This window comes from Zalophus californianus, chromosome 15 (genome assembly GCF_009762305.2).
Source record: "Zalophus californianus isolate mZalCal1 chromosome 15, mZalCal1.pri.v2, whole genome shotgun sequence".
NCBI lineage: Eukaryota > Metazoa > Chordata > Mammalia > Carnivora > Otariidae > Zalophus > Zalophus californianus.
Window position 1 is genome coordinate 46142602 of NC_045609.1, and position 141656 is coordinate 46284257.

The window sequence follows — 141656 nt, forward strand, 5'->3', positions numbered from 1 at the left end:
TGGACACAGAAAGATCTAGAAGGTCTAGAAGGTGTGTGCAAGCATTCCAAAGTCCTTTGTGAATGAGGGACATTCTGGTTATGTACTGCTATGTAACAAACCACCCAAATGTAGTTGACATACAAGAGAACCATTTCCTACATGCACAGATTCTGTGGATCAGAAATGCAGAGAGGGTTGAGTGGAGATGTCTTGCCTGTGCTTCATGGAAAAACACAGGAATAGACAACTCTGAGTCAAAAGTGATTCCATCACTTATACTGTGATGTGAAAAGTATTTAGAAATTCATTAACAAATTTATTTTCTTCATTTTTGTATGTACAAAGGAAGAGTGATATACCCCCAAATCCTTCTAAGTCTACAATGTATCTTCCAATACTTATTACATAAAAATTACAAGTGATGAAAATCACTGTGTAGGTGTGATCTTTTTTTTTTAAAGATTTTATTTATTCATTCATAAGAGAAAAAGAGAGAGGCAGAGGGAGAAGCAGGCTCCCCGTTGAGCAGGGAGCCCGATACGGGACTTGATCCGAGGACCCTGGGATCATGACCCGTGCCGAAGGCAGATGCTTAACCATATGAGCCACCCAGGCGCCCAGGTGTGATTTTTTTGAGTGGTATTTAAAATCACAGGATATCCTATAGACCAATGGAACAGAATAGAGAGCCCAGATATGGATCCTCAACTCTATGGTCAAATAATCTTTGACAAAGCAGGAAAAAATATGCAATGGAAAAAAGACAGTCCCTTCAATAAATGGTGTTGGGAAAATTGGACAGCCACATGCAGAAGAATGAAACTCGACCATTCTCTAACACCATACACAAAGATAAACTCAAAATGGATGAAATACCTCAATGTGAGACAGGAGTCCATCAAAATCCTACAGGAGAACATAGGCAATAACGTCTTTGACATCGGCCATAGCAACTTCTTTCAAGATACATCTCCAAAGGCTAGTGAAGCAAAAGCAAAAATGAACTTTTGGGACTTCATCAAGATAAAAAGCTTCTGCACAGCAAAGGAAACAGTCAACAAAACAAAGGGGCAACCCACAGAATGGGAGAAGATATTTGCAAATGACACTACAGACAAAGTGCTGATTTCTAAGATCTATAAAGAACTTCTCAAACTCAAAACTCAAGAAACAAATAATCAAGTCAAAAATGGGCAGAAGACATGAAAAGACACTTCTCTGAAAAAGACACACAAATGGCTAACAGACACATGAAAAAATATTCATCATCATTAGCCATCAGGGAAATTCAAATCAAAACCACAGTGAGATACCACCTTATACCAGTTAGAATGGCAAAAATTGACAAGGCAAGAAACAACAAATGTTGGAAAGGTTGTGGAGAAAGGGGAACCCTCTTACACTGTTGGTGGGAATACAAGTTGGTACAGCCACTTTGGAAAACAGTGTGGAGGTGCCTCAAAAAATTAAAAAAGAGAGCTACCCTATGACCCAGCAATTGCACTATTGGGTATTTACCCCAAAGACACAGATATAGTGAAAAGAAGGGCCATATGCACCCCAATATTCATATCAGCAATGTCCAAATTAGCCAAACTATGGAAAGAGTTGAGATGCCCTTCAAGAGATTAATAGATAAAGAAGATGTGGTCCATATATGCAATGGAATATTACTCAGCCATCAGAAAGGATGAATACCCAACTTTCACATCAACATGGATGGGACTGGAGGAGATTATGCTAAGTGAAATAAGTCAAGCAGAGAAAGTCAATTATCATGTGGTTTCACTTATTTGTGGAACATAAGGAATAGCATGGAGGACATTAGAAGAAGGAAGAGAAAAATGAAGGGGGGGAAATCGGAGGGAGAGATGAACCACGAGAGACTATGGACTCTGAGAAACAAACTGAGGGTTTTAGAGAGGAGGGGGGGGATGTGTTAGCCCAGTAATGGGTATTAAGGAGGGCACGTACTGCATGGAGCACTGGGTGTTATATGAAAACAATGGATCGTGAATCATCACATCAAAAACTAATGATGTACTGTATGGTGACTAACATAATAAAATTAAATTAAAAAAAATAAAATCACAGGATATCTTAAATAAATGATATTTTGGAATTGGTATACGGCTCTCATTAGTATATTAGCTTTTCCTTGCTTCACATCCTTCATGAGACTTGGTGTTGTCACATTTTTATATATCTATTGATTTTGACATTTCATTGTGGTCCGAATTGGCATTTTCATAATTTCTGGTAAGATTGGTTTTCTGTTCAAGAGATTTTGAATCATTCATTTTTCTTTGTTTGTGGAGCGCTGCTCCTGCCTGTACCCATTCTCTGATTTGGATGTTTATCTTTTTCCTATCAATTTCTTGGCATTCCTTATATGACCTGTGTACAATTCTTTTATCAATTGTTGCAGCTACCTTTTTCCAGAGTGTGGCTTGTTTCTCCCTCTAGTGCCTTTTAATAAACCAGTAGTTCTTGATTTTAATGGGTTGATATGTCATTTCTGACAACTTTTAAGATAGTATAAGACAAGTTTTGTATCCTGTTTTGTATCCTATTTAAGAAATTCTTCCTTGTTACTCTTGAATCACAGATCTGTACTTCTGAAACAAATAATGCAACATATGTTAAGAAAAAAGAAAAAGAAGAAAATAGCAGGAGGGGAAGAATGAAGGGGAGTAAGTCAGAGGGGGAGACGAACCATGAGAGACTATGGACTCTGAAAAACAAACTGAGTGTTCTAGAGGGGAGGAGGGTGGGGGGATGGGTTAGCCTGGTGATGGGTATTAAAGAGGGCACGTTCTGCATGAAGCACTGGGTGTTATGCACAAACAATGAATCATGGAACACTACATCAAAAACTAATGATGTAATGTATGGTGATTAACATAACAATAAAAAATTAAAAAAAGAAATTCTTCCTTGTTAAAGTAAGCCATATTTTATATTAAAGTTTTAAAGATTTGATTTCACCTTGATCTGTAATTAAATAAGTGTGATTTGTGCCAGGAATCTAACTTCATGTTTTATCCCATAGAGAGCAACATGTCCCAGCACTGTCCTTTTCCATTTGTTAACTATTCCATCTTCTGAATGATTTGCATGTCACCTCTGATGTACTGTAAGTCCCATGTAGGTGTGGATGTGGTTCTGTGCTCTCTTATCCATTCTGTTTATCCAACTCTTGGTTTATATTGATAGTGTCAATACCACACTATCTTAATTATTATACTGTGGATGACAATTATTTTTCCTTGCTGTCCCTTCCTCTCATAGAGAAGGATCATGCTTCCCTAACACATTCGCGGCAGGCTTGGACTTGATTCCACCACTGAAATGTTAGCAGAAGTACAGGTGCCACTTTTGGACAGAAACTTTAAGAATCTAGGTATGGTTCAGGTTGACTGTGTTGGGCAGTGCCCTCCTGGGAACCTGAGGTGGATGTGTATATGTGGGAGAGTGAGAAATATGGGTGGAAAATAAAGCTTGTGCTTTTAAGCCAATCAGATTGGGGGGGGTTGTTATCAGAAGACAGCCCAGCCAAATCTAATACACAGGGCATCGGTTACTAATCTAGCATACAGAGTTCTACCGCAAGCCCTAGCAGGGGCAGGATAAATCATCCATCTTATTTTTCTTATAGCCACTTGTTCTTTCATGTAAATTTTAGAATCAGCTCATCAATTCTCCACTCCCCCAAACCCTCTTAATATTTGATTACAACATTAAATATATACATTTGGGTAAATACCCAGGAGTGCAATTGCTGGCTCATAGGGTAGCTCTATTTTTAATTTTTTGAGGCACCTCTACACTGTTTTCCAAAGTGGCTGTACCAACTTGCATTCCCACCAACAGTGTAAGAGGGTTCTCCTTTCTCCACAACCTCTCCAACATTTGTTGTTTCTTTCCCTGTCGATTTTTGCCATTCTAACTGGTGTAAGGTGGTATCTCAATATGTTTTTTTTCATTTTTTATTTGTTATGTTAATCACCATACATTATATCATTAGTTTTTGATGTAGTGCTCCATGATTCATTCTTTGCATATAACACCCAGTGCTCCATGCAGAACGTGCCCTTTTTAATATCCATCACCAGGCTAACCCATCTGCACACCCTCTCCCCTCTAGAACCCTCAGTTTGTTTTTCAGAGTCCATAGTCACTCATGGTTCGTTTCCCCCTCTGATTACCCCCCTTCATTCTTCCCCTCCTGCTATCTTCTTCTCCTTTTTTTTTTTAAACATATAATGTATTATTTGCTTCAGAGGTAGAGATCTCTGATTCAACAGTCTTGCAAACTTCACAGAACTCACCATAGCACATACCCTCCCCAATGTCTATCACCCAGATACCCCAACCCTCCCACCCCCCACCACTCCAGCAACCCTCAGTTTGTTTCCTGAGATTAAGAATTCCTTATATCAGTGAGGTTATATGATACATGTCTTTCTCTGATTGACTTACTTTGCTCAGCATAACACCCTCCAGTTCCATCCACGTCATTGCAAATGGCAAGATATCATTCTTTTTGATGGCTACATAATATTCCATTGTATATATATACCACCTCTTTTTTATCCATTCATCTGTCAATGGACATCTTGGCTCTTTCCACAGTTTGGCTATTGTGGACATTGCTGCTATAAACATCGGGGTGCACGTACCCCTTCGGATCCCTACATTTGTATCTTTAGGGTAAATACCCAGTAGTGCAATTGCTGGATACTATGGTAGCTCTATTTTCAATTTTTTGAAGAATCTCCATACTGTTTTCCAGAGTGGCTGCACCAGCTTGCATTCCCACCAACAGTGTAGGAGGGTGCCCCTTTCTCCGCATCCCCGCCAATATCTGTCATTTCCTGACTTGTTAATTTTAGCCATTCTGACTGGTGTGAGGTGATACCTCATTGAGGTTTTGATTTGGATTTCCCTGATGCCGAGCAATGTTGAGCACTTTTCATGTGTCTGTTGGCCATTTGGATGTCTTTGGAAAAATGTCTGTTCATGTCTTCTGCCCATTTCTTGATTGGATTATTTGTTCTTTGGGTGTTGAGTTTGATAAGTTCTTTATAGATTTTGGATACTAGCCCTTTATCTGATATGTCATTTGCAAATATTTTCTCGGTTCTCTTTTGGTTTTGTTAACTGTTTCCCTTGCTGTGCAAAAGCTTTTTTTTTTTTATCATCTTTTTTTTTAAATTTTTTTTATTGTTATGTTAATCACCATATATTACATCATTAGTTTTTGGTGCAGTGTTCCATGATTCATTGTTTGTTCATAACACCCAGTGCTCCATGCAGAACGTGCCCTCCTCAATACCCATCACCAGGCTAAGCCATCCCCCTACCCCCCTCCCCTCTGGAAAACTCCGTTTGTTTTTCAGAGTCCATCATCTCTCATGGTTCGTCTCCCCCTCTGACATACTCCCCTTTTCTTCCTCTCCTGTTATCTTCTTCTTTTTCTTTTTTCTTAAAATATGTTGCGTTATTTGTTTCAGAAGTACAGATCTGTGATTCAACAGTCTTCTGTGCAAAAGCTTTTTATCTTGATGAGGTTCCAATAGTTCATTTTTGCCCTTGCTTCCCTTGCCTTTGGCGATGTTTCTAGGAAGAAGTTGCTGCAGCTGAGGTTGAAAAGGTTGCTGCCTGTGTTCTCCTTTAGGATGTTGATGGACTCCTGTCTCACATTGAGGTCTTTCAACCATTTGGAGTCTATTTTTGTGTGTGGTGTAAGGAAATGGTCCAGTTTGATTCTTCTGCATGTGGCTGTCCAATTTTCCCAACACCATTTGTTGAAGAGACTGTCTTTTCTCCATTAGACATTCTTTCCTGCTTTGTCGAAGACTAGTTGACCATAGAGTTGAGGATCCATTTCTGAGCTCTCTATTCTGTTCCATTGATCTATGTGTCTGTTTTTGTGCCAGTACCATACTGTCTTGATGAGGACAGCTTTGTAATAGAGCTGGACGTCCGGAATTGTGATGCCGCCAGCTTTGCTTTTCTTTTTTAACATTCCTCTGGCTATTCGAGGTCTTTCCTGGTTCCATACAAACTTTAGGATTATTTGTTCCATTTCTTTGAAAAAAGTGGATGGTATTTTTATAGGGATTGCATTGAATGTGTAGATAGCTCTAGGTAGCATTGACATCTTCACAATATTTGTTCTTCCAATCCATGAGCATGGAACGTTTTTCCATTTCTTTGTGTCTTCCTCAATTTCTTTCATGAGTATTTTATAGTTTTCTGAGTACAGATCCTTTGCTTCTTTGGTTAGATTTATTCCTAGGTATCTTATGGTTTTGGGTGCAATTGTAAATGGGATCGACCCCTTAATTTCTCTCTCTTCTGTCTTGTTGTTGGTGTATAGGAATGCCACTGATTTCTGTGCATTGATTTTATATCCTGCCACTTTACTGAATTCCTGTATGAGTTCTAGCAGTTTTGGGGTGGAGTCTTTTGGGTTTTCCACATAAAGTGTCATATCATCTGTAAAGAGTGAGATTTTCACTTCCTCTTTGCCAATTTGGATGCCTTTGATTTCTTTTTGTTGTCTGATTGCTGTGGCTAGGACTTCTAATACTATGTTGAATAGCAGTGGTGATAGTGGACATCTCTGCCACGTTCCTGACCTTAGGTGGAAAGCTCTCAGCTTTTCCCCATTGAGAATGATAGTTGCTGTGGGTTTTTCATAGATGGCTTTTATGATATTGAGGTATGTACCCTCTATCCCTATACTCTGAAGAGTTTTGATCAAGAAAGGATACTGTACTTTTTCAAATGCTTTTTCTGCATCTATTGAGAGGATCATATGATTCTTGTCTTTCTTTTGTTAATGTATTGTATCACGTTGATTGATTTGCAGATGTTGAACCAACCTTGCAGCCCAGGGTTAAATCCCACTTGGTCATGTTGAATAATCCTTTTAATGTACTATTGGATCCTATCCTGGAAGCTTTTTATCTCTCCTTCTATTTTCAATGACAGCCTATCCGGATATAGTATTCTTGGCTGCGTATTTTTCTCATTTAGTGCTCTGAATATATCATGCCAGTCTGTTCAGGCGGGCTAGGTCTCTGTGAATAGGTCTGTTGCCAATCTACTATTTCTACCATTGTAGGTTACAGATTTCTTCTCCTGAGCTGCTTTCAGGATTTTCTCTTTGTCTCTGAGACTCGTAAGTTTTAGTATTAGACGTCAGGGAATTGACCTACTTTATTGATTTTGAGAGGGGTTCTCTGTGCCTCCTGGATTTTGATGCCTGTATCCTTCTCCATATTAGGGAAGTTCTCTTCTATTATTTGCTCCAATATACCTTCTGCCCCTCTCTTTCTTCTTCCTCTGGGATCCCAATCATTCTAATGTTGTTTCATCTTATGGTATTGCTTATCTCTCGAATTCTGCCCTTGTGATCCAGTAGTTGTTTTTTTTTTTTTTTTTTTTTTTTTGGCAGAGTCAGCTGAGGCTTTATTTGGGAAAAGATACTTGAGTTGGCTTTTAGTTGGCGGCACGGACGAGAGGGGGTACCCAGGGCAAAAGACTCCCCCCAAAGGCAGGCTGAGGACTAGGGCTGGGTCTTAGGTGGCTCTCCTGTTCCCGACGCTCCCCGGCACAGCTCCTTTTCCCCCCAAAGGCTCTCTGGCAGCCACAAGAGTGGGGAGGCTGAGAGGGACCACCGTGGTTGTTCACTTGGACAGGACATCAGACGACTCGGGCACCAGCTTCCCGTCACGGGTCTCGATCTTCTTCACGACCACAGCCTTCGAAGAGCCGCTGCGGCTGAAGGAACCAGCAGGGCCAAAGCTGGACTGGAAGGAGCTCAGACCATAGCTGAGGCCAGGGCTTGTGAGGCCCCCGTAGGCTGAGCTCAGGCCACCTGAGTAGCCACTGGTGGTCTTAGTATGGATACTCATGTTCTGCATCCCAGACTCCAGCCGGCTCTCCTCGCCCTCCAGCAGCTTGCGGTAGGTGGCGATCTCGATGTCCAGGGCCAGCTTGACGTTCATGAGCTCCTGGTACTCGCGCAGCTGCCGGGCCATGTCCTGCTTGGCTCGCTGCAGGGCGGCCTCCAGCTCGGCCACCTTGGCATTGGCGTCCTTGAAGGCCAGCTCCCCGCGCTGCTTGGCATCGGCGATCGCCGCCTCCAGGGCAGCCCTCTGGTTTTTGAGGGCCTCGATCTCAGCCTGGAGTCGGCTGATGCTCCGGTTCATCTCAGAAATCTCCGTCTTCATGCGACGGAGGTCATCCCCGTGGTTCCCAGCCAGTGTCTGCAGCTCCTCGTACTTGATCTGGTACATGGTCTCGGCCTCAGCCCGGCTGCGGTTGACGATGTCCTCGTACTGGGCCTTGACCTCGGCGATGATGCCGTCCAGGTCCAGGGAGCGGCTGTTGTCCATGGAGAGCACCACGGACGTGTCCGAGATCTGAGACTGCAGCTCACGGATCTCCTCTTCATACAGCTGCCTTAAGAAGCTGATCTCGTCGGTCAGCCCTTCCAGGCGGGACTCCAGCTCTACCTTGTTCATGTAAGCTTCGTCCACATCCTTCTTGATGAGGACAAATTCATTCTCCATGTCTGCATGCTCTTTGATCTCCTCCTCATATTTATTCTTGAAGTCCTCCACCAGCCCCTGCATGTTGCCAAGCTCCACCTCCAGCTTCAGCTTCTCCTGGCCCAGGGTGTCCAGCTGCCGCCGGAGGTTGCTGATGTAGCTCTCGAACATGTTGTCTATGTTGCTCCAAGCGGTTTTCTGCTGTTGTAGGAGGCTCCACTTGGTCCCCAGAATTTTGTTCTGCTGCTCCAGGTGCCTCACCTTGTCGATGAAGGAGGCAAATTTGTTGTTGAGGGTCTTGATCTGCTCCTTCTCTTGGGTGCGCACAGCTTGGATGTTGGGGTCCACCTCCAGCTTAAGGGGGCTCAGCAGGCTCTGGTTCACTGAGACAGCCGTGATGCCTCCCATGCCCCCGGCCCCGGCGCCGTAGCCCCCGACCACACTCATGCTGCTGCTCAGGCCACCCCGGAAGCTGCTGCTGCTGCCGACGCCCACCCAGGAAAAGGCCCGCTCGTGTAGGAGCAGCTGCTGAAGGCCTGGGGGCCAGAGGTGGACATCTTGTAGGACTTCTGGGTTACCCTGATGGACATAGTGGAGGCCGGAGTGGAGGCAGGAGTGGAGGTGAGTAGGCTGAACCTGACAGAGCGATCCAGTAGTTGTTTATCTCTTTTTCTCAGCTTCTTTATTTTACATCATTTGGTCTTCTATATCACTAATTCTCTCTTCTGCCTCATTTATCCTAGCAGTTAGAGCCTCCAGTTTTGATTGCACCTCATTAATAGCCTTTTTGATTTTGACTTGGTTAGACTTTAGTTCTTTTATTTCTCCAGAAAGGGTTTCTCTAATAACTTACATGCTTTTTCAAGCCCAGCTAGTATCTTTAAAATCATCATTCTGAACTCTAGTTCTGACATCTTACTAATGTCCGTATTGATTAGGTCCCTGGCAGTCGGTACTGCCTCTTGTTCTTTTTGTTGAGGTGATTTTTTCCATCTTGTCATTTTGTCCTGAGGAGAATAGATGAATGAGGGAACAAAATGCTAATAGGGTAACAACATCCCCAGAAAATATACACTAAACAAATCAGAAAAGACCTTCCAGAAAGTGGTCGCTTTTCTGTTCAGAGAGTTGTTGCTATTCTTTTTTTCGATCTCCTGTTGAGTTAGTAGGTGTTCAGAATGGTTTGATCCCTATCCAGCTGATTTCCTGGGAGCAGACGAATCAAGGTCTCCTACTCCTCCACCATCTTGCTCCTCCCCCTAACATTTCATTTTTAAAAACTCAGCTTGGCTATGAAAATATTGTTAAAACACTGCTGGATTAAATTTACCATTTTATAATTACCTGTGATTATGAGAAAGCTGGCCCATAATTTTCTATTTTTGTGCTGTCTTTATCTCATTTTGATGTTACATAATACTAGCCTCATAAGATGCACTTGGGAGAGTTTTTACTTTCTTTTCTCTTGGAAAGACTTTGAATATGATCACAATAATCTCTTCTTGAATATTTGGTATGATATCATCTGTGCCTGTTTTCTTTGTGGGAAGTCTTGAAGTTACCCATACAATTTATTTATTATTTTTTGAATGTTATAGACTTGTAGCCCCCATTCCTAAATTCATATTTTGAACCCTAACCCACAATGTGATTGCTTTTGGAGATAACAGAGCCTTTAAGAAGGTGATTAAGGTTAAGTGAAGTCTTTTTAAAAAAATTTTATTATGCTATGTTAGTCACTGTACAATACATCATTAGTTTTTGATGTAGTGATCCATGATCCACTGTTTTTGTATAACACCCAGTGCTCCATGCAGTATGTGCCCTCCTTAATATCTATCACTGGGCTAACCCAACCCCCCTCCCCTCTAAAACCCTGTTTGTTTCTCAGAGTCCATAGTCTCTCATGGTTCATCTCTCCCTCCGATTACCCTCCCCTTCATTTTTCTCTTCCTTCTCCTAATGTCCTCCATGCTATTCCTTATGTTCCACAAATAAGTGAAACCACATGATAATTGACTTTCTCTGCTTGACTTATTTCACTTAGCATAATCTCCTCCAGTCCCATATGTTGATGTAAAAGTTGGGTATTCATCCTTTCTGATGGCTGAGTAATATTCCATTGCATATATGGACCACATCTTCTTTATCCATTCATCTGTTGAAGGGCATATTGGCTCTTTCCACAGTTTGGCTATTGTGGACATTGCTGCTATGAACATTGGGGTGCATATGGACCTTCTTTTCACTACATCTGTGTCTTTGGGGTAAATACCCAATAGTGCAATTGCTGGGTCATAGGGTAGCTCTCTTTTTTAATTTTTTGAGGCACCTCCACACTGTTTCCCAAAGTGGCTGTACCAACTTGCATTCCCACCAACAGTGTAAGAGGGTTCCCCTTTCTCCACAACATTTCCAACATTTGTTGTTTCTTGCCTTGTCAATTTTTGCCATTCTAACTTGTGTAAGGTGGTATCTCACTGTGGTTTTGATTTGAATTTCCCTGATGGCTAATGATAATAAACATTTTTTCATGTGTCTGTTAGCCATTTGTATGTCTTCTTTGGAGAAGTTCTGTTCATGTCTTCTGCCCATTTTTTGACTTGATTATTTGTTTTTTGGGTGTTGAGTTTGAGAAATTCTTTATAGATCTTGAATACCAGCCCTTTATCTGTAGTGTCATTTGCAAATATCTTCTCCCATTCTGTGAGTTTCCATCTCCAAAGGCTAGTGAAACAAAAGCAAAAATGAACTTTTGGGACTTCATCAAGATAAAAAGCTTCTGCACAGCAAAGGAAACAGTCAACAAAACAAAGAGTTTAAGTGAAGTCTTAAGGCTGGGGTCTAATCCTCCAGGAGACACCAGAGCTCTCCTTCCATGCAGACCCAGAGAAAAGGCCAAGTGAGGATATGGGAAGAAGGCAGATGTCTGCTATTCAGAGAGGTCTTTTCAGAAACCAACCATACCGGCACCTTGATCTTGGACTTCCAGCCTCCAGCACTATGAGAAAGTAAATTTCTGTTAAGTCATCCAGCCTGTGGTACTTTGTTATGCCAGCCAGAGCCAACAAACACACTGGATTATTTAGTGCTTCTATTTCTTTTAGAAGTCATTTAGATGTTAAAATTTTCTAGGAATTTGAACATGTATTTTCATATATTGGTATAAAGTTGTTCAGAATATGTTTGACTTATATATTTCTGCTCTACCTGTAGTTATACTTTATAATTCTTATAACTTAATTATATCTTTTCTTACTCTAGGAGAATTTCATCCCCTGGGGGTGAAAATTAGTCTGTTTTTAATTATAAGGCACAGTACATTAAGAAATGTAGACTAAATCTACAGTATTAACATTTCATGGGAGGCTATAAGGAAAAATGTGTTGAAAAAAGCTCCTGGGGAAGTTTCTAAAGAAAACATAGGCTGGGAAGCACTGTCTTGATTTATGATCAAGTTCATTAGAGTATTATTTATATTAGTAAGTTTTCAAATAACTTTTGGCTTTTTTATTACTTTCTATTGAATTTTGTTGTTCTATTTAAGCTATTCTTTCTTCAGACCCTTTCCCTTTTGCTTTCTAGGGTTTATGTTACTATTCTTTTTCTAATGTTTTTAGTTCCATGTTTAGCTCATTTATTTTCACACTTTCCTGTAACATGAAGCTCTTGCACCTCATATTTTCCTCTAAGTTTCTCTTTCAGAGAATCTCCTGTTTCCATATGTAATATTTAATGTCATTTGATCTTAATATTTAAATTTAAATTTTGATTTGTCCTTGGATCCATTATTATTTACACATAATTTAAAATTTGAATTTTATGTGCTGTTTCAAAAATTGTTTTTGTTATTGGTTTCCAACGTAATGGCATTGTGAGAACACGGTCTGTATGATGTTGCTTCTTTGAGTTTTATTTAGACTCCTTTTAATACATGACTGGGTAGAAGATGCTTTATAAGTCCATTAAACCAAGTTTATTGTGTTATTCAAATCTTCAACAGTTTAATATTTTATAATCTTAACAGGTGAGTGTTGCAATTTCCCGGTGTAATGGTGGATTTGGCAATTTCTTCTTACTGTTTACCATTTTCATTTTATAGGTGCATGCCAGTTTAAAATTTTGTAGCTTCTGGAAAATGGAACTCTATCATTAGGAACTCACCCTCTCTAACCCTAGTACTGTTTTTCTGTATTGGAGACTCTAGTCTTCTTTTGGTTTGCCCAGCATCCCTGGTATATATTTTTTTCCATTCTATTACAATCAACTTTTTCATTTCTTTATGTATTAGACAAGTCTCCTTTAAAAATTTATAGCTAGCTTAAACAACAACAACAACAACAACAACAACAACAACAACAACCTGAGGAATTCTGCCTTTAACTGGTAAGTCAAGTCTATCTGCCTGTGGGAGCCCTGGAAATACACCAGTCAGATCTCTGACATCAAAGGAGAGGCATGCTCTGGACTCACTACTCACCATCGTCATCCACCCCACATTCACCAAGAAGCAATACCCCTGATGCCGGCCAAGGAATGAGCCCAGCAAGGACAGTGTTGCCGACTCCTCCAATGGCCCTAGCACTCCCCATAAGCATGGCTGAAACTTTCTTGGAACTGTTCCACCCTTTGAGGCCCTCCTACCCATCCCACCTTGATTCTCTCTATCTTTTCAAGAGACAAACTCTCCCAGTTGGTGACTATCCCTGTGATTTTCAGTATAGAGGTATTTCCAGTGGTCAGAATGTTTTCTTGGCTCCACTGCTCACCAATGTTTCTTGAAACCCTCTCTTTTCATCTGAGTTCAGTTTCTTTGGTTCTGAAGTACATTCTTTAGTAGTTCTCTCACCAAACTTGTGTGGGTGATATACTTAAGCTATGTACATCTGAGAATACCTGTTTTCTGCTTACTCCTGAATAATGGTTCAGTTAGATGCAGAATTCTAAGTGGACAGATTAGTTTTGAGGCTGTCCTAGATATTTTGCATTTTCACTTAGGCTATATAAATAAAATAAGTTTATTGTGTTGTGCAAATCTTCTACAGTTTAAGGAATATTTTATAATCCTGCCAGACAATTGTTGAAATTTCAGGATTTGATATCTTATTTCCATATTCACAAATGGGCTCTTTTCACAAAATAAAAATTTTGCTTTGGGGACCATCCCCCAAGTTTTAATGTATCTTCTGAATCAGCTTTCCCCACCTTAGACTTCTCATTTTTGTCTGGTACAATCTTATCTTTGTAATAGATGCTCCAAAACCTTGGGGAAAAGCACAGAGCCTTGACACCTTATATTGCTGCACCACCTCTCCCCAGGGATCCTGAACTCTTACTGAGTGATTGAATGAAGGAAGGAAGGAGCAGGAACTCAGGACTAGTTTCTCTTTCAGTCCCTCAAGGATTCTCTTTCCTCTCTAATCTGCTTTATACTCCTTGGGTCCCTGAACCCCACACCTGCTACCATTGCACCAATAATTCAGTTACCTAAGTCACTTCTCCCATCTCCTCTTACCTGTCACTACAGGGCAAAGCCCTAGGTTGTTCAAGTCTTGGCACAAAGGATGCCTACTCAGAAGCCATTCCCTTCAGTCCCTTCTCAGCCACTGCCTATTCCACCCTTGTCCAGTAGGTAAGTTCCCAGACACATTTGCACTCTGTCAGGTCACAGAACTCACTATTACCTGGTACAATCTTCCCATTTCCTAACTGAGGAGGGTCACTGAAGGCAGAGAGGCAGAGGGACAGATCCCAGTAAAATCTGGGACATTCTCAGGGTGTAGCAAAGATGCAACTTGGGTGGCTACTCAGCTAGGAGGAGGAAGGACTGTCTTGAACTCTAATGGGAACTCATGGTTACACATGGTGTATTCACAAGTTTGGGGTGTGGACCAGCTGGGCTGATATTCTAGCAATCACCTGAGCCAACAAACCTAGAAAGGAAAGATCTCCGCACCCAGGGTGAGTGAGCAGTAGCTAGTGCAGCCTCAGCTCTGGCCTGGGTGGCACCTCCAAAGGCAGCATGGGGCTGAATGCACCATGGTGTGGCCCATGCCAGGATGTCTTCTTATGTACCACAGCCTGGAGGCACCCAGAACCGGCTAAAGCTAAGTGGGAAGGTGGATCTAGGTTTCAGGAGGGGAGTCTGCCATCAGTGTCTTGTGAATGGGTAATAAACAAACATGCTTTTAACACTTTTTTATGGGTGAGGCTTTATCTCTCAGAATGGAGTATATCCTGTGTTGGTTAATAGAATCATGGTTGGTGGCCCAGGAGGGTTGAGAGACTGAGGGGAAGTATCCTTTATGACAGGGAAGGCTGGATATTGTCAGAGACCCTATTGACTTGGGCAGCCCAGTATCCAAAGCTTTATAAGACCATCAGTTCATATCCTATGATCCAAGGGCTCAGAGAAGTTTGGAGAGTCTGGGATTGAAATCAGTTTCAATAGGACAGCCATGGGGTGTTATTGAAAGATATGTGTATGACTCAGAAGGTTATTTTGCTGAGCTTGGACTGAAAAGAACAAAAGAGGACAAGAAATCTCCTTCTCAGGACAGAAATGATAAGAGTGACGAGAACCAGTAAATAGTGTCAGTGGCGAGATCCCAGAATGGACTGAGGTTATTAAGGATGGTGGAGGATAGCAAAGGGTTCACTACTATTGGATGGGAGCAAGGAGAATGGAGCTATATAGACCCACTCACTGCCAGGGCAGATGGTGTCTTATTACTGGAGGTTTGTAATTTCTAACCACCTTTGCCCATTTCTCCCACGTGTGCCCTTTCCTCTGGCAACCACCAATCTGTTCTCTGTATCTATGAGTTCAGTTTTTGTTTTTAAGTTCACAATAAGTAACATCATACAGTATTTGTCTTTCTCTGTCTGACTTATTTCACTTAACATAATGCCTTCAAGGTCTATCCATACTTTAACAAGTGGCAGGATTTCCTTCCCTTTTATACCTTTATATATATCTCTCTCTATATTATAAATATATCTCTATATCATCTATCTATCTATCTATCTATCTATCTATCTATCTATCTATCTATCTATCTATCATCTATCATCTATCATCTATCTATCACCTATCTATCTCCATTCATCTGTCAGTGGACAGGTTGTTTTTACATTTTGGTTGTTGTAAATAATGCTTTATTGAACATAGGGGTGTAGATATTTCTTCAGGTTAGTGATTTTGTTTCCTTCTGATATATACTCAGAAGTGGAATTACTGGATCATATGATAGTTCTATTTATAATTTTTTTATTTTTTAAATTTATTTTTAAATTTCTGTATAATTAACATGCAGTGTTTTATTAGTTTCAAGTGTACAATATAGTGATTCAACAGTTGTATACATTACTCAGTGCTCATCATGATGAGTGTACTCTTAATTTCCTTCACTTATTTCACCCATCTCCCCACCCACCTTCCCTCTGGTAATCAGCAGTTTGTTCTCTATAGTTAAGAGTCCATTTTTTGGTTTGCCTCTTTTTTTCTTTGTTCATTTGCTTTGTTTCTTAAATATCAAATATGAGTAAAATCTCATATGGTATTGTCTTTCTATGACTGACTTATTTCACTTAGCATTATACCCTCTATAATTTTTTGAGGAAACTTCTTAAGAGTCCACAGTGGATGTACCAGTTTACATTTCTATCAACAGTGCACCAAGATTCCTTTTTCTCCACACCTTCATCAGCATTTGATATCTCTTATGTTTTTGATGACATCCATTCTAATAGGCCTAAAGTGATATCTCATTGTGGTTTTGATTTCCATTTCCCTGTGATTAGTGATGCTGAGCACCTTTTCTTGTACCTACTGTCATTTGAATATCTTTACTGGAAAAATATCTATTCAGGTCCTTTGTCCACTTGAAATTGGATTATTTGTTTTTATTGTGATTGAATTGTAAGAGTTCCTTATCTATCTTGTATATCAACCCCTTTTTAGACATGTGATTTGCACATATGTTTTCTCATTCTGTAGGTTTCCCTTTTTATTTTAACATTTCTTCAGCTGCACAAAAGCTTTTTACTTTAATATAGTCCCCCTTATTTATTTTTGCTTTTGTTACTTGTGCTTTTGGAGCCATGTTTAAAAATTCTTTGCCAAGACCAATGTGAAGGAGCTTTTTCTTTACATTTTCTTCTAGGAGTTAGTGGTTTCAGGTCTAATATTTAAGTCTTCAATCCATTTTGAGTTAATACTGTGCATGGTGTAAGTTAGGGTTGTAGTTTTATCTTTTGCATGTAGATATCCAATTTTCTCAGAACCATTTAGTGAAGAGAATGTCTTTTCTCCATTGAGTGTTCTTGGCTCCCTTGTCAAATATTAGTTAATAGTATATGTAAAGATTTATTACTGGGTGTCAATTCTGCTCCTTTGTTCTATGTGTCTATTTTTAAGCTAGTACCTACTGTATGGATTACTCTATCTTTGTAATACACTTTGAAATTAGAAAGTGTGATGCCTCCAGGTTAGTTCTTCTTTCTCAGGTACTTTGGTTATTTAGAATCATTTGTAGTTCCACATGAATTTTAGAGTTTTTTTTCCTATTTCTATAAAATTTTCCATTGGGATCTTGATTGACATTGCATTGAACCTATAGATGGCTTTAAGAGTATGGACATTTTAACAATATTCTTCTAATCCATGAATACAGGATATCTTCTCATTTATATTCCTTCATTAATGACTCAACAATTTCAGTGTGCTAATCTTTTACTCCTTGGTTAAATTTATTCCTAAATATTTTATTTGCTTTCCTGCTATAGTGAATGTGATTGGTTCCTTTCCTTCTTTTTCAGACAATTCATTGTTAGTGTATAGAAATTCTAGTAATTTTTATATGTTGATTTTGTATTCTGCAACTTTACTGAATTTGTTAATCAATTTTAATAATATTTGAGTTTTTTTTCCTATATATAAAATCATGTCATCTGTGAACAGAATATTTTACTTTTTCCTTTCTGATTCAGATGACCTTTCCTCCTGCATTACTGCTCTGGCTAGGACTTTCAGTACTATGTTGAATAGAAGTAATGATGTTGGGTTACATTGTCTTGTTCCTGATTTAAAAGCTTTCAATCTTTGATCATAGATTATGATGTTGGTTGGGAGACTGTATTATATGTCCTTTATTATGTTAAGGTACAGTCCTTCCATATTCAATTTGCTGAGGGTTTTTATCATGAATAGATGTTGATTTTGTCAAATGATTTTTCTGCATTAAGATGATCATAAGATTTTCTTCTTTCATTCTATTAATAGGATGTATCACATTTATGAATTTGTATATGTTGAATCATCCTTGCATTCCAGGCATGAATCCCACTTGATCATGGTATGGGGCAATTTTTGCATTATAATCATCAATGATATTAGCTGGTAGTATCCTTTCCTAAGATGTCCTTATCTAGCTTTGGCATAAGGGTAATACTGGTCTTGTAAAATGAGTTTGGGAGTCCTCTTCAATGTTTTGGAAGAGTTTGAGGACAGTTGTAAATTCTTTAAATGATTGGTAGAATTTGCCAGTAAAACCTTCTGGTTCTGGGCTTTTCTTTTTCAGGAGGTTTTTGATTACTGATTGCATGTCCTTACTCATTGTCAGTCTTTTCTGATTTCCTATCTCTTCATGATTCAATATTGGTAGACTGTATTTTCTAGGAATTTTCCATTTCTTCCAAATAATCCAATTTGTTGGTGTATAATTGTTCATGGTAAATTTTTATGGACCTTTGTATTTTTGTGGCATCAGTCATAATGTCTTCATTTATAATTTTATTGATTTGAGTCCTTTTTCTTTTTTCTTGCTTAGTCTAAGTAAATGTCAATTTTGTTTATCTTTTTGAAGAACCAACTATTAACTTTTGTTATCTTTGTATATTTTTTTGTTCTTAATTTATTTGTGCTCCAATCTTTATTATTTCTGTCCTTCTGCTAATTTTGTGCTTAGATTATTTTTTCTAGTTTGTCAAGGTGTAAAGTAAGATTACTTATTTGAGATCTTTTTTTCCTTCATTTATGTGTTTATTGGTATAAACTTCCCTCGTAAAGTGTTTGTTCCACGTCCTATACATTTGGTATGCTGGGATTCCATTTTCATTTTTAAAAGATACGTATTTTTTATGTTCCTTTTATTTTCTCTTGATCCACTGTTCTAGAGTGTGCTCTTTAATTTGTAACTATTTGATATTTTCTAGGTTTCCTCATGTTATTCATTTCTAGCTCCATACCTTTGTGGTTAGAAAAGATACTTTGTATTTCAATCTCTCAAATTTGCTATGACTTGTTTTATGGCCTATCACATGATCTACTTTAGAAAATGTTTCATTGCAGACATTGCTGCTATGAACATTGGGGTACATATGGCCCTTCTTTTCACTACATCTGTGTCTTTGGGGTAAATACCCAGGAGTACAATTGCTGGGTCAGAGGGTAGCTCTCTTTTTTAATTTTTTGAGGCACCTCCACACTGTTTTCCAAAGTGGCTGTACCAACTTGCATTCCCACCAACAGTGTAAGAGGGTTCCCCTTTCTCCACAACCTTTCCAACATTTGTTTCTTGCTTTGTCAATTTTTGCCATTCTAACTGGTGTAAGGTGGTATCTCACTGTGGTTTTGATTTGAATTTCCCTGATGGCTAATGATGATGAACATTTTTTCATGTGTCTGTTAGCCATTTGTATGTCTTCTTTGGAGAAGTGTCTGTTCATGTCTTCTGCCCATTTTTTGACTTGATTATTTGTTTTTTGGGTGCTGAGTTTGAGACGTTCTTTATAGATCTTGGATACCAGCCCTTTATTTGTAGTGTCATTTGCATATATCTTCTCCCATTCTGTGGGTTGCCTCTTTGTTTTGTTGACTGTTTCCTTTACTGTGCAGAAGCTTTTTATCTTCATGAAGTCCCAAAAAGTTCATTTTTGCTTTTGTTTCACTAGACTTTGGAGATATATCTTGAAAGAAGTTACTGTGGCCGATGTTGAAGAGGTCACTGCCTATGTTCTCCTCTAGGATTTTGATGGATCACTACATCAAAAACTAATGATATATTGTATGGTGACTAACATAACATAATAAAATAAAATTAAAAAAAGAAAGAAAATGTTTCATTGATTCTAAAAAAATTTGTGTATCCTGCTGTTGTTGGATGAAATGTAATGTATATGTCTGTTAGGTCTTGTTAGGTCTGTAGTGTTGTTCAAATCTACTGTTTTCTTATCAATTCTGTTTGGATGGTCTTTCTATTGTTGAGAATGGGGTATTAAAGTTCCCAACTCTTATTGTATTGCTCTTTATTCCTTTTTTTGTTCTGTAAGTAATTGCTTTATATATTTAGGTGCTCTGATGTTGGGTGCATAAATGTTTACAATTGTTATATCTTCCTGATGGTTTGACCTCTTTATCATTATAATAAAGACCTTCTTTTTCTCTTGACCATTTCTTGCATAAAGTTTATTTATGTTTGATTTAAATATAGCTATCACTGCTATCTTTTGGTACCATTTGCTTTAAGTATCTTTTTCCATGGAGTGCCTGGATGGCTTAGTCAGTTAAGTGTCTGACTCCATGTTTTGGCTCAGATTGTGATCTCAAGGTTGTGGGATCAAGCCTCCTGTGGGGTTCTGCACTCAGCAGGGAGTCTGCTTGAAGATTCCTTCCCACTGCCCCTTCCCCCACTCATGCGTGTGCATGTACACACACTCTCTCTAAAATAAATACATCAAAAACTAATGATGTATTGTATGGTGACTAACATAATAAAATAAAATAAAATAAATAAATCTTTCTAATAAATAAATAAATATCTTTTTCCTTCCCTTAATAGTCAAGGTATGTTTCCCAAAGTGAATCTCTTGTAGGCACCATATCATTGGATCTTTTCTGGTTTTTATCCATTCAGCCATTGTATGTCTTTTGATTGAAGAATTTAATTTTTATGATTAAAGTAATTATTGACAGGTAAGGACTTACTATTGTGATTTTTAAAATTGTTTTTGACTATTTTGTAGATCATTGTTCCTTGCTTCTTACCTTGCTGTTCTTTTGTATTTGGTGACTTTTTGCAGGGTTATGCTTTGGTTCCTTTTTCACAATCTTTTGTATCTACTATAAGCTCTTCTTTTGTGCTTATCATGAGGCTTACATAAAATATCTTTTTTTGAAGTATAACTAACATATAGTGTTCTATTAGTTTCAGGTGTACAACATGATTCAATTCTATACATTACTCAGTGCTCACCATGATGTGTAGTCACCATCTGTCACCAAACAATGTTAGTACAATATTATTGACTATATTCCTTATGCTGTACTTTTTATCTCCATGACTTATTTATTTTATAACTGGAAGTTTGTACCTCTTAACCCTCTTTACCTATTTCACCCATCCCCCCAGTCATCTCCCCTCTGGCATCCACCAGTCTGTTCTTTGTATCAAACCAGAGTCTGGTTTTTTTTGTTTGTCTCTTTGTTTATTTGTTTCATAGAGTCCACATATAAGTGAAGTCATGGTATTTATCTTTCTCTATTTCATATTTATAAAATCCTATCTTAAACCAACAACTTAATATTGATGCCATATATAAACTTTATTCCTTTACTTCTCTGACCCTCACATCTTAAGTTATCAAAGTTATAATTAATACACTTTTATATTGTGTATTCAATAACAAATTGCTGTATTTATGGTTGTTTAATACTGCCTTTTAAACTGGTGTTCTACATGAATTATGCACCACCATTACAATATTAGAGAATCTGACTTTGACAAAATATTTGTCATTACTAGTGAATTTTACAAATACATTCTTATGTTTTCATGATGTTAATTATCCGTTATTTCTGCTTGATGAGCATCCTCTAACATTTCTTGTAAGGCAGATCTCCTGGTGATGGACTCCCTCAGCTTTTGTTCATTGGGAATGTTTTTATCTCTCCTTCATTTCTGGAGTACAGCTTTGTTGGATAAAGTATTCTTAATTGACAGGGTTCCCACCCACCCAATTTTGAATATGTCACCCCTCTTTCTCCTGGCCTACAAAATTTCTGTTGAGAAACCCAACCTAAGTTTTATGGGTCTTTCCTGTTTGTGACAACTTGTTTTTGCTTGCTGCTTTCAAATTTCTTTAACTTTTGACAATTTACTTTTAATGTGTCTCAGTATAGTTTTTTTGGGTTCGACCTATTTGGGGTCTTTTGGGCCTCATGAAGTTGAATGTCTATTTCTCATTCCTCATTTTCTCATTGGTTACCTTTCAAACCCTATTGTTTACAAATATTTTCCCTTTCTCCTCTTCTCATTCTGGTATTCCCATAATTTATATATTGTTTTTGTTGATAATTAAGTCTTTCTTTACTCTTTAATTTTTCTTTTTGCTCCTTTGATAGGATAATTTTGGATGACCTATCTTTTAGTTCATTGATTCTTTCTTTTGCTTGCTCATATTTGCTGTTGAAGCTTTCTATTGTATTCTATAGTACAGTCATTGTATTCTCCAGCTCTAGTTTTCTATTTGCACTTTTGATTGTATTAACCTTAAAAGTAAAACTTCCAGTTATTTTATCAGCAAAAATGGTTTTATTCAGGAATAGAAGAGAATTACAATTTGGGATAAGAAAGCTACAGCAAAACCATAAGCAAGTCCTGAGAACAAAGGAGAGAAATGTTTTTTTTAATAGAGGAAAAGGGGAAGTTTGGAGGGTTGTTTTAAACAAAACATCCACTGAAGTAAAGTGGAGGTTCAAAGTGTGATGAATTGTCTGTCATTGGCTGAGTTGAGAGAGACTTTCATTGGCTGGGCTGTTGCCAGGAGCAGAGAAAAGTCTTTCTTCCTCCTGCTGAAGTAGTAAAGTAGTAGCTAAAATACTATGGGCTTTCAAGGTTCATCTTCTCTTCAGTTTGCAATTGATAATGAGAGGTAGGGCATGAGACTTCCCCCCGTTGGACTCTTAAACCCATTTTAGTGAGGTTTCCTTTTATTAATGTTCACATTTCACCCTTTTGATCAAGATCTTTCCTTGTAAGTATCACTGATCAAGAGTCAGGTCTTTCATATTAAGTGGTTTTGTCTCTCAGGGCCAGGAAGGACCTTACCTGGTTTTCATGTCCTACATCAGAGGAACCACTTACACTTGTTAAGTAACAAGAAAGGTTAGGAGAGAGAGCTCTCAGGCACTTCCCATCTAAAATCTATATCTTCTCAAGGTTGTAAGTGTTGGAGATCATTGCAAAGTGTTGAGCCAATATCATCTTATGGGATACATCATTTATATAAAGTCTGACAGGTAACAAAGAATCAAAAGTAATGTGACAATTGCAAATTGCATGATGGTTCTAAGCCAGGACTCTAGGTCTGCAAGCCACCAACTGAAAGATTTATTGGCACTTAATCTAACTTCAGGGAGAAAGGTTTTCCCTATGAAGGCAAACTGAGACTCATGTGTGCCTCCTGGAAGTCTCTGCTTAAAGCAGCCATGAAAGCAGAATAGTGAACACTGCAGAACATACTGAAAGAACCAAGTGCATTTGGGAAGATATAGTGCAGGTATAAACATAAAGCAATAGCTAATGAACTTTTTCAAGAATAGTGAAGCATCAAAGAGGTTTAAAAACAGTATTATTTCTCTCAAAAGAATGGTTTAGAACCAAATGTGTAATCAGTAATATGGTCTGTGAAATTGTAAATTCAGAAACCATGAATTTGGATAAGAATCCAGAGTCAGTTCATAGCTAAGATGAAGAAAAGACTTTTGTGAATTCTGAAACTTCCAACCCTTCAGAAAAAGCAGGTGAGAGAGTAATTTGTCATAAGATCATGATGAGGTTGTTTCCAAAAGGCTCTAATCATAGAAGAGGTTTCTTCTTTTTGAAAGAGTTTGGGAAAGGAAAACAAGGGCTTTTTATTTTTTTTCTAGGAAAGAGAAGAAGAAACAGCAGTGAGAATACAGGCCTGGTCCAGACATCTTGGGAAAGCTGTCTTGAGAGATGTCATCTGCTTCAACTCTAGGAAATCTTTACTTTCTGGTCACCAGAATGAGTGTAGGTCTAGTCAGTTTTGGTGCTTTCTTTAGATGCATCATATGAATCCGAGAATCTATTCCTAGAGTTTGGTAGCACAAGGGTTGTTTAGCAGTTCCTGATAAGAGCCTTTCCAGGATAAAGGATAAAGAGTCTTTCTGGAGGTGTCTTTTTCAATAGATCTCCAGGTTGCAAGGTATGATGCTTAGGGCATCATCTCCTGGGAGTGCACTGTGAAAAGATCTCTCTATCAAAGCATGGTTATTTTTAAATAGAAGCTATTAGATCTTCACAATATTGAAGTATATTTCCTTTTATCAACTTTGAGTCAAAGGAGACAGGGGCCAAGTGCATTTGACATCCTGTGACTATCTCAGAACTATACTCATAGACTATCAAAAGGGATAGATCTGAGATTTAGAAGGACTGATGGCAGGGCTTTGGGCAGGTATTTGAAGTTCTCTACACATTTTGCTAATTGAGTCTTAATAGTGATGTTAGTGTATCTGACTAATCCTGAGAATTAAGGATGACATGCACAATAAAAGTGTTGTGGAACTGTCCAGACAACACACACTTGTCAAAGCACCCAATCAATAAAATGGGTTCCCTGATCATTATGAAGTCTGAGAGGGGTTCCCTAGGTAGGGACATTCTTTTCTAGCAGAATTTTAGGCACAAAAGAAGCACTGACCTGCCTATAAGGGAAAGCTTCAATCCAGTGAAAAAAACATACAAACCATGACTACAACATCTTTCTATCCGTGAGATGGGGAAAGCTGTATGAAATCTATTTGTGCAAAGAAGTTTACCTGGATTATACTTTGAACAGGTGGGACAAGAGAAGTAGGTGCTTTTTGTGGCCTTATTATCTCCCCACAAATAGTGGCTATCATTTTGTCAGTAGACTAATGCATATACAATGGTAAATAGTGAGTATTTTAGAATTATTAGATTTCCAATATTGCTTTTCCCTTTCTGGGGCCAATTGTTGGGTATCTCTTGTCAGTTTTTCCAAGTGATTATTTGGGGGAATATCCCTTTGGACTATGACAGTGGTTTGGCTACTGGTTTCCTTGAGAGCAGAGTTTTTGGTGCAAATATCAGTGAGGTGGTTTACTTTTGCCCTTAGGGATTGAGCCTGGAATGCCCAGGAACCTTAATAATAGCCAGAGCAGCAGGCAAATGTATGGTATCTAATAAATTTTGGATGGAGGAGTCATTTTAAATTTTATCCCTCATTGTTTCAATAATATTCTAAAATCAAGGACACCTCATTGTTTCAATAATATTCTAAAGTCAAGAGGTACCCCAAAGGCATACTAACTATTCGTATAAATGTTTGTGCTTTTACCCTTGGCTAAGGTACCAGCTCAAGTAAGGGCATGTAACTCAGCCCGTTGGGCCAAAATAGCCAAAGGTAAAGGTACTGTCTGAAAGACTTCAAAAAGAAGTTGGAGAATTCTACCAAACATTCAAAGAAGAAATAATATCTATTCTCCTGAAGCTGTTTCAAAAAAACAGAAACAGAAGGAAAGCTTCCAGACTCATTCTATGAGGCCAGCATTATCTTGATTCCCAAACCAGGCAAAGACCCCATCAAAAAGGAGAATTTCAGACCTATATCCCTGATGAATATGGATGCCAAAATTCTCAACAAAATCCTCGCTAATAGGATCCAACAGTACATTAAAAGGATCATCCACCATGACCAAGTGCGATTTATCCCTGGGATACAACGGTGGTTCAACATTCGCAAATCAATCAATTTGATAGAACACATTAATAAGAGGAGAGAGAAGAACCATATGGTCCTCTCAATTGATGCAGAAAAAACATTTGACAAAATACATCATCCTTTCCTGATTAAAACTCTTCAGAGTGTATGGATAGAGGGAACATTCCTCAATTTCATAAAATCCATCTATGAAAAACCCACAGTGAATATCATTCTCAATGGGAAAAAGCTGAGAGCCTTTCCCTTAAGATCAGGAACATGACAAGAAAGTCTACTCTTGCCACTATTGTTCAACATCATACTAGAAGTCCTAGCAACAGCAATCAGACAACAAAAAGAAATAAAATGTATTCAAACTGGCAAAGAAGAAGTCATACTCTCTCTCTTCACAGATGACATGATACTTTATGTGGAAAACCCAAAAGGCTCCACCCCCAAATTACTAGAACTCATACAGCAATTCAGTAATGTGGCAGGATACAAAATTAAAGCACAGAAATCAGTTGCTTTCTTATACACTAACAATGTAACTGTAGAAAGAGAAATTAGAGAATCAATTCCATTTACAATAGCACCAAAAATCATAAGATACCTTGGAATAAACCTAACCAAAGAGGTAAAGGGTCTATATTCTAGGAACTACAGAACACTCATGAAAGAAATTGAAGAAGACACAAAAAGATGGAAAAACATTCCATGCTCATGGATCAGAAGAATAAATATTGTTAAAATGTCTATGCTGCCCAGAGCAATCTATACCTTCAATGCCATCCCAATTAAAATTTCAATGGCATTTTTCAAAGTGCTGGAACAAACAATACTAAAATTTGTATGGAATCAGAAAAGATCCCAAATTTCCAAGGACATGTTGAAAAAGAAAAACAAAGCTGGGGGCATCACGTTGTCTGATTTCAAGATATATTACAAAGCCGTGATCACCAAGATAGCATGGTACTGGCACAAAAACAGACACATAGACCAATGGAACAGAATAGAGAACCCAGATATGGACCCTCAACTCTATGGTCAAATAATCTTCGACAAAGCAGGAAAAAATATGCAATGGAAAAAAATGTGCTGGGAAAATTGGACAGCTATATACAGAAGAGTGAAACTCGACCATTCTCTTACACCATACACAAAGATAAACTCAAAATGGATGAAATACCTCAATGTGAGACAGGAATCCATCAAAATCCTAGAGGAGAACACAGGCAGTAATCTCTTTGACATCAGCCACAGCAACTTCTTTCAAGATACATCTCTAAAGGCAAGTGAAACAAGAGCAAAAATGAACTTTTGGGACTTCATCCAGATAAAAAGCTTCTGCACAGCAAAGGAAAGAGTCAACAAAACAAAGAGGCAAAAAAAACAAACAAAAAAACAGAGGCAATCCACGGAATGGGAGATTTTCGCAAATGACACTACAGACAAAGGGCTGATTTCCAAGATCTATAAAGAACTCCTCAAACTCAACACCCAAAAAACAAATAAGTCAAAAAACGGGCAGAAGACATGAACAGAACTTCTCCAAAGAAGACACACAAATGGCTAACAGACACATGAAAAAATGTTCATCATCATTAGCCATCAGGGAAATTCAAATCAAAACCACAGTGAGATACCACCTTACACAAGTTAGAATGGCAAAAATTGACAAGGCAAGAAACAACAAATGTTGGAAAGGTTGTGGAGAAAGGGGAACCCTCTTACACTGTTGGTGGGAATGCAAGTTGGTACAGCCACTTTGGGAAACAGTGTGGAGGTGCCTCAAAAAATTAAAAAAGAGAGCTACCCTATGATCCAGCAATTGTACTCCTGGGTATTTACCCCAAAGACACAGATGTAGTGAAAAGAAGGGCCATATGCACCCCAGTGTTCATAGCAGCAATGTCCACAATAGCCAAACTGTAGAAAGAGCCAACATGTCCTTCAACAGACGAATGGATAAAGAAGATGTGGTCCATATATACAATGGAATATTACTCAGCCATCAGAAAGGATGAATACCCAACTTTTACATCAACATATGGGACTGGAGGAGATTATGCTAAGTGAAATAAGTCAAGCAGAGAAAGTCAATTATCATGTGGTTTCACTTATTTGTGGAACATAAGGAACAGCATGGAGGATATTAGGAGAAGGAAGGGAAAACTGAAGGGGGGGAATCGGAGGGAGAGATGAACCATGAGAGACTATGGACTCTGAGAAACAGACTGAGGGTTCTAGAAGGGAGGGGCGTAGGGGGATGGGTTAGCCTGGTGATGGGTATTAAGGAGGACACGTATTGCATGGAGCACTGGGCGTTACACGAAAACAATGAATCATGGAACACTACATCAAAAACTAATGATGTACTGTATGGTGACTAACATAACATAAGAAAATAAAAAAAAAAAAAAGAAATTGTAATAGCACACTAATCATGATTTTTACCATTTTCCCTTTAAATAAAAACCATCAGTAAACCATGAAAAATCTGCAATTGGTAGGGGAGATTACTGTAAATTGTCATGGGGAGTCAAAAGGTAATCTGTCAACATTAAGCAGTCATTAAGGATTTTGTCTGGATCCAAATGTAGTCCTTGCTCCAAGGTCAAATGCCCTAGGTATCAAATGTGAGCTTGAGCAAACTGCATTTTTTCTTTGGAGACTGTATGTTCTTTTAAGGCCAAAGGTTTTCATAGGTGGATGCTCTCTTCCTGTGAAGAGGTGTGAGAAGGGGAGCAGAGCAAACTAAGTATTTTAACAAAACAGAAAATTTTCTCTCATCCAAATCAATTTTGAAGGTTTGTAAAAAGTAAGAAGGACTCTGTGAAACCCTGGGCCATTACTGTTCAGGTGTATTTCTGTCCCAAGTGAAAGCAAAAAGATATTGGCTAACCTTCTCAACTGGAATACTAAAAATGCACTACATAGATTAATCACAGTGAAAAATTTGCTGGAATGGATGTTAGTAGCACACAGGGGTTAGGATCAACAGGGTGCCAAGGGATAACAATGTTATTTGTTGCTTGAAGATCCTGGATAAACTTCCATCCCCAGTCATTGGCTTTTCTCACAGGGAAGATAGGGGCATTATAGAGACTAGTGCAGGGGATAGTGAGGCCTTAATTCTTGTAATCTTCTGTTATGGGCTTAATGCCTTGAAAGGCTTCTTTATTTATAGGGGATTGATTAATTCTGGAAAGAGGTTTTGCGGGATCTATTAGAATCTTGATGGGAGGTGCACTGTGAATTCTACCAGTATCAGTTGAAGGTTTTTTCCCATAAAGCGGATGGTAGCTGATCCAATAGGAACAAATGATCATTGTTCCCAGACTCAGCTGTAGCACCATCAGAGATAGAGCAAACAAAAGATGTTGAAGTGTCACTTAATTCTCTGGCTGGCTATATTGATTACTACTGTCGAATCCAGAACTAATTCCCCCTTTTGAAAGAAAAATATTCTGGCATGATATTTTCTAAAAAATCTCAGCCCAATAAGTGAATAGGGCAGAGGAAATCTCTCAAAGGGCCTAAACAAAAGGGAATAGGTTCAGAGACAGGAACCTGTTGAGGTTTATTACCAACCCTCTGTTTTAGTACTGTTTAGAACTGTTTTAGTACTCTGAGACCGGGGCTGCTTTATAGCAATGGGGTTGAGTCCTGAGAGTAGCTTCAGTGTCAGTAAGGACAGACAAATTCATCTCCTATCTGGAGAGTGGTTTCTTTGAGCTGATTAAGAGGGAGGATTGGGAAGCACCCCTGTAGCTCCTTGGAGCTCCAACAACAGGAACTAAGAGGAGACTGGAAAAAATGATTAGAGGTGTGAAGGTGCCTGGAGTGTTTAAGTTTGTAATAGCCTTTTTTTCCCCAATGTCCTGGCGCTTTGCAATAATAGCAGAAACTAGGAGGTTGTAAGTTCTGTTGAGGGGCCTTCATTTGCTGGAGCTGAAAATTGAGAATTGTAGTAGTCTTTCTTTAGGTGAGTAATCTAGGATGCAAGTAAGCTGGTTTGCCAAATTAACTAAATCTGGAGTGAACACAGTTTCCCATTCCTTCTTGGTCTTTTTATCTAAAGAAGAAAGATTCTAGCTTAGTCCATTAACAAACACAGAGTTAAATGCTATCTCGTGGGCTTCAGTATCTAAAGAAAAACCAGAATTTCTTTAAAATCAATTTGGAGTCAATTGTAATAGTCATGGACAGGTTTACTAGGCTTTTGAGTGTAAGACTGAGTTTTGTTTCAATCAACAGGCTTAGGAAAAGCTACTGTAATTGCTCAGTGGAGATTTCTAGCGAGTGTTCTAGCATCTTGCCAAAAGTTAGGGGACTGATTCTCTAAATCATTTTCAGGATGTTCCCATTGGGATGGTTTCATCCAGTGTTTACCTTGCCTTTACCAATAAGCATGTGGAGTAATTGATAATCTGAGAAACTGTGTTGGTTAAGTTTGAAGTACTTCAGCTAACCTATAGGGGCCCTCAGTTACTTTAGGAAATGCTTTAACTATGTCTTGCAATTCAGCCTTAGTCTAAAGAACATAAAAAATCTGGGGTTTATTTAGATTCTTAGAACACATAACTTTATTATTATTATTTTTTTAATTTTATTGTTATGTTAGTCACCATACAATACATCATTAGTTTTTGATGTGGTGATCCATGTTCCATTGTTTTCATGTAACACCCAGTGCTCCTTGCAGTATGTGCCCTCCTTAATACCCATCACCAGGCTAACCAATCCCCCCTCCCCCCTCCCCTCTAAAACCCTGTTTGTTTCTCAGAACACATAATTGTAAAGAGGCAGGTTTTAAATAGGTTTAGGAAAGAAGGGAGTAAGGACAGGTTTGGAGGAAAAGGTAAGTTTGGCAGAGAGCCTAGGGTTAGGCACAAGGTGGCCGCTAAGTGTCTGTAGACAAAGAAGACAGGGGAGGGGGAAAAAAGTTCTCAGAAGCCATTTTGACTTATTTCAATTGTTTGCCTCAGTTAATTTAAGAAATAGTGTTTTGCAAAGAGGCAACCTTAGAATCCTGAGAATGTTTGGAAGGTTCAAGATACCAGTTAAAATAGGCATCCCATTCAGTTCGTTTGTTTGTTTTTGTTTTCTGGAGCCATGGCTTTCTAATTTAATTTTGAGAAAACCAAGTATGGGGAGACTGAAAGTTCCCCATAATGGCCATTGAAGTTCTAAATTACTTTTGGTTAAGTTGGCCCATTTAATTATAAGTGTGCATGAGGAGGGACCACAGTTTTTAAATATAAAATCAGCTAGAGTCCCAGTGGTGGGGGGAGACTCAAATCATTTTGATGACTGGGATCCCATTTCTTGGAGGCTTTTTCCTGAGAGCATGAAGAAAAATTTCGAAGTGGCACAGTTTTAATAGGAATAGCCTGGTTCCTGAATAAAGCCAGAAGAACTAAAACACAGAGTAGAGCTCAAAATCCAGGAGAAAACTTACGCTTAAACTCCAGGGTTGGCAAGAAAGCAGTGAGTACAATTAGCTCTGGGGGTACCGGCGTCTGTTTGCTCACCAGCCTTGAAATTGTTGGGGGTCTTCTCTGGATCCCCCTTCTGATCGCCAAACACTGTTAACTTTAGAAATAAAACTGTCAGTTCTTTTACCAGCAAAAATAGGTTTATTCAGGAATAGCAGAGAATTGCAATTTGGAACAGGCAAGCTATTGCAAAACCATACGCAAGTCCCAAGAACAAAGGAGAGGAATGTTCTTTTACAGAGGAAGATGGAAGTTGGGAGGGCTATTATGAACAAAAAATCACTGGAAAAAACTGAGAGTCTGAAGTATAGTGAGTTTTCCTTGGCTGAGTTGAGACACTCTCTCATTGGCAGGGCTGTTGCTGGAGCAGGAGGAAACGTTTTGTCCTCCTGTCGTGTACTAGCTAAAGTATTGTGGTCTTGCAAGGTAGGTCTCTTCCTGTGGAGTCTGCAACTGATGGTGAGAGGTAGGGCCTGAGAACTTCCCCTGCTGGCCTCCTGACCACCTCAGTGAGGCCTCTGTTTCTACTTCTTTGTTGACCTCATTTGGTTCATGCATTGTTTCACTAATTTTGTTTAGTTTTGTGTCTGTGTGTTCATGTAGTTCACTAAAATTCTTTAAGAGGATCATTCTGAACTGTCAGAAAGTTCAATCTCCATTTCTTTAGGTTCAGTTATTGGAACTTTATTAGTTTCTTTTCATTGTGTCATATGTATCTGATTGTGATTCTTGATGTGTTGTGTTGGTATGTGCACATTTGACTCAGCAATCTCCTTGTCCTGACTTTACAAGTTTGCTCTGGCAGAGATAGTTCTTCACTAGTCAACTCAGCTTGGGGTTCTGCAAGGGTCATTTGACAGTGTATTGAATAAGTGGGGCTTGCTATTGAGCTTTCTATTTGGGTGAGACCACTATCCAAGCTAAGATGTCAGTGGGGTGACACTGGCTGGGAACAGCTGGATGGCACTGCTTTCTTGATTCCATGCCTGAGCATGCTTGTAGAATGGGCTCTATAGTTGCCCCAGTTCTCTGGTCAGGCTTCCTCATGCTCTACTCAATAGTATGTGGAGCCATAAACCCATTTCCTTACCTACGCAGGACAGCAGAACAGATTCCAAGGCCAGCATGGTTCATTGGTTAGGGGCAAAAATCAGGCAGAACTGCCCACCAAGTTCTCTGGCCAGATAGAGCCATCACCTTGGTTCTGCAGTTGGGAAGAGCTGCTGGTTGTGTTCTTTGCTTGGATGCCACTGTAAGCCGTGCAATAGGTTGGGCTATGTGCCTTTCAGGTATTCTAGTTAGGCTTTCTGATCAAGAATTGGGGGCTATATTCGTCAGTAGATGGGGATAGAAATTTGCTTCCCTGACTGGGTAAAGGGCTACAACAGACTCCACGGGCTGCATGACTTGTTGGCTGGAGACCTGAATTAGGAGGAACTGCCCAAAAGTTCCTTGGCTAGATGGGACCATTGGCTTGGCTCTGTGGTGGGCAGAACCACTGGCTGAGGTCTCTATTCAGGGACCACCAAGAAGAGGAACAGTCTGCCAATACCTGAACACTGGTTGCTGTAAGACCTGCCTGTCTTTTCCATCTCAATCCAATTCCACACTCAATCCCTGCAGCTTTCACCTTTGATTCTGGTAAGGAGAGACCAGAGTGGGCCTCCTGGGAATGTCCCCTAAAGCTGGAAAAGGCTAGATGTCCACTTTAGGACAACTTAGCCCTCTCATTGCAGTGCAGTGACATCCTGGGATGGGCGCGGTGAGGTCAGAGTGTAGTCATTTCTCCTACCCTTCTCAGACACTGTGGTCCAGGGAGATGCTTTAACCTCACTCCCATGTTCTGGGATTTTCCAAATGGAGTCTTGTCTATGGATAGTCTTCAAACATGTTAGTGTGGAAGAAAAATGTTGATGAGGTCAACAAAGTCTTACTGAGGAACGATTTGAACAATTGGGAGGTCTGCCTCTGTCAAGAGGGAAGCAGATTTTAAAGCTCAGGAAAGTGGGTACCATAGTTTTCCTTTGTATCATGAGAAATACTAAGGGTATGGAAAGGGAACTAACATTTCTGAAGAAGGTAGTAGATGCCATGGCCTTTCCCAATGGTGTCTGGGTGGTCATGTGAGTGGTGGATCTGGGGTGTTCCATCCCCATGCCCTTGTGTCCAAAGTGGAAAGGCTCACACATCGTCTCCATTCTGACTGCCCTGACCTCACCAGATACATCTTGATGTCTCTTAGCTCATCTTCCTGTCCACTCCTGGAACACAAAAGGAAGACATTAGCTACTGGACACCTGAGTATTTACCAGGCACCTGGCCCTCTGCTGGGCACCTTGCAGCCCATACCACTACCGTCAAGGCCATCGTGTAGAGGAGACACCATTATCCCCATCTTTTAAAAGAGGTCACTGAAGCACAGGGAGATTAAGTAACTTGCCCCAAATATTAAATAATAGCCAATGACTGGTGGACACAGGGTATATTCACATTTCAAAGACATTATGGACTCTCTTCAAAGAACAGAATTTGGCTAAAACCCCATGTGACAGATGAAGAGCAGGCTGTGGGGAGTGGGACTCATCCATGTCAGCATCCACAGGACACCAGAGTGCTTTGTCCTGGCAGGAGCAGTATAGACTGTATGTCTCACAGAGTGAAGCAGTGCTCACCAGGTAACAAATTCTTGTTGATCAGCAACAATTTCAACTCCTTTTGACCATAAACCAAGCCTCAATATACATGTCCAGTTCAGTACACAAAGGGCTCTTAACAGTCTTGGGTTCTGGGGACTTTAGAGGCTGGACTATGGGGGTGGGAGTGACAAAGTAGTTCTGCAGAGTGCCTGGGCAGGGGGAGGGATCAGTGGCAGCATCCTGGAGGGTGGCTGGGAGAACATGGGTGGGGGGTGTTTGTACCATGAGCAGCAGCTGTTGAGGGGAAAGCACTCCTTGTTGGGTGGAAGGTTGATCTTTGAGCTGCAGGGCAACTGCTTGCAGAGCGGCTTCGCTGGGGTGAAGCTGATGTTACCTCCCCTATAGGGAAGAGAAGAGAGGGAAGGTCACTGAGAAGCCATTGGAATTAGGACCAGAAGGCTATAGTGTCCTTGGCCTAAGGGAGTTAAGCTCAAGAACTGTCAGGGCACACATTGTAGGGCTTTGTTGATACCCTTCTTCACCCTGGTGCTGGCTTTCAGTCTGGGCTGCTATTTCAAGACTCTGCTCAGGTGATGGAAGTCTGCCCTGCCTCCCCCAGGCACCCCAGGTTTTTGGATTCTGAACACCCTTTGCTTTGCATTGGACTTGATGCTCCCTGCTGGACTGGGAGCCTCGGAAGGAAGGAGGAGGCCTTGCAGCCCCATTGTTTCCCAGGCTTTCTCAGGGAGTGTGTGATGAAGGGATGAGCCTTCAGTTCAGCCCTCAGCCCAAGATGCAGGTCCCTAAAAGCCAGGAAAAGTAGGGGCATGCTCCCATGGGTAACAGACTAAGGAGACAGCAGAACCCATGGGTCTCTTGGTATAAGATGAGAATGATACTGTTCAAAGATTCTGAATATCCGCAAGCCCAGTCACTGACAGTGAGTGTCTGAATGTGGTAGTCTGAGCCCTGGCCCAGTCTCAGCAAAGGGTCTGAGATGGGGAAACCCAGGCATATGACTCCCAGACAAACCAGGAACGTGCTTTTCATGGGGTCTAGGTCTGAACCCTGTTGTGGTTTGTGGGGTAAACAACATTAGATGATGAGTGCTGACCTGACAGTGGGTTCAAGTGCTAACCAGACCCTGCAGTTCAAGTCCATGACCAGGGTTTGTGACCTGGGGCAAGTCACCAGACCTCTCTGTGCCTTAGTTCACCCCTTGGTAAAATGGGCATATTAGTAGGACCTGCATGTAGAGATACAAGCAAGATTAAATAGTGGAAATATGGAAACTTCTTAGACTGGCAGCTGGCCCACAGGCAGATCTTATAACATGGAGCCGTCACTGGTATTCAGTTCCATGGAGGATGCCTGTAACAAGTTGGCTTCTCCCTATGGTCACAGGCAATGACACAAGGAGGGACTCTACTACCTGGTAAAAGCAGTCAGTGTTGGCCAACAACATGCTCTCCACCATGCTCTCCACCAGTCCTGGCATATGAGTGAGCCACACAGGAGAGTCTCAGTGGATAGGGGCAGCCAGCAGACCCCCCCAGGGGGGCGCTCAATAGGGAGGGATGATGGATAGGGGCCAGGAGAACTCTCTGGCTGGCCTCCCTCTATAGCTTCTTTGACTTAAGTTTGGAGGCCCTGGGTCATAAGAAAGTTTCCTGTTATTCTGGAGAGGACATGCATGAAAATGCAGGCATCATGCCCAGAGTCAGCCTGGGAGGCTCATGAGCACCATGTCTCCATGTCTTGGCATCCTCCCTGGCAGATTCCTAGACACAATCTCTGACCCACAGTCCCTGAGTGCAACTGTCAAGTGCAAAGAGCAAAGACCTCCTTGCCCATGGGGAGCATCCCTATGCCCCTGCTTGCCTGGTCCCTAGGCTGATACCACATCAATGGCACCTGATTGCAGCTTTGAACAAAGTCACTAGATACAAGGTATCAAAAGATATACAAAGGTATCCAGTTTGTCCTGAAAAGCAGAAGTGGCTGTGAGGAAGCTCTAGGCATGGAGGTCACCTCGGGAGGGGTAGAGTCCTCTCTGGCTTGAGATGGTCCCAGAGGGCTGTGTCCCCAGGAACACATTGAGGTAGCACTGCAGCCTCTACCTAGGGCAGGGGCCTGGTGGCCTTGTGGTTTGAGGGCAGGAGTGTCACTGCAGATTGCTTTGGAATCTGGAACATGTCTTCCTCTCAATGTGCTGCCTGGGGCCTCCTCATCCCTGTTCTCACACCCACCCCTGCAGGGTTGGGAGCTCCCTCCCTGGGTGGGGCCTAGCGCATCCTGGGGTAAGGACATTTCCTTCAGGCCTCCTCCTCCATGAGGCCCTGGTCCCTCCATGTCACTGGGCCCCAAGGACAATGGAGTTAGCTCAGTCCCTCACTCTGCTGAGCGGACTCATGCAAGGCTCGCAGGAGCCACCAGTATTTCTGGATACTTTTAATAGTGAACAAACCTTGCTCAGAATTTTCCTGTAGATACAAATGTAGGGATCTGAAGGGGTACGTGCACCCCAATGTTTATAGCAGCAATGTCCACAATAGCCAAACTGTGGAAAGAGCCAAGATGTCCATCGACAAATGAATGGATAAAGAAGATGTGGTATATATACACAATGGAATATTATGCAGCCATCAGAAGGAATGAGATCTTGCCATTTGCAATGACGTGGATGGAACTGGAGGGTGTTATGCTGAGTGAAATAAGTCAATCAGAGAAAGACATGTATCATATGACCTCACTGATATGAGGAATTCTTAATCTCAGGAAACAAACTGAGGGTTGCTGGAGTGGTGGGGGTGGGAGGGAGGGGGTGGCTGGGTGATAGACATTGGGGAGGGTATGTGCTATGGTGAGCACTGTGTAGTGTGCAAGACTGTTGAATCACAGATCTGTACCTCTGAAACAAATAATGCAATATATGTTAAGAAAAAAAAGAAGAAGAAGGTAGGAGGGGAAGAATGAAGGGGGGGAAATCGGAGGGGGAGACGAACCATGAGAGATGATGGTCTCTGAAAAACAAACTGAGGGTTCTAGAGGGGAGGAGGGTGGGGGGATGGGTTAGCCTGGTGATGGGTATTGAGGAGGGCACGTTCTGCGTGGAGCACTGGGTATTATGCACAAACAATGGATCATGGAACACTACATTAAAAACTAATGATATAATGTATGGTGATTAACATAACAATAAAAAATTTAAAAAAAAAGAATTTTCCTGTAGAAAATGTTGCACCGGGTATAGGAGAGATTTGTCAGGGATAGGCTTTTCTGGGACAACCATGTGCAACTGAGGTCTCAGTCATCTCCTGTGTGACAATCGTGGACAGTGTGGTCGTCCATGTGGTCGTCGTGGGCACTGTGGTGGTCTGTGTGGTCGTCGTGGGCATGGTGGTCATCTGTTTCGTCGTCGTGGGCGTTGTGGTCGTCTGTGTGGTCGTTGTGGGCATGGTGGTCCTCTGTGTGGTTGTCGTTGGCATTGTGGTCCACCATGTGGTCATTTGTGTGGTTGTCGTGGACACTGTGGTCTTCTCTAGCGGTTCCTTGGGCTTTAATGGGTCTTCCTGCAAAATCCAGACATGTCAGCGACTGGGTGGGCATGAGTGATCTCTTACTGGGGGTACACCCTGGTACCCCACACCAGACCTCCCCATACTCCTGCTCCTCTGGGCCTCAATATTCCCCACCTCCAGGGAGCACTGAGGGGCTGGAGGACAGGGACAGTAACCAGAGAGCCACTGTGGAGCCCGGGGCCACAGAGCACACACTAGCCCTGCTCACAGGCTCTGTCCCAGAGCCCCGACAAGGGAGTGGAATCTCCGTGGTGGCACAAGCCAGTCCTCACTGCATGCCTCAGCTGACATGCTGCACAGCCCTGCCATAAGCCAAGTGGTCTGTTTTCCCAGAGGCAGGGGAGGGAGTGGGGTGAGGATCTGTGTCCAGGAGACAAAGCAGCTGAAGGGGGAGGCAGGCTCAGGGCCCACGGTGGTGTGGCTCCTTCTGAGGTCTTTCTGACGTGTGTCTGCTGAGGCTGGGCTGTCAGTTGGTGGGACTCCTGGTGGGCAAATGGGTGAGGTCAGTCTGCTGATCCAGGGGTGCATGTCCGGGCATAGGTGAAGACACAGTTGGAGGACTGTCTGTCAGCACTGCTGGAACCCTCCCAGGCTGGGACTAGACAATAGGGTGGTGGCAGTTAGGCACAGTTTTCCCTCCTCCCAGGCAGCTGTCTTCCACATCCTGACGCTCACTGTCACCCATCTCATGCTGCCCTGTGCCAGGTGTCCAGGTGACACAGAGCTCTGAGGAAGGGGCACCTGGGAGCAGAACCTTCTTTCTCACCTGTCGTTGAGCTGCCTATCTCTGAGCTGAGCCCCAGGTTCTCCCCATAGCCCTGGCCACTTCCTGACTCACTGCAGGAGAGCAAGGTCCTTCAGAGGTCAGAAAGAGTTAGCAGAGAGGGCAGCTGAGGAGTGTGAGAAAGCAGCAGAGGCAGAGGGGAGGCTGATGCTCTCTGCAAAATGACAGCGGGTGTTCTTCATGTGGGCTGGGTCTCGGGGCCAGTGATGGGCATGTGTGGGTTCAGCTATACCAGCAACTGCATCCATACAGTGGAAACACACCTGGTCCCACCCACCAGAGGCCCTGTGTCCGAGACCTGGATTTGGAGTGTCCCAGTGTCCCAGAGGTCCTGGATTATGGCTCCTAGCACACAGCTCCCCAGCTTTTCCTAGTTGCCTAGCTGGAATACAGGATGGAGCTCTGAGTTCCCTACCACTAGATGTAGGCCAGGGGAGGTGGTGAGTGGGTAGGCAGGTGTCAGAGGCTCAGCACTATTTCTGGAGTCTCCTCAGAGCTAATTGTCCCCTTTCATGTGCCTCCAATGACACTTGGTTCACACAGAGAGCAGAACTTCTGCAGGGCCTGGACAGGTGGCTGCACCATAGGGGATCTTGTGGAAGCACTCCCAGGGCACCTCAGAAGCCTGAGTGTGGGGACAGCTTGCTGATGAAGGGCTGAGGGCCCCAAGCTGGCTGTGAGAAGCTGCCCCAGCTGCCTGTCTGCACGAGCCACTTGCTGGGACTGCCTGGGACATTCTTCCCCTCTTCTGCCTCCCCTGGTGTCTGCTTCTTCCATGAAGTGGTTCTGGTCAGCCCAGGAGGGAGGCTGCAGCCCTACTTTGGCACTCACACAGTCGTTGCCTTGGAAAACCATTTTGCCGAGGAAGCTGTTGCCACCGTTCATGCTGTATCTCACGATGACCTTCTTAAAGCATAGAAAAGGTAGATGGTGATCACCAGTATGCATAGGTACACTTCTTGCACTTGAGTCAGCTATAGTCAATAGTTCTGTTTATTGCAATGGCTTTGGCCATCAGGCATTGGGTCCACAAGTGAGCATACAGTATGGGTAAGGGGGGCTCACCCCAAGCACTACAAGGTCAACTTCTGCAGTGAAGACTGACCAGGCATGAGGAGACTTACATCGGGTCAGATGCCCTCTTGGCCATGGGCTAAGTTTCCAGGGAGCGCAGCTTGGTGTCACCACCCTGACTCTTTGTTTACAGAGTATGTTGACTTAGCTCTGAACAGCTGTCTGGAACAAAGTTACCATCACAGGGTACATCATCTCCCAAATCCTACATTCTTCAGCAGAGCCAGGGATGAGGGAATCCTTGAGTACCTCTGAGGACCACCACCAAGGGCATGTGCTGAGGATGCCTGGAGCCCTCCCTGAATTAGACACGTACTACCCGTAGCTTGGCATCCCATGTTCTGTATACCTCATGGTGGCAAAAATGCCCATCTGGCCCCTGACTTGGGGCACTTACTGTTCGTCTGTCTCAATTATATGTCCAGGGCACATTATATTTCTTCCCGTTACTTCAAGCGCTTTTCTATCTGAGAGATAATCACAATAGAATAATGTCAATGTCATGTCCATTCATCCATCTCTTCCTTTCTGCCAGCCTCTGGCAAGCACAGTTAACACTTTCAAAGATACCAGCTTCTCCTCTCTGCATTCCTCTGAGCCCCTACTGTGCACCAGCTCCTCTAGAATGCTCTGGTTGGAAAGGAAGAGACAGGCTGAGTCCCAGTTCCCAAGGGCCTTACATTTGAGGGACTGGAGGGAAGACAGACATTGAAATAACTAACAAAGAACAAAATAAATGCAGACAGTGAAAAGTGCTGAGACAATAAGAAGCAAGGGGAGGACAGAGAGTGGAAGGGAAAAGACACAGCTTAGGAATGGGGGACCTGTCCTGTCCTTAAGAGATACCATTTCCTTTCACAGAAACAAAAATCTGTATACTTCAGTGACTTCACTGATGTGATGGCTGGGATTTGCTTCAAAGTAATCCACAGTGAAGGCATCAATAAAACCAGATTGTCCAGTGTTGATAATTATTGAAAGTAGGTGAAGCTATGTCAAGTTCATTATATAATTTTTGCTACTTGTCTCTATTGTTGAAAATTTCCATTACAAATAAAGTCTCTTTGAGGAGAGGATCCTAGAGCTGAAACCAGATGGGGGGAAAGCCAGGGAAAGATCCAAGGAAAGAGTGTCTGGCTTCTGCGAGCAGGTGCCAAGGGCCTGGGGCATAACTAGCTGAGCTTGTTGAGGAGAGACGTGAGTGAGGAGAGGTGGGCAGGGCATCGTGGGCCCTGGGAAGGGATATGGGTTTTATCTAAGATGATGAATCTGACAGGGGCCTGGCCAGATCCGGGCAGGTTTTGGACACTGAGGCAACAGTGAACTGGATGTGGAGCAAAAGCAAAGAGGAAGCACAGTTGACAGGCAGGGTTTGGTCACAATAACTGAGTGGATGGTGGTGCCAGTTAGTGAGGTAGCAAAGCCTGAGGAAGGAAGAGGGGCTCTCTTTGTCTTTGTGTTTTTGTGTGTGTGTGGGGGGGGAGGGATCCTGGGAGTTGGCACTCAAGAGGCTCAGAACAGTTCTGTCTCTTGCAGCTGGGGGACCAAACTCTTCCATACCCCTAACTTTGGTCACAAGCCAGGACTATTCCCTACAGAATGGCTCATTTCCATGTGAACCAGCCCTGGCCCTAACTCAACAGGTCACATTAACTCTGAGCTCCTGAGCTGTCTGACCCCTCCACTGGGCTGATAATGAAAGCTAGCCACCACATATGGTTTCGGGAAAGGCAGCTGTGTCTGAGAGGTAGGATGATTGGGGATAGTGACGAAAAAAATCCCCAAGAAATACAATTTACTTTCCCGTAGGTTGTTTATACTCCAGAGCAGAGAGGAGCTGATGGCAGGTAGCTGCACACTGAGGGCCCAGAAGCTTGCTGAAGTGGAAAGGAGTTTTCAAGCCACTATTAACTGATTAAACTGAATACTTAATTTATTTATTTAAACTAGTAAAAATTTCTTAAAACATAAAAACATTACACACTAAAGACAGAAAACATAAAACACATAGCAACGCCGATTTTAAAATTTTCTATATGCTTCTCTGTATTTTCTAAAATGTTTTCCCAGACGTTTAAATCTAAAGATTAGAAGAAAATCAAATCACTTCCCATCCATCAGTGCATCAGAGGTCTTGGCAATAAAAAGAAAAAATCCTGCTAGGCCACTTGAGACCAGCCACTGAATGCATGCAGAGTGGCCATCAGCCGAAATGCACAGGAGTATGTGTTGGATTCTGCCATGTGAGGCCCTGGCACCAGTCCACACTGAAGAGAAACACTGGTGATCCCCAGGGTGCGAACCGACAGAGTCATAGGGCACAGAGGAAGTATCTGAGCACATTGCCTAGGAGACAGGTTGTGTCTAGCGCTCCTTGTGAATGTCATCTCAGCAAGGCAAGGCCCAGACTAGGCAATCGGATCACGTCTGTCTGCTTTCCAGCTCTTCCTACAGCAGCTCCTGGCCTTGGGCAAACTTATTATTACCCCTGTGCCTCATTCGAGAGCTATACTAAGAAATAACAATAGATCTGTTTTGAGAACTTGGGGACATGGCATATGCAAGGCCCTTAGCACATGACCTGATATAGTAAGTGCTCCATGAACACTGTTCTCCATATAAAGGCTTCCTCAGTCCCTAAGCCACTCCTGAGGAAGTACTGAGCAAGGAAAATCTAATCCCCCAAGGCCATCTACACACTGCAGCTGTGGGAATGTAGCCACAACAGTGCCCTGTACTGTTCTGTGTGCCCACGGGAAAGAAGCAGAGAGACTAGAGATGCCCTGGGGGAGAGGATTTGCTATGGATTGACCAGATGGCCCTGGAGGAAGACGTTACTGAACATACTATAATCAGGTCAAATGACAGCATCAGGGGGCTAACTGGGAGTGCCGAGGAGGACACAGAAAGTCCTCCTGTCCCCCAGAGCTCTGGGGAGGATCACACCCACCTCAGCACTGAGGGCACATCTGCCTGCCCACCCGTGCACTTCCTCAGGCCACTCGGCCATATGGAGGTACACCTGAGCCCGAGTGTTTCCCAAATATTGGCTTGCATAGGCAATATGGCTTAGTTAGCTCAACTATCATATTAGTCCCATTTTACAGTAGAGGCCGAGAACAGAATCCTCATTTGGTGAAGGTCACACATGTGACATGTGCCTGTGCCAGGATCCCAGGGCCTGGGTCTGGCAGGTGGCACCCTCTCTCCATCCTAGGTGCACATACCCTTCCGGGAAGCTACCAGTGCACCTGGCCCAGACTCAGAGCCTGAGGGCTGCCTCATTTCCACCAGCAGTCTCCAGGGATTTGGGTCCTTGTGGCTCAAGGCAAGTGAGTGCTTAGCCAAGGGAGGGAGAATGCGACTCTGGGGCAGACCCAGCACCCAGAGCCGTTAGGGGTAAAGCCCTGCTCCGACAGGCTCTGGTGCTTTGGGGGTTGATCCCAGCTTCCAGCCAGGTCTCTCCTTCCCCTTGTCCACACAGATCTATCCTCACAGTGTCCACAGTGCATGGTCAGCAAGGGCTTTGAAGGCCTGGCTGGCTGAGGGGAAGGCAGCCTGAGGTGGGGAATCTGTCCTTGGAGGCACCGAGGGGACTACTTACTGGGGAACCTCTTGCTGCCCACAAAATATTGGCAGACAAATTTCTCCTTGTTACTTGGATCTGGGACAGGTCTCAAAAATTCCACATCGTAGTATTCTGCAAAGGCAATATCCGAAGGTCTGTGTGAGGCAGAGCTGAGAGCTACTTTCCCTCCTATCTGCTAGTTATAACAGTTCACACCAAAACCCCATTCTCAGGAACTCCTTCTGAGGAAAGCAACTTTGCTGCTCCCTCTGCTCCAGCACCTCTCACCCAATTCCTCCAACAGTAACAAGCACACGAAGAAAATGAAGCCAAGGACAGACTAACGTCAGCTTATGGGAGCTGCATTTCCTACAGAGGGGGCCACTGCATTGCAGCGGTCGGTGGCATGAGGACCCGTAGCCCCCGGCAGAGAGACCGGTCCTTCTGGATGGAGGACTTTCCTTCTGGAGGAGATGTTGTACAGCAGGCCTCCTGGGGCTCTAGAGAGAGGAGCTGGAAAGGCAGGCAGCTGCCTGACCAACGTTTCACCTGTGTCCTCTTCATGCTGCAATTCTACTTCTGGGATTGACCCAGGGAATCCTGACCCATGCTCACAGAGAGTGAGCCTCACGGTGCTCACAGCCTGCTGTAGCCACATGTTAGGAACAACCAGAATATTGACCAGGGAGACGAGTGAAAGAAATTTCCTCCATGTGTAGAATGGAATATATGCTCATGGTTGGAAAACGTTACGTACTGCATGCTCCCATTAATGTAAAACATCCTTGAAAAGCATATTTAGATAGCTGTGTACAGATACATGATCAGCCATCTACGGGAGTTATCTGTGGGAGAGAGATGAATGGGACAAATGGTAACTTTATCATAGTGGAGTAGAGGGACAGTAGCTAACAGACTGGCTGCAGGCATGTCTCTGCACTGCACAGCGTTCCTTCTGCAGGCTCCTCCTGCCCAGCACAGCCTGCACGCACTCCACTCAGAGGGTCTACCTGACACCCTGCCCACTGGATCTTAGAGGAAAGCCCTCCTTTGCCCTGAGTCCTACTATGTGCCACCATGGATGTGCCCTGTCTGTTCTTTGCAGACACTCACTCTGGGTCCATCACATACAGGAACAAGAATGACAAGGTGCCAGCAACATCCTGCCTCAGTGGGCGAGAAAGCCCCAAGCATACCCACAAACACACAGAAAGGATGAATCTGCAAACCACTGAGCCTAGTACATCAACCAAACAGCGCTCATATCACACGAGTCCGTTACGGGGATGTTTTTACACAGCAAACTAGCCTATGGAAGGAAAATCAGAATATTAACTGCCTTCAGGTGGCAGGAGAAAGATTTTCTGAACAAGGGTCTAGCACGGATTTTTCTGGAAACCAGTGTAGTGGTCTGTGTTTTCACAGGGGTTGGAGTCACACATGTGTTGTGTACTTTTGTCAGAACTCATGAAATGATACACTTTTGTCATATTTCAGAAAAACAACTTAATAAATATTGGTCCCTAGTTTAAGATATGCAGATGAAGGGGTTTTAGTGAAATAGACTAATACCTATAATTTGCTTTACAATGCAACAAAATTAAGGATGGATTCATGGACAGAGAGGGAGAGAGAGAGTAGAGCAAGTGCACTAGATAGATCAATGTTAGAAACCATGGTCAGATACTAAATATTAACTGCAAAATCCAGGTAGTGGAGACAAGGCTGTTCATTGTACAGTTATTTCCACTTTGCTATAGGTTTGGAAATTTCCTTCACAAAAGGCTGGGAAAATATCAAAGAACAGGATGATAAAAATAAACTGTGACACAGCTAAGCCGAAGTCATGGCGCATACAAAGTGACAGGTGACTAACGAGAGGGACAGACCAAGGGCTGTGGGAATCCAAAGGGGCCAGTGAACCAGGGAAGGGGCAAGAGGGAGACTCCTGGGAGTGAGGCCTCAAAGGAGAGGTGGGCTGGACCCTGGAAAGGGAGGGGCTTGCAGGAAGTCCAGTGCCTTCTCCCCCTCCCCCCAGCCTTAGAGCTGAGGGAAGACCTGGCCAGCCCTGTGGGGGGCTAGGGGCCTCACGCTCGCAGGCCAGGCTGGGGTTCGGGCAGGGGCCTGCTCTGTGCCCTCGGGCCCTCGGGCAGAGGCTGTGCAGAAGAGGCCAGCCTGAGCCACAGAGGTGAAGGGGCTGTGAGTCTCATGCTCACCCCTTGTCTGCTTTTCTAGGTGCCCTGGCCCTGGGATTTTCTCACCATGCAAGGACCAGACACTCACACAAGTCACACTAACACCGAACACACACTCAGTCGCACTAAGACAGGGCTGGAGGGCACTGAGCAGAGAATGGGCTGGAGCTTAGGCAGAGAGGCAGGAAGGCCCGCAGAGGCCTCTGCCTCACCCTGGAGAGCACCCCGAGAGGCTGAAAAGGCCCAGTCTCATGCTCATCCCCTATCTGCTTCCCAAGGCTCCCTGACCCACTGATTTATTTCGAATGACAGCCTGATGAAATGCGTCTTTCTATTTCATTTGGGGTCCAGGTTCCTGCCTTGAGCTTGGCCTCCAAGTGACTGTCACATTGTGGCAGCTTCCTCAAGAGGGCAACAACTGAAAAGGTCAGAGCAGGAAATGCTGAGTGAAGCTGTCAGCGGGTGGGTGGCAGGCACCTGTAAGCCCTGCCTGGCCGCCATGGGGGAGGCACGATGACTGACATCTGCACCTGCAGTTTGACATGCTGTTGCGACACCATGGCCTGTGCGTGTCCAGGGGGCATAATCAGAGAAATGAAGCTGTCAGGTTGGCCACACGGCTCGGTGCTTTAAACCAGAAGCAGGACAAGAGCCTATTTGTGTGGGGGTCTGTTGCCCACCTCTAGTCTTGCACTGCAGGTCGGTGCAGAAGACAGGAGGAATCAGAGAGCTGTGGCCCACAGCTGGTTCAGCTGGAGATGCTTTTCATCCTTGATGATTTCGCCACGCCCTCCACACATGGTCTCAGCAGTGGGGCGGGGGACACCATGGTGATGGGAATATTAGTACCACTACTCCTGCTTAGGGTTGACCAGCTTCTAGATCCTGTGCCAGTCCTTGTAAAATCCCCCAGCCTTACCTCTCACATCTGCTAGTGGGTGTTGTTATTTCTACTTCTTGGAGACAAGAGGGGAGCTCACACATGTTTGGTAGTTTGCTCCAGGTTGCATGTCTGTGGGCAGCACAGCCAGATGTGAACACAGTTCTGTCTTACCCCATGGTCTGTTGCACTATGGCCCTACAGTTAAGAGCACAGAGGCCAGACCCAGCCTCTGGGTCTGCATCTGGCTGATCCAGCTGAGTGCTGTTAGCAGTGGAAGAAATGTGCTTTATCCATTCACCTCCGCTGTACCAATCCCCATGATAAGATATATAAGCCAGCACACACAGAGCCCATTATAAAGAGGGGTTTCTGTCACAAAAGTCACTGCATAGGAGTCCTCACCAGACTGACACAGGGACCCCTGGAGGGTGAGAGGTCACCCTTGTGAAGTTCCAGATGTCAGGGAGAGGAGTTCCCCATATAACCAGTGGATGAGATGTTAGTTGTATTTGTATTAGCGCCTTTTGTCTGGCTATGTTCCTAGTATGATGCTGGCCATTGAACTGTGTCCAGTGTTTTAGTCATCCATGGAGATAATCATGTTTCTCTTCTACACGTTGCTGATGTGGTAAGTTACACTGATATTTTAAATACTGAATCACACTTGTATTGTAGGAGTGGTCCCTAATTAGTCTTGATGTCCTGTCTCTTTATATATTCTCAAATTTCATTTTACAGTGTTCTGTTGAAGGTTATTAAATATATTTTTTCCTTGTTATGTATTAAACTTTTGGCTTTGAGATTTAAAAAGTAATGACACAGATCTTATTGTGGTCATCATTTCACGATATATCCATGTCAAGTCATTATATGGAATACATTAAACTTATACACAGGTGTATGTCAATTATATCTCCATAATAATGGGGAAACGGTCATTAAGCACATCATGACACCACAACCCTTGACATGCACACTGCAGTCAATCATAGCTGTACTTATATGCCCCATGCACACTCATATGTCCAAAATGTTTCTGTACAACCATGTTACATGCACATACCATACTCTGAAACACACACACACTACCCACATGCCAAATATTCACACACCTCACATCACACACACACACTCACACACACATACACACAGAGCACGTTCTGTCTAGAACAGTGACTATAGCTCTTACCTCTTACACAGACAAAATAACTCTCCCCAGCCATGACTTCATGACAGGAATTTACCACCAGCTAGAATAGAGAGCGGGGGGCAGGTCAGGAATAGTGAATGGGAGGGACATGGTGAGAAGCCACCCCATTCCCCTTCTCACATTTATCCCACACTCACCAAGTTAACAATGTCTTCCAGGGACTTGAATCCATTGTCTATACCATACATTTGATCCTTTCTTTCTACGATGTCATTCAGCTACAAGAGAGAAGAGGTGCCTTGGGCCCATGGCCAGGAGTTGAGGACACAGAAGTCCCCATCCCAGGAGACAGTCTCTTCCCTCATGCCATGTTGGACTCCAAGGCCCAGACCTTAGCATTGGCCAGCAGCCCACCCTTAGGGAAGGGAAAGCCCTTCCAGCTGCACCTCTGGTGGCAGGTTTTACACACTTGTCATTCATTTCTGGAGTGGCTATATGCTGTCCAGACACTACAGGTGAGTTAGAGGAGCAAACTTAGGAAAGCTGCCTGTGAATGCTTTCCCCATCTAGGCTCACAAGGGGCACCTGGTTACCTGTTCTGAATTACCTGATCTTTCCTATAGTCTTGTACACCCACGCAATAAACTTTGGCACCCATATCTTGAGCCTTCTCAGCCTAAGAGAAAGAACCCTTTGAGTATAAACTACCAAATACATGGTACAAAATGTTGGTAACAATGGGTTGGACTCGCTTTGGACTTAGTCTCCTGAAATGCCTTTGGTGTCAGTGGTCCTGTGGTCAGAGCAATAATCAGACTGGCATTGTTGCCTGTAGGGGAAATAGGGAGTGACCCCATTGATAAAGGCACACAAAATGACTCTCTTTGCAGGCTGCTGGGGCCACAACACTGCTCCCCGTACCTCCTTCTCCAGGGGAAAAGTGCCCAGACCTCAGCGCCTGCCATCATGAGCACCTGGAGGACTAGCAGGTCAGTTCTGGAGGGAGAAGGAGCCTTAGCCAGGATGTTAGATGAAGATGGTTTTGGGTAGAGCATAGCCTTTTCCAGTGCTGGAGACACAGGCACAGGATGACATCAGCCAAAGGGAAGGAACAGAAGGGAAAGGAGCCAGGGCCAGAAATGTGATGGAGACAAAGTGGGCAGCAAGGGGTAAATCCAGCACTTTTTTCTGAAAACGGAATCTTGTCTTCTCTAGGTCCCTTGGCTTTTCTGTTTTCTTGCTCAGGCAGCCCAAGCGTAGGTCAAGCACCTCTCAGTTACCAAGAACCTAGAAGGTCCATGCATGGCCCCATGTTGTTCTGAGACACATCACTGGGGGTGGTTTCATCCTCACTGCACAGAGGAGGGACCCGTGGCCCAGAGAGGTCAGCACCTTGCTCCAAGAGTCCATGCTAGGAAGGGGCCAATGAGGGTCTGCACTAGACCTCCCTGAGGCTCAGGCCTGGCTCTGTCCCCACACCTGCCCACAGTGAAGTCACCAGGCAGCTTACCCCGAGTTTGCTTGTTGAATCTGCTCATTTGCCTGCAAGGAAATGAAGGAATGTTGGGGGAGGGCAGTGAGGGGACCCAGGAATACTCTAAGAACCCCATAACGCAGAAGTCCTCAGAGCTCTAGATTCAGTACATTTTTAAATCCTTCATGCATATTTGTGGCTCCAGTAGGCTTTATATTCTTAAGTCTGCTAAGACTATTATGTATTTTGTTTCTAAAAAAAAATCAGAAAAGAGGTTGAGGTATAATTTGGGGTTGATATTAAAACTAGCTCTAGTATTATGCTGAATGAAATAAGTCAATCAGAGAAAGACATGTATCATATGATCTCACTGATATGAGGAATTCTTAATCTAAGGAAACAAACTGAGGGTTGCTGCAGTGGTGGGGGGGTGGGAGGGATGGGGTGGCTGGGTGACAGACACTGGGGAGGGTATGTGCTATGGTGAACGCTGTGAATTGTATAAGACTGATGAATCACAGACCTGTACCTCTGAAACAAATAATACATTATATGTTAAAAAAAAAAAGAAGATAGCAGGAAGGGAAAAATGAAGGGGGGCAAATTAGAGGGGGAGATGAACCATGAGAGACTGTGGACACTGAGAAACAAACTGAGGGTTCTAGAGGGGAGGGGGGTGGGGGAATGGGTTAGCCTGGTGATGGGTATTAAAGAGGGCACGTTCTGCATGGAGCACTGGATGTTACATGCAAATAATGAATCATGGAACACTACATCAAAACTAATGATGTAATATATGGTGATTAACATAATAAAATAAAAAAATGGCATCATACTAGAGAAAAAAAGAAAAAGTAGCTCCAGTCCTGGAGCCACTGTGCAGTGTGTAGACCTGTCTGGCTGGGACAGGACACTTGTGACCTTCTGCCCTCTGTGCTTGATAGTGACAGGCCTCACTCAGGCCTCCTCTGTCCCCCATCGGGTGAGCATAGGGTGGGAGATGCTGCTTTGCTGGTCCCATGGGTATGGCCTGGCTTTCTCATCACTGTCTCAGGGCCCCAAGACCCTGCCTTGACCATCCACGGTGAACATGGGGCACACCCGTGGATGTACCACTGTGAATCCCCACTCACAATGTGACTGGCAGGGCTGCTAGAAGCTAATGCATCCCCTGGGAAGGCACACTATCCTCCAACAGGTGAGGCTGAGTTTGGAAAAGGTCATCCTGCTGATTGATACTCCTGCCCTGTCCCATCCTCCCCTGCCACAGACCCCTGAGGTTGACTCGGTCCCCCCAAACTTCTTCCCCTTCTGAACTGGTGCTAAAGGAACTAGCAAGCTGCTTCATGAGAGCGCTAGGGCTCCTGAGTTCATGTGCTCCTGAAGAAAAAGGCCAAAGGCTGGGATGTGGCCCTGCGGGCCGTTCATGCAGGTGGACGAGCAGTGATCCTCTGGCTACCACGGGTATGTGGCCAGACAGCTGCTGTGAAGGCAGATTTCAGGGGTGGGACTGGGACACAAGAGGGGCTGGGGGCTTAGGTTCAGGCCAATCCCATGTGACGAGCTGAGCTGGCACAGTCAAGCTAGGAAAGCGTGGACTCTGAGAAGGCTTTTCACTGTGGGTAGTGGAGATGTTGCTGTGGGGGAGACCTGAGAGCCCTGGGTCCAGTGCAGCTCAACCCAGCCCAGGAGGAGAGGCCTGGGACCTGTGGCCAGGGGAGGCCAAACCAGGCACTGCCCAGCCCAGCAGAAGCACTCTCCTTCTTCTTGTCACATTTTGGAAAATTTTTGTTTTTCTGACTGAACCCTCAAATATGGGGGAACTCTCATTCCTTTTTAGTCTCTGGCCTAGGAGGCCCCTGGCCAGGCAAATGCTTGTTTGCCCCAATGCCCCCAAGGAAGTGCTGCCTCTCCAGCCCTACTCCTAGCTCTGAACTTGGAAGGAATACAGGCTCCTATCACCCTCAGCTAGACTCCTCTTTAAGTATTACTCCCTCACAAAGACATCATTCTACATCTTTCCACTTCCCTGGGTACCACTCCCACTCCTGAACCCTCGCTTGTGGAAGATGTCACTATGTTCCCTGTCCAGAGATACCCGGGAGGCCCTCCCTGAGCCCCCACACAGCTTCTCACATCTGGGCCCTGAGACTCCCACCTTGAAGAAGGCAGAGGTCTTCCCCTCCCCAAGGGGAGCTCCTCCACCAGAGCCCCCTGCCCAGCAGCCTTGCATCTCTCTGCCACCTGCCAGCATCACTCCCAATGGACTTGATTCCTTCCACCTCCTATGCACTCAGGTCTCTCTGTCCTAAACACATAACCACACATATGCACAAATCCGTGCCTCCACTAGTGCTTGGAGCAGTCTGTCCACTTCCTGCTTGTCCTGGAGTCAGGCATGAGAGTGCTGTCTCCATGCACTGACATCACCACTCTGTGGCTCCTGGCTTCTCTCCACGGATCTGAATGGCAGCTCTGGGCTACATATCCTGGGGCCCATCTCGTCCTAAGGGTGCTTAATCTCTCTTTGATGCTTCACCCTCTCTAAATTAGGTTTCAGTCATTTGTGTCCATGAGAATCTTAACCTCCATAATTTCCCACTTTCAGACCTTTGGGCAAACTGCTGGGCCCACCATGGCCTACCTAGGATGCAGGCATGTCATGCCTTCCTCAAACGCCTTATCCCAGCCTGTGTTCAGAACCCCACTCATGGGCTCCCTTGTCTCAGACCCAAAAGGAATCAAAATCCCCTCCACTGAAAACATCAATACTTCAATGCTGCCCATCCCTTCCTCCCTGGGACTGATCTGTCTCCCATCCACCCCTCCTCCCACACTGGACCAGGGCAGAGAGTGACACAAAACACAGGTCACTGTTCATAAAGGACCTGCACATCTGCTCCATACAATCCTGGGAGTCCTCACATATAGCCCATTCTAAGAAAATCAAAGAGTATGGAGGGAAGAACTCAGGACAGCTGTAGGTCAGGGCTTAGAGGGGCGGAGATGGTCTAGCAGCATATAGTCTGCCAATGTCAGTGCAGCCAGGGCTCAGAGAGGGCTAGGGAGCCAGATCTGGGGGTCAGGGTGCACAATGAGTGGAGGTCAAGCCAGCTCAGCCTGCACTCCATTGGCCTTCCCAATGTGGTTTCAGGGAACTCTTCAGCTTCCTGGCTCTCCCTGAGACTTGGCTCTTCTGTGTCTGCCATGGGGGATCAAATCAGTGCTTACCTGTCTGAGGTGAGCTTCATAAGGGTGTGGCCCTGTGTGGAGTAGGTGATGAAGGACATCCGCATTTTTCAAGCTGGGGAGGGAGCACGTGCTTGTGAGAAGCCATCAACACAGGCTTAAAATGATGCCAATAAAGCTCAAAAAAACAGGGTTCACTGCTGCCAGTGAGGGGGGGTCTATGTCATTTTCCACACTTTCCACTACAACTCTTCTACTTTCAGTCTCATTTCCCAAACACTGGAAGTTCCCATAAATGTAGTGAAAAATTTTGAGGCCTGTAAGATGTGTGACCTCCTTAGAATAGAAAGCCAAGATGGCATCCTGCTCCATTCTTTAATTCTTAAAGAATGCATTCCAAAAGATACACACACACACACACACACACACACACACACGCACACACACACACACAGAAACACACACAGAGGTATCACAGTACATCACAAAGAAATAAACACCTTCACATTCCTGTATGAGGGGCTCACCCCTGGCCTCTCTTCTACTGTAACATTCTTTGGACCTTCATTCCCTTTCCTCCTAAATCCTTCCTCACCTCATTCTCTTGTCAAAAAAATTATTCTCTTTCTTGGCAGCCATTTATATGTATCCCTTCCTTTCCATCCTCTGGCTACTGTCATCTGGTCTGCTGACCCTCAGTATCATTGAGATAAATTGTTACAATAGGTCCCTAGCTGAGCTCTTTGCTCTTGGCTCTTCCTCCAACTCATTTTATCCACTTATTAACAGACTTATTTTCCTGAAGCACATCCTTAATCATGTGAGACCCCTACTCAAGAATCCTATACCTCTTTATAGCTCCCAGTAGGAAATTCAAGTCCTGTGGCCTGGCATTAAGAGCCCATATATTATTGGCTCCACGTTGACTTGTCCAGCCTCATCTCCCAGTCTTCTCCTGACTATACCCACTCTACCACCAAACAGACCATTCACTCCACAAGAAGTCTCTTTGATGGTTCCTGTTACCCTGTCTTTCCCCATTCTTCAAGGCCTAGTTCAAATTTCCACATCTTCTAGGTAATTATCCTTGACTTTTTCTCTAGGAATTCTTGTTTTTTCCTTTATATTGTCATGCAAGACTTTTGTCCCTTTCTCTTGGCCATTGGCATCATTTAATCAGGTGTTCAGTTACTGAGTTACTGGTCAGCATGCTTTAACTTCCTTTCCAAGCTGGTATGGTTCTCAGAAGCAGACTGTATCCCCTTTAATGTGGCCTGACTCTCAGGCAAGAGCCAGCAAATGCTGCTGAGAACCAATGGGACAATTTGACTTTCCTTCTTTCCTGCTTCAGAACACCATTGTGGGCACTGTGCTTCTGGCCTGAGGGACTCCCAGGCCCACTGAATCTAAGCAGCTGTGTATCTTCCTGTCAGAAGAAAACATCCTGTAGCATGGAGAGCCTTACTTTGGAAACTCCTTCACCACATCATCCACAAATGTGTAAATGTCCTTCCAATTGTTCACACTGTCTGACCTAAAACAAAGACTTGAGTCAGAGGGATGAGGCATATACATTGGGTGGGAAGTTTCTGCCCCCTACTTCCCATAGTCCCTTTAGCAAGCTCCTCCTTATCCCACATAACTGAAGTCTGCCACACACCCTCGGGTCACTCTGGTGGTGACTTTCATCAGTGTGAATGGTGGGAAGGTTGAATAACCAGACCCATATGCTTGGGACCAAGTGACTTCCAGGGAGGAAGGACTTTAAGTGGCAAACCAGGATGGTTGGTTTGGTTATGGTGGGTGGTTATGGTAGGTGGACAAGAAATGAAGGAGGATGCATTTGTTGGAAAACACATTTTGATTCTGATATGTTGGCTCTCTTAGTCCTCCACTTTCCTTTGGAATAGCCATTAACAGCTGTCTGCTCCTCTTCTACTCTTTAAAGATGTATAGTGGAGTGCAAGACAGGGCTTTTGGCGCCACATTCCATTACATACCTCTTGGAAGCAACAGATCCAGCCTCAGAGAGTGACCCAAGCCAGTCCTGTAATCTTCTGCTGAACTCTGGATTCTTAGGCATCAGACTATCCTGACATACCTCCTTAGGTTGGGATCCATTTGTAAGCCTAAGTCAGATCTGCCAACCATCCCTCATGACACACAAAAATTCTGCTCACACCTTCATGTTTTCCAGCACTCACAGAGCAGGAAGAGACATTCCCAATAGGAGCCTGCACCTCAGGCCCGGAAGGATGTGCTACTCAGACTATTTTATTTCCCTTCATCCTTCAAAGCTGAGCCACTCTAGACATGAAAGGCCTATTCCAGCACCACTGCAAGGGGAGAGATAGGAACAGACCTGGGACACTGATGTTCTGTTGCCATCATGGCCTGACCAGCAAGGAAAGCCACAGATCCTTCCTCTCCCTATTTTTAGTTTCTTACTCATTGGCTCACTTTAGTTCCTGGATGGTAAAGATGCTGAAGGGGGCTGGAGGCTTATGATGTCCCCTTCTGTCTAGATGGGAAGCCCTTAAATGTGCCCTACCAATCCAGGGTTCAAAGATCTTTGCAATCCAACATCTCTATAGTTCTGTACTAATTCAAGTTTGTGATTGGCAAATGTGAGGTTCACTAAGTGTCTTGGTCAAGATCCTGCTGATATTAGGGGTGAAACAGTCTGATGCCCTAGCCTGGACTCTTTTTCTGGATCTATGACAGTTCATGTCTTTCCTGTCTCATATGAATTTGAGGAACCCACAAAGAGGCCCTTCCTCTTTCCTCCAGTGATGATTATGTCAATAAACATCCTAAACATCATGTTTATATGTATGATTCTCACATACCCAAGAGCATCCTTCTCCTCTCTACCATTCTTACTGCCTCTTTTAAGTTTCATCTAAAATTATCAACAGATGGTGAGGAAATTAAGGATAGATGATTCCAACTATGTCAGGATTATCATTCATGGAGCACATATATATGAAGCACTTTATATGCATGATTTCCAATTCTGAATCAACCCAATGATATTAGCATTATTCCCATTTTACAGATGAAAAAGTAGGCTCTCACAGGTCAAGGAATTTGGCACAATTTTCATGGGTAGCATGGATCTGAACCCAAATCTAGCTGTAAATCCCATGCTCTCCCCATTGGACTTGGGGGACTGGGGTGATACTGCTGTGCCAACAATTGCTAGGAGTATAGCAATAGACTCTGACAACTTACCCACAATACCAACTTTCTCACAGAAGCGCCATGCTAAATTGCAAGGAAGACAATCCCTTTCTTAACTAATGGTAACACTTCCCACTTTCCTTCTCATTACTACTCTCCCCTGCTTTCCCCCAGAGTGAAGAGGATCTTCCAAAGAAGATTCACAGGAAACAAGAGTCTTCAACCCACCTTACCTGCCCTGGGAAAGTTTCTAGCTTATGATTATTTGAAGGAATGTCTAGCCTCTAGAACACAGAAGAATGTGAGTGCTTGTGGGCAGTGGGAAAAACCACAGGGACCTACAGGTCCTTAGGAGAGAGGCAGTATGGAACACGAGTATGGAACAACCACATGGAGTTCCAGCTCCAATCATGTTTTAGCATCCCACACTTAAATGAGAACGGAGAGATGGAAATCACCAGACATTTGAGGGCATCTCTACTGCTGAAGCTTGAGTCCAAAATATCTTAGTGATATCACTATGCTGGGGGAATGGAAAAGGTGGGCAAGATTCAAGTAGGACAGCTGAACTATAAGAAAGCTAAATTCTCTTCTTTCATAGTCAGAAGTCAATAGAAAATGAGGAAACCTCAAACAGCAAGAAGCAGCAACTGTATTAGCATGTTATTATAAATTAATTTATAACTAATTTAATTAACTAAATTAATTTAATTTAGAATTGATTTCTAATTAAAATGAGAAAAATCTGGAAGATTTGTAATGGCTGTTTCTGAGAAATGGGATCAAATGTGGGGAGGAGGGATGCAGGATCCTCAAGTTTTTGTTGTGAAGTTTGCAATATGTTTGGTTTTAAACTTATGTTCAAGAATTTCTTGACAAATGAAAAAAATGAAAGTACAAATAAAAACTAGTAGCATGGAGGATGTCAACAAAAGGGCAGATTCTGAAACTCCAAGCCTTCTTCGCCAGTAGTAACATCAAAACAAAACAAAATAACAGAAGCTTTCTGTACCAACTTTCTGCTCTGTAGGAGCTCTACAAAATAATCAAAGGTTTATAGCAATAAAGTAAATGCCCAATCAAGAAACAGCCATCTTCAAAATGATAGGTAAGGTTTGTGGCATTTTTAATCACACTTCCCTCACTCTCCTTCTAGCCTGGTGGCAGTTTTGGTCTTGATTAATAGCCCAGTTCCAAGCTGTCCTTGAACCAGAGAAAGCAGTGCAGACCTTACAATTATTGTGCACATCTCTTCTAACCTGTCTGGGTCAATCTGACCCCTGGCTGGGGTCAATTAGAGGGTTCAAAAACAGTTGTGGACACAGGTACATTTAAAAAGCCACAGGGGCACCTGAGTGGTGCAGTCAGTTTAGTGTCTGACTCTTGGTTTTGGCTCAGGTCATGATCTCAGGGTCGTGAGATCAAGCCCTGCATTGGGTTCTGCACTCAGCATGGAGTTTGCTTGAGTTTCTCTCCCCTCTCCCTCTGCTCCTCCCCCACTGTGGTCTCTCCATCTCTCTCTCAAATAAATAATCTTAAAAAAAAAAAAAAAGCCTGTCTGAAGCATGCTTAGAAAAATCCCCAAGAAACCTTAAGCTTTCACTTTGGACTGATCTCTAGGCTCTGAGCAAACCTAACTAAGTGGTAAAGGAATGCCCAGCAAAGAACCATTTGCAAACGCTGGTTGATGTGTTTGTTTTCTGTGTTTTGTTTTAAATTTTTGTGCTGTTTTATGTTTGTTCTAGCTCCTGGCATTCAAGGAAATCTGTCAAAACCTTAGCTGAATATAAGCTAAAGGAACAAAAATTCCAGTAATCACATACAACAAGGATATTCTTATATTCTTTGCAAAAAACTGTTTGTAAAGCCCTCAAAAGAAATGGAAATCTACACACTTCTACAATAGATAAAAAAAAAGCAAAAGCAGCCCAGTACCCATGGGGAATTCTGATTTCTAGACTATCACATTAAAATAACAAAACACCCAATTTTCAACAAAAGTAAATCACAAAACATACAAAAAACTAGGAGAACATGGGTCTTTCAAAGGAACTAAATACAAATTTACAGAAACCATTCCTGAGGAAGCCAGGGCATCAGACTGAGTAGACAAAGGCTTAAAGCAACTACCTTAAATATGCTCAGAGGTAAGAGAAAAATAAGGACTAAGAAATAAAGGAAATCAGGAAAATGATATATGAAAAAAATGAGGACACCAACAAAAAACTAATTATTAAAAAACCCCAGAAATCTGAAGGTGAAATGTGCAATAATTTTATTGAAAAATTTATTAGAGTGATTCAATAGCAGATTTGAGCATACATAGCAAAATGTCAGGGAAGCTGAGGATAGGATAATTAAAATTTTTAAGTGTCAGAAGTAGAAAGAAAAAAGAATGAAAAGTGATCAGCATCTTTGGGACCTATATGAAACCATGAAGCAGAACAACATATACATTGTGGGAATCCGAGAAAGAGCTAAGAGAAAAGAGCAGAAACATTTTTTGAAGAAATAGCAGCAACACATGTCCCAAATTGAATATTATTCAGCCATAAAAAACACTGAAATCTTGCCACTTGCAACAATATAGATAGATCTAGAGAGTATGATGCTAAGTGAAATAAGTCAGTCAGAGAAAGAAAAATAGCATATGATTTCATTCATATGTGGAATTTAAGAAACAAACAAACAAAGGAAAAGGAGAGTCAAACCAAAAAACAGTATCTTAACTATAGAGAATAAACAGATGATTACCAGAGGGGAGGTGGGTGGGGGTATGGGTGAAATAGGTGAAGGGGATTAAGAGTACACTTATTTTGATGAACACTGAATAAAGTATAGAATTGTTGAATCACTATATTGTACACCTGCATCTAATATAACACTGTATGTTAACTATACTGGAACTAAATTTTTTTTAAAATCCAAGATTAGATAAAATATATAAACCAACAAATCCAAGAACTTTGACTAACTTCAATTGTGATAAACTAAAGACCCATTCTAAGACACATTATAATAAAACTGTTGAAAGACAAAGACAACAAGAGAATCCTGAGCAGGAAGAAAGACTTGTAACATACAAGTAGTCTTCAGTAAGGTTGTTTCTCATCAGATACCTGTGAGGTCAGAAGGTAGTAGAGGAAATATTTAGAGTGCTGAAAGAAAAAAAAAGTCAAGTGAGAATGCCAAATTCTATAAAACTCCATAGGTGAGGGAGAAATTTAGACATTCACAGATAGACAAAAGCTAAGGGAGTTCATTTCCATTGAACCTGCCCCACACCTACAGTCAAAGGAGTCATACAAATTAAAATAGAAGGACACTAAATAATAACTTGAAGTCATATGAACATAAAAAGATCAAGATTTATCTTTCTGGTAAAGATAAATACAAGAGCAAATATAAAAGCTAGCATTATGAGTGAAATAAGTCAATCAGAGAAAGACATGTATCATATGACCTCGCTGATATGAGGAATTCTTAACCTCAGGAAACAAACTGAGGGTTGCTGGAGTGGTGGGGGGTGGGAGGGATGGGGTGGCTGGGTGATAGACATTGGGGAGGGTATGTGCTATGGTGAGCGCTGTGAATTGTGCAAGACTGTTGAATCACAGATCGGTACTTCTGAAACAAATAATGCAATATGTTAAGAAAAAAAAAAGAAGAAGATAGCAAGAGGCGAAGAATGAAGGGGAGTAAGTCGGAGGGGGAGACGAACCATGAGAGACGATGGACTCTGAAAAACAAACTGAGGTTTCTAGAGGGGAGGGGGTTGGGGGGATGGGTTAGCCCGGTGATGGGTATTAAAGAGGGCATGTTCAGTGTGGAGCACTGGGTGTTATGCACAAACAATGAATCACGGAACACTACATCAAAAACTAATGATGTATGGTGATTAACATAACAATAAAAAATTAAAAAAAAGAGAAAATAAAATTTTAAGAATGCTGAAAAAAATAAAAGCTAGCATTATTATAATCTTGGTTTGTAACTGAACATTTATTCTCTTCAGAATTCAAAAGAAATGCATTAAAGTCATGATAAATCTATGTTATTGGGCACACAATGTACAAAGATGCAATTTGTGACATTGACACAAGGGGGGGTTGCAGCAGTAAAGAAGCAGAGTTCTTGTGTGTGATTAAAGTTAAGATGGCATTAATTATAATTAGATTGTTATAGCTTTAGCACGTTACAGTTAATGCTCATGTAATCATAGAGAAAATATCTATAATAGAATATTCACAAAGGAAATAAGAAGGGAATCAAAAATTGATTATTTTATTTTGTAGTAATAAGTTTTGGTTCCCTTCTCAGAAGTGGGCAGAAAAGGAGAAAATAAGAAGCAAAAATCTAGAAAACATACATAAAGTAAATAGCAAAATGGCAGAAGTCCTTCCATATAATAATTATTTTAAATGTAAATGGATTAAACTATCCAGACCAAAGGGATAGATTGGCAGAATAGACGAAAGAAAGATCTAAGTGTATGCTGTCTACAAGAGACTCACTTTAGATGTAAGGACACAAACAGGTTGAAAGTGAAAGTACAGAAAGATATTCAAGGCAAACAGAAACCCAAAGAGAGCTAGAATAACTATATTAGACAAAAGAGACATTAAGTAAGAAACTGTTATAAATGGCAAAGAAGGACATTGTATATTCATAAAAGGGCAAAATATTCAAGAAAATAAAACATTTATAAACAGATATGCACAAAACATCAGAGCTCCAAAAGTTATGAGGCTAACACTGACAGAATTTAAGAGGGAATTAGAAATCTCTACAATAGAAGTTGAAGACTTCAATATTCTACTTTCAAAAATGGATAGAAAAACTGGACAAAATATAAGGAAATAGATAAATAAGGGAACCAAAGATGTGAACAACAGTGTAAACTAGTTGTACCTAACAGATATGTAGAGAACACTCTATGTGACAAGAGCAAAATGCATTTTCCTCAAGTGTTTGTGTAATATTCTCCAAGGCAGATTACATGTTAAGCCACAAAACAAGTCTTAACAAATTTAAAACGATGGAAATAATTCAACAAAGAAATAGAAACCATAAAAATATACAGAAATCCTAGAGCTAAAGAATACAATGACTGCACTGAAGTATTCAACAGAGGAGTTCAGTAACAGACTCAAAGAAGCAGAAAAAACAGTCAGTGAACTAGAAGATAGGGCATTTGAAATTATCCAGTCAGAGGAGCAAAAAGAAAGAAAGAATGGAAATGCTCATAGAGGGGCAAGATGGCGGAGGAGTAGGAGACCTGGATTTTGTCTGGCCCCAGGAATTCAGCTGGATAGGGTTCAAACCATTTTGAACACCTACTAACTCAACAGATCGAAGAAAGGAATAGCAACAACTATCTGAACAGAAAACTGACCACTTTCTAAAAGGTCTTTTCTGATTTGTTTAATGTATTTTTTCTGGGGACATTGTTACCCCGTTAGCATTTTGTTCTCTCATTCATCTATTCTCCTCAGGACAAAATGACAAGATGGAAAAATTCACCTCAACAAAAAGAACAAGAGGCAGTACCGACTGCCAGGGACCTAATCAATATGGACATTAGTAAGATGTCAGAACTAGAGTTCAGAATGATGATTTTAAAGATACTAGCTGGACTTGAAAAAAGCATGGAAGATATTAGAGAAACACTTTCTGGAGAAAGAAAAGAACTAAAATGTAACCAAGTCGAAATCAAAAAGGCTACTAATGAGGTGCAATCAAAAATGGAGGCTCTAACTGCTACGATAAATGAGGCAGAAGAGGGAATTAGTGATATAGAAGACCAAATGATGGAAAATAAAGAAGCTGAGAAAAAGAGAGATAAACAACTACTGGATTACGAGGGCAGAATTTGAGAGATAGGCGATTCCATAAGATGAAACAACATTAGAATAATTGGGATCCCAGAGGAAGAAGAAAGAGAGAAAGGGGCAGAAGGTATATTGGAGCAAATTATAGCAGAGAACTTCACTAAAGTGGGGAAGGAAATAGGCATCAAAATCCAGGAGGCACAGAGAACCCCTCTCAAAATCAATAAAAATAGGTGAACTCCCTGACATCTAAGAGTAAAACTTATGAGACTCAGAGACAAAGAGAAAATCCTGAAAGCAGCTCAGGAGAAGAGATCTGTAACCTACAATGGTAGAAACATTAGAATGGCAACAAACCTATCCACAGAGACCTGGCAGGCCAGAAAGGACTGGCATGATCTATTCAGAGCAATAAACGAGAAAAATATGCAGCCAAGAATACTATATCCAGCTAGGCTGTCATTGAAAATAGAAGGAGAGATAAAAAGCTTCCAGGACAAAGAAAAACTAAAGGAATTTGCAAACACGAAACCAGCCCTCCAAGAAATATTGAAAGGGGTCCTCTAAGCAAAGAGAGAGCCTAAAAGTAACATAGACCAGAAAGGAACAAAGACAATATACAGTAACAGTCACCTGACAGGCAATACAATGGCACTAAATTCATATCTTTCAATAGTTACCCAGAATGTAAATGGGTTAAATGCCCCAATCAAAAGACACAGGCTATCAGACTGGAGAAAAAAACAAGACCCATCGATATGCTGTCTGCAAGAGACTTATTTTAGACCCAAAGACACCTCCACATTGAAAGTGAAGGGATGGAAAACCATTTACCATGCTAACGGACACCAAAAGAAAGCTGGGGTGGCAATCCTTATATCAGACAAATTAGATTTTAAAACAAAGACTGTAATAAGAGATAAGGAAGGACACTATATCCTACTTAAAGGGTTTATTCAACAAGATCTAACAATTGTAAATATCTATGCCCCTAACATGGGAGCAGCCAATTAGATAAGGCAATTAATAAGAAAAGGAAAGAAACACATTGACAACAATACAATAATAGTGGGGGACTTTAACACCCCCCTGACTGAAATGGACAGATAATCGAAGCAAAAGATCAACAAGGAAATAAAGACTTTAAATGATACACTGGACCAAATGGACTTCATAGACATATTCAGAACATTCCATCCCAAAGCAACGGAATACACATTCTTCTCTAGTGCCCATGGAACATTCTCCAGAATAGATCACATCCTAGGTCACAAATCAGGTCTCAACCGGTACCAAAAGATTGGGATTATTCACTGCATATTTTCAGACCACAGTGCTTTGAAACTAGAACCAATCACAAGTGGAAAGTCAGAAAGAACTCAAATACATGGAGGCTAAAGAGCATCGTACTAAAGAATGAATGGGTCAACCAGAAAATTAAAGGAGAATTAAAAATATTCATGGAAATCAATGAAAATGAAAACACAACTGTTCAAAATCTTAGGGATGCAGCAAAGGCAGTCCTGAGAGGAAAATATATATCAATACAAGCCTTTCTCAAGAAACAAGAGAGGTCTCAAATACACAACCTAACCCTACACCTAAAGGAGCTGGAGAAAGAACAGCAAATAAAGCCTAAACCCAATAGGAGAAGAGAAATAATAAAGATCAGAGCAGAAATCAATGAAATAGAAACCAAAAGAACAGTAGAACAGTTCAACAAAACAAGGAGTTGGTTCTTTGAAAGAATTAATAAGATTGATAAACCCCTGGCCAGACTTATCAAAAAGAAAAGAGAAATGACCCAAATCAACAAAATCATGAATGAAAGAGGAGAGATCACAACCAACACTAAGGAAATACAAACAATTATAAGAACATATTATGAGCAACTCTATGCCAGCAAATTAGATAACCTGGAAGAAATGGGTGCATTCCTAGAGATGTATCAACTACCAAAATTGAACCAGGAAGAAAAAGAAAACCTGAACAGACCTATAACCACTAAGGAAACTGAAGCAGTCATCAAAAATCTCCCAACAAACAAAAGCCCAGGGCCAGATGGCTTCCCAGGGGAATTCTACCAAACATTTAAACAAGAATTAATACTTATTCTCCTGAAACTGTTCCAAAAAATAGAAATGGAAGGAAAACTTCCAAACTCATTTTATGAAGCCACCATTACCTTGATCCCCAAAACAGACAAAGACCCCATCAAAAAGGAGAATTAGAGACCAATATCCTTGATGAACAGGGATGCAAAAATTCTCACCAAAATACTAGCCAGTAGGATCCAACAGTACATTAAAAGCATTATTCATCATGACCAAGTGGGATTTATCCCTGGGCTGCAAGGTTGGTTCAACATCCGCAAATCAATCAACGTGATACAATATATTAACAAAAGAAAGAACAAGAATCATATGATCCTCTCAACAGATGCAGAAAAAGGATTTGACAAAGCACAGCATCCTTTCTTGATCAAAACTCTTCAGAGTATAGGGATAGAGGGTACCTACCTCAATATCATAAAAGCCATCTATGAAAAACCTACAGCGAATATCCTTCTCAATGGGGAAAAACTGAGACCTTTCCCCCTAAGGTCAGGAACGCGGCAGGGATGTCCACTATCACCACTGCCATTCAACACAGTATTAGAAGTCCTAGCCACAGCAACCAGACAACAAAAAGAAATCAAAGGCATCCAAATCGGCAAGGAGGAAGTCAAACTCTCACTCTTTGCAGATGATATGATACTTTATGTGGAAAACCCAAAAGACTCCACCCCAAAACTGCTAGAACTCATACAGGAATTCAGTAAACTGGCAGGATATAAAATCAATGCACAGAAATCAGTGGCATTCATATACACCAACAACAAGACAGAAGAGAGGGAAATTAAGGAGTCGATGCCATTTACAATGCACCCAAAACCATAAGATGCCTAAGAATAAATCTAATCAAAGAGGCAAAGGATCTGTACTCAAAACTATAAAATACTTGTGAAAGAAATTGAGGAAGACACAAAGAAATGGAAAAACGTTCCATGCTCTTGGATTGGAAGAACAAACATTGTGAAGATGTCAACGCTACCTAGAGCAATCTACACATTCAATGCAATCCCCATCAAAATACCATCCACTTTTTTCAAAGAAATGGAACAAATAATCCTAAAATTTGTATGGAACCAGAAAAGACCCTGAATAGCCGGAGAAATGTTGAAAAAGAAAAGCAAAGCTGGCGGCATCACAATTCTGGACTTCCAGCTCTATTACAAAGCTGTCCTCATCAAGACAGTATGGTACTGGCACAAAAACAGACACATAGATCAATGGAACAGAGTAGAGAGCCCAGAAATGTCCCCTCAACTCTCTGGTCAACTAGTCTTCGACAAAGCACATGGAGAAGAATCAAACTGGACCATTTCCTTACACCACACACAAAAATAGACTCCAATGGTTGAAAGACCTCAACGTGAGACAGGAGCCCATCAACATCCTAAAGGAGAACACAGGCAGCAACCTGTTCAATCTCAGCCGCAGCAACTTCTTCCTAGAAACATCGCCAAAGGCAAGGGAAGCCAGGGCAAAAATGAACTATTTGGACTTCATCAAGATAAAAAGCTTCTGCACAGCGAAAGAAACAGTCAACAAAACCAAAAGACAACCGACAGAATGGGAGAAGATATTTGCAAATGACATATCAGATAAAGGGCTAGTATCCAAAATCTATAAAGAACTTATCAAACTCAACACCCAAAGAACAAATGATCCAATCAAGAAATGGGCAGAAGACAAGAACAGAGATTTTTCCAAAGAAGACATCAAATGGCCAACAGACACATGAAAAAGTGCTCAACATTGCTCGGCATCAGGGAAATCCAAATCAAAACCTCAATGAGATATCACCTCACACCAGTCAGAATGGGTACAATTAACAAGTCAGGAAACGAGAGATGTTGGCGGGGATGCGGAGAAAGGGGCACCCTCCTACACTGTTGGTGGGAATTCAAGCTGGTGCAACCACTGTGGAAAACAGTATGGAGGTTCCTTAAAAAGTTGAAAATAGAGCTACCATAGGACCTAACATGTGCACTACTGGGTATTTACCCCAAAGATACAAATGTAGGGATCTGAAGGGGTACATGCACCCCGATGTTTATAGCGGCAATGTCCACAATAGGTAAACTGTGAAAAGAGCCAAGATGTCCACTGACAGATGAATGGATAAAGAAGATATGGTATACATACACAATGGAATATTATGCACCCATCAAAAGGAATGAGAGCTTGCCATTTGCAATGATGTGGATGGAGCTGGAGGGTATTATGCTGAGCGAAATAAGTCAGAGAAAGACATGTATCATATGACCTCACTAATATGAGGAATTCTTAATCTTAGGAATCAAACTGAGGGTTGCTGCAGTGGTGGGTTGTGGGAGGGATGGGGTGTCTAGGTGATAGACATTGGGCAGGGTAGGTGCTATGGTGAGCGTTGTGAATTGTGTAAGACTGATGAATCAGAGATCTGTACCTCTGATACAAATAATACATTATATGTTAAAAAAGAAAGAAGATAGCAGGAGGGGAAGAATGAAGGGGGGGACATCGGAGGGGAGATGAACCATGAGAGACTATGGACTCTGAGAAACAAACGGAGGGTTCTAGAGGGGAGGGGTGTGGGGGGATGGGTTAGCCTGGTGATGGGTATTAAGGAGGACATGTTCTGCATGGAGCACCTGGTGTTATACGCAAACAATGAATCATGGAACACTACATCACAAACTAATGATGTTTAAGATAACTAAAAAAAAGAGCTCCAGGGGGAGGTAATAATAATAATAATAAAAAGATTGGGAAGACTGCCTTGTTTTACAATCAATTTCATTAGAATATTATCTATATTAATAATCTTAGAGCTTTTGGTTTTGTTTTACTACTTTACTATTTTTTTGTATTTATTATTTCTCTAAAATATTCTCCCTTTCATTTTCTTTGGGTTTCATTTTAGTATTCTTTTAAAAATATTTTTAGGTTAATTATTAACTCATTTATTTTTACTATTTTTCCCCCATAAGATAACCATTTGTGGCCACAAATTTTCCTCTAATCTTCTCTTTCACTAAAGTTGTATAAATGCTCACATTAGGGATTTGATGTCTCATTTCCATATTCACCAAAAGAAAAGTTTTGCTTTGTGGATCTTCTAATGTATGTTCTGAATCAGCTTTTCCCCCCTCAGATTTGCCATAATTCTTTTTCTTTACAATCTTACTTGTGTAATAGATGCTCCAAAACCTGGGGAAAAGCACGGTGACTGTCACCTTCTGTCCCTGCATCCCCTGCCCCCCAAGGGCTGGTTTCCCTTTCAGTCCCTCAGGGATCTCCCTTCTTCAGTCTAATGGGCTCTGCACTCCCTCTGTGCTCCAACAATGTGACCCTCTCATCTGGCTGCCTTCGCAACAATTCTGGTGACCGGACCCACTTCTCCTATCTCTTCTGACCTGTCACTACGAGCTCATTCGAGTCCTGTCATGAATGTCGCCCACTCAGAAGCCATTCCCTCCCGCCGCTCAGCCCTTCTTCGGACCCTAGTCCGTCCCACTTTCCGTGGGTAGTTAGGTTCCCTGACACCTTTGCTTTCTGTGAGGTCACAGAACTCACCATGGTCTGGCGCAGTGCTGCCATCTCCCGGCTGAGGAGCCAGCGAGGCAGAGGGACAGTTCCACGGAAGTTTGGGAGATTGTCGCGGCGCCGCAAAGATGCAGTTTGCGCGGCGGCTCAGCGAGCAGGGATAAGAACTGCCCGGACGCCGCGGGGATCCCGCACTAACACCCGGGCCTCGGGGAGAAGTCTCGGCGTCTAGGGCGGGTGAGCAGCGGCAGGGGCGCCTCCGCTGTGGCCCAGGCGCCACCTCCCAAGGCACGGGAGATTTTCGCCCGCTGGGGCGGCCAGCGCCGGGACGCTCCCCCTCAGCCCAGCTGCTGCGAGGCGCGGAGCAGAGGCCGAATCACCTGGCGGCGGGCCGGGGTTTGCCGAGCCGAGCGCGCCGGGCTTGCACCCAGCTCACCTCTCTCTGAGCGGGTCGCGTCGACGCGCAGGCCCCTCCCGGAAGGGGCCGTGGGGGTGGGCTGCCCGAGGCCCCGCCCCGGAGGTGGGAGCAGTCCGGGGGGGCGGGGCCCGGCCGGCCCCCGGGGTTCGCGCACCAGGTTCCGACTCCTGTGCGGTGCGGTCGGACTTGGAAGCGGTCTGGGCTGCCAGCGCCTCTCCAGCGCCCAGCGCCGCGGGAGAGCCGAGGTGAGACGCACCGTCCTGCACCTGGGACAGGCGGCGAGTGGACGTGGGGGGCGCGATTCATCCCACTTCTGCTGGCCTTTCCCCAGGGCAGAGTGCGCAGTCCTGCCCTTGACTGCCCTGTTCTTTCCTCCCCTCGGGCGCCAGCTTCCTTCATCTCGCCCCCCTACCCCTTTTTTCTCCTCGTTCCCCCCAGTCCCTGCCTTCTGCCTCTGTCTTTTGTCTCCTTGTCTCTTCCTGTTTCTCTCCGTCGTCTATCTCACTTTTTCTTGTCTGCCTCTTCTTCATTACCTATTTTCCCTGCCCTACCCCTTCTCTTTTTCCTTCTCTCTCTTGGTCTTTCCCTTCGCCCCACCCCCCCACCCCCCGCCCCAGGAATTCTGCCTTTTGATTTTTTTTTTCTTTCTCCTAGGATGACTCTCATTCTTCCATCTATCCATCCACCCATCCTCTCTCATCCTGTGTTGCTCTGTTATACTCAGCCAGAGCTTGTGCTCGGCACTAGGGTAATAATGGTGCATCTGTCCCAGATCCTTTCTCCAAAAGATTACATCCAAAGGGGGCATTCAAGTGCCTGTTTTGGGAAAAATACATAAATGATCTAGTTATAAATATCTGAGATTTAGGGTGAGCCGGAAGAAAATACTTGGTTTTAGAGACAAGGCATTGATTGAGTCGTTTTCTTGACATTTGCCTGTAGTAACAGGCACAGACAGCACACCAGGAAGCTAAATCCTGCAGAAACATTGAGGGGACACTGGGGCCCACACCATCCTTCCTTGGAAATAGTGTAAGGCCAGGTTGATAGGGAGGGAAGGGGTGGAATTCATAGCTTACTTGTGGGAAGACAATAGAGAGGTCAGGGCTTTTCATGTGAAACCATTAAGTGAGAGTTAAAATATGAAATTAACTGTGTATTTCTAAAATAGATACTTGCCAGTGCTGCTGATGTGCAGAATTTAAGTTCCATAATTATGCTGAATCAGACAGGCATTTTATAGCAATTATTGTGGCATTTAAGATTAATGTTTTTGTGTACATTAGGTAGGACCACAGTTGAAAATACCCTCATCTTAGTATCAAGGATTGTCTTAGACACATACTAAGTGAAGAAATCTAGAAAAACAAATCCGATTAATTTGGGGGAAATAAAGTAGAAGTATTGTATATTAAAGCAATGTTTGCTTCTTGTTAAAAATGTGATTTTCCCAGTGAGACGTGATTTCATTGCTTTATGATATTTTTATGACATATAGCTGTATGTTCAAACACATACACACACACCATATATATATATAAACTTGTTTGTTTTTAAAGCTATTAATTACCACCTAACACAGAAGTTTTTTTCTAATCAAGAATTTAACCTTTTGGTTTATTATGATTTTTAATGATATTTCAGTTCATTTGACTTTTCAGTTGTTATGGGAAAGGAAATGTGATATTACATAAATCACACAAACAAAAATGAAATATGACCGAAGAGGATTGCAATGTGTTTATTGAAAGAATTTTTTCATTTTAAATCAAAGAATGTTGGACAAATTCTTAAGTATATGCATGGAACTTTGATTCGGGAGGTTGTTTTCTGCATTTAAGAGTCAAATTGACTTTTAAATCATTGTACCGCTGACTTCCACTGTATCAGAACTCTGGAGGGGTGGGATGAAAGGGATGCTTTGCAAATGATTTAAAACCATCATGTCTGCTTTGCTTAGCAGATTTCTTTTTCAGAAACCCAAGAAGTGACAACTTTTTAAAACAGATAATCACAATAAAAAGATTTTTTCAAGGTTTTGTGTTGAGCTGCAATGCTTTTTAAATTTCCTTTCCTTCTTTGAGTAGGCTGTATCTCTCCTTTCTAGTAGATAATGATGCTATTATTGGCATCAGGTAGAGTCTGGCTGAGCAGTTTGATATACAAGCCATGGACTTTCCCCGGAAGGCTGCCACTGGGCTTGGTCTACATGGCCAAGTTGTGTTAGGACTCCAGCAGACTGCATTATGGGCCTGGTGTCTGTCTGCATTCTGGGAATCCTGCATTTGGTTTTGCTTGAACACAGGAGGCATTGCTGCTGAAGGGGTATAGGCGGACATAGAGCCTGTGGGGATTAGCTAGGAAGACCTCTTCTCTCCCAGCTCCATGGCATCACCAACCAGCCTCCAGGAAAGCCTGGATAGCTCTCCAGTTTTAATTTTCTCAGGGTTCCAGAGCTAGGAGGATGCATGTGTATTTCCCGTTCAGGAAAACCCAGGATGTCACAATCCATATGTAGAAGAGGTGGATAGATAATTATCCCCTGGAACCTTCCAGAATGGTCTGAGAAGCATCTCCAAAGTCTAGGGAAACCAAAGGATTAGAGCACAGGAGATATTATCTGCTCTTGTTTGTTTTAGCTAAAGAGGAAGGCAGACACAGGAGACACTAGTTGGTGGTATACATGGTATCACTGAATAAGATCCAGTTTCTGAGTGAGATGCAGCTTGGATAGGCTGGAGGCTGGCCAGCTGACAGAGGTTGGAGAGTACCTTCAGATACCTCAGGAAAAAGAGGTCACCTGGTTGTTGACTAAAAGTTCTTTCTTCTGTGAATGAAGGGGGAAGGAGGAAAACAGGCAGGCCATTTGGTCACTCATTACACACTACTGTGCATGGGTTCCTGGGAGCACATGAGTAGAGGAAAGTGAGCCAGGTGGTTGACTCTTGCCCTTTGCACTAGTGTGATAATAATGAATAAATTAATGCTACCTAACATTTATTGAGCCCGGCTCTTTAACACTTCAGATACCTTAATCCGTCTAATCTTTACCAACCACCGGATGAAGTAGGCATCAAGGTGATCCTTTTTTTTAGAAAGAAAGGGTCCTTTTTTGGATGAGGAAATAGACAGAGAGAGGATCAACACCTTGCCCGTGGTCACAGGATTGGTAAGAGCAGAGTTGGGTTTGGTCGAGGCATCTGATGTGAGAGCCCATGCACTTATCCTCTATGTGATACACGGCTTGATGATAACATGAGATGGCCTGGTCATAGCATGAACAGAATGTGGCCAGGTGAAAGAATGATCAGAGTCTGCACTCGGTGCCCTGAAAATGGGTAATAAACAAAGATACATGTGCTTGTAACACTGTGAAGTGAGTAAGGCTTCATTTCCAAGAATGTAGCCCTTCTTGTGTTTGTTGGAGGAATCCTCACTGGTGGCCCAGGAAGGTTGAGAGCCTGAGGGAGAAGTATCCTAAATGATAGGGAAGGATGGATGTGGTCAGACACCACGTAAACTTGGGGAGCACAGACTCAGAAGGTCTCAAAGATCACTTATAATCCCATGATCTAAGGGCTCAGAAATGTTGGAGAGTCTGGGATTGAAATCAGGTCCTTTAAATAGGAAGACCATGGGGTGTTACTGAAAGATGTCTGTGTGGCTCAGGGAGTTCCTTGCTAAGCTCAGACTGAAAAGATCCAAGAAGGATAAGAGAACCCTTATCAGGACACACACAACAGAGTGAGGAGGATGAGCAGATCGTGTCAGGGGGTGAGAGCTCAGAATGAATTGAGGCTATTGAGGAGAGTGGAGGGACAGCAAAGAGTCCCTTAACATTGCATGGGAGCAAGGAGAACAAGGGCTGCATAGATTCACCGGAATGTCTGACAGAGAACCATCCTCCAATTGCAAAGGGCATTAGTCGGTCCACATAGGAAGAAGGAGCAAGGCAGCACCGAGCAGCTGTGCATGCAGTCTCCTGACCCAGAACTCACTGGCCAGGGCATGATGTGACCCCAGAGATGACATCATGCATCTGCACACGTCATCTGAGAGGTGGATCACAGGAGAGGTGCATGAAGCCTGGAGCTCAATGAGACCCAGAGTCTGATGTTGACCCTGGGAAAGGGCCTGTGAGTCGTTTGACAGGAAGAGATGGGCATCAGGAGCTGGCACAGGCTCACTTGGGACAGGCCACGTCAGACACACATCATTTTCCTCTTTGAGAGGCTTCCATCTGGCAATGTCACAGACAGAGTGGACCGGTTAGATGGAGCCCCAGACAGAGTGTTGTAGGACATTATTTGCACTTGCCTGAGTGACCTTAGCCCAGCAGTGCTGATGCGTGGGAGAGAGGTGAGCCTCAGGGAGATGGTCATACCAAAGGTCCCCAGTCAGTTCAGTACCCTCATCACCTTCTTTTCTTCTCTTTCTCATTATTATTATTATTATTATTATTATTATTTTATCTCCCTTTCTTTCTCCTCCTCCTGTTGGTCCCATTATTATTATTAAGATTTGAATAATAAAATTGATGGAACATGGAGTTGGATGGATATCTAATATAGTGATTGGCAGAATTCAGACCCACAATGGTCTCAAGAAGCTGGAAGGCAGCGCTGCATTTAGCAATGTGGCATTTCGCAGGTTGGAGATGAACGCCCTTGGGTTGAATCGTGCAGCTTCCCTCATGTGGTTACTGTGAAAATTCCACGCAATAAGGCATATGACGCCTCTGGCATCTCTGGCATGTGTTCACCTACATACTCTATAAACGGTCACTTCTATGTTTACGTGATGAAGCATCCCTGGTAGTAAAGATTTCATCCTGCAGTAAGATCCCATGTTCCAGATTTGAATGCTGAAAACAGAGTTGTCACATCTGTGGCTCAGGGCACTCTGGACATTTCTGATGACTGGGTCTACATGGCTGTGGTTGGCAGAGGTTGCCCGAGCTGAGAAGACAGCCCAGTGGGCCTGTCTGCAGAGGGGTGCAGGGTGCAGCAGGGCCCGGAGGGCAGTAGCATGGGTGCCTGCCCAGGCTTGGGAAAGACATCCTGTGGTTCTAAATTGTCATCTGGAGGGCTGCCTGAGGAAGAGCTGGGGGGAGAAAGCGATGGATTGGGGGGAAATGTGTGTGTGTGTGTGTTTAAGTGTGAGTGTATGTGTGTGTATGAGTGTGTATATGTGAGTATATGTATGTGTGTCTATGTGTTTGTTTCTGTAAGTGTATGTGTATTTGAGTGGGTGAGCAAAGATGTGTGTGTGTGTGTGCATGTGAGTCTGGTTCAGCCAGTGCTGCTCACCAGCTGGGGGAGAGTGGGTGGGGGGAGGCCTGAAGATGGGTGTCCTGGCTTCAAGAACTGGCTGGTGGAGTTGATTAGGGAAGGGCAGGGAGGAAAGCCTCCCCAGAAGGGCTGATGGCACTCTCTCCTCCTCAGTGCCACCTCACATATGGCCGTGAGTGTCTTTCCTCCAAGACTTGAGCACCTCCAGGGCAAAGTGGAGGCTGGTCTACCTGAGTAGGTCCAGCAGGTTGGCACAAGAGGACAGTTGACAGGTGAGCAGAGGAGAAGGAAATGGATTAATGTCTGAGGAGAACCAAGTGTGAGCACTCTGGTGAGTGGATGCGGGGCAGACCCACGCTTGCTCCAGGGGCAGGGCCAGGTGGAGAAGAGGGGGCTGCCCCCCAGGAGTGGGAGCGGGGCCCAGACCCACCCTGCCATGCCTGGGCATTTTATTGTCCAGCCTTTACCCTCTGGCCACCTGTGCTGCAGGAGCTCCACTCCCAGGTGCTCGGTGTCCTGTCATGTCTGATTCTGTGGAAGAAAAATGGACACACTGAGCTGCAAGACTACTCTAAACAATGAAAACTTTCATAAATCAGGGTGCAAACACGTTAGATTTGTCAACTGGGTCGGAACAGCCTGGTGGACACGTCGTGTGCTATGGGAACACAGCAGTTGCTGCCTGGATGCTGGCAGGTGCAGGGGCAGTGCTGAGCCTCGCCCTTGGGTGGCAGGGTCACGTAGCATGGTCCTTCCTCCCTGATGGAGTCCTGGAGGTGAAAGCAGGTGGCACAGTTCTCCAAGTCAGGGTGAGCTGCTGCATCCGTAGTAGTCAGGCTTCTTTGGATGCACACAGCAAAGATGAGGAGCGCATGTCTCACTGCTGTTGCTTCCTCTCTGTGCAGTGTCCTGTGGTCCAAGTGTGCTGGCGCAGCCAACAGGGGAGCGCTCCAGTCTCACGGCTCCTCCCTGGGTCAAGCCCTCCGGAACACCAAAGCCCCTGAAGACTGACAGCTGTTGGAGCATCCACCTTGGCAGCTGGCTCACACCCTGCTGGTTAGCATGGCTGCTGGGAAGGGTGCTGTGCGGAGCTCTTCAGCTGAAAACAGTTGGCGGCTTAGTGAAGCCGACCATGGCAGGGGTTGCAAGCCAGTGCTGCTGGAGAAAACCAACCACCTGGGCTCTGAGGCTGCCACAGGTGGTGGGGGCCAGCATGAGGCCTGTGCTGAGCTGGTGCTGTCAGCAACCCCAGGCAAACTCAGACTGGGAAAGCCAATGGCCCAGAAGGTGTGCTGGGAACAGGGGCAGAGTGCCTTCACGGAGGTGCCTCGGCTCAAGAAGAGGCTGGAGGGTACACAGGCCAAGGAGAGGGAGCACGGTAACCCCACAGGACAGCCTGTCCCCCAGCAGCTGACACAGGAGATCCCCAGGGATCCAGCTGGCAGCAAGGTCTTCTCTTGGCCCAGCGGAGCCCAAGGGGAACCGAGAAGCGCCTTCAGCAAACCAGCCAGGTGTCCAACAGGGAGACCTGGGCCAACCTCTGTCTTCCAGGCAGAGGGACACGCAGATGCCCTTGGGGAGCTGTTGGGACTCATCAACACGGTAGATGTCCCTTGTTGGGGTCAACTTTCAAATTCTAAGTTTTTGGTGGGTGATTTCTGGAACCTGCAAATGTTGCCACAAAATGTTCCCATCTGCAGTGCTTTCATGGGTGCCCCCACACTGTGGCTAAAGCATGCCACTGGCCAGATACCCACACCCTCATCATCCTCCTCTCCTGCCTCTTGGGCTCTGCTGCGACCCACGTTCACCTCCCTGGGCCTGTCCACCCAGAACTGGTGTGCAAAGTGCAACCTGTCCTTTCGCCTGACCTCCGACCTGGTCTTCCACATGCGGTCCCACCACAAAAAGGAGCATGCAGGGCCTGACCTACATTCTAAGAAGCTGAGGGAAGAGGCCCTCACATGTCCCATTTGCCATGAATACTTCCGGGAGCGCCACCATCTGTCTCGGCACATGACTTCTCACAGTTAGCCGGTGACCGTGGAGCAAACCTGTAGGGGCAGCTTCTAAGATTTGGCAATGAGCCGGAGATGGCTTGCCGGTATTTCCTTTGAAAAAGCTGGTCAGAGTTGTCTGCAGGGCTGTCTGCATTGGAGTTCATACACGAACACCTTGGTCATCATTTGAAAAAGAGAGCCCTCAGCTGTGATGTGTTTTGATGGAAATAAAGTCATGCAATAAAATGATATGCTTTGTTAACCTAGGGCATTGGGACTATGAAGCATGAAGTGGAGGCCCTGCTCCTGTCACCATTCTGTTTGTTCCTTGTGGAGACAAGTTTGGCACACAGCATGAGCTTTGGAGGCAAACAAACCTGGATTCAAATCTTTCACATATTAGCCCTGACCTTGGACACATTGCTTTAATCGTCTGAGCACCAGTGTTCTTATCTGTAAATGGGGAAGGTGACACTTGTGTCTTAGGGTTGTTGTCAGGGTTACGTGGGAAGGTGTGTGGAAAATAGCCAGCATAACACTTGGCACAGTGTGATCACTGAGGAAATGATATCATTGTCCAGATCAGTCAGGTGTTGTTAAATAACAAAATCTCAGTGGCAGACAACTCAAAGCATCTATTTCTCACTCGAGGGTCTATGGGTTGGCTGGGTTGAGTTGGTCTTGGCTGGGCTTGGCTCCGATCACAAACTATCTTTAAGTTCATCTTTTACTCTAGGACTGATGGGCTTCCCAGATAATACTTCTCTCATGTTTATGCCAAGAGCCCAAGAAGGAAAATCCAAATACACAAGCAAACCTCAGGTTTCTGCTTGAGTCACTTTTTCTTTCTTTCTTTCTTTCTTTTTTTTTTTTTTTTTGAGAGAGAGAGAGAGTGTGAGAGTGTGGGGGGAGGGGCAGAGAGAAAGAATCTTGAGCAGGTTCCATGCTCGGCGTGGAGCCCGACATGGGGCTTGATCTCAAGATCCTGAGATCATGGCCTGAGCTGATACCAAGAGCCAGATGCTTAACCGAATGAGCCATCCAGGCGTCCCTTGGGTCAATTCTACTAACATCCTCTCAGCCAAATCAAGTCAATGGCCAAGCCCAAAGTAAATGGGTGATATGTGCATGCTGCCCACAGTGAAGCCATGATGAGGGAGCGAATGTGAAATCCTCCTGCAGGGGCATGAAGAATTGGGACCAATAATTCAACCAACACTTCTTCACATTCTGAATTCATGAAAGGGGGGAAAAGGAACAACACACCCACCCACCCACACACCCCTTAGCTCTCAGGAAGTGATCATGTACAACGGCTTAGGCTTAAAACACTGTGAGAATTAGGAGAGTTCTGGCTACCAATATCTACTGCATGTTGTGTTTCTCTCAGTAACTGTTCTGTTTATCTGCATTTGTCCTTGCAAACCTCAGGTCATAAACTCTGATATAACTCAGGCCAGTTTGTGTGAAGGCCATCAGCTGGGAGTTCTTTCGAGTCAGTGAGTTCTTTTGACTGGTTTCCACTTCCCTTTCGGGACATGCTCATTTGATCTGCAATTTGGAACCCTCTGGTGGGGCCTCTGGCACAGAGCTCAGGCTGTGGTTGGGAAGGAGCTGGTGGGGCGTTCAGACAGCGGCCAGTGAGCCATCCAAACAGCCCCCAAACTCGACCTCTTCTCTCCCTCTCCATGTGCCAACCTGGTGCAGGCAGCAGCAGGTCCCACCTGGCCCACCCTACCCCCATCCCCCTGATTCACCCTCCCCTCACCTTCCACCCACACACCCATCCATTCTCCACCCATAACCAGCCATTTATTCACTCATTTATTAACCTCCCCAGGCACCCTGCTGTGTCAGGCTTGGTGCCAGGCCCTGGGGGGAGGCCCCTGAATTCTGCCCATGGTCCTTGTTCAGGGTATGCAGCCTAGCGTACAGTGTGACAGATGCCAAACAGAGGCCTGTGTGGGGCACCAGGCACATGGGAACAGGCCCACATCAGACCTGTGGGAGGGGAGGATAGTGCTCCCAGAGTCCTCCTGAGGAGTGGGGAGAAGAGCAGATCATCAAAGTCCAGCAGGTGCTGGAGGTTCAGATGGAGGGCGGTGGCTGGGGAGGAGGGGCCCAGAGCTACAGTGCTGTAGGATGCTACAAGGCCTGTGTGAGAACCGAGTGAGATGGTGGCCCTCTGAGATGGAGATGGAGGAAGGCTTCCAAGGACAGGAGTCTGGCCCAGGACACAGGAAGCCTGGGTCTGAGAGGCACTTTGAGGAATCCTCTGGCTGCAGAAGGCAGGGTGGGCTGGAGGAGAGGAGAGGACCCCCTGAAGGAGCCTCTGCATCTGGAAGGAGCCAGCAGTGCTCGCTGCAGGCACCAACAGAGCACCTCCATTCTTGCAGGGAGGTTTGGAAGCCCCCTCCCTGAGAGAGACATGGGACGCTTTGTAGGATGGTCCCTTTCCCCACAGAAGGGGGCTGAAGCTTTGAGGAGCCTCCTTCCCCTGCCATCCCACGTGGGTAAGGAAAGGGTGCTCCCTGGAGTGTGAACCTGAAGCTCGACGTGATGCACTGACGTACATCGTTGAATCTGCGTGACGTGCACAGGAGGTAGATTTTTAATTCCCATGTTACTGCAGAAGAAACTAAGCTCCAAGAGGTTAAGCGTCTTTTCTAAGATCATAGGTTTAGGAGAAATGGTGCAAGAATAAGGTCCCAGGACCACCCAACTGTGAGCTCACATCCTTCCCAGCCTGCCATGCATTTGCTCAGCATGTGGTTACATGGCATCATGGATGGTTTAAAAATAGGATCTAGGGTCAGGCACTGACCCCTTCTAAAATTGCGCCTTGCATCCTGCATACACTCCCACTTTTCCTATCACCCTTTCCTTGAACATTTTTCTATCATCTTGTATGCTACACCAGTTTACTGATTTGTCTTATTTACTGTGTCTCTCCCATTACTGGAGCATAAGCTCCACGATGGATTTTTGGTTTTGTTCACTGCTGTATCCCCAGCAGGAAGAACAATGCAGGAATGTAGTAGATGTTCAACAGACATTTGTTGAATGAATGAATGAATGAATGAATGAGATGCCTGGTTCCAGTCTCACCCCTGACAAACCCTGAATCAGCTGCTCATAAGTGTTTTGACATTGATCAGATGGTGTGCACAGCTGTCCTCTTCTGGCTTATTGGATTGGTCCATATTTCTGTGAAATCACTTTGAAAGGCACAAGTGCACTATACTAAGAATTGAAATTTGGAATGGAAGGGGACTCTAGAGTTCTCCTGCATCCTCTCACTTTATAGCGATGAGCACTGAGGTCCACTGGTGATCAGACCTGCAAAGTGATGCAGGGCAAGTGGCGGTGAGGTCAAGGCCAGGACCCCTGAAATGTCAGCCTGGGCATCTTCCCTGACCTGCCCACATGCCTCTAAGACCATTGTCTGTAGCCACACGCAGAATTACTACTAGCAGTGACCCCATCATTTTCAAGCAAGAGAGACATTTTGAAAAATAATAAAGCTAACCAAATAAAAGTTATGAAGAAGTGTAATGGAACGTCTTACCCCAACTTTTTTATTTTAATAAAACTAATGGACATGCAAGTTGCTTGGCAGCCATTGAAATTGACAAACTCCAAGATGACTTACGGAAACGATGACTTACAGTTTATGAATGTGGCAGCTCCTACTTGTCACCAGGCTGGGTTCCCAAAGTCCCCTTGGGGGTCAAATCCTGCCTCATCCTTTCTTCTCTCCTGCCCTTCCAGAGTAGTCACTCTGAATCATGACTTTGCCCAATCTCTGTCTGCCACCTTCCATACTAGTTAAGAGTTGGCTGGTGATGTCACCACAAAACATCAATCACATCAGCAGGTGAGAATTTTCCTCTTTAAGTCTGGGGTAAGAATGATCACATTCCTTAAATTCTCTATATCTAATTAAATCTACTCTGCACCCCGATCCTGTGGTTCTGGTAAGATATGCAGTCTGTCATTTTCAAATTCCTCCCCTGTCTTTCAAATTCACAGAAAGTTCCCCCAATGTGCCCCGCCTATGAAGGTGGCCTCCCTGAGAGTCACTCAGTCTCCCCATGGGGCACTGGTGTCTTTGTCTCTGTCCTCCAATGTGTTCAGGCTCCTCCCCTCTTCCAGATCTTGGGCCTTGGTGCTTTGCTGGCCACGTTGTCATTAGAGATGTCACACAGAAACCACCGAGTCAATGAACAGAAAGGCTTGGCTAATTTCTTGGACTAGGCGAGGGAAAATCCCTTCTGGTGGCTGGGACAATGGCAATGTCTATCTTAATCTCCCAAGCAGCAGCCATTCAATTAAGATTTATAAGAGTCCCCAAAATGTGCTAATGAGGCTGAAATAAGACATTTTGAATTCAGGTCCATTTTAGTTCTCAATTATAACCAAAATCTGCTCCCCCCCTCCCCCGCCACCCACTTTTATCTGGAGAAGTAAAACCCTAACAAGGCCAGGATCCTGGATTTCAGCTTCTGGCCAGTTCCTAAATCTTACACTGTAAAGACAGGGCATCCTACTCAAATGACTCTATAATTAGATTAATGAACGTGAGTGAAGTCCACTGGGCTTAGGGACAGGGAGAAGAGGAGGGAGGGTGGGTCTGACACCTAGAATTCCTGTGTCCTGGGTGAGGGAAGTCTCTTTAGTGCCAGGCTGAATGCAGGCCTCAAGAGAGGCTAGAAATTCTCAATGGGGAAAAGCTGAGAGCTTTTCCCCTAAGGTCAGGAACGCGGCAGGGATGTCCACTATCACCACTGCTATTCAACATAGTATAAAAAAAAAAAAAAGAAACTGTAAAAAAGAAAAAGGGAGAGAGAGAGGCTAGAAATCAGTACTGTATGTGAAATTAGTGATTCAGTTGGTTTTTAAAAGCTGATGGCCAGAATAGCATGGACTTAAAGAAGCACATTAGTGGTGATGGTGATGGGGAGGGGGAGGAGCGACCCGTTGGAGACCCCTGAATCTATTATGTATCCAGACTTGGAGAGGCTGGGTGCTGGGCCCAGCCCTGCTAACCTCACACAAACTGCCCTATTCTTCTGGGCACAAGAAGAGAACCTCCCACAGAGGGCTGAACCTCACCAGTTGTTCCAAGGTGAAGGGTGCATCCTCCTTTTCCTTGAAAGGTGCTGGCGCCCCCTGGAGGCAGCGGGCCTCCCCTGCAGGCCACTTCTCTTGAGAGAAGGTTTTATATACCCTGGTTAATTGCATAATTTTGTTTTTGTTTTTGTTTTTGTAGTAGAAGTCATGAGACAGGACTAAAAATCATATAGTAAGAGATGAATCCCATAGGAAAAAATGTTTTATTTTTTAAAATAAATTATGCTCCCCAGGGTAGCATTTTGATTTGCGCCACTTCCTAGGAGAGAATTTCCAGAAACCTATTTTGAATGGGGGCTGGGGAGGCAGTACATTCTGGGAGGAGGGTTGGGGTTCCTTAAATTTAACATTTTCTTCCCTGGCTGTCTTGTGTTTTCCTGGGGCAGGAGACAGGAAGTCAGTGGCCTCTGATACCCTTGCTATTCTAAGCCGCTTGCATTAGCAAGCTATTTTCACTGACAGCTACCCTCACCAGCAAGGAGGCAAGGAGGTCCTCAGGTCAGATGGCCGCTAATCCTATAGGACCCAGGAGGTGTGAGACGGGTGCCCTCCAGTGGGAATCACCTTAGGCAGGCTTCTTTGCCCACAAGTGTGATTGGGGTTGCATCCTTTTATTCTGAGCCTTGTTCTCTCATTGCATTCAAGCTGTGTGGATAACCAAGGCCCTCACTGACAGGCAAACATGCAAACACGGCTGCGTGTTGGGCTGTGTGGGCAAGCAGGAGGGTGAGATGGAAGGAGAGCTGGGGTCTTCCCCTCTGATGCTCCATTGTGGTCCCTGGCTCCTGCTGGACCTTGGACTTTGGACAAGTCTCCAGCAAGGATCCTGATGGTGAAGGTCCAGGCTGTCTGTGGGCTGGGATTACCTTGGGAGATGGGGAGGACAGGCTGGCCCCAGCACCTCTCACTGCAGGTCAGTGGGTGCCTTGGGGGCAGTGGGCCTAAAGCAGGGGGAGACCTGAGAAGGTTGCATGGCAGAGCAGTGGCCCTGACTCCAGGCTGGGCCACAGAAATGGGGGTAGGACTCTGTGGTGGGGATTTAAGAACCAAGCCAGGACCCCAAAATAAGGGAGGGGGAATGGCAGGTGGGCCCAGAGCAGAGTGCAATTAACTCAGACAACTCATTATCCTGGTGATTGTGTGGACACAGTGGGGTGGGGGTAGAGAGGAGGGATTTGGGGTTAGCTCTCAGATCTCTGCCCTAATTTCAGGAGGGAGGTGTGGCTTTGCACAAGATGGGGCCTTGGGGACAGAAGCAGGCCTTGGCCAGGCAAGGTGAGAGAAGGTAGAGGTGATGAGCTCATACTGGGACATCAAGAGCTCAAGGGGTCTGTAGTCTATTGGAGCAGAGGCTCCTAGGCAGCTGTGGGTCACCTGGCTCTGCCACCGGAAGAGAGACCTGGTGGGATTTTGTTTTCCTTTTCCTCTTTCTCCAGTCTTCTGTCTCCAAGCAGGTAACAATGCAAGGAAACCACCTCAGAAACACTGACCCTTTCTCTTTGGTCTGAACAGGACCCTTTTGGTCTACTTCTCCCACTTCAGGCCCTCTTCCCAGGGCCTCTTCATGATGTGGTAGAAACAGCAGGGTCTTTGGAGCCAGACAGATATGGGTTCAAAGCTCACCTGTCCCCTAGCCCAGCTGCACCAGACAGTGCAGTTTATTGTAAAAAAAAAAAAAAAAAAAAAAGTCTGTGGTTGATGGAAGCAGAAGAGGATGACTTGAGAGGAGCCTGGCCTGCACCCAGCGTTGGATAGGCAGGCTGAGGGCTCAGGGTGGACAGTGGGCAGGAAAAACGAGCTACTCAGCAGGACCTCAGCCATGGTCAGGCAGGGGGACCGGCTCCGGAGGACGTTGCTGCCACCCCTGCTGAGTGGGGTCATGACTCCACGGCCCTGCACACTAGGCATCTGACCACTGCTGCTGCCCAGCTCCCACTTGCTTAAACATTTAACTTGCTTAAACAGATGAAATATTCTGCACAGGAACCTCTGATTGGCCCAGGAAGGACATCGTGCCCATACCCTGGTGACCAGGGTGCTGGGAAAGTGAACTTCCGGTGTGTCCAGCTTGACGGCGGGGGAAACGGTGTCAGATGACATTGGCTGGACACTGGATTAGCTCATTTCATCTTCATAGCCCTGAAAGTGCTATTATGTCTCTCATTGTCCAGATGAGAAAACCAAGGCCCAGAGAGGTGAAGCAACTTGCCCAGGGTTGCGCAGCTGGGAAGTGGCTGGCCTGGCCTGGCCTTTCCCCCGGGACAGGTTCAAGATGGAACCTGGGCTCCCAAACACCTCACTGCTCTTAGTGGGTCTGTTTCCCACAGGTTCATATGGGGAGCGCTTCTCCGAACACTCAAAGGGGGTGCATATGTTGGGTGGCCTAAAGGAGGACACGTGTCCATTGTGCTACCTGTATGACCTCCTGTGAATTTGTGAGCTTAACTGAGTGTCAGCTGACTCCTGCGGAAATGGTAAGAATGGTTGTCCAGTGTTCGTCTCGGCAGTACATCCACACAAATCACAGTGATACAGAGATTATCATGGCCCCTGCACAAGGATGACACACAAATTCGTGATGTGTTCCATTAAAAAAAAAAATTGTTGTCCATGCACTGTGAGGCTCAGAAGAGAACTATGTATGTCATCCACCCTAAGAGCTGCCCCACCCCTTCCCCTATTTAAGACCCATGGAGATCTGTGCCGTCGGCTGACCCCCAGCACCTAGCCTGACACCTTAAACAAAATCAACTGTCAATAAATGTCAGTTGTGTAAATCAAGGAAATCCAAATGATATCAAAGGAAAACCCTTGGAAAAAAATAAGCAGTCACTAGTGATCCCTAAGGTATGGTTAGTGACTCAAGATATAATTTGTTTTATTTATTTCATTTTTGGAATAATGACTGCTGCATTTGAAAATTATGATCTATGCTTATTATAAGGATTTAAGAAAAAAAGAAAAGTATAAAGAGAAAAAAAGTTAAAATATGACCCCTGATTCTACCACCTAGAGGAACCATTGTTTGATTTAGGTGATCATCAGATAGCTGTGTGTGGGGAAGGGTGGGAAGGAAGAGGGAGGAGAGAGAATCTCTAGAATGTAAGCATGTAGGGGCGTCACACATCTGCCCCGATGTTAATAGGTCTAATGAAGAAAAGGGTGAGATCCCAGTATCTGTGCTACTGCTAACATTCGATCGTCCACTTAATCTTAGTTGAATTTAGCAGAAGGAAGAGGAACTGGAATGCTTTCTATCAGAGCTTTCCTATTTAGACAGGGTTGGTTCAAGGTTTTCCAGGTGGCGAAATCCCTAGATATTGCTGGTGACCCAGGGGTATGCTTAGTCTCCACAACTCTCTGGGACCTGGGGAGGGGGCTGGTGAAGTCAGGGTTGTGTAGTGAAGTCGGCCTGGTGCCCTGCGGGACGTCGCCTGTGGCAGCTCCAGGCCGGACTCCCCAGACATCAAGGCCAGATGGCACCAGGACTTCATCCTCACTCAGACATCTTGGGGCCCCGGGCCCAGAGAGCACTAACTGGGGGCTGTGGATGTCTCCACTATTCCAGCTTCATCCCCACCATGACTTTGGGCAGGGGCCTGGAAGTCTCTCACTTTAGGGTCCCTGGTGATTTCCAGCAGAGTAAGTTTGCGTGGCTCCCAGGGCCAGCCAGGGGCCTCATTCCTCCAAGTCACCCCCGAGCTCCTCATCTCCTCCTAGGGCTTGCTCAGTTCTGGAGGAGGTCTTGGCGTCTGCCAGCTTCTCACCCTATTAGGGTTGGGCTTGGTCGCCGGAGCCAGCACAGTGATAGGCTGCACTAAGCCAAGAGGAGCAGGCACCCAGACCACCGTCCAGGGCCACTCTCCCCTCAAGTTGCAACCCTGTGTGTCCAAAGGCTGCACGGCACTAGAGCCCCCTTTTGGGTCCCTGACCGAAGCTGGAGAACAAGGCCAAGGGAGGAACATATGAAGGGAAGGCAGACTTGCCGTATAGAATTGGACTGGGAGGATTCCGAGTGAAACTGGACCTGTCTTCAAGGTCCAGAAGACCTAGAAGAAAACAGACTTGCTGCCAGTTACTCATGTGTGTTTCTTGGGCACCAGGTGCTGTGCTAAGTGGCGGGCAGTAGGAGACCAGGGTGAGTAGGATGGCTGTTGCTCCCGAGAAGCATGATGGGAACAGGAACCATCCCAGGGCAGGAGGGAGAGGTGCTTTAATGGGGAAGATGCAGATGCAGGGAGGGCAGAGCGGGGACAGTGTGCTGGGGAATTGCAGTGCCTGGCCTCTGGGCCTGCGCTGTCCCACATGGGATCCACCAGCTGTGGGCAGCCACGAGCATGGGATGTGTGTGTGAGAAAGGGGATGCACTGTAAGTGCAGACTACATACCAGATTTCAAAGGCTCCCTGCAAAAACATCTCATTCATAATAATTTTTATACTGCTGAAATGATACTACTGTGGATATAGTTGGTTAACTAAATTACACTGTGAAAATAAATATTACCTGTTTCTTTTTACTACTAGAAGATGTCGAGTGGCGCATATGCTGGTATCTGCGGCTCACATCATAACTCTATTGGATAGAGCTGCTCTTGGACCAGGGGTCGGCAATTAAGAAGCATGGGTGGGGGTGCCTCTGGACTTCACCTCCCCAAAAACCTACTATGGATGGGCTTGCCTCTGAGGGGTGAGCTTCCTGTCCCTAGATGTTCAAACAGAGATGTTGGCTGTGGTGAAGAGACCATTGGATGAACTCCAAGGGTACCACCAACTCTAACTCTACCGGAGCTCAGCAAGCCCCTTTGCTGCCCCTTGGGGCCTCAGGCAGGACCACGTGCTGGAGTGCCCTTTGTATGTGGCCTGGAGGTCCCGCCCATCCTGGGGCTCCTTCTCGCCCTCAGCAAAGTGTGCTGGAGCATCTCTTTGGCTCTGGAGAGGGCTGCCTCAGCAGGGACAGCCACATGGGGCATCACACCCACCCCTTCCCAGGAGCTGCCATCAGCAGCCCCCACTGAACGGGCCGTGGGGATGGTGATGTAGAGATGGGTGCCATCTACGTGATAGGTTTGCGGTGGCTGGCAGCCCCCACTGGTCACCTCCCCGATGACCAGTGCCCGGCCCAGCCTCTTCATGATGTAGGTAAATTCCTCCGCGGCACCGGCTGTCAGGGCGCTGGTCAGAATGGCCACATTTTTCTTGGAGCCATAGCGTTCACCTGGAAAATAGAAGGTCCTTCAAGATGGCAAGTCCAGCCCCCACCCGGGGACACCTGCCTTTTCCATACTGTCTGGCCCCACAAAGAGGAAGGCCTGGACTTTAGTTCTGTGGCCTTGTGTCCACATGCAAGTCACTCCTTCCTGAACCCCAGTTCTGCATCTGTAAAATGGAGATAAGAATGTGCGCCCGGAAAAAGGATGCTCTTCCTCTTCGTGAATAATGAGAATGCCTAAACTGACCAGTCTCACTTTTCACTTTGGACCCCGGAAAGAGTCAAACGTGTGGCTTCACAGCAACAACCCTCTAGGACAGCAATGTCTGATAGAAATGCAACAGAATGTGAGCCTCAGGTGTCACTGTAAGCTTTCTAGGAGTCACGTTAAACAAGTAAAAAGAAACAGATGAAATGAATCCTAATAATGTTTTATTTAACTCAATATAGCTGAAAAATGTAATCAATAAAAATTATTGAGCAATTTTACATCCTTATCTTTCCATAAAAAAGCCTTCCAAATCTGGTGTGCACTTTATACACTTTTTACATCTCAGTTCATATGAGCCCCATTTCAATGCTTGGTGGCCACGTGTGGTGTGCAGCTCCCGGGTTAGACACCACAATTCTAGGACCCCATGATCTGCAGATTTGAGTCTACTTGTTCCTCTTGGTTTTGAATGTCTATTTGAATTTACAATTCACCTGGTTCTAATTTTTATTTACATTTTACAATATTTTTGCATGTATGTCTTGAAGCTCCCCTCAAATCCTCGTGTGATAAGGAAGTGTAAAAAGTGTGAATTGTGGGGTGATTTTCTGGTCATATGCACCCCCCCCACCGTTGGTCCCCCAGCCCCTCGTCAGATGGGAGTGTAGTTTCATTGGTTTGTTGTGCTGAGCAAGGGAGTCGGCGTGAGCCTGTCACCCACAATGGGGCCGTGAGAGCCCTGGGCCTGCATTTGCTCCTCAGGCCACTGCTCTGGGTCCAGAGCCACAAACTTTCTTCAAGCAAGTATGCTGAGCTGCTGCTGGGAGCTCAGGCAGGATGGGCGCCAGACATCCTGTGTGGTTTGGCGATGGGCAGGGGGATCCTTCTAGTTTTGCATTTGTCTTGTAGGCTGATGGTTGTAGTGGTGAGAATGGAGGGCATTTTGGTTTTAGACAAACCAGTGTTCAAATTCTGACTCTTTCACTTGCTAGTTGGGTGATGTTAGATAAGATACTCAACCTAGTTAAGACTCATTTTTCTCCTCTAGAAATTAAGTATAATGGGGCGCCTGGGTAGCTCAGTTGGTTAAGCAACTGCCTTCGGCTCAGGTCATGATCCTGGAGTCCCGGGATCAAGTCCTGCATCGGGCTCCCTGATCAGCAGGGAGTCTGCTTCTCCCTCTGACCCTCCCCTCTCTCATGCTCTCTCTCTCTCTCTCATTCTCTCTCTCAAATAAATAAAGTCTTAAAAAAAGAAATTAAGTATAATGGTAGCATTTTGCAGGGATTAAGGATCATCTGTAAAAGCGTACAGCATAGGGCAGGGTCTTTACATTCCCATTTACTATTATTTTTCCCAGAACCCAAGCTATCTTTCCTTTCCCTGATTTTCCAGAAGCTTCTAGAATGAGAACAGGAAAGGGAAGGCTTCTGCACATACCTGCAAGCCGGGAGTGGGTCCAGAGCTCACTGACAGAGTCATTGGGCCGGCTGTAGATTTTGTCCAGCAGAATTGGAGGGCCTTCATCGAAGAAGTAGGAGCACAAGGCAGAGATGGAGGAGGTGGGGCCGCCGATGTTGAACCTGAGGGAAGGGAAGTGGGAGCCACTGGGGAGGAGTTCACAGGGAGGCCCTCTGTTCCCCTCTGGGAGCCTGGGACATTTGTCCTGAGGAGGACACTAATTCCAGGCAGCCTCAGTGCCTCATCCTAGTGCCCCATCTTCCTCCTGCAGAATTCCTTATTTGGCATTTCCCAGCATACAAGTCTCTTGAGAACAAGAGACTTTATGGTCAAATTTGTGTAGAAAATATTGAATGCCATACCTGCCCCTTCTGATCACATATTAATACATTATGTGATACGTATTGTATAAATTACATTAAAGGCTCTGACAAGTCCTGCAGTCATGAAATTGTTGATAAATTTTCCCAACTTACTGACCATGGACTGCTCTCCCGCACCCCTACTGCTTGATAGTTCACTGCCTTCCCCAGCTGCATTCTCCATGATCCCATAAAACCCACTGGACATTTTTGTTGGTGTGTCCTCATGGGGAACTTAGTGTAGCAGAGTGCTCAGAATTGTGGAACTACATTGGGTGGGGGGGTGGGGGAGACACGGGAGGAGTGGAGAGCCTGTGCCTGTCCTAGGACAGGCACAGGGTAAACTACTTGGGCCCCTGTCTCCTTATCTGTGAACAAGAAGTGTGGGCTGGTGATATGTGAGGTGTCTCTTCTGGTTGATGGTCTAGGATGGCCCAACGGGGTTTAGGGCTTGTGACCTCGGCGTCTGAACCTCCCCCAGCCTCTGGTTGGAAGGGTCTTTAAGCAAAGCACACCTATAGGCTGGGCCAATTCCTCTTACAAAGGTGGCTACATGGTTAAGTAGAAAGGGGCTTAGCATGAGCATCATCTGCACTGTTCAATAAGTGTTTGAAGGATAAAATCTTCAGGGGTATGACAGGAGCCCTCAAGCACAAGTTCTGGCAACACACACACACACACACACACACACACACACACACACACACACACCCCTGGGAGATGTTTCCTCTTCCAGGGAGAACAAGCCTCTGAGATCCAGACCGCCCCCCCTAGTGAGGACCAAGAACTATGGCTGAGCTGCAGGTCATGACTTGGCCAATTCTGGCAGCCTCTCTCCTGCAGCTGGGGGGTTGGGGTTCCGCCTCCGGGGGGGGCAGCCTGCCCCTCTCTGTGCCCACGCAGGGTGCCCAGAGCAGTCAGGGGTTCCTGGGCCTGGTCGCTGCAGGCGGGGAAGTTGCTCTTCCACCCTTCTCCAGAGGGAGGTCTCTAGCTGAAAGCATCCCACCAACAGTCCTTTTGTGAGGCAAAGAATTCTTTTTGCAACAATAGTGGCTAATTTGCAAATTCTCTCTGGAACTCTGGCTTTCTTTTTTTTTCTTTTCTTTTCTTTTCTTTTCTTTTCTTTTCTTTTTTTCTTTCCTTTTCTTTTCTTTTCTTTTCTTTTCTTTTCTTTTCTTTTCTTTCTTTCTTTCTTTCTTTCTTTCTTTCTTTCTTTCTTTCTTTCTTTCTTTCTTTCTTTCTTTCTTTCTTTCTTTCTTTCTTTCTTTCTTTCTTTCTTTTCTTTCTCTTTCTTTCTTTTTTGAAAATTTTATTTAAATTCAATTAGCCAGCCAACATATGGGCCTCTGGCTTTCTAATTCTTATGGCCCGAGTGGTCATGGGCTGATTTTGTATAACATGAGATTGATTGATGGTCAGAATCACCTGGGATGATGCCCTTCAAGTACACAGATGACAAGGCCTCACCCCTGGAGCTCTGGATTCAGTAGGGTGCCCTGGAATCTGTTCTTAATGTCTCCCTTTCCCCTTCTCTCTCCACTGAATCCTATGACCAGGCAAGTTTGGGAGCCAAGGAGTAGCCCAGTGATTCTCAGCCTGGAATAAACACTGGGGTCATCTTATGAGCTTAAAAAGACCACCAGTGCTGGGGCTCCCTGCAGCCGATCAAGCCAGAACCCCCAGGGCCAGAGACCTCTGCCCGCCCCTCCCCTCCTCCCCTGACCACTGACCTCATGTCGATAATCATGGCGTCCGTGTGCACGATCTTCTTCCAGACATGCTCCACCAGCAGCTCTGACACCTGGGTGAGCAGCTCACAGTCCCCAAACATGTCAAACCTCAGGTAGCCAAGGTTGTCCTCAAACACATTAGTATGAAAGGAGAACTTGATCAGGTCCTCAAAGACTTCAGGGGAAGGGATCTGAAAGATGGGGGAGGGGTCCAGCTCATTGTCAGCAAAGGAGCAGATTAGCAGATTTTACAGCTCAGGAAAGTGGTCACCGTAGTTCTCCTTTACACATGAACAATACTGAGGGATGGAAGGGGACTAACTTTTCTGAAGGAGGTAGTAGGTGCCAGGACCTTTTCCAGTGGAGCATCTAGGAGGTTATGTGGGTGGTGGGCCTGGCATGTGGACCCAAGGTTGGCAAGATGTGGTTGGCAGACTCCTTACAGAGAACACTCATGTGTGCCAAACCCACACCATGGGCCATGGGGTCCAGAGCTGCAAGGCCCTGGTGTGGTCTCCACTCTGATTCCTCCCCTCCCCTCCCCCACATCACCAGACACTTCCTGATGTCTCTGCATTCGTCTTCCTTTCCTTCCCTGGGGCACAGAGGGAAGACATTAGCTAGCTACTGGGCCTCTTAAGTCTTCAGTAGGGGTTTGGCCCTGTGCTGAGCACATTGCAGCCCTTACCGTCACCCTCAGGGCACCCTGTAGCATCCCCCTCCTTTCAGTGAGGAAACTGAAGCACAGAGTGATTCAGTAACTTGCTCACGGTCACACAGTCAGTAAGTGCTGGAGCCAGAAGCTGAATCCACATGTGACTCCAAATTCATGAACCCTGGCTACCCTAGAAAGGAGTGAGTCTTCAGTTTGGAATCTGGTGGCCCTGTGAGCCTAGCGCAGTGCTGGCACATATGAGGCTCCCCCAACATGCCTTGTGCCTCCTCTTCTCTCTTCAAGACTGCTAGAAGGACACGGGCTCTGTGGGCTGGAATGAGAACAAGCTGCGCGCAGGGAGTTAACTGGGACGCCCGGCCTCCAGGGCCTGCCCTGCCCTCAGTCACAAGCTCTTTGGCCATTGGCCACTCTCCTCTACACCCCTCTGGGCTTCCATTTATTTTTTTGTAAAACGGGGATGGCAATTCTGCAGTAGATGCTTCTCGTGCCCTTAGCCCTCCTCTGACTCTGGCTGCCATGGACCTTGGCTGCCAGGGCCTGCCTCCAGCACACCCCATGTCTTTCCACCCGCTCCTTTAGGACCTTCTCCAAGCTGCCTGAGAGTCTGAGAGAGTTCATGTCCACAGGGGGACCTTCAGCCAATGAAGGACAGGAGCTGCCGGGTCCCATCTGCAGATGGACAGCTCTGGGAGGCATTCCCCTCACTTGTTAGGGTCCCATTGGAATCTTCAGAAGCAACAGCCTCAATAATGCACCCACCTGTCCCCACCTGTCCACTTCCCTCCTTCCCTCGTTCCCACTCTCTCTGCTCCTGCACTCCTGCTTCAGAGATTGCCTCCCCCATGAACTGCCTGCATCCAAGACCTGCTTTCCAGGGAACCGGAGACAAATGCTGCCCTGCCTACTCAAGACTACGCAGTGAAATAATGGATGATAAACCACGTGGAGAGATGTTGTAAATGCTGCATTTTGATGAGGCTCCTAGCTGATGGGAGTGCTTGGTGAACCCTTGGCTTTATCAGGGCCACGGGTCTGGAGAACTTTCTCCTCAACCACCCAGCAGCAGAACTCTTAAACCTTGATTTACCTTTTCAGTGTTTCCCCAAACATCACTGCTGGCTTCAAATAAACTGACCACAGTCGCCTTGCTCAGAATTTCCCATCCAACTGGCCCTCGGTTCAGAGCACACCCACTGAGTGAGCGCCTTCCGGACGCAGTAGAAGTACAATGACATGCATGGTGGGAGGGGAGGAGAAGGCAGGGGGGCCTCACCCCTGCCGTGGTCCTCTGGGCTGTGCGCGGCACCCCTGACCACACCCCAGCCCGTGTCCAGGCTCCATGCTTTAGCTCTGAGGCAACTGTGAGGTTGAGACCTCTGCCTGCTTCTCTCTTCCCACCCCCTCAACTCATTCACACAAACTGCAGCGCCCCCCCTCCAGGCGGGCAGGTGGTGAGAATGAACACAAACCCCATGTTGCCAGAGGAGGAAACCATCGTGACTTCTCGTGACCTGACCTTTTCTTCACCACTGACTACAAGAAGCGCTGCAAACATTTGCCTTCCGCCCCACCAAGAGTGAAACTCCTTCTCTACCAGGGCTTTTCAAACTGAGTTCCTGTGGGTACCACTATTCTACAGAGGTGCTCAGGGGCCCCAAGGACATGAGAAGGGGAAGGGATGACAGGAGGAGAGGAAGGAAAAGATGTGACTGGTGAGAACTTGAACACAGAAACAAGTCTGGAGGCCATTGTCTTACACCATGCACTGAGCCCTGGGTGTGCAGGCAAGTGGTCGGCTCATTCCTGGGGCTGCCTTAGGCTAAGATCCCTTATATCTCACCTGCATGGGCACAATCCCGGGAATGCGGTCCTTGGCATCCTCAGGGATATGGGCTGTCTTCAGGTGTGGGTCTCCGGACAGCATCTGCAGATCAGCCCCCAGCATCTCAGCCAGGGCCCCTTCGGAGGTCACCCTGGAATAGCGGCTCTGCAGACCGCTCAGCTTGACAGCCATCTTGGCCCCCAGTTCTGGAGAGGCATAGTTATCTGCTACCAGTTTCCCGGTTGTCTGTAGCACGGTGGACACCTTGGCACGCAGGGCCACTATGTCCCGGGCTGTGGAGAGGGCCTCACTCATGGGCACGGCGATGTCCGGCTCCACCCCAGCCAGGTCCCAGGCCTCGCCTGTGCTGGCACTCAGGGCCATCTGCGTGGGCATGGAGGCATATAAGGGGCTGCTGCCCACCTGGTAGATGCCCACAGAGAGGGCCCCTCCAGCTGTGGGCTCCCCAATGACTGTGGCCCGCTGCAGGTCCTGCATGGTGTGGGCAAAAGCCTCGGCTGCCGACCCACTGATGTGGCTCATCAGGATGTAGAGGTCCTTGTGGGGGCCATAGCGCTGACCGGCCACCTGTGGCAGGGTCCACACCTCCGTGACCCTCGAGGTGGCCCTGTCAAAGACAGAGTAGAGGTGCTGGCGGGGCTCTGCCTCAAAGAAGTAGGAGCAGAGCAGCGGCACAGCAGTGGAGTAGCTCCCAGGGTTGTACCTCAGGTCGACAACCAGTGCGGCTGTGTCCACCAGCCCCTGCCAGACCAGCTGCACCAACTGTGGCCCGATGGCCTTCACTGTCTCCAGCTCAGCCATGGCGTCAAAGCGCAGGTAACCCAGTCGGCCAGGCAGCACCTCTGTTTTAAAAAGGGCTTCAATGAGGTAGGAGACCTCCTCTGGGGAGGGGACAGCGGGGGGTGGTGGGGGCACCTCCTCAGCCACCATCTCACCAGGGCTGTGGAACACCAGCAGACGGTGGTCCCCAGACATCTCCTGCAGGTCGGCCGTGAGCTGGGAGGCCAGTGACTCCAGGTCCACAGCCGTGCGGTAGGCCCCCTGGGCCAGCTTGGCTCTCAGCAGGGCACTGGTCTGCCCGACGACCTCTGGCTGTGCATAGTGTGCCTCCACCAGGTGCCCTGTACCCTCCACCAAGGCCTCCAGGCTGCGGTGGAACTCCAGCACCTCTTGGGCCCTGTCTAGGGCCTCCTCGGCCAGCACGATGGCATCGGGCACCACGCCACCCCCCAGCCAGCACTCGCCATGGTTGTCAATGAAGGTGAGCACAGGCACCGTGAGCACCAGGTCCCCCTCGGGCATCTCCAGCAGAGGCACCGTGCGGGTGTGCAGCAGGCTGCCCGCGGTGATCTCGCCCACCAGCGTGGCCCAGCCCAGTGACTGCATGAGGAAGGCCAGCTCCTCGGCGGCGGTGGCGGTGCGGTGGCTGGTGAGCAGGTATACCCCGCGCTGGGTGGGGTAGCGTTGGCCCAGCAGCTCCATGCGGCTGAAGTGTTCCTGTGTGACATTGGTACGGCGGTCATAGGTGGTGAAGAGGCGCACGGAGCCAGCGTCCGGGCCCTGGAAGTAAGAGAGTAGCAGGGGCACAGCAGAGGATGGCCCCCCAGGGTTCTGGCGCAGGTCCATGATGAGGTGCTCCGTGTCCCGCAGGGGCTCCCACACCTGGCGCACGATGTATGGGCTCAGCACCTCCAGCACGGAGGCGTCGGCAAAGCTGTCAAAGCGGAGGTAGCCCACGTTGCCCGGCAGCACGGACACCTGGAACATAGAGTCCACCAGGGCCCGCCGGACAGCCTCATCCTCGGCCACTGTGGGGACCACCTCCGGAGGGTCATCGTCTCCAACCTCAGGCCCAGAAAGGGTTTCCTTGGGCCTGACGGCCCGCACCAGGAGCCTGGGGTCCTCAGACGCAGTCTGTAGACCAGCGTTGAGCTTCGTGACCAGGTCCTCCTCAGAGACCACCGTAGAGAAGTCCATGTTGGCCAGGTGGTGCAGCAGGGTGGGCACGCGGTCCACCAGCGTGTAGTAGGCCTGCAGTGCCTCCTGCAGGCGCTGCACAACTCCTGGCAGGGCCCGGCGCAGAGTGAGGATGGCCAGGGCTTTCTCGAGCGCCTGCTCTGCTGGTGTCCCCACACAGGGCAGCACTCCACTGCCCTCCCATGTCTGGCTGCCCCCTCCCAGGGGCCCTAGGGACCTGGACACGGGCACAGTGAGGAAGAAGTCGGACTGGCCTATCCGCAGCTTCTGGAGGTCCAGGGCACCCCCCACAGTCCGCTCACCCACCACGATGGCCCTGCGCATCTGTTTGAGGATGTAAGTGATGTCCTCAGCCACGCCCCCCGTGTGGCCGCTGGTGAGGACCACCACATCCTTGTCGGCACTGTACCTTTCTCCTAGGACCTGGGGCAGGGTCCAGATCTCAGTGGTTGTATTGGAGGGGCGGTTGTAGATGGTATCTACGTGCAGGACCGTGTTCCCTGGGTGTAGGTAGGAGATGACGTAGGGGATGCCGGAAATGTGGCCCCCAGTGCAGTGCCGGAGGTCTAGCACCAAGGCAGAGGTGCCCATGAGCTTCCTCCAGACGCTGGCCACCAGGAAGCCCCCCAGCTTGCTCACCACCTCCTGGCCTGGGATGTCGTCCATACGCAGGTAGCCCACATTGCCCTCCAGAACCTCATGGCGGATGCCCTTCTGCAACCGGGCAAGCTGTTCCTCTTGTGTGAGGTTGGTGAGTGCTGGGGCTTGCCGGGGAGCCTCAAGAGTGCTGGGCTCATATGAGATGACCAGGCGAGGGTCGTTCAAGGAGCTCTGCACCCCGGTGGTCAGCACATGGGCCAGAGTCTGAGGGTCTGAGATGGCGAGGATCTCACGACTCTTGATGGCCTGCTCGATGGCTTCCTGCATCCCCATCAGGTTCTCTGGGAAGCAGTAGTTATCCAGAAGGACCTTGGCCATGTCTAGCACCAGGCTTGGCTGGAACAAGTGCGTGGGGCCAACCAGGCCACAGAGCAACGTGGACAAGATCAGGGCCCATTCTCTCGTCATGAGGATCCAGCAGGAGAGCTGGCTCTTGCACAAAAGCTCCCTTGACTGTGTGTCAGGCACTGCCCTGTGTGGTGGCTGCCTTCCTCCCTCGTCCTTCTCAGCGGGCGGACAGAAGGTCTGGGGCTAAACTGGGGAGTTGGGGTGTGGCTTCTAGCTCCAGTAAGCCTTTAATCCTGTCTAATTCAAGCGCATCAGCCCTGGGGACTGGGGAGCAGGGGCCGAAGTGGTTTGACCCAGAAGGTATGTTGGATCTCGTCTTGCTGTGCCACCTCTGTGTGTAGTAATCTGAATAACTACCGTTTATTTTGAGTTCCTGCCACATGCCAGGTACTGCGCCGCATGCTTCACAAGGTGACAGTTTTCACCAGAACCTAGCAAAATAAGAGCTATTAACCTGCGGTCAGTGGCGTTTCCCCACCACACCAAGTGACCCACAGTCTCTGGAATTAGGCAGAACTCATTGGAGGCCTGGCTCTGTGACTCTCTACTCTGTGGCCTTAGGGAAGTATCTTACTTATTGTGTCGGTTAAGTAAGAAACTATGCGTAAAGCATCTCATGGTTTCAGGCAAGGAGGGAGCATTCCATTACTGATAAGTTCTCCATGGTAGAAATGATCTCTGCCGTATAGCTGAAGAAATAGAGCTCAGTATCTCACTGCAGCCCATCATTGAGAGGCAAGGGGTCATTGAAAAGAAGTCTTGGGGGTTGGGGCTGCAGTCAGCTCTGACAGTGCAGAGGCTGAGGCTGAGGCTGCTATCCACTTCAGGGCTGGAAGTTGATTTTTATGTCTTGCTAATGCATCCAGGGAATTGGAGAGGGCCCCCCTCCAACATCTTCCAAACAGTAAGAATACAATGTCTGGACCTCAGTGCGGTATGTGGTGAGTGGGCGCCGTGTCCGCCTTCCAGACACCACGGGATCCGTGATTCCAGGTCAGATGAGGTTGTCTCTGCGACTTAACAAGTGTCCATGCTCCTGGCTAAAGAAGGCCCCTGCTGGTTGAGGGCTTGGGCCGTGGCCCGATGTTTGCAGGGAGAACCCAGTTGTAGAACTTGAGTCTCTGGGGTCCCAGACCTCACAGGCATCCAGATCATTCCCCCGCCTGCACAGAGCACACCAACCTGTCTCAGGTGAACGCTCCTTCATGCTTGCAGCTGACCTGCCACAGATCTCCAAGGAGCCTAGAGTCCAGAACCCCTGCTTTGTCTCTGTATCTCTCTGGGGGTGGGCACTTCCCATATTTAACAGACAACCATGGCTCAGAGTGCGCACAGCCAGGGAGAGCACTGGGAGAGCGGCCTGCCTCCCCTCTCCTCACTTGGCCCTGTTCGCATCACACACACCCCTTGGGTCATGCAAGCAGTAGGCAGGTGCACACGTGTGCCTCAGCAGGCAGCTGCAGGAGCTGTTCCCGGGGACAGGGGGTCTTTCTCGGCACCCTCGAGAACCACAATCCGCTCTCTGGAAATCATTATCTGAGGATGTTTACCAAGGGGTTTATGAAGGCCGAAGAGGTCAATTAGCTAAAACAAACATATTTTTAGCTCATTAGGATTTGTTTAATGCCCAAGTGACATATGGTCACATCACTCCACTGTTTGCAGCCAATGAGGTGAGCCCGATTTATTATAACAATAAGGCCTCCTTAGTCCCCACTGGTAAGACTGGGCCTTCCACCCTACCTCTACTTGGGGAATCACATGTCAGAGTTATGTCCTCCTGGGCCTCCGAGGGCACTTCTCCATCCTTGCTTGAGCTCAGGCAAAGCCTCCAGACCCGGAAGGGCAGAGGATAATGACGACCAGGGAAAAGTCCTTCTCTGGGGAAAGAGCTTCTCCTGGACTCTTTTTTTTTTTTTTTTTAAGATTTATTTATTTATTTATTTGAGAGAGAGAGAGAGAGAGAGAGAGAGAGAGAGAGAGAGAGAGAGAGACAGTGAGAGAGGGAACACAAGCAGGGGGAGTGGGAGAGGGAGGAGCAGGCTTCCTGCCAAGCAGGGAGCCCGATGCGGGGCTCGATCCCAGGACCCTGGGATCATGACCTGAGCCGAAGGCAGACGCTTAACGACTGAGCCACCCAGGCGCCCCATCTCCTGGACTCTTCTTAAAATGCAGTTACAGGATGGGATGCCTGGAGCCATTGTTGGGCCCCGATTTGTGGGGATGGATGGCCCAGAGCCTCACAGAAGATGTGGAAAACAGAATGTGGGTCCATTGCGAGTCACCAGGCAGGCAGTTAGTGTCTACAAGGAGACATAATGTGTCCTCCTGTGGGTGTGGCCAGAGGCCAGTGGGAGAAAATTCTGTCCCCAGAGATCATCTTTCCCTCAATGTTCTTTACGGACATTTTCAAGCAGTACAGTAAATATTCATGTCCTTAGATTTTAACATTGACATTTTCTTACCCTTTCTTTATCTCACCTCTGTCTCTCTGACTCTTTCTTTAAACCTTACACCAGCATGTTTTTTGGATGCATTTCAAAGCAAGTTGAATCCTGTCTTTATTTTATTTTAATCCTTTTTCTTTTTACTTTTTACTTTTTTAAAAATAGGAGTAAAACATACTTATTTTTTCAAGTTAAATAATTCGTAAATGTGTGAACAATCTTTTTCCAAAGCCATTCCAATCCAGCCAATAATAATGTGTATTATACATACATAAATAATGTTTAATGTGTGGCTGTCCTCACTTTTCTCTGGGTTCATACACGAACGCACATATGTAGGACATGTATTGTCTATTCATCTATGGATGCCCATTCATCCTTCCATCCATCTATTATCATCATTTATGTACACATAGGGTCCATACTGTGTATACATGGTAATTTGCCTTTTATTTTACTTACTTAAACATATAGCAGAAACAATCCTCACTGTTGAAGCATATACATAAAGTTCATCCTTGTAATGGCTGCATTGTAGTCCTTGATAATTTAATGATCTGTTCTCCTAGTGAGATATATTTTAAGTTGTTTTTGTTTTTGTTTCTATAAACAATATCATTAATAAATGTTCTTGAACACATGATCTAAAGGACTAGTGCTTCTTGTTTCTGTAAATTCCTAAAACTGGACTCAGTTTTATCATATTTTCAGTAACTTTTAAATTATCTAATAAGTGTGTATTTTTTCTGTTTTTTTTTAAACAACTAAATTGATGTATAACTGACATACATTGAATTGACCATATTTGAAGTGTACAATCTGGTTGGTTTTGACACGTGTATTCGCCTATGGAAATATCATCCAGATCAAGATAATGTATATCACCCTCACCCTCAAATTTTTCTCATGCCTCATTGTTATCCAACCCCCGCTTCCATCTCCATCTCCAAGCAAACTCTGATCTGCCTTCTGTCACCACTGTGGATTTGTTCTCATTTTCCAGAATTTTAAATGGAATTATACCATGTGTACTGGTTTTTTTCTTCCTGTCTTCCTTTATTCAGCACAATGATTTTGAGACACACCTATGTTGTTGAGTGCACTGTTTATTTATTTCATAGCTGAGTAGTACTCCACGGCGTAGATCTACCACAGTCTACCATCCACTCACGGGTTGATGGACCTGCAGCTTGCTTTCATATATAACGGTTACAAATGCAGCCGCAGTGAATGTTTAAGTATAGGTCTCTGCATGGATATATGGTTTTATTTTCACTAGGACAGGAACGCATGTTTAGCATTTTAAGAAATAACCTGTTTTCCAAAATTTAAATTTATACCAGCAACATATGAGACTTCAATTCCTCCACACCAATGCCAACAATTGGTGTGTATGGTCAGACTTTAATCTTAGCCATTCTAATGGATATAGAGTGGCTTCTCATGATTTTAGTTGACATTTCTTTGATGACTAATGGTGTTGAGCATCTTTTAATATATTTGTTGGCTATTTGTATGTATTCCAAGATGAACTATCTGTTTAGACCTTTTGGGCATTCGTTGGGGCTGAGGGGGATGTCTAGGAGTGGAATTGCTGGGTCATGCGGTAATTCTCTGTTTAACTTTTTGAGGAATCGCCAAACTCTTTTCCCCTTGCAGTTGCACCATTTTGCATTCCTGCCAGCACGTATGATGGTTTTGATTTCTCCACATCCTCATCAACACTCGTTATCGTCTGGTTTTTTGATACTAGCCATCCTCATGTGTGTGAAGTAGCTTTGATTTGCATTTCCCTAGTGACTAGCAATGCCAACTATTTTTTTATGTGCTTATTGGCCATTTGCAGTCCTCCCTAGTGAACTATCCATTCAGGTTCTTTGCACCATTTTTAAATTAGGTCATTGGCCTCTTTATTATTGAGTTATAAGCATTTTTTGTATGTTCTAGGAAAAAGTCCCTTATCAGATACATGATTTGCAAATATTCCCTCCTATTCTGTGGGTTATCTTTTTTAACTCTTGGTTTCAGCTCAGGGCATGATCTCAGGGTCTTGAGATTGAGCCCCAGGTCAGGCTCTGCACTGGGCATGGAACCTGCTTAAGAGGCTATCTCTCCTTCTCCCTAGGCCCCTTCCTGCCTCCCTGCTCACATGTGCTCTCTCTCTCTCTCTCTCTCTTTTTAAATTTTGTTGATGACCAGTTTACCTAATTTTTCTTTTCTTGCTCTTGATTTTGATGTCATACCTAAGAATCCTTTGCCAAACCCAAGGTCATGAAGACTTATCTTTATGTTTTCTTTAAGAGTTTTATAGTTTAACTCCTTTATTTAGGTCTTTGATCCATTCTGAGTTAATCTTTATACGTGATGTGAGGTAAGGGTACATTTATTCTTTTGCTTATGAAAATCCAGGAGTCCCAGCATTTTCTCATTTGATCTTCAGTAGCGGACCCAAGGAACAAGACACAGAGTTGATAGATGATAGAGAGATAGAGAGATATAGCTAATAAAGATGATTTATATTTAGGAAATTGGCTGGCTCATGCAATTGTGTGCAATCACAAGTCTGGAATTTGTAGTGCCAGCCCCAGCAGGCTGGAAACTCAGGCATGATTTCTATGTTGCAGTCTTGAGGCAGAATTTCTTTTTCCTCAGGAAACCTCAGTCTTTCCTCTTAAGGCCTTCAACTCATTGGATGAGGCCTATTCACATTATAGAGGATAATCTGCTTTACCTTAAGTCAACTGATAGTAAATGTTAATCACGTTCACTAATACCTCCACAGCAACATCTAAACTAGTGTTTGACCAAACAACTTTGCACCAAGCTTTCTTGACATAAAAATTAACCATCACAGGTAATATTGTTCCCATTTTATAGGTGAAGAAACTGAGTCCTGGAGAGGTCAGAATTCTCCTCCAAGAGCATAGTAAGTAGCCAAGTGGAAACTTGAACTGAAAACTAGCTCCAAAAAAGCATTCAGTCCTCACATCCACACGAAGCCTTTCTGTTTGTTCTGAGAACATTCTAGGCTCAGAGAACACTTGAGTATTCTGCAAACAGGTTTCAGAAAAAAATAGTTTCATTGACCACAAATTCATGCTGTAAATGACTTGAATTTCTCTAAAACATAAATTCCTCATCCCATTGTCCTTAAATTTTTAGCCCCAACATTTTTGCCCTATGTCTCACCAAACATGAAGTTAGACCCAGACTTTCTCAGCCTACTTTCTCCACATGTCCAGAATGGCTTGGACTCACTGCTCCATCTGCTCTGCCATGGCCTCCAAGAACTGTGCTTGGGTTAGCACAGCTTCCCCTCTTTGGTGATCCTGTGAGAGTTTGCTTCATCATCTTCTATCCTCAGCTTTTAGTAATGCACTGTGCTGTCCTCTTTCTGCAGCCTTCGGCAATTCTGGGGTTCGGTCCAGAGCATGAGCTAGGCTAACTAGTGAGGACGGCCCATCTCTGCTGGGCATTGTGGGTGTACGTCTGTGTACATGGATACGCATGTGTGTGTACACGGATATGTGCGTACATTTGTGGGCTCACATTTGTGTGCATTTCAGATCACGCTCTGCTTTTGAGCCTACACTCCCTGCCTAGGAGCATACTCAGCCCTGTAGTCTGACTGCATGGCCTGGGAACAAGCAGGAGGCAAGTCCACACAAGTCTAGTCCACAAGGCCACCAGGGCAGGGCCACTCACTGTACTGGTTTTCTGTGGCTCCTGTCACAAATGACCACAAACCGCGGGGCTTAAAACAAACAAAATTTACTCCCTCTCAGTTTTGGAGGCCAGAAGTCTGAGATAAAAGTGTTGAGAGGGCCGCATTCCCTCTGGGGCCTCTAGGGGACAATGTGTCCTTCACCTTTTCCAGCGTCTGGGGCTGTGCCCTTCCAATCTCCGTCTCTGTAGTCACATGGCCTCCTCTTCTTTTGTCAACCCTCTTCCTTATCTCATCAGGATACACATGATTGCATTTAGGGCCCACCTGGGTAATGCAGAGTATGGTCCTCCTCTCAAAATCCTTCATCGCATCTTTTGCCACTAAAGCGACAGTCACTCTTTGTGCCATATGAGGCTACACTCAGGTTCTGGGGACTAGGTCATGGCCATGTTTTGGGGTCCATACCCACCACAGGCCTGAGCCAGGCTTGAGATCCTGTTAAATGATGCCAACAGCCCTTATGCCCTGTGTCCTCTGGGTTCCGGACAAGGTGTCTCACTAAAGTCCCAGGTCTGTCTAAAGGACCCCTCTGCCTTCCATCTTCTATCGGCCCCGGCTGCTGCAGTCTCCTGGGGGATGCCACTTGCCTCCTCCAAATCCCCTGTCTTTTTACATTTAATTAAATCTCCCCAAACAAATGATGCTTATTGTAAAACAAAGAGAAAGGGAGAGACAAAAATGGTCAGAGGCAGAGCACGGGAAGTGAAGAATTCAAAAGCAGCTCACATTCTGCCTTAATGGCAGCACAGTTAACAAGAATGAGGGTCGTTGTTGCCTGCAGCTGGAGGGTAATTTTGCAGAGCTGATGAGCAAATTCATAGTCTGAAGAAAGAATGCTTGATGGATCTTCACGGAGACTGACTACCAGTGTTATGGCCGTGCATTCCCTGGGTGGTCTGGCAGAACAAGAAACTTCTAACTTCTAACGTGGGAACCCCCTCGGGGGGCTGGGAGCTGGCTCTTCTGCCTGTGTCTGCAATTTCAGACCAACAGATTTTTTTCCAGTATAGCCAACATGCTGTGCATAATCCATCCTGCATCTTAGGAGGGCCCCAGGACTGCCCCTGGACAGACTGCGTGGCGTAGTAACTCTCACAGGCCCTTCCCTTCTGGGATCCTGGGTTGGTGGGTGGCCCCGGGGCCCCACCCTCAGGGCCAGCAGCGCTGTGGCTGCTGGACATGTGTTTGGCATTTAGCTGGTAAGTTGGGACATATGCTTGTCTCAGTTTATTCTCCTCTTCCACTGCTTCTCGCTATTTGTGTGGTGCGTAGTTCCCCATGTAGAACACTGTTCATTGATGCTAGTACACAATTTCCAAGAGAAGAGGTCTTGGTCAAATATGTTGTTAGAGTCTTGCCATGTCTTTTCAATACCTCTTCAAGGTTATCCTGCCGTTGTGTGTGTGTGTGTGTTTGTGTGTGTGTGTGTGTGTGTGTGTACGTGACAGCTTCTCCCAGTGGCATTGAGGCACCGCCCTGCTCAGTCCTGGGTTCCTGTCAGAGCCCCCCCCCCAACCCACATGCCAGCCCCCTGAGCTACTGCCTGGCCGGAGCCTTGTCCAACAAAGGAAGGAGAGTCCAGCATTGACATGGAAGACCCTGAGGGCTCTGGGAGGTGGGGCTCAGCACGGCCTCCAGAATGTGAGCATGACACTGGAGTCCTGCAATGGCCACAGAGCTCACACACTCACCGTCCCGCTCTGCAGACCCAGGAATGCTCTCTGGCTCCCACGGGGAGGTTGCACCTCGGACGTCGTATTTTAACCACCCTAAACCAACACTCTCAACACTGGTTTATTTACTGCCTTTCTTGTTCCTCTTTATGTATCTTTAAAAAAAAAATCACAGAAGGAGAAAAAGACCTTTATGGATAAAGCAAGATGTCTTTTTGATACTCTTCACCTTCCTGCTATTTGCTGTATGTCCTCCTCGCCCTTTTATAAACTACTTCTGTGTGTGTCTGCATGTCCCTCGGCGGGTTTTTGTTGATGTAACTACTATCACCCTGCACATCTCACTCTGCAGCTTGCCCTTTTCCACTCCATGGTATTTTTGATATCTAGCCATCCTGGCACACATCAGCTAGTTGGCTTTTTAATTGCCCTATCTCATTTCACCACATGTGTGTGCCATCCCTTTGTCGATGATTCCCCACTGATGGATATTTGTTCTGTTGCAGGTCAGGTTCCCAGAGAAACAGAATGAGCAGGAGGCACATGGGTAGGAGCTGTGCCTGTCAGGCAGGGGAGGATGTTGGACTGGACAGAGAGAGAAGTTGAATGTGATACAGCTGTCATCGGGACCTCAGCCAACTTCGAGGGGCTCTGGAGTGGGGATGGCCCTTTAAGAATTACCACAAAGTGGGGGCCCCTGGGTGGCTCAGCGGTTGAGTGTCCGACTCTTGATCTCAGCTCAAGTCTTGATCTCAGGGTTGTGAGTTCGAGCTCCACGTTGGGCTCCATACTGGGCGTGGAAGCTACTTAAAAAAATAAGTTACCCCAAATCAAAGCCAGGGGTCAGGCCTTCATACCCCACACAATCAGTCATTGGATGAAGGTTGTCCCTGAGGAGGGAACATAATCTGGGCGAGTTATTCCTTGTAGGCAGCCAAGAACAACTCCTGGGAAGAGGTGAGCTGTCAGCTGACAGTCCTGAAGGGCTCTGTGGTGCACAGGTGCTAAGAGCTAGTGTACAAAGCCTAGAGTTTGCAAACTCCAGTTTCCACATTAAGGCGAGTCTGGAAAAAGCCAGACCCCTTTGTGTCAGGCTGCTCCAAACCTTCTCAGCAACCTTGGTCCCCCAAGGAGCTGCCATAAGGATATAATAAGCTCGCCTTTGAGAGCCTTTGGTCACAAGCTGGAGAAGCCTTTGGGCCTCCTCAGTGTGCACCAGGGAGAAGGGGGCATGGCCGGTCCTTTCACTCAGACCCCGGGGCAAGCTCTCAGCTACAAAGCTTAGACTCCTTGGCACATTGGGATCCTGTCAATATTGAGGCCTGAAGTAGCCTCCAGGGGGGCCCTGGGACTTGGGAAACCAAGATGCTGACTGCACACATGCATTCAGTGTCAGCTACACTGATGTGTGAGGCCAAATGCAGAATGAAAATGCAGGACCCTTGTTCAAAAATCATTGTGAATTTCAAGATGGTGACAGCAGAACATGAAACCATGTGGGCCCCATGCTGCTGCCCAGGCCACGCCGCACACCTGTGTGCCTTCTAGAGAGCAGGCGGTGCAGGTTCCCTGTAGGGAAGAGGCCAGAAGGGGCCTCTCCTCATGTTGCTCAGTGCCAGCTAAAGGCTGGAGTCTGCTGAGGGCCGCACCCACGGAGGTAGGCTCATCCCGGGCTCCTCACCATGCCCTGGGGAGGAACTGATGTCCAGGACAGAGGGTGCTGATCAGACAAGCTAGATATGTAATCACAGCCTTCGAACATGGGAAAGAAGATGTGACCTCCCATACCCACCTATGTTGGCCCCGCTCACATGGGAATTCAGCTGGGTTTGGAAAGAGAAAGCTGCAAGGAAGGATTGACCCAGAGATTCCTGCTTTCTTCCAATTTTGATAGAATTCTGGAAGAGGTAAAAGCCACAGTGTTTCTGTTACCAGTAGGAGAGTCTGTGTTGTGTGAATGGAGGTGTCAGTTCTTGGATTTGCCATGAAAGATTTACATGAGATCCATACTCCAGTAAGGACAGCCAGAAGGGAAGGAGCAAGCACAAAGCAGTTTATTAAGGATAATACACCCTTAAGGTGGGAGAGTGGGCAGGCCCAGAGGCGGCATCTACCCTGAGGCTACAGGGGTCCTTTCTTTTTTGTGTGAGCTGGGTCTTGGGTCATGGACAGACGGGGTGGTCTCTAATGGAAGATGCTTCTAATCATTTGGGAAACTCCTCCAGCAGGTTGGGAGGGGGAGTTTTTGACCCTACAAGGTTTGTACCAGAACTATCATGACAGCCTTCCACATGGGGGAGGGGGCTAAAACCGTAATGCAGATGCATAATAATGAGTCTAGGGGTTACCCTGGGGCAGAGGTGGAAGAGGAGAGTGCCTATTTCGCACCAGTGGCTCTTTGTCTGTCAGCCCCCAGGGTCCTGGGAGCCACAAGGCCAGGATGTTGAGGGGTCTTGGAGGCCAGTGTCAGGATGTTGGGCGTGGAGGCATCTACTGTGTAAACTATTTATCACTGTCCTTGCCTCCAGCTCAGGTCTAACTAACTGCCTACTCTATCACTTCATGACCATGCCAACAGAACGTTAATCAAAGGGGAAAAGGGTGTCCTTCTCCACCTTCTCCTGTGAATTGGTGTCTGGCTGACCAGAGATGTGACCTCCCACACCTGCCTAAGTGGGGCAAGAGAGGCAGTGACCAAGGAAGGCAGAGTCCACAGGAAGGTGGCACTTGCCCAAGAGAGCACAGGCTTTGTCTTTGATTCTTCCTGCTCATGTGTCTTTACCTTGAAGAAGGTCATCAGGACAGAGGCCAGTGCAGCAGAGAGAACTTGGGGTTAGCATCACAACCGGGGTTCAAATCCTGGCTCCAGCAGTTCCTGGCTAGTGGCTCTGAGCAAAGTGTGAAGCCTCCAAAAGCCTCCATCTCCTCTTCATTTGCAAAAGTCAGGATAAAAATGTCTTTTATTCTATGGTTGTTTTTTGAGCTACCGAGTGCAAGTTCCCAGCCTGGCCTGCTGCTCGGGGAGCCACCCAGCTTTCCTCCCTCGCTCTTCTCATGATCTCTCCACAGCAACCCCATCTCACTGTCTCTCTGTTTCTGCCTGTGGCTTTCTGCTTGCCATCCCTGAGCCTTTCACTCTCTTCTTGCTCCTCGCCCAGAAGGGAGGTCACACGAAGAACAGGGGACAGCCGATCCGCCCTACCAAACTGTTCACTTTGCTGGGCTTCAGCTTCTAAATACGTGTGATAGTGATAATATCACCGTCCTGATATGACAAAAATGAAACGCTCTAGGAAATATTACACAAGCCATAGTAAAATCGGTCATTAGGCAGAGGGCTAACTAGCCATGAAACAGAGTGTCCAGAGGATGGCGCTGTTGCATTTCGTTCTGGGGGTGAAAAGCTTTGGGGAACCTGGTGGGAAGAATAACCAGTGAAATGGAAGCCAGACAGCATTTTTGGGGGCGCTCCTTGCAAGTTCATTTCCCAGCACATCTGTCCAAGTCAGTCTGCACTGAACCACAGCCCATGGCAGTCTTCTGAGAGTGACCCAGGCCAGAGGCTTTCAGGCCTTGTCCCCAGAGGACGTGGCACCACAGATGGCTTAGGACAAGAGGTGAGCAGGTCCCTACGCCGAGCCCATAGCAGCCACAAGACAGAAGCACTGTAGTGCTCCTCAGAGTGGGAAGATCAGAGCAGGCACATCAGGAGAGGGGCCAGGGGGGTGGCGCTAGAGTTGGGCCTTCATAGAAGGTGACTTGGCCTGGGCAGCTGGGAGTGGGGTGGCCAGGACAGTTGCCTGAGACTGAGGGGTGGCCCTGAGGCTGGAGCTGGGCCTTGAGTGGGAGCGTAGTGGAAGCTGGGGCTGGAATAGTGGAGCAGGCCCCAGGCCATTGGGCAGGGGTGACTCATGACCCAGACCTCCCTCCCCTGGCATGAGGGAGGTCAGGGAAGGCATGGGGCTGACTGTGGCCTGAGGGGAGGGGTAGGCAGGCTGCCGCATTGAGGGGCCATCAGGCCCAGAGCTGACGTTCAGGAAAAGTCCACAGTTTAGACATTTGACTTTATTTACAAATGAAACTTTGATGCAGGCACAGAAGTACACCACCGGGACTAAAAGAGGTTCCCCGTCCATCTTTATGATTGAGCGACATTGTTGTACCAGGAATTAGTATTTTCTACAACTCCAGTAATTAAAAATTATATTTAAATTAATTAATTTGTATTAATTGTGTTAAAGCTGGTTCATTGTTTCCATGTAAACATTTAACACAAACCACTGTTTAAAAAATATATATACTGGGAGCTTCAACCAGTGGGAAAGGCCCGGGTCTCTCTAGGCCTCTCAGAGGCTCTGCTCTGGCCAGTGGTCAGAAAGGCCATGGAGTGGAATTTTCACCACTTCCAGACTCTTCCTCATTCCCCCCCTCCCCATTCCATGTGTGGCTTCTAGAGTCAGAGGAGGAATGGAACGCAGAGGAAATGGAAACTCTGCCCTCTCTTGGGGTCAGTGGGGGCTGAATCCAGTCCTGAGGCCCAAACCCAGGACAAAGCTGAACACACACAGCTCAAGGAAGCCAGCAGGTGCGGGCAGAGTTGGTTGTGGCCAGTAAGGACCTGAGCTCCTCAGGGACGGGGAACCCTTACCCAGGAAGGCTGGACATCATCACTTGAGTCACCAAGGAGTAAAAATAGGGCCATTGCAAGTACCAAAGCAAGAGCACATTTATTCCAACAAATTCAACTCCAGGTCCTGTCTCCCATGGAGTCCTGGTGGGAGGGAAGCCCACGGATGTGTCATGTGGGTGAGCTGGTTATGCTGAGTCAATTAGCACAGCTATGCGAGCCGTAGGCTGCCCCATCCCTCAGGGGAGATTGTGCCTGCTTCTCCCAAACCGTCTCAGAGTTTGAGGCCACGGGCAGCTGGTGGCCCCGTGTGAGCCGCTGGTGGGACAAGCACAGTACCATCGGGTCCAAGTACCTCCAGCCCCAGCGCATACCGCAAGCCGGGGGCTCCCGTCACACACTCTCTCCATCCTGTAATCCTGCAGTTGGTTTGGGGGATAGTTTTTCAAGAGTCGAGCAACATCTTAAAAAGCACTAGGCCACTGAAGCAGCACAGGCACTGAGCAATCAGATTGTGTCCTGATTGCTCCAAGCAGCCCAATCATACTGGTGGGTACTGGCTAGGGCTGAGTCCAGCTTGCCCCACGCTCCCCGCCTCCCAGAATCTAACTGTTCTTTCGCGCAAGGTGACCTGATAAATTTGGATCGGGTATTTGAGAAGCTCCTGGGCTTTGGTGGTCGACGGACCTATGCAGACCTACGGGTTGGAATCATGGTGTTATTTGAACTGCCTGCGTTTTGGTTTCTGCATGTATAAATTGGGACTCATAACACCCATCTCACTGGGTTGTGGGAATCCGTGAAATGATGGGTGTAGAGCACATGGCTGTCCCTGTCCCCTTCACTCCCTGAGGTTATTGGAATGCGCCCTGTCCTTCTTGCCTCCTTTAATTCCCATAAATCTCTGCACCTCTTTTGTCCTTACTCCCCTGCCTCGTTTCTGCTATTTTCTCCTGACTCTGGATTATTTTTCTCTTGTCCTCTTTTCATTGTCACCCCTTGCACCCCAACAATCCTTCTAGGCTTTCTTCTTCTCCCCAATCCCCACCCCCCACCCCCAGCCGTTGCCTTCCCCTATGGTTGGACCCAATGGTGTACGCTCAGGGTGGGCAGGCCTTTACCTCCAGGATGTGGCAACTCCCTTTCCTCCTCCAGGCTGGCATGCAGGCAGACTTAGTCCCCATCATGCCCAGAGGGACACGGGAGCCCTCCACCCTGTTTCCCCCTGCCCGCAGGCCGGCACTACCTGCACCCACACTCTGCCACGCTCATCCCTTCATAGTGGTACTTGAGGGTGGGGACTCCCATGTCATCCTTGTAGAGGATGGAGATGGGGCTCAGTTTGGTGGGCACACAGCAGGCCTTGCCCACCTTCATGGGGAACTTGAGATGCACCAGGGTCTGCACAATGGCGTGCTTCGTTGGCGTCACGTCATCAGCCAAGGGGAAGAAGCAGCCACCTTTACATTCGAAAGCATCGTACTCCTTGGGTGCAATGATCCAGCTGTCCCAGCCGATGTCCTCGAAGTTCACCCGCAGGGAGGTCTTCTGACAGTGGTTGTTGGCCCCAGCACTCCTCTTCCGTCTGGCTAAAGATGACCCTGTGGCCGTGTGACCTTCCCCGTGCTCATCCTTATTATCACCTGCCTCTGCTGGACCATTCTTGGACAACTTCTTGAGCATACTGTCCTGTTCATGGCTGATCATCTCCCGGAGCTCCCTCCTGGTCTCCTTGGTCCCATTGCTGCGGTCGTTGGAGAAGACAACGAAGAAGGGCAGGTTTTTGGAGCCTGGGGGGACACTGATATCCAGCTTGTCACAGCCCTTCCTGTGACTCTCCACAGTCACTTCCAGTTTATTTTTGCTCTTGGTAGAGTCTGCTCTGACCCACCGCTTCACAGCACTGGAGACCTCAAAGGTCTCCCAGCCCTCATCCAAAATATCCTGGGACACGAGGAATGTCTTGGTTCCTGCAGAAGCATCCCAGGCATCTGCTCCATCCAGGACGTCATAAATGGCCATGTTGCCTCTCAGCTCATGGGAAGCGACTACATGACTTTGGCAGGAGACATAGAGTCGGAGCTCGGCCCTGGTGATCTGCTCATGCCTAGGAATCGAGATGTTGAAGAGCAAGATGTGCTTCTGGAAGGGGAAGTCTTCTGTGGCTGTGATAGAGACAGCATCTGAAATGCAAGCACATAGTGATGGTCATTCTTTCATGACACCAAAACTGGGACTCATGACTTGGGTCCGAGGGCATCCAGGATGACATTGACCTACTCTATCAGGTCTTTACTTGGTTTCACTTAAGCCCTTAATGTAGAAGAGAATTTCAAAAGGTATATTTGGGATCCTCCAAAAAAAAAAAAAAAAAAAAAAACAGAAGCAGGAGATGCCTTGCTTTGGAGTTGTCAGGTCCAGCTCTTTAGTGAGCATCTACTCTGCTCAGCATTGCACTAGAAGCTTTGCATTCTGTATTTCTCTTTGTTCTTCACAGTGGCCCTGGGAGGATCTAATTATTATTCCACTTTTACAGGTGTGGAGATGGGATTTAGGCTGTTTAACTGCCAAGTGCACACATCCTATAAAGCTCTTCACATTAAAAAAAAAAAAAGAGTCAAATAAACAACATAGCAAAGCATATTGTCAACCTCAGAGTGTAGATCTCGAGTGTGTGATGTTAAAGCAGATACCCTGGGAGGGGATGGTGAATGTCCAACATTAAGACAATGTTAAAAATCTCAGCAACTTAGGGGTGCCTGGGTGGCTCAGTCATCAAGCGTCTGCCTTCGGCTCAGGTCACGATCCCAGGGTCCTGGGATCGAGCCCTGCATCGGGTTCCCTGCTCCGCGGGAAGCCTGCTTCTCCCTCTCTCACTCCCCTTGCTTGTGTTCCCTCTCTTGCTGTGTTTCTTTCTGTCAAATAAATAAATAAAATCATTAAAAAAAATCTCAGCAACTTAAAGGGCACAGAAATCATTCAGAATCCTTATTTCTGAGTGAAGTGAAAGTGGATTTTTTTTTAATCTTTGAGGAAAAAAATAAAACAGATTAGCCTCGATTGCTTTGTCATGGTAGGCAAAAATGCGGCTTAGCTTTTAGCTACACAATTTTCTCAGTTTCCAACTTCTCCTGACTGGTACACAGCCGTCAGGATATCTCTGTTATGCGATGGCTCGGTCACAGATATGAAGTCACAACATGAGGGGAGTCTGCGCGTTGCTGTGAAGTCCAGCAGTGTCTGACAGACTGCAGGGCTAATATGGACTCGGCCCCTTCCTAGGCTTGTGACCTTGGAGAAGTCCTGAGTCTCTCCTTGCCTTGGTTTCCTCATCTATACAATGGGGCTCATCCTACCTGCCTTCCAAGGTTAGTGTGAGACTTCTACAAGGTGGCACATAGAACTTACTAACACTGTCCCTGGCTCATAGTTGATGCACAATCAATATTTCTGTGTTCTCTCCAGGTCCTCCTCCCCAACATGCACGCCCCCCTCAAAGCACATAGCCCTCACCCAGTGTGGATGTGCCTGCCGTTCTAGCTCCGGCAGAACATGTGTGCATAGCGAATGGGGTCTATGAGCATTAATGGCCTACTGTGCTCTTACTGTTCCATGCTTTGAAAATCGCTGTGGGACCACATCCCACATCTAGAAAACAAACAGCCTCCCTACCTGAGCTGCACTTGCACGATCTATGGAGGGAAGCATAAGCTGGCCTTCACAGGAGTGCGGGCCACAGGCAGAGCTAGGATTGAGTCAGAAAACTTGTTCTGGGGACATGGACAATGCTGGGTAAGGGAGGGGATGATCATCGAGACGGCACCAAATGCTGGACTCCCAGACTATGGGATTTGGTGAGTAGGTCCAGACAATGAAGCTCAGCCTTTTCCTAAAGCACAGGCTACAGTCATGCCCTGTGGGCATGGTGAGATGTTGGCAGCATCTGGGTAATCTTCAGATTGCATTTTTTTAAATTAAGCTAATATTTTACAAATCAGGCAAGTTCACATAAAATCCAGAGAAATCCGGGTTTTTCTTCCTCTTCTGGGCAATCAGAAAATTCAGCACTGCTGGGCATCCATCATGACTATGGCATCCTTCAGACGGGGCATGTGCTCTGCAGGCTGGGCAGCTCTGGCCTGCGGTGGCACTGTGCCAGGCCTGTTAGGGGTTTGCAGGTGTCAAGCCCAGGAGGAGAGAGGCCCCATGTGCCTGGGTGTTCAGAGAGACAGCAGCAGCAGGAAAAGCCCGAGCTTTGTAGGCATGTGGGGCCTCTGTCGGAATCCAACTGCCAAACCACTGTGTGACCTGGGCAAGTTCCCTCAGCACCTGCGAGGCTTGACTTCCACGCCCACAAAATCATTTCACCTACGTCGTGTGAATTAGAGGACATAAGCCCTAAATTGATATTTGTTGTCTTCCAGCCCTTTCAAATCAGGTAAATCATTTTATATTTAGAAAATCACTAAATTGTCCTCCACTGTTTCTCTCTCAGAAAAATTTATCAGACTTGTAGATACTTTCTGATGGGAGAGAAACAGACATTCTTTCAAAGTTAAAAAATACACCAATTGATTGAAAGCTAAATGAGTTGTCTGTTTCAAAGTAGGGAAGGGGATGAAGAGAAGGGATGGATGAAAGGGAGCTGGCATTCTTGTGGCACCTAATGTGTAAAATTGGCACTGGGCCCAGGGCAGGAGAACCTTCCACAGCAGAGCTGTCCAGTAGAACTTCCTGCTATGATGGAAATGTGCTATACTCTGCACTATCCTATAAGGCAGCCATTAGCCACACATGACCGTGGAGCACCGGAACCGAAGCCAGTGAACTGAGTTATTAATTTTATTTCATTTCAATTCATTTAAATTAAAACTTAAAAAGCCGCATATGTGCAGTGGCTGCCGGACAGGGCAGTGCAGCCCTGACCCCTGCGCCCCCCCCCCAACCCGGGGGTGCCCTGGTGGAGCCGACTCTACCTTCCACGCTGAAGCTGCGCACGATGTTGGACGCGGGGGTCTTGGACTTGTCGGTGGTGTATCTGTTGTACAGGTCGATCATGTACTGGGGTGGCTCCGCTCGGGTTTTGTCCTGGGAAGGGACACCGCTGAGATTGAGGCTGCGCAGGAAATCCACCTTCATGTTCTCCAGGAACATCCTCAGGTCGAAGGTGCCCCCCTCCCGCTCACCTCCGGGCCCCCCGAGAAAGCGGTGGGCATCTCCCCCCGCCGCCGCCCGCCCCCGGCTCTCCAGGGGCTTCCCTGGCGCACAGCCCGCCAGCAGGGAGAGCACAGGCAGGACCACCCAGAGCGCCCTGCAGCACATCTTGGGACGGCGCCGTCGCCCTGGACAGGAGACTGCGGGTGGCGGCCGCGGGTGTGTTAGCGGGCGCAGGGAGGAGCCCGGAAGGAGCGGGCCCGCATTTTCCTGCCCATGGCTCTGCACGAGCCCCCGGGCCAGTTCACAGGCTCTCACCCGCAGGCCCCGGAGTGGCCTCCCCTTGCTCTTATCTGGCCCTCGATGCCGTGCTCCCACCTCTTATCTAAGGGAGCTCTCTTGTTAATGAAGGCTCTATAAACATCTGACAAACACACAGGGCTTGTGGGAAGGACACGGCCTGCTGCAGAGAATCCAGATTTCTCTGTGGGGTTATCACCCCCTAATTAGGATCCTCTCTCATTTCCTTGCCAGCTCCGTTCTGAAGAATCTTGAGACAGGGTGACACATGCTCTATCTCCTGGGCCATACAAACAGAGAATCCAGGGAACAGACAAGACCAAAAAGTCCTCCAAATATAGAAACAACACAAAACTCTCCGGAGACCGTGGCAAACGGTGGGTGGGGTGGGTGACGGGCAGGGTCCCCTGGGGTGAGTGGGAGGCCCGAGAGGAGGGTTCAAATCCTGGCTCCCTCATCTACTGCCCACAAGTGTCGCTTCACCTCTCTGAGCTTCGGGTTTAGCAAAGACGTGTGAGAAATCAAAGATGATTGTGTGCTAAACATCACGGCAGTCTCCACAAGCCTGGGTCAGCTGGGTGGGCGCATTCTGGCTGTGCCCTGCACCTCCCCAGCCCGCTTTCCAGAGGACACCACACCCACCCTGATGCCTGCTGCCCAGTCCCTAGAAGAGCTCTGTCCCTCGTGTCAGCTGGGTGGCCGCTTGGGCCACACTTGTCATCCAGGAGAAGCAAGCAGTCTGGGGAAAGGAAGGAAGGGGAACGGGGAAGGCCTGAGACCAGCACATGCCCGGGAGCTGTCCCCCTAACCCCAGGAGGCTGACAAGCTGCAGCCCAGTAGGGGTATGTGAGGTCCCGGCGTCTGTATTATGGTAAGGGCATCGTGCCCACATGTAGACTCTGTCCATTCCCATTCTGTGTGGGTTTGACCGAGCTAAAGAAAATGGGGATAGTTACAAATCTCAGGGGGTCTACTCGGAGAGGGTTTTGAACATGAAGTTTTTCCGTGCTGGCAGGCCTCCCGGGGAGAGGGAGCACTGAACCGAGCAGCTTCAGGAAGATGGAGGAGGGGCCACGGCAGGCCAAGGGGCAGAGGTTAGGGATCCTAGTGTGTGCCCAGAGTTCTTCCCACCCCTCGTGGGGGCAGGGTGAAACCAGGAGCCTCAGAGTTGCCAGGCCTGGACAGAACTTGCTGTCCCCATTCTTTGGGGACACTGTCAAGGGAGGGTGGATGGGAAGGGATGCAGCTTCAGAAGTGCTGCTTGGATGGGGGCAGGAAGCATGCTGGGCGTTGAGCCAGCTCAGTGCAAGAACTTGCTAGGGCAGGGAAAGGATGAAGGGGTGCAGAGCCTGGAAATGGAGCTGCAGTATGCAGCAAGGAGGGCCTGGGAGGAGCTAGAGAGCCAAGCCGGCATCCCCCATGGTGCTCCAGTTCCTGGGGGCAGCCCAGAAACAGGCCACATTCAAGAGGTGGAGCCAAGGGATACATGGGGGTGGCTGAATGTGGTCAGGGGAACGTAAGGGACTAGTACCTGATGTTTTCTTAAAAATATGGTAGATCTTATTTTCTGATTGTAACAGTAGTATATAGTACAGATGATTTGGGAAATGTAAAACATTATAAAGAAGGAAATAAAAATAACCTAGTCTCACCAGTGATGCCCACAGTTAATATTTTGAAATCCAGCATATGCAGCTCCGCAATCCCCTATTTACAACCCTTTTGTCCAGGAGTATTTTGAGATTCAGAAATTTGCAGATCTTGGAAATTTGGTATGGTGTATATGTTGTAATATTCCCAGTGGGGTTGGGGACAATACCTTATAACCAAATACATTGACGTTTCTGCAGTGAAACAAATAAAAACACAAATACCCATTCGGATCAAGTTTTGCCATGAAAGGAGTCAAAAGGAACTTCAGGTTTTCTGATAGTTTTGGATATGGGATCTCAAATAAAGTTCCGTGGACCCGTTTAGATGTGAGCTCACCACATCTGGCCGTGGAGGCTGCACATGAGCCCTGCCAGGAGGTACTGGTCACGTAGACTATAATGTGGGTGATGCCCCCAGGGATGTGTACTTCTGGAGTTATCTCCCCAATAAGCTCAGAGTATCAATACATCCACCTGTCCTTCCTTTACTGTTTTTAACTAATTGCATCAGGCCTCCTGATCCATATTATCAGGAAGTCTGATTTGTTTCCTACACCGTCCAAGTGCCCTACAGGTTTATTTAGTCCAAAAGTGGCGGAGGTGGGATGGTATCAGTCCAGCTTCTTAATGCTAGAAGTGGCGAGGGAGAAAGGGGTCTTAGTAGGTACCACCTGCTGTTGCTTCTCAATGACACTTGGTTCTGCTGTTGGACATGGGTCCCACACATCTAACAGCTGCTTGAGAACAGCTGCTGGGATGCCCTGGCTTGTTCAAGTTTCTTCCCAGGTCTCCATAATGTCCCGCACTTTGGACACCGAGATAACAGATTTCTTAGGCACACTCCCAAGCTTACCATTCTTCAAAAGGCGGGTAGCTGGGGCGAGAGAAGAAGCCATCTGCAGCCACATTCTGATCCCATTCTGCCCTTTCTCACAAACATCTAGGTTCTTGTAGGGAGACTGTGCCGCCAGCTCAGACTCCCACTCTCCTCAAAGTGGTGTGATTTCAGATACCTTGTTCGGAGGGGGAGTGGGTACAGAATTCTAGGTTTGCAAGATGAAAGGATGCTGCAGAGGGATGGCGGTGGTGGTTACATAACAATGTGAATGTGCCAAATGCCACTGAGCTGCAGATGGTAAATTTTATGATGTGTGTATTTTACCACAATTAAAAAAAATAATTTAAAAAAAGTATATCATTTAGAGTTCTTTTTGTGGTAGACTGCAGAAGAGCAGAATCCAGACGGTTTTAAGCAAAGTGGATTATGGCTAACTAATGAAAGCTGCAAAGTCCAGGGAAGGTTTGACTTTAGCACAGCCCGGTCCAGAGTCCAGGCAAAGTTGTAGTGATGTTTTCTCCACGCCCAGAGCTGCCTTCACTGTGTCGTCTTCGCCCTCCACCTCCCTGTTTTGGCAAGATGGCGGCAGCAGGGCCGCACTGCATCCAGTTCACACTGGGGCTGCGGCCTGGGGTGGGGCCCGGGAGCAAAAGCCTCTTCTCCAGGAAGATCCCATTAGTCTCAGGGTGGCTCCTTGGTCCTGATTGGGTCATCTGCCCATGCCCTAGGCAATCATTGTGAATGAGGGAGATGCAATGTGCTGATTGGTTTAGATGGGGGAGATGGCGCCAGCCGCAAGGAATGAGAATCAGATGGGGCTAATCCCCGAGAAGGGTCTAGATCTGGTCCCCGGCAGAAGCCACTGCGAAAGGATGGTGTATCTTCCCATGCCATTAAAAATTTTCATATGCTTCATTTTTAATGACTGAATAATATCCAACAGTATGGACCTATCCTAATGTATCCAACATTCTCCAACTGCAGGACAATTAGGCTATTTCATAAGATAATGTTGCAAGGCACATTGTTATAGGCTACATTTTATATTATTTCCATAAAATGGTTCATCAGAAGAGGGATGTCTAAGCCAAAGTGTATGCAAACGACTTCAAAGCTCCTGGTAAACATCGCAAGTTGCTTTCGAGAAATGCTCTCTTACTATTCACTTCCACTAGCAGAGCCTAAGCACCTGTCTTCCCACCCTCAGCGGTAGTTCTTTCTAGTCTTTAGTAATTTGATGAACAAAAAACATTAATTTGCCTTGCTAGCTGAGCTCGACTCTATTTTCTCCATGTTTTGATGAGTCATACCACAGAGCCTGGACTTCAGCTTTCTGGAAGGTACAGTGGTAGCTGCCTCGTACCCACACCTGTCCAGGGCCGTGCTCAGGAATCATGTTTGGTTCTGTGCTGTGTGTCCAGGAGAGGGTCAAAGTGATCCACAGAGGCCACTCCTCAGGAACACTGAGTGCCATTATTACGGAGCCTGACACACAGTAAGCATTCAGCAAGTACTCATTCTTGCTCTTGTCTATACAGTGTCTGATCTCCCACCCCTGTCTTTGTTACCCCTGGAGTGGCTCTGCGCTTCCCTTCTGCAGAGCTCCTGCTTTAGGTGTGCTTTCAGTTTGGAATGCCTCATACTCTTCCCCACTGCCCTCCACCTGGGCCAGTCCCCCCTGCCTTTTAGTGCCTGCTCAGGACTGCCCTCCACCACACAGCCTCTGTGTTCTGAGTGACAGCACTCAGACATCTGGATTCATCTGACAACCACTATGACGGGCCCTAGGACCCCTGTCGGCTGTTGGCTTGAGCTGGCACATCCTTCCTGCAATTTGACACGTCCAGAGAGCGGGCCCTGTGTTCATGGTGGATTGGACGTCTCCTCTGGGCAGGCCTCTATGCTCGTCTCTGCGCATGTCCTTGAACACCTTAGGGTACTCCAGGCATTGTGTTGGTCACGCTGGCTCTGCCCTGGTGGTTGCTGACCTAGTCTTGTCTTCCGGTCCGTAATTGATGCCCAGATAGTTTGGCATTACAATGCTATGGTGATGTTTAACCAAAGCCCCTGTAGTACCATCTCTCCCACAACTTGTGAATCACAGAAATAGAGTCATCACATGCAATTGCTATGGGAGAAGTATAATTCAATGAATAAGAGAGGCACACCTGACTCATCCATTGATTTCAAGGACCGCTGAAGATCATCTCTCCGGCAGACAGACTTCAGCCTTCATTTATGGAAGAGGGACAGAATCAGCCTGAATTTTTGTGATACAGCTGCCTCCAGGGCATCAGGAATCCCTCTGTCCCAGAAGGTATGCCATGAAGACACCTGTTTCTGTGAGCTGCTCAAACTCCACACTTACCCACACATTGCCCAGAGAATGAAAACTGGACCCACCTTGAGGCTGTAAGGAGAGAGAATGAGTCAGGCAGAGTAGGAGCTAGGTCCCTTCCTGGCTCTGAACCTAGCCTCTGTGGGACCTTGCTCACGTCTGGCACAGAAGGCATCAGTCTCAGGACTGTGCCCAGCTGGTCAGCACATTTCCTGGACAGTGGTTCTTAAAGTGTGGTTCCTGGCCCTCCAGCAGCAGCACCTGAAAACTGGTTAGAAATGCAAAATCTTGGCCTGGGTCAGCAACTCTAGAAGCAGGGCCCAGCAACCTGGTCAAGCCCTCCATCTGATTCTGATGCACATTCAAATCTGCACACTGGATGTGATAAAAGAGGAAATTTGTACGAGTCTTCCAAGAGATGAAGTATGTCTACACTGCCTAGTACGGGATGGGGCACACAGTAGCCGCTAAATAATTGAACAAACAGGTGCATTCCCCTGCTCACCCCTACTCATACAGACAGGACTGCTGGCACACACCGAGGGATTTAGGGTGGGGTTAGAATGGAGAGGGAAGGAAAAATACTGGAAAGCTGGAATGAGCACCATTCTCTCCGAGAGTAGAAGAGAGAAAGGGAATAAAAATCTCAGGGGCACCAGTTTATCAGTGAAGGATTTTATGTTTCCAGGTTTTGGTAAAAGGAAATAGCCTTGAACAGCCAGGGCCGGCAAGCTGGTACCTACATTGTCTTTATGCCTCCAGCCAGTCCAGCTCTTCCATCCTGCTGGAATCAACTCCATTCCTCTCCCACTGGAGCCCCCTCCTCATACCCGCCCACCCCCACCCCAGACTGCTGCAGACTCTTCCAGCCTGGCCCTGCATGCATCCTGGCCACAGAAGAAGCATTAGTTATAGGCTACAGCTCGTGTGGCATTTTATGAATGACTTAGACCTACAGAGGCACCTGTTGGAATGCCTCAGGCTAGACACTTGGTAGCACCTGGACTCAGTTTCCCTACTTGTTAGGAAAAAAAGGTTACGTCAGAGGTTTTCCAAAGTTTCCCCCCTGCCTTAAGGTTTCTGGCTTTCAGTTGTACTGTCTCTATTTGTCACATGAATTAATCTATGAGACCCTACCCTTTCAGAGAATATAAACATTCAGGAATAGGGCTCACTGGCAAGCCACCACACAGCTTCTTCCAAGCTGACACAGATGAAGTTGGGTGACCTCAGGGACCCATGCACGTCTAGGCTGTGTGCTGGAACCTTTTGCTTTTATGACAATGTGATGCTGCTATTTGGCTTTTAAGAGGAAGAAAAAATTGTTTCATACAAACATTTCTTTCTAAACCTTGCTTTACTATAAGGTCACTCAGTGCCATTGGGAAAACCCTGATTGGCTGGTGGCAGGGGGGGGGTGGTCACTGTCCAGGAAGCTGGGGAGCAGCTCCAGCCATATAGGCCTTGAATCAGGCAGCCTTGGGCGTCAAAGCTGACATGGCCCGCGGTCTTGGTAAGACATTGGTGGTGGCCATATTATTTACCTGTCCTGAGCTGTTTTTCTGTGGCACCAATTGGGTAGTTAAGTTGCAAGGTTGCTGCGTGCCTAAACAAGATGCCGTTATCTAAACTTCATGGTGCTTCATAAAAGCGGTCACCGAAAACACCAGTTCCTTCCAGCACACTCCAAAGTCATCACCGCTGGGTAACATCCATCCTGGCACAACCGTGGAGCCCCGACATGGCTGGACAAAGGGGTGATCCTCCCAGCCCACCCCCCATCCTCGTTAACCAGAAATGAAGACTCTCAGAAGCCATAGGATTTCGTGGTGACCCAGATCTCCCAGGAACTGCGAAGGCCAGAAGGAATAAGACAGAACTCTTATAGGACACCCCAGCTTCATCAAGAAATGGAAGGGGAGCACTGTATGAGAAAAAATTGAGGGGGGCAAGGAAAAAGGAAGAATCTATATTGAGAAGAAAGGCATTGGGACCCTTATCACGTCACAATATTTTTATTCATTTTGCTATTAATTTATATCTTGTTATGTTCCAAAAAGGATTAGATGTGGCGAGCCAGACGCTCCATATGCAGATCAGTTTGAGACACCCCAGTCCAGAGAACGGATCCTGTAGGCCCAGCCCAGTCCCTGCAGGACCACTCCCTTGCCTCACCTGATGTCTGCCTGGGGAGGGCCGCTGTCCCCACACATGTCCCAGGACCAGTTGGAGCACCTCGGAGGAGATGCTGAGCAGACTCTGCTGGGCTCCACTTGGTGCCCTGAGGACCCCCTCCCCACACCTACCTGTTCTGGGTACTCCTTCCAGTGTCTGTGGCTCTGCCTCCGGCTACAGCCACCGCAGCCTTCTTCAGAGGCCACCTGGGCTTCTAGAGCTCCCAGGAAGAGAGCCAGAGAACTGGGAGTTTCCATCTCCCCACCCGGGAGCAACCTGAAGAAGCGGTCTGAATGTCCAGCTCCCTTGCTTCAAGGCTGGGCGAACCCTGAGGTATAATTAAGCTCCAGAGCTCCCCACAAGATCCAGGATCTGGGATGCCTGGCTTCTTGGCCTCCCGACCAGTTTTTCCCCTTCCTTGCCTGTCTTTCCTGGGAGCACTTTCTCATCTATCCCTTGCCCAGGCACACTCGGCTCAGGAGCCTGACTTAAGATAGACATCATGGGCTTCTTTTCTCCTCCTAAGTTCCCTCTCAGAGGACTTGCTCATGGCTTCTCAATCTCCTCCAAGTAAGACTTGGGGCTGGATCATCCTCTCAGGTCCCACCTGAAGGGCTGTTATACACCTGCCCCAAATCGGAGCCAGATTCTTCTTCAGAAATGCCGGTCGATCAGCTTCAGGCACTAGAGTTGATGCCTTCTTGGGGTGCTGTCAGTTCGGGGGTAAGGGAACCATTCGTGGGAAGGCCTTTGGGGATGGGGCTGCTGACAAGGAAGCAGAAGCTCCTGGACCTCAGGAGACGCCCCTGCCTGCTTCCCGTTGAATCTCTTGCTTGAACTGTCCCACGTAAGAGGTCTCTACCCAGGGCACCACAGATTGTTCCTTTAAATGGCTCAGACACCTTTCAATCGCTCAATGTCTCCTCTGAAGCTAAGGATGTGAAGAAGCTCTGTGAAACCACTGTGCCTGCCTGGGGGCCCTCTCCTGCCTGGATGAGCCCAGGATGGCACCTACGCAGCAAAGTGGGCGCGGGCAGGATGCTGGCAGGCTTAGGAGTAGCTGGTTTCCGGAGCTTAGGATAGAGACAGGTGTGGAGAGGCCTAGGGGGGCTCTGCTCCTAACGGAGGGCCCAGTGGCCACCAACATGTCATATTTGTAGGTGGGGCTCTATCCATATTTTGGAATGGGTGACATTTAGTTTTTCAAGATACCACTGTACCTTTAATTTATTAGCTTTCCATAAAAACACATAACATACACAATCTACAGGATAGAAAGTATAATTTACAAAAATATAAAAATCTTGGTTATTTTTTAGTATTCCAACATATTACTGCATGTGTTATTTCAATAAACATGTTTAAACAATGCACACTTAACCAGCCTGATTACCTCTATGGGGAATGGTGTCTACTCCCTCCTCTTTCTTTTAAAATAAAATATATATTAAGAAAAAGAAACCACGATTGGTTATATGTGCATACTCTATGTGTGAAAGCTTTTGCAGCGGAGTTTCAAAGTTCATACCGTTATTTAGGCGTTGCGTTTCAGTATCAATATGTGGCCCAACATGTTTTCAACTGACTGTTTAGACAGAGGTTCTTCCCTTGTGAAGAGAGCAGGTCCCCTCACATCTGCAGCCTTCTTCCCTGGTGATGACAGGATGGGTCACATAAGCCAACATGGTGGACCCGTTCGGCTTTCAGGTCTTCAGAGCAGAGGGGATGGACGATGAGCAGCCTTCAGGTGAAGGCTAATTCCCCGATTCCTTCAGGAGATTCAGACTGGCATGTAGGGGGCTAAGTCATCAGCAATGAGAGACCCCAGGATGGGCCCCAGAGGGACAGATCTTTCTGGGACCCGGCAAGGGTGCCTGTGAGCTCTGCCCGCATATGCAGCCCTCACCCCAGAAGGCCCTGAGGATGCTGCCCTGCTGGGTGTGGAGCGGGACGGAGGTTTCCTTCCATCCCGGAGTGGCTGGTCTTACCGGCAGGCACAGGTCTCCACAGACATGTTGGGGTACACCTTCAGAACCACGTTCCGGTTCTCATCCAGGAAGAGGACCCCAAGAGAGTTCATCTTGTCGGGAACACAACAAGGCTCTGGGATGCCCGGGACGATGCCCACAGCCCTGACGATGCTCTGGATGGTGGCGTGGTTGGACGGGCGGACCATCTGCAAGGCAAGAAAGGAGCACGGTCACCTAGGCGCTCTGCCCTCACCCACCCACTGTGCCACCTGCATGTCCTCGAGGAGGCCACAGAAAAGGTGTCAGCCTAGAAGAAAAGGTGAGATTCCAGGGCTGGGCACACATTTCCTCTGAAGTCAGCCACAGACTGAGTCCCAGGGAGGTGTGCAAAAGCCTCAGTCCTTCCTGCCCTTTGGGTCTCCCAGAGGGAAGTTACATCCCTACACGACTGGCCACTTGGGGGCACCTGTGCATCACTCATCCCCAAGGAGTCCCTGGACCTGGGCAGGAACTGGGCAGAGGGCGATGCCCAGTTGTTCTGCCCGGGCCACAGCTGCCCACATTTCCCAGTCCCAGGAGTTCCGACACGCTTCCCATGTGAGTGCGTTCTTAGCACTGGAGGGGAAGGCCCACAGGCGTGTGTGCACCAGCATGATGGGGCTGGAATGCACATTTCCCAGACGGGTCTGACTGTGGGGTGTCAGGGGCTGCTTCACCTCATCACCCCATCTTGTCATAGTATCAGTCGTATGGGGTGGGATTACCTTTATTGGACTGGTGAAGAAGTGGAGGCTTAAAATGTCTAAGTAACTTGACCAAGACCCCTCAGTTAGGAAGCAGCCCAAAGTCATGGCAAGTTGGAGAACATGCTTGCAGGGGCCGTGTGGGCTTTCTTTCCCTCCCCAGGCAGCCTTGCACACCCAGAGGAGTCGGGATCCCACCACAAACACAGAGAATGCTGTTCTCAAGCACCTCGAACAAGAGATACAGGACCAGGCTGCAGGAGTTACCCCTCATTGCGGGCCAAAGGAAGTTTTATATGTAGTGCGTTGATGAGAAAGGCCCCTTGCGTGGGGACGTGGGTAGGACAGCAAGGTAGGGACATGTGATTTGCGGGCTCAGCCCGCTGTCAAGGAAGGCGGCAGGCCGTCAGCCAGACTGATAAGGTAAGTGCTGGGTCAGCCAGCTGAAGCCTGCTCACCGCTCATCCGGCATCTGCCCAGGCCTGTGCTAGGCTCTGCCGGCCCACACCTGTCTCTCTGTCGGGCCCCTCCCTTCCTCTCTCGCACATGCAAGAAAAGCCCCTTAATTCCCAAGCAGGTTAATGCTGCCCCGGGTCTGTGGCTGGGAAATCACAGCCGACTGATTTATTTACCTTCAAATTGGATTTATGCACGGACTTCCTTTCTTGAAGGGGAAAGAATGACCTGAAACTCAGCAGAGGAGCTAAGCAGGAGGGAAGTGTGCACTCTGTGGGGAGGGCCGACCTCACCTGGCAGCCAGCCCACTGCAGCTCTGGCCATGGGGAGATGGACGGACAGAGCCACAACCCAGCCCGGAGGGAAGGGGAGACTGCAAACCCCAGGGCCAGCACGGTGGATAAAACAGCTGCATGCCGTCTTTCCTGCAGACTCGTGCACGGTGAGAGCTAGTTGCCCCGTGGATCCCTGTCCTGTGTGGGAGGCAGGGGCGGGCGGGGGTGGGGAGGAGTCACTAGGAAGCCACTGAGACCAGTTCTGTGCTGGGCACAGACCCCAGTGCCCTGAGGTCCAGACCAGGAATAGAAACAAGAGCCTTGGTGAGGAAGGGGATTTAGAGGCCTGTCTTGCCTACAGGGGGGCTGGGGGGGGGCAGCATGTGCTTCCAGCTCTGTAAGGCAGTTGCTATGTGGGAACACACACCTAAGGAGATGGATTCTCCTACTCTGGTTTCTCTTCAGATTGCATAAATCTCCTGCTTTTCAAAGGAAGACATGTTCTGATTTAAAATTCAAACTCAGCTAAGTCAGCCCTTTCAAAAGCCCAGCCAAACCACATCCATCTGTGGGCTGTATTCCCCTGACAGGCTGCCACTCTAGGACCTCTGCCTACTCATCCCCACCTTGAATAGATGGGAGGTGTTCTAATCCCCAGTTCACAGCCGGGAAATAGGTCACCAGGCAGAGGGACTTGCCAGTAGGGGCAGAGCTGGGACTCACAGCCTGACAAGGGGCTGAACGCAGCGCTGCTGCTCAGACAGCCTACCTTGGGCATGGGGAACTCGCAAACCCCCGCGCAGTAGTAGGCGTCGAAGGATTTGGGCAAGATGATCCATTCATTCCACCCGATGTCTGCGAAGTCCACCTTCAGATACCTGCGGGAGCAGACCCTTGGCTCGGCCCACTGCTTCCTCCGGGCTTTCTGCATCGTCTTCTCGTCGAAGTCCAGCACCCTCGAGGAGGCCATGAACATATCCTGGCCCTTCTTCCTGTGGTCCTTGCGCCCTGGCCGTGGCTTCAGGGCCCGGAAGGGGCCAGGCCACAGTTCATGCTTGTGGTAATGCTGGGCATGGGGGGCGTGCGCTGGCCTCTCGTCCAGACCTGGCAGCTCATTGTCCTGGAGGGGCCTGGTGGCCTGCGTGGCCCGGCGGACCCGGGGGTCTGCTGAGCTGTTGGGGGCTGCGCCGGGCTCCGGGTCTCCAGCTTGGAAGGGGTCATATCTCTGCAGCGTCACTGCCACACTATTGGGTTCTGAGATGGCCAGGTCGTCGGCGTAGATGAGGATGTAAGGCTCGTGGGGGCTTGGCCTGGACACCCTTGGGGCCTTCTCCGCAGGATCCAGCTGGGCAGAGAGGAGCAACTCGCCATCCTGGCGGGCTGCCTTGATGATAGGGGAGATGTCCTTGGCCTGCCACAGGCCCCGTGGCAGGGGCGCCAGGGCCATGGCCCCGCGGAGCAGCCCCTGCGTGGCTGTGTTCTGCGAGAGACTGCGGAAGAGCAGGTGTTGGCGTGCAGGCAGGCCCGGGGGCAGGAGGCGGCAGGAGGCATTCTTGGCCCGCTGCTTGCATGGCACCTCTCGTGCCCGGGGCCACCGAGGTTCCGAGTAGAAGTGGAATGTGGCCGAGAGGATCATTTCTGAATCCTGCATAGAAGTCAGGTTGAAGAAATACACAGCCTTCTGGTCGACCACTTCTGTGAGGGCAGGACAGACCACAACAGGTTAGGTTCTTTCTTAGGTAGGTCCCGGTGCTCACGGGATCTCCCACTCAGGGTTGGGATGGAAGAAGAATGCCCATTTAGGGAGCCCCCCCACCCAGGCCAGCCAGGCTTTCCTCATCTTGGCTCATCCTCACAGTAAACTGAGGAGGACGCCCTTACTTATCCTCGATGACCAGATGAGGAACTGAGGTCAGAGAGGCTGGGGATTGTCAATACCCCATTACAAAAAGGAAGAGGTAGCAGACGGGGAGAGGGGTGCTTAGGCACCTCCCTGTGTCCTCTCCCTGCACTCCAGTGTCCTCAATGCACAAATGCACGAATACCACTGACATCTCCATGGAGGAGATAAGGTAGAATCAGGCTTGGCGGATGCTTTGAGTCAGGTGCAAGCCCTGTGAGAACGACCTCCTGTATGTACCCAGCCCTCTAGTTCACAGATATTAAATGTGGTCGTTCTTCCAAACAAGGTGAACGAAGCAGAGTGCCCCTGACTCCCCTGTGTTCCGAGTACCTTCTGAGGGAAATTGGACTTGAGGGCACAGCTGTCTGGGCATCTGCTACATGTTTTGCCCAAGGGCTTGTAAAGCTTCTTTGACAAAGGAAGAGCAATATCAGGGTTGCACAAGGCCACTCAACAAAATCTACAAAGACCAGGTTGCTCTCTAGAGGCCCAAACAATGAGAAGGACTGGCATTCCTCAAACAACCCATCTGCAGCTCGAGAATGCTCTGGCCCCTGCATCCCTGGGGCTGTCAAGCACCTCTTCCTTCTTGCCTGGTTCTACCAGGTGTATCCCAGGGCCACGGGGCAGAGCATCCCCATCTGTGGCCCTAGGAAGCCGCCCCGAGCCCAGGCAGCATGAGTTCTCTGAATGGCCAAGTCCCCCAGGGGGTCCGGGTGGGAGGGACGCGTTGTTCCCCAGGCCTTCCTGTGATACTGCAGGCTGGCGGGAGACCAGAGCTGCCAGGCTGGTTGCCTCCCTCCTCCTGCTCTCCTTCCTGATGCCAGGCGTCTGTGTGCTGGTGCAGACTGGTGGGCAAAGCTGCCAGAGGCACAGAGCTCTGAAGCACAGGACTGTGCATGTGTGCAGGGACGCTGGGCCCAAAGGGCATGGGTCAGGCTCTTAGCTTCCCTGACACCTGCACCCACAGAATCAGCTGGGATTTGTTTTTGTTTTTTTTTTTTTTAATCAAAATCTTCCTTTTAAGGATATTTCCTTCTATTGGGAAGAAGGCATAAAGCGATTAGGAACTGTCATGTACTCTTAAGGGACCATGAAAGAGAGGAAGGAAGGGAAAAGCATACCCACAGAGGGCCTGATCAATGCCAGTCAAGGTTTAGATGACACTCTAAAGACCCTGCCTTATCTGACCCTCAGAGCAAACCCAAGGAGAAGAGTGGCAGCCCCTCAATGTTCTCCACACATAAGGAGCAGCGCAGGGCCCTGAAGGCCGATTAAACTTGGCTTCTCCAGACACTGCAGCCTTTGTGTCCTGAGCTCAAGATCTGCGTATCTCCGACTTCCTGCTCTCTGCCTTCCTCCCCCGGAGATGCCGATTCAGAGGGTCTGCGGCAACGGGGCCAAGGGATCTGTGTTTTCACCAGTATCCTAGAGGACTCTAAGCATCAGGCAAGTTTGTGTATCTAGGGTTGATGTGTGGATGGGGCGCAAGCTCGCCAACAGTGCAGCCCCCCATCCTCCAAGCTAGACGGGGCCCTAAGAACCAGGTCCCCAGGCCGCCTCAGGACCACACCGAGCTCATCTGCCTCAGGTGGACAGTGGGGGGGTCTCTATTTCACATGATCGTTTGCAGGATTAGATAAATAGCATATGTAGTGTGCTGGGCACCAAGGAGGAGCCCCTAAATGTGGTTCCCTGCCACTTCCACCTAAAGGACCAAGGCTGGCAGAGCAAGCAAGCTCTTCTACACCGACTCGGTATCCCCCCACTGATCCAAATTATCTGAGTTGTAACCCAGCTAACAAGGCAGCTAAAGTGTTTTTTCCTTTTATCCAACTGAAGTCTATTGTTCTTCTACAGATTCCTTGCTAGGAAATGCGTTAGGAGGCTCTAGGACAGACATTTCTGACACTTTCCAAAGAGTTGGCCCACTGCGGCAGGATGCAGGCATCTCTGGCCTAGGAACTTACAGCCTTTGGTGAGGAAGGACACAGCAGACTGGGGCAACAGAGATAGGCCTCCCCAGAGGAAAGGCACCTCAGCCTCCCTCCCAGTGACGAGCTAACGGACCAGAGGATCTATGAAGAAGGATGACTGTGACCACCACGCCAGGGACAGCAGCTTTGGCCTGAGGCAGGTGTGGCCCAAGGAAGGCGCTGGGAGGCCTGCCCTCAAGGAGCAAGAAGTGCCTGAGAGGAGGACTGACCTTCCCTGAAGGTTATTCCTGCACAGGATGCAGAAGAGGGACAGCAAATACCGCTCCTCTTCCAACAGAGAACCACAGAAAGTGTGTTCTGAGATTGACGCCCAGCCTGATCAATCCCACTCAGGACAGGAGTCCTTCCTCCGTGTGGCTTCAACACCTTTGGCCATAGGGAGCTTATCCCTCATGAGGCAGCCTGCTGCCTGAAGACCCTCTCTGGGGGAACTGGGGGGAACTGTGGGGTGGTGATGGGCCACCCCCATCCCCAGCATGTGAAGGGCCACAGGGTAGCTCTGCTCTCTGACTGTGTCTACATGCAGGCAGTGCAGGGGGCTCCAGGCTGTGACGAGAGACGGGGAACCTGCAGGAAGATTCCCGGCTTGCATGAACCCAGGCCTCAAGAGAGAAACCCCTAAGAGAAGTCCCTATTTCTATTTCCCATGTCTCATGGTCAGCAAGAAAAGACCCTCCCTCCCTCCTTCGCTCCCCCCACCCTCCCTCCTTTCCTTTTCCTTTCTCTTTTTCTTCCTTCCCTCCCTGCCTCCCTCCCTTTCTCACTAAACATTAGGTAAACTCCTACTCTGGGCTCAGTGTTGCACTGACTGGGGTCCTAGAAAAGGTGACCAGAGGGGCTCCACCCAGGGATGAGACAGACGGGCGATCGTGATGATGCCCATCTGCTGCCCTGTCACTGCTTTACAGAGGACTGTCCAAGTGAGGCCCGGGGGTGTTGGGTGCATTCACTCACAGGCCACTGCCCTGCTCACAGCCCTCCATTGCTCCAAGAGCAAAACGGAACCCCTCGCAGAGGCCCTGCTTGACCTGGCCTGCCTCCCTGCCCACCCGCATCTCTGCCCCAGCCACCCTGGCTTCTGGTCCCTCCAACACGCAGCTTCCCCACTCAGGGCTCTGCCTCTGCTGTCCCTTCTGTCACTGCCCCTCCTCCTCCAGGCCCCGCCCCCTCCCCTTCGCTCTCCGCTCAAAGGCCATCTCAAATACAGGGCACCCTTGGCTTCTGTGGCCGGAAGAGAAACGTCGTCACTCTGTCCCCTGCTTCATTTGTCTTCACGTCACTTCCCAACTTCCTGATCCGTATTTCTTTGTTATTTCTCTTCCCCCCCAGAACACCAACTCCAAGGGAGTGGAAATTTGGCAGCTCTGTGCACTGCTGCATCCCTAGATCCTAGCCCAAAGCCTGAGTGAGAGGTGGTGCCTGGAAGTAAGTGGTGAATGATGGGGGAAGCGTGGGGTCTTTGCTAGATCTGTCTGCTTCAGTTAACAAAGGGGGTCCCTGACCTGCTGGCCTCGGGCTCAGCAAACACATCCTGTAAGTCCAGAAAGCCTCATTCTTTGGGAAGATGAAGCTCATGATACATATCCAACTGAAGACACTGGGCAGCAGGATCTTTGTTCAGTTACTTCTGCTTGAGCCTCAGTTTCCTTGTCTTTAAAATGGGAATAATATCGTTTACCAGTGATGGAGGTCCAAGCCCCAAACATGTATGTGTGCTTGATTCCCCAATTTCACAAAGAGGAGAGCAGATGTGTCATTCATTCTCTGGAAGAAGATGGAGCTTCAGAAAGGGTATCTAACTTGCCTAAAGTCACCCAGCTGGTAAGGGGCAGGGCCAGGGCATGCACCCAGGTCTGTCTGACCCCACGGCCATGCTCCCCTGTGTACTTGGATTAGAATGGTGATCTACCTAACAGCGAATGTCACAAAGACCATGTGCTGTGAAGCACAAAACATTTTGCAAACACAAGTCATTATGTGGATGTTTTAGAGTTCTAACTCTCCGAGAAAGAAAGGACTAACTTTATTTAGATGAGCCATTCTTTCTTTGGATTTTTGGAAATCTCATAATCCTAACTGGGTCCACTCTGTGGGCACTCAGCCTCCTTCTTGAGGGTAATGGGATGGGACTGGGTGGGGGAGGAGGGAAGAGGTGGCTCTAGACCAAGGGTCCCTCCAGGCACCCTGCTGACCAACCTTCAGGCCAAGAGGACTCTCAGAACAGAACCTAAGCCACATGGAGATTTGTCCCTTCATCCGCTGCCCTGGAAACAGCCATCAGGGGGACCAAAGATTGAACTAAAAGGACTAAAGCGCACACCAGAGTGGGGCTAAAGATTCAAGCACCAATGGGGGGTGGAGGAAGGGAGCCATGGGCCACCAGGGATGCTGCACAGAAGGGAAGAGAATGAATATGTATCAAGCGTCTATTTTCAGGCAGGCCCCAGAGGAAATCCTGCTTGTAGCACTTACTAGTTGTGGAGCCTTAGGCAAATCATGGAGCCTCCGTTTCCACATCTGTAAGCTGTGCAGAGTTTTTGTAGGCATTTCCTAAAGTTGTAAGATCATCTCTGCAGAGCTCACGCCATGGTGTCTGGTACCCAGCACATGCTCAGAACATACTGGCCATGTGTTACCAGCTACTATGGCACTCAGGGCACCATGTCCTCGTTGCCTGTCCTCATACCCAGCGGGAGGCATTGCCACCTGTCCACCCCTCCAGCAAGAGCCAGAGAGTCCCGCGGCCTCTCCCCTCCTGCATCTAACCAATCCCAGTTCCTGCCGGCTTTGCATCCTGTTTCTTCACAACCATCTTGAACTCTGTGTCCCTCCACCACTGTCTTCACCCATGGCCCGACCTCCACTGCCACCGTGACCCCAGATCACTGTCACCCATGTCACACTCACGCTTCATGAGGAAATCATCTATTATAGATGAAGAGTCAATATCCTTACTATACAAAAAACCTCTACCAGTCGGTAAGAATTCAAGACCACAAGGAGGAAGCCATTTCCACAGGAAAAATTGCAACTGGCTAAAAGGCATGAAAAACAGTTCAGGATGACCAGTAATGGCGAAAAAAAGTAACTTTAAATGAGGATATAGCAAGTTTTACCTTCACGTTAAAGATATGATCCTCCTAGGGTAAAAAATGATATATATATATATCTAACATATAACATATATACTATATATAGAATATGGTAATATATTTATATAACCCATAATATATATTATATATATTCCACTAAACTATTAACTCTGGTTATATTTCGGTTTGTAATTAAGAATGACTTCTTTTCTTTACGGTGATTTTCTATGGTTTCCAGATAAGTACGAATTTATTGCATCCTCTCTTCTCTCTCCGCCTCCTGCATCTCTCCTTCCCTCTTCTCTCTCCGCCTCCTGCATCTCTCCTTCCCTCTTCTCTCCCTTCCCTCTTCCCTTTCCCTCCCCCTCTACTTCCACCACTGGCTGCGCACCACATACTGCCCCACAGCTGCAGCCAAGCTCAGGCCCCTCAAGGCTCTTACGGCCTGGTTGGGCCTGCTGGTCCACCTCTAGCTCCTGCTCTCTCCTCTCATTGTTTCCTCACAGAAACCAAAGTCCCCAGCACACAGTAGGCTGCTTCACTTCTACACCTGGCCAAACACCACCTGCCCTTCAGAGTCTATCTGGAGCCCTACCTCCTCTGCGAAGGCTTCGCTGGCCCCTCCCCACCAGCCCTCCCCGTGCCGGGTCAGTGTCGTCCCTTGGCTCCCAAGCATACCCACAGCCCCTCCCCATGACATTGTGCCCCCTGTTCTGCTGCCCAGACTCTTCCGCTTACTTCTCCCTTCCCCCCCAGCTTGTGCACTTTTCTGGGCAGGGCCCAGAGTCTGTGCATCTTTGTGTCCTCTGAGCTTACAGCACCTGCCACCTAATGAGATGCTCAGGAAATACTTGGGGAACTGAAACGAATGTGACCTTTGGCCTTGTTGGCAGATAAGTATGTATTATTACTCTCATTTAGAGATGAAGCCATCAAGCTCAGAGAGGTTAAGTAAATTGCCTGATTTCACACAGGTCAGTGGAAAAGCTTAGAGTTAAAACACAATTGTTTAGGACGGGGGGAAGGTTTAACCTTAAGCCTTAGGGTCAGGCTCGGAAGCGCCCTCCACTGCTGTAGACTTAATAGGTACCAAGACACACTTCAGGAAGCAATGGAAGGGAGGGAGGAAGGGTGGCTAAAATAATAGTCCCTTATCTGGCCTCCTCCGGTATGGTCTGTCCACATTATGAAGCATTATAGCTGGTGGAGCTGGGACTTGTACCCAGGGCTGTCCACATTATAGCATCTAATAAATTACTGAACTCATGCCCAAGGCACTGTCTTAAACACTTGATATATCTCAGTTCATTTTAAAAACCCTATAAGGAAGGGAGCATTACCAGCCCTTGCCCTGGTCATAGACTCAGCATCTGGACCTCAGCAGTCCGGCTCACAGCCCACACTCAGAACTTGAACCATGTTGCCTTGTGGCAGGGACTACCCCACTGAGGCTGCAGAGGCCACTGTCATGCCACGGGATGGTACTAGTATGACCGGAGCTAAAGCCCCCACATTGGTGCCTCCTCCATAAGGTGAGGGGTCCCTGCCCAGGCTCACAGCTCCTCACAGCCCGGTGGCTGGCTCACGAAGCAGGCATCTCTGAGGGCTGACGAGGGGCTGGGTGTGAGCCACTTAATGTGAGTCAAGGGAGGAGGTGAGAAACCAAACTGCCTGGGCCGATGCTATGTCAGGCACAAACCCACCTCATGCCGCTGAATCATACCTCTGCACTGTGTGCACAGAAACCCATGCTCAGAGAGGGAAAGCTGGTGGAGCTGGGATTTGTACCCAAGGCTGTCAAATGGTTCCAAATAAGTCGCAGACTGGTCCGGATTAATCCTGATCTCTCAGAGAATGGTCTGCTCTACCCTCTGTCTCCCAAGCCCTGGGCTGAGATCTGATGGAGGTGGGGAGAAATGCTAGCAGTGGGAACAGCACTGGCTTGGCACATGGGAGGTGCCAGCCCCTGCCACTGTGAATGGCCCCCTACCCCAGCCTCAGTTTTCTTATCCGTAAAATGGGATGGCTGGATGTGAAGCACTGTCCTCAGCTCCTTTTCGGGCTAACACCCTATGCATCAATGTTATTTGTGCTACCCCCGTTCTGTGCAAATGGAAAGACAGGACTAAGCACCTCCATGCTGGGGGCTGCAGCAGTGAATGTGCTCAGCGGACATGCTCGCCCCTGTTGCAGGATGGACCTTGCTGACCTTGCTTTCCTCAAAGACAAGGCTCTGAGGCCTGAGTTAATGGATGCAAAGTCAAGTGTACACCTATATGAACACAAATGCTTTGTATTTCCATGGGAACAACATGCACCAAAACACCTAATCTGGCCAGTGTTAGGCTCTGGGCAACCCCACAGGAAAGATACTGGCATGACCTGCCCATTTTGTAGATGAGTACAGTAAAGTCCACAGAGGCTTCGTGATTTGCCGAAGGTCATGCCAAAGGTCATGCCGAAGGCTAGATGATTCTTGACTGGCTTAATTTAATAATGATGCTCCAGAAATGGACCGCATGTGATGAATCAAAATTACCAGGGAGGATGGAGTTAGGCCCAGTTGGCATGGAGCCCTGGAACAGTACCAAGTGGTCTGCTCAGTGGCGGCTGGGGGCCCAGGCCTTTCTGTGGCAGGTATTCCTCAGTACACTGTTATGCAAGGCCCAGCTTCCCAGGTAACAGGTGTTACCTTGAGTCACACAACCAGCAGTCAACAGGTGGCCGACCTGATCCCAGACTGTCTGGCCCCAATGTTGGGCTTGCTCCTCTCCACCTCAGGAGGGGTTGGTCCCTAGAGACCAACAGTTTTTGTTTTTGTTTTTGTTTCTCCTGATGAATGGCCTTTCCCCCCACTAGGGCTGCTGTGGACCCCTACCCACACTTTCTAGAACGGCATTCTGTGACCATGGGTGGTCTCCATGACAACCAGGGTTTTCCTGCCACCCCTGCCACCAGTCTGCGCCTCTTCTCTGCCCGCCCAGGGCCCCCAGAGGTAGGCCAGCGGGGCCGGCAGGTGGCTGAGGCTGCAGGATGGAAGTGCTCTCAGAGCAGGGCGGGGAGGTGCTCTAAGTGACCTCTGTGCAGCTCCATCCAAGGTGTGAAGGACAGGGCAAAGGATCTGCCCAGGTGGGGCAAGGGTGGGAGGGGAGTATGATGCCCCCACTGCCCAAGCTTCTGGACCCTTCCTCAAACCCCCATGGTCTGAACATTTCATGTTAGTGCCTTGCAAGGCCTCAGTTGTGTGTACCCAAGACCAGACACCCAAGGCCCTTCTCAGTTCATTCTGTTTGCCCAGCCCTGGAACCTACTAAGTGCCCCCAGCTAGAGGTTCACGCCCTCTGCCTGGGTCGGTGTCTGGCACTTTTATCCCGGCTGCCTTATGCCCACCTGACTGTTCCACTCAGTGCCCTTCTCATCTGTCAAGAGCCAACACAACTGAGTCCTATGACATGCATACCACCGGTCAGGAGCTTCCCCAGTCCAGGACCATCTCCACCCTGTGCTTAAAGCCTTGTGTATGGGGTGGTCTAGACCAGCAAGTGTGGCACCCTCCCAGTCTTGACAGCACCCTAGGGGCAGGAACTCTGGGTCACTGCCACTCTGGTGTCCCCACTGGAGGTTCAGGGCCTGGCATGGGGTGCTTGGTGAATAGTGAATGAATGAATGAATGAACGAGTCTATGAATAGAAGGAAGAGAAGAAGTGGTTGCAGTGGTGGGGAGGATGAACAAGTGAGGAAGGGGGAGAAGGAAAAGGGGGGTGTCCGGGACCCCCTCTACTTACCTAGCCGGGCACGGAAGCTTCGAACCGTGTTGCCCCCTCCCGGCCTCGCGCCCCTCCGACTGTATTTCTCATAAAGCCGGAGCATGTGGACAGCGACCATGTCTTGGGCGCCGGGGCCCAGAGTGGCGGCGGCCTCCCCCGGGGGCCGCCAGGGGTCTTTGATCCCAGCCAGGCCATCAGCGGCTGCCGGCGGGGCGGACCTGGAGGGCGCCTGGTGGCTGCCGCCTGCGTCCCGGAGCAACAGCAGAAGCAGAGGCAGCAGCGGGAGCAGTTGGGGCCCCGGTCCCGGGCTCTTCCGAACAGGGCCACGGGCCATGGTGGGTGGCGGCGGCGATGGGTCGAAGCCGGGGAGGAGGAGAGAAGGCGCGGGCGCACCGGAGGGCGCGAGGGCGCTGGATGCCGAGATCCGCGCGGGGCGCGGAGTGGAGGCGGGCGGGAGCCGAGCGCTCAGGTCTGTCAGCGCCTCCCAAGCCCCGGGCCAGCGGTCACAGCCGTCCGGAGCACCGTGGAGCCGAGCCAAGCCCGAGCTGACGCGACGCCCCAGCGGACTCGCGCAGCGAAACTTTGCAGCCCACAGCGGGGACCGCTCGGCGGGTTCGAGGGGCGGGGCGGGGCGGGGCGGCCGGCGGCGCCCTCGGGGGGACCGGCTGTGCGCCCCGGAGCACGCGGGGCCGCTGCCGACAAGGCAGTGCCGGGCCCGGCTGCGGTGTGCGTGCGCCCGTGTGTGGCGGCGGCGGCGGCGCGCGCGCGCAGGGGTGTGCGCCCGAGTGTGCGCCCAGGAGTGTGGGGGGCGTGGGCGTGGGCGAGCGCGCTCCCCGCTCTCCTGCAGAGAGTCGGAGACCCAGGACCCGGCTGGCTCCTGTGTGTTGGCGCCGCAGCCTGGCCAGGGTTGCGCGGAGGCTGGGGCGGCCTTGGGAGGGGGGCCCGCCTGCCGGGTTGCCCCTGTAATGGCATGTGATGACTATGTGGTTGCAAGATGACAGCTCCCCCGTGAGGACCTGAAAGGGGATGTGTGTGCGCCCGGTTGCCTCTGAGCCGGCATCCAAAATGCAAGAGTGAGGGGAACACGGACCGTCCCTGGGCAGCCTCAGCAAAGAGAAATCCTAACCCCCAAGTTCAACTCTTCCTTCTATTCAATCCAGTTCTAGGGCGACTGGAACAAGATCCACATTAAAATTCAGAATTAGCCCATTAACTGACCTTGTATTTGTCAACAATGATCCCAGTCGTTGAAGAAGCGCATCAAAGGTCTTTATTAATCTTTGGACGTGTAGCCATCAGGATTGTCCCGGGGTGGGGGGGGTGGGCGGGGAGGAAGGGTGTGGTTTCAAGTTGCCTTACAAAACGGTTCCAAAGCGTCAGGATAGAAGAAGAGAAAGCAGTAGTAGCTTTTCCGAGGTTTCACAATAAAGTGAGGGTACAGTGAATCCCTGGCCCACTTGCCCTCCGCTTAGCCCTGGGGCAGGAGGTCCTGAACTTCATCATGCCTTTAGTGCGGTTTCTTGTCCATGGATAGAATTTCAGGGGTTCTGCGAACTTGGATGGGGAAAATTTACATTTTTATTTTCAATAACCTGTAACTGAAACTTAACATTTCCTAATATTAGAAATGCAGGCAACCAACCACAGGCGTATTAACTATGCCTGTGACTTCCATGAATTAATAAAAAGGCAGATATATTGCTATGTTGTAGTTATTTTTCACAATATTTGGATAAGTTTATTTTAATGTAATTGGCTTTCTTGGTAATATTGTATATTAAAAACATTCTTTTGAAAAGGGGCCCACAGGTTTCATCAGACTGAGAAAGGGGTCCAAGGGCCACACGAAATATTTACAAATCCTTGTGAGGAAAGGAAAGGACCTCTTCAAACCCATGTTCTTCCAGAACTATCTAGGATACTGCCTATGCTACATTTCAAAGGGCTGTTTGCAAACTTGTGAACACCCTGTTCCCTTTACTTGGTAACTTTGGGCTCCGTGAGCCAGAATCGTTACTTTTCTTGGAGGGCTCACAATGCAATAATTGAAAAATTGCTGGAAAAAGCTTCTATTGGTGTGTAAAATACAACCTATTTGTAATTCTTTTTAAATCTTGCAGTGTCCAATTAGAGGCTATCCTATTGAGAGCCTCTGAACCTCAGGCCTGTTGCATTTGGAAAACTACAGAGAAGCATTTTATTTATTTCGATAATTATCTCACATGGCATTCAACTTCCCGTTAATGTATATCCCATTTGTTCTGTGAAACAGCTCTCAAAACTGCTTGCCTGGAGGTGAGATGATCAAGTCACAGTCTTAGACTCGATGAATCTGTCCTTATAAATGATCCACACCGACTTTTACTGCTCCCTTTCCCCCACCCCCACTCCCCTCCTTCTCCATATGCCCCTCACTTCCCCTCTCCCCTCCTCTCCCCTTCTCCCCCAGAATGCCTCTGACCTGTACCGGCTGGGGGTAACCTCTGCTCATGGGTAGTTTTGTCTCTGCTGGGGCCATACACAATCGAGGCCTGTGAAAAGGAGGGTTAGTCTGCAGGAGGCCGGGACAAGCTGGGCTATTCGGGATCTGTGTCCATTAAAGCCTTCTTGCTCTCCTTAACTCATTCCCCCTCCATTCAAGCCAGCCTGAGGGTCAGGCTTTAGCCAGCCCTAAAACCTGTAGGGTACAGATTCTCTGAATTGTTGGGAAAGAATTAAGGCATCAGCCAGGGACGGCTAATATTTCTTGCCTCATTTTATTGCTGAACAGCGGGACTGTAAAGTCTTGAACACTGGAGCACTATGGTCCCCTTTCATGTAGCCGAGATGATGGGATAAAAATGTGTTTGGTGAAGCAATTCAGATTACCACCGGGTCACATCCTCGCTGGCTCCCAGCACGGCCTGCAAACAGCATCGCCGAGACAAGAAGCAATGGCTGTGCAATTCAGCTCATGCAGAACAGTGTTTCTAGCGTGGAAATGAGGCTAATTGTGGAGCTTGCCAATGAGAATGTTTTGTTTTTAATAGCTCAGGCTGTAGCTCAAAATACGAGTTGAGATGGTGGACTCAGGACACAGTCCTAAGAACTGTGAGTTCTGACAGCTTCCTCCTAAAATGATCGGGGTCCTGGGAGTGTCATACATACTATTCTTACCAGGAGCACTGGGGTCTTGGACTTGCCGACTGGGACAGGAAGGGCTCTCTCCAGAGAGGTGAAGGGTTGTTCGGGGGTCCTTAGTCTTCCAGGTCTCTTTGCCCACGTACCCTGGGTTCCTTACACTCAGAAAACCCCAAGGAAGAAGTGAAGAACCTCAAACATTAGGAAGCCCCATGCCTGGACAGTTCTGAGAAGCAAGCTCATTTGCTTTCCTCTGAACCTCTCCCCAAATAAACACCCCATGAAATGTTTCTGAGCAACTGTCTCATGATATTGTTCAGGTAACTTGGGATAGAATCAGTTTTCGGCTCTCGTTAGCTCTGCCACCAGCCCCATTGCCTCTTCGGAACCCCAGCAGCTTCCTGTTTACACGAGAAGGCTGAGCCCTGGGCTCTGTTTCAGCTCCAACACTGTATACCTGGGTCTGTGGCCTCATGTCAACCCATTCTTGGAAGTGAGAGAGTCAGTGTGACCCTTTGGAGTCAATTGGGACTAGGTTTGTGTGCCTGTCTTCACCACTACCTAGCTGTATGGGGACAAGAGCAAGATATTCTGAGGATCATTAGTAAGGGTTTAGCATGAGATTGTACTAAATAGCATTGATCCTTGTTACTACTCTTTTATTTCTTGTGTGTTCAAAAGAGATTGTAGCCTATTTGAAGTGGACCCAGACTCAGGGAGATTTGGTGAGAGGTTCAGCCCAGCCTTGCTCTGTAGAGGAAATGCATTTCTTAGTGCACAGTGCCAAGAGTTAAAAAGAAAAAGAAAGGAAGGAGAATGTTTCCATGATTAGGAAGTCGTAGACCTCTACCGGCAGTATCTGTGGGTCCCTGTCCAGAGGTTGGGGGGGGGGAAGATGACTGACAGCCCTTCATCTAGGCTTCCAAAGCTCTTGGCCCTCAAGGACAAAAGAGATGTGAGTGAGTGCCTGTTCCCATTTGGGGTATGAGCTGTGAAAAAGCAGCTGAAGGGTTTGCAGGGGCGCTGGAGACAAGAATCCCAGGGCCTCCCCAGGCCGCCGGGCCCGAGCGTAATAAATCTGCGAAATAACAAGCACAAAGGACTTTATAATCAATGACAGATTTTATTTTTGCTCTGGCAAAATCCATCCGTGGAGCTAACATTTTATAGGGAAATAACTACCCACTTTGTGACTCCTTCTCGGCCCATATTCTCTTTCTTAAAGTCAGGAAAAGCTCGGAGAATCAAAGTCAGCTCCTCCGAGAACCGAGGCAGGAGAAAGCATGACTTCCCCTGGGCGGGAACCCAACCCTCCCGTTACTTCCTAGGGTGGCTCGGGCCATTCATTTCTGTTTTGCTAAAATACCCGTGACATGTGAATAAACCAGGATTACAGAACATTGTCTCGGTCAGTAATCTGAGCCGGCATGGGCTCTGGTTTGATGAAATATGGTGCTCTCTGAGCAAACATGGGAATTGGTATTACTTCTCGTTAAAGCTGAACAGTGGGACTATTTAGAACTGATGCATGAATGCTGCACTGTGGGGAGTGACAATTTGAAGGGAGCCGATTTGGGGGAGGGGGCCATGGTGTGTGTGAGTTGGCCAGAGCAAGGCAGTTAGGAGACGGCTGCGGGGGAGGCAGCCAAAGAGACACTTGGGAATTAGGACCCCCTTCGGGGCTGCCTGGGCTCCTGACAACCCCAAAATAATCCTTCTTAGAACCTTTGCAGGAGGGACAGAGCCTTACATCCTTGTCCTGGCATTTGAGCCCTTCTGGTCTGGCCCGACTGCCCCCTCTGTCTTGATGGACGTCTCTCTAGACTCTTCCCACCAGTTCTCTCGTGCCCCGGATTCAGATGCACCCACAGTCTCTCCATACAACTGCTAATCGCCTCTGGAGTGGCGCTGTGCTGACCAGCCAGCACCCCTTCCACGACCTGGGTGCCCATTCCCCTGGCTGCCAGGGTGGTGGTCTGCTGCTGGCCCACCGCTGAGAACATCCCCAGGGCCTGCCTCACCCAGAGTCCCCTTCCCCGGGACAGCCCCAATGCAGCCACTAGGCCCTGAAGGGTGGGAAGGCCTGATCCCCTAGCCCCGAGGCAGGATGGCTCTGAAGTCTCCTTAGCTCCAGGATTTGCCGTGGGCTCTGCCGGGGTCCCTGCCGGGGTCCCTGTCTCAGCCATATCACATTTGCCTTCCCAGTCTGATGAATCCCAGTTTCCACAAGCACATTCCCACGAACCTCTGCATGCACAGTTCTATCTCAGAGTCTGTTTTCCGAGACACCTGACCTATGATAGTCGGTGCCTGGAGAGATCTGAAGAAGTGGACTCTAATATGGGACCCAGGGGCAGAAACATCTACTGCCTGATGGCAAAGAGGACTCTCTCTGACTGGTGTGGCTAGAGTCCGGATAGCCCTTGGCGTGCATAGTGGGGAAACCCAGGGTTTAGTAGCTCAGCTATTAAAGGTTCAGGGAAAGTGATCATTATAAAGACAATGGAAAGCGTTGGCTCCTGCTGAGTGAGACGGATTCATGGGAGATAGATAATGAAAGGTTGAGGGTGATCAATCACTAATTTAAGCCAAAGTGTGCAAATCAGAGAGCCTTCCCAGCAGCGCATAAAGAGCCCTTTGCAGCTGGTGCCGCTGAAGATCAGGCCCAGGACTTAAAAATGAAGGTAGCAGAACTCAAGTGATGGTTGAATTTTCAACCCCCGCAAGTCTGTTATGCCAAAGTCAGGGTCCTAGTTGGGAAGGAGTGGGACCCTGAGACTTGGGATGGGGGCATCTTGGTTGATGCACTCAAGAACCTTAAAACTCTACCCCTACTCGCATGCTCTGGGCCTGAGGAAGTAGCTCACACTCCCCTTGCTTGAAGAAGATGCAGATATAACATGTGTCCCTCTCGTAATCTACCCATACCTCCCTTCCTGGCTGCCGGATGAATACTGGGGTCATGTCCACCACATGTCACTCAGCCAGGAGAGTGCTGGGAGCACCATCAGGGAAAAGTACTTTAGACTGGAGTGTTTTAGTACAGAGTCAACATGCACCAATAGAACATGATTGGAACTGGATCTTGGGGGTGCTGCATCAAGGGGGAATATAGAGTTGGATAGGGGAGCGTTTCTCATTACAGAAGCACTGTCCCATGCTACAGGATTTACACCACGGCAAGGACCCCAGTAGATGGGGCTAACATGCTTCTGGGTTGGCTCTTGGATGCTTGGGCAAAGCAATGGCATGCACTAAGTGGAGTACCAGAGACAAGTTGCCATGGTAAATGATGGAGGAACAGAGGCTGCAGGAGAAGTAGTATATAAGGTCAGAAAACCACAAGCCTAAGTGTTCCAGAGAAGGACTCAGAGGGCTCTGCGTTTCCCAAAGTGACAAAGAATTCAGCAGTGAGAAGAGCACCAAATCATGAAAAAGCTCAGTGGTGGCTGTTCTCTGTGGGCTAGGGCTCAGGGCAGGAGATGGCTCTTAATGAACTGGGGTCTCTAGCAGAAGTGGCACAAAAGGATCCCCAAATAAGGGAGCACTTAACTGTCCAAATCAAAGGGAACACAATTTTCAAAACAAAAGGCATGTTTGGCGTGTTGTTGGAGTGCTTAACTCACCCAGAGCTACGAAGTACTTCCTAAAACACAGAGGCCCTGGGGGGACAGATAGATGGACAGCGAACCCCAGTATTGCTTACTTGTTCAATCAATTTGTACAGTCAAAACTAAATCAAGGATGGATGAATGAGGCCGAGGGCAGCTACCCCAATAACTCACACTCCTTTGCCTAATTTCTGGATGTAGACCAATTTTTAGGCCACCTTGATGAGAGAGGCTGGGTCCCCGGGAAGAAGGAGCCTGCAACAGCACAACAAGGATGAATGGTGATGATTTCTCATCTTTCCCCAGAGGGACCTATGGCCATTTACTCAGGGAACAACTATACATGGGGGAAGGGAAACATCCAGACACTTCAAGGATGGATGGACATAGGGTCCAAGTTGACATTGATACTGGGTGCCCAAAGCATAATTAGCCCTCTGTTAGAGTAGAGTTTTATGGGGCCTAGGCAGGAAATGGATCCTGGTCCAGCCCAGATCACTGGGCCCATGGTCTCATGCAGTAGCCACCTACCCAAACCTCAAATGCATAGCTGGAATGAACATCCTTGGTAGCTGCCAGAATCACATTGGTTTCTTAGTCTGTGGGGTAAAAGACATGGTAGTGGGGTGGCAAGTGGAAGTTTACAGTACAGAAGTCCAAGTGGAGGCCCCTGAAATTGTTCCCTCACTCCTGCTCTGGCCAGATTAAAAAATCAAAATCAGTATTTTGTCCCAAAGATTAGTATCCTTCTTAAAAACATGAAGGATGATTCTTCACCACACTGGTCCCTACAGAAACCAGACAGATGCTGGAGAACGACAGTGGACAGCCACAAACTCAATCAAGTGCAGTGTTAATTACCCCAACTGCAGCAATGATGTCTCAGCCATATCTCAGCTAGAATAGATCGATGTGGCCTTGCGTACAGGGTATGCAGCCTTTGATCTGGTGAGTTTGCTCCTTTCCATCTCCTTCAAGAAGGACTTAGAAGCAGTTTGTATTTATGTAGGGAAGGCACCAGCGTACATTTACTGGTATGTGTATTTCTTTCTTTAGGGCCATGTTAACTCTACGGTCTCTATCACAATAGATCAAATGGACCTGGATCATCTGGATATTCCACTGAGCGTCCCATTGGTCCTTTGTATTGATGACACAGTCTTAGTCAGACTGAATCAGTGAGAAGTGGAAAGTACTTTGGAGACCTTGTATCCAGAGGGTGGGATATAAACCCAATGAAGATTAAGGGGTCTGCAACATCAATGAGACTATTAGGTAACTAGTGGTTTGAGCATGCTGGGACATCCCCTCCAAAGTAGATGACCCATTATTGTATCTTGCACTGCCTAGCTCTGAAAAGGCAATTCAACTCCTGGTAAGCCTTTTGGGTTCTGGAGACTATAAATTCAACTACTTTGACCCAGAGGGACACAGAAAGCTTCCAGTCTTGAGTGGGACCCAGAGCGGAGAAGTTTTCCGTAGCCCTACTGCCTAGAATGTATGACCTGTCAGGGCTTGTGGCATTAGAGGGAACTAGAGGAAAAACACCGTGTGGAACTGAGGGCAAACCCCAAGAAAAGCAAGGTTTTGGAGCAAGTGCCAGCCATCTGCAGCCAAGAATTATTGGCCACTTGAAAAGCAGCTCCTGATTTGTTGCTGCGCATGGGTAAGGGATAGAAAGCTTAACCATGCAACATCGGGTGATCATGCAACTAGAAGTGTCCATCATGAGCTATGTGCTCTAACCTCCATCAAATCATGCGTTTGGGTGGGTGCAGGAGGAATTCTTCAAAGATGGAAGCCGTCCATCTGAGATTGGGCCCGAGTACTGAGTAGTGCCAAGGGTGCGACAAAGCTGTGTGAGCAGGTGGCTCAGATCTCTGTGCCACCCACCACTGTTGCACCGGTCTCTCTCTTTCAGTTCACACCTGTGACCACTTGGGAGTGATCAACCGATGGAGAAGGAAAATGCCTGGGCTTCGTCCATGGCTGCATAGGCTTGGTATGTGGGTACCAACTGAAAATGGATTCGTGCTGCACTGCAGCCTCACTCAGGGCTGGCCCTGAAGGCCAGGAATGAGAGGAAGTCCTCCTTGTGGGCAGGGCTTTAGGGGTCCCAGCTGGTCACCACCTTGTGCAGAGGAAAAGTGACCTAAGGTAAGAATGTAGGTAGATTTGTGGGCGGTGGCAGATGGCCTGGTTGGTCAATTGGGGACCTGAAGAAAACAAACTGAAATATCAGGCATAAAGAGGCCCGAGGAAGAGACATGTGGATAATATACAGGAGGGGGCAGGAAGTGAGAAGACCTTCACACTGTGCGTCAGCGTCCGCCAGAGAACAGTCACTGTGGAAGAGGCACAAAACAGCCAAGGAGACAGAACGGCTTGGTCACCCGACGTCGGCCGGGCTCTGTCATCAGTCACCCCGGTGCTGGAAAGTGGGCACATGGACAGCGTAGCCAGGGCAGCAGTGGGGGCTATGCACACCGCA

General features: G+C 47.1%; 6 protein-coding genes and 1 non-coding gene across 11 annotated transcripts; 2 read left to right on the forward strand and 5 right to left on the reverse strand.

Annotated features, from left to right (window-relative positions):
• Nucleotides 1-7630: 7630 nt before the first annotated feature.
• LOC113922716 (keratin, type II cytoskeletal 8-like) lies at nt 7631-9157 on the reverse strand. Its single transcript, XM_035724249.1, is given in 2 exon segments — nt 7631-9052; nt 9055-9157. Coding segments are annotated over 2 exon segments (1455 nt in total). The 5' UTR covers nt 9140-9157; the 3' UTR covers nt 7631-7682.
• A 21776-nt stretch (nt 9158-30933) lies between these two features.
• On the reverse strand, nt 30934-66417 carry LOC113922723 (anthrax toxin receptor 2-like). 4 transcript variants are annotated; one of them, XM_027594952.2, is made up of 8 exons: nt 51376-51401; nt 48181-48212; nt 47278-47346; nt 46868-46948; nt 46710-46770; nt 39272-39341; nt 33718-33834; nt 30934-33060 (listed from the first exon to the last, which is right to left on the reverse strand). In XM_027594952.2, exons 3-8 carry the CDS (start codon nt 47326-47328, stop codon nt 32919-32921), a joined length of 522 nt encoding a protein of 173 aa, XP_027450753.2. In that variant the 5' UTR covers nt 47329-47346; nt 48181-48212; nt 51376-51401; the 3' UTR covers nt 30934-32918. The 4 variants fall into 4 exon arrangements, 3 of the variants coding, with proteins under 3 accessions (XP_027450753.2, XP_027450765.2, XP_027450759.2); XM_027594964.2 differs by lacking the exon at nt 39272-39341; XR_003520056.2 differs by lacking the exons at nt 39272-39341; nt 47278-47346 and having other exon boundaries at nt 51376-51590.
• A 119-nt stretch (nt 66418-66536) lies between these two features.
• ZNF488 (zinc finger protein 488) lies at nt 66537-73980 on the forward strand. Of its 2 annotated transcripts, none has more exons than XM_027594919.2 (2): nt 66537-66643; nt 72595-73980. In XM_027594919.2, exon 2 carries the CDS (start codon nt 72752-72754, stop codon nt 73721-73723), a length of 972 nt encoding a protein of 323 aa, XP_027450720.1. In that variant the 5' UTR covers nt 66537-66643; nt 72595-72751; the 3' UTR covers nt 73724-73980. The 2 variants fall into 2 exon arrangements, with proteins under 2 accessions (XP_027450720.1, XP_027450730.1); XM_027594929.1 differs by lacking the exon at nt 66537-66643 and adding an exon at nt 71842-71961.
• Nucleotides 73981-81313: 7333 nt separating this feature from the next.
• LOC113923979 lies at nt 81314-81417 on the forward strand. Its single transcript, XR_003520484.1, has one exon. It is a non-coding gene; the product is annotated as a U6 spliceosomal RNA (small nuclear RNA).
• Nucleotides 81418-83643: 2226 nt separating this feature from the next.
• Nucleotides 83644-93456, reverse strand: RBP3 (retinol binding protein 3). Its single transcript, XM_027590675.2, has 4 exons — nt 90313-93456; nt 87797-87987; nt 85684-85826; nt 83644-84038 (listed from the first exon to the last, which is right to left on the reverse strand). Exons 1-4 carry the CDS (start codon nt 93358-93360, stop codon nt 83644-83646), a joined length of 3777 nt encoding a protein of 1258 aa, XP_027446476.1. The 5' UTR covers nt 93361-93456.
• A 13560-nt stretch (nt 93457-107016) lies between these two features.
• GDF2 (growth differentiation factor 2) lies at nt 107017-111096 on the reverse strand. The gene is made up of 2 exons (XM_027594703.1): nt 110751-111096; nt 107017-107957 (listed from the first exon to the last, which is right to left on the reverse strand). Exons 1-2 carry the CDS (start codon nt 111094-111096, stop codon nt 107017-107019), a joined length of 1287 nt encoding a protein of 428 aa, XP_027450504.1.
• A 7068-nt stretch (nt 111097-118164) lies between these two features.
• GDF10 (growth differentiation factor 10) lies at nt 118165-133127 on the reverse strand. Its single transcript, XM_027594686.2, has 3 exons — nt 132453-133127; nt 122445-123370; nt 118165-120407 (listed from the first exon to the last, which is right to left on the reverse strand). Exons 1-3 carry the CDS (start codon nt 132766-132768, stop codon nt 120216-120218), a joined length of 1434 nt encoding a protein of 477 aa, XP_027450487.2. The 5' UTR covers nt 132769-133127; the 3' UTR covers nt 118165-120215.
• Between the last annotated feature and the right edge of the window lie 8529 nt (nt 133128-141656).

What these genes read in the sequence shown, in the direction of transcription:
- LOC113922723 (XM_027594952.2), bottom strand. Translation starts at nt 47,328, where the DNA reads ATGGGTGCCAAAGTTTATTGCGTGGGTGTACAAGACTATAGGAAAGAT. An exon ending in TGGAAGACATTGTTAACTTG is followed by an intron (nt 46,771 to 46,867) that starts GTGAGTGTGGGA and finishes TCTCTATTCTAG; the next exon opens with CTGGTGGTAAATTCCTGTCA. An exon ending in TTATTTTGTCTGTGTAAGAG is followed by an intron (nt 39,342 to 46,709) that starts GTAAGAGCTATA and finishes ATTATCTCTCAG; the next exon opens with ATAGAAAAGCGCTTGAAGTA.
- GDF2 (XM_027594703.1), bottom strand. Translation starts at nt 111,096, where the DNA reads ATGTGCTGCAGGGCGCTCTGGGTGGTCCTGCCTGTGCTCTCCCTGCTG. An exon ending in GCGCAGCTTCAGCGTGGAAG is followed by an intron (nt 107,958 to 110,750) that starts GTAGAGTCGGCT and finishes CTTGCATTTCAG; the next exon opens with ATGCTGTCTCTATCACAGCC.
- ZNF488 (XM_027594919.2), top strand. Translation starts at nt 72,752, where the DNA reads ATGGCTGCTGGGAAGGGTGCTGTGCGGAGCTCTTCAGCTGAAAACAGT.
- GDF10 (XM_027594686.2), bottom strand. Translation starts at nt 132,768, where the DNA reads ATGGCCCGTGGCCCTGTTCGGAAGAGCCCGGGACCGGGGCCCCAACTG. An exon ending in AAGCTTCCGTGCCCGGCTAG is followed by an intron (nt 123,371 to 132,452) that starts GTAAGTAGAGGG and finishes CTGCCCTCACAG; the next exon opens with AAGTGGTCGACCAGAAGGCT. An exon ending in GCGAGTTCCCCATGCCCAAG is followed by an intron (nt 120,408 to 122,444) that starts GTAGGCTGTCTG and finishes CTTGCCTTGCAG; the next exon opens with ATGGTCCGCCCGTCCAACCA.
- RBP3 (XM_027590675.2), bottom strand. Translation starts at nt 93,360, where the DNA reads ATGACGAGAGAATGGGCCCTGATCTTGTCCACGTTGCTCTGTGGCCTG. An exon ending in CCGGGATTGTGCCCATGCAG is followed by an intron (nt 87,988 to 90,312) that starts GTGAGATATAAG and finishes CCCATCTTTCAG; the next exon opens with ATCCCTTCCCCTGAAGTCTT. An exon ending in GCCATGATTATCGACATGAG is followed by an intron (nt 85,827 to 87,796) that starts GTCAGTGGTCAG and finishes CCCTTCCCTCAG; the next exon opens with GTTCAACATCGGCGGCCCCA.